General features: G+C 35.2%; 8 protein-coding genes across 10 annotated transcripts; 4 read left to right on the top strand and 4 right to left on the bottom strand.

Annotated features, from left to right (window-relative positions):
* The first annotated feature begins 3,774 nt into the window (after positions 1 to 3,774).
* Positions 3,775 to 44,443, top strand: LOC126814337 (ribose-5-phosphate isomerase). 3 transcript variants are annotated; one of them, XM_050539432.2, is made up of 8 exons: positions 3,775 to 3,951; positions 11,695 to 11,755; positions 13,554 to 13,609; positions 14,069 to 14,128; positions 22,185 to 22,318; positions 22,672 to 22,813; positions 23,543 to 23,642; positions 44,119 to 44,443. In XM_050539432.2, the coding sequence occupies exons 1-8, from the start codon at positions 3,781 to 3,783 to the stop codon at positions 44,124 to 44,126; spliced, it is 732 nt and encodes a 243-aa protein (XP_050395389.1). In that variant the 5' UTR covers positions 3,775 to 3,780; the 3' UTR covers positions 44,127 to 44,443. The 3 variants fall into 3 exon arrangements, with proteins under 3 accessions (XP_050395389.1, XP_050395388.1, XP_050395386.1); XM_050539431.2 differs by lacking the exon at positions 44,119 to 44,443 and adding an exon at positions 31,691 to 32,534; XM_050539429.2 differs by lacking the exon at positions 44,119 to 44,443 and adding an exon at positions 24,207 to 28,191.
* LOC126814342 (RING finger protein 24) lies at positions 35,397 to 58,696 on the bottom strand. Its single transcript, XM_050539437.2, has 6 exons — positions 58,524 to 58,696; positions 56,370 to 56,503; positions 55,318 to 55,357; positions 52,534 to 52,572; positions 48,706 to 48,785; positions 35,397 to 43,326 (listed from the first exon to the last, which is right to left on the bottom strand). The coding sequence occupies exons 2-6, from the start codon at positions 56,477 to 56,479 to the stop codon at positions 43,212 to 43,214; spliced, it is 384 nt and encodes a 127-aa protein (XP_050395394.1). The 5' UTR covers positions 56,480 to 56,503; positions 58,524 to 58,696; the 3' UTR covers positions 35,397 to 43,211.
* A 205-nt stretch (positions 58,697 to 58,901) lies between these two features.
* Positions 58,902 to 65,992, top strand: LOC126814324 (F-box/WD repeat-containing protein 4). The gene is made up of 9 exons (XM_050539414.2): positions 58,902 to 59,405; positions 59,981 to 60,082; positions 60,351 to 60,533; positions 61,164 to 61,302; positions 61,823 to 61,923; positions 62,893 to 62,958; positions 63,421 to 63,561; positions 64,332 to 64,467; positions 65,195 to 65,992. The coding sequence occupies exons 1-9, from the start codon at positions 59,083 to 59,085 to the stop codon at positions 65,303 to 65,305; spliced, it is 1,302 nt and encodes a 433-aa protein (XP_050395371.1). The 5' UTR covers positions 58,902 to 59,082; the 3' UTR covers positions 65,306 to 65,992.
* Positions 65,993 to 67,149: 1,157 nt separating this feature from the next.
* Positions 67,150 to 72,152, bottom strand: LOC126814340 (2-aminoethanethiol dioxygenase). Its single transcript, XM_050539435.2, has one exon. It carries the CDS (start codon positions 72,149 to 72,151, stop codon positions 71,411 to 71,413), a length of 741 nt encoding a protein of 246 aa, XP_050395392.1. The 5' UTR covers position 72,152; the 3' UTR covers positions 67,150 to 71,410.
* A 194-nt stretch (positions 72,153 to 72,346) lies between these two features.
* On the top strand, positions 72,347 to 80,840 carry LOC126814338 (bridging integrator 3). The gene is made up of 10 exons (XM_050539433.1): positions 72,347 to 72,560; positions 73,231 to 73,276; positions 74,232 to 74,272; positions 74,457 to 74,518; positions 74,911 to 75,047; positions 75,919 to 75,959; positions 76,785 to 76,845; positions 77,794 to 77,874; positions 78,487 to 78,621; positions 78,932 to 80,840. The coding sequence occupies exons 1-10, from the start codon at positions 72,553 to 72,555 to the stop codon at positions 79,079 to 79,081; spliced, it is 762 nt and encodes a 253-aa protein (XP_050395390.1). The 5' UTR covers positions 72,347 to 72,552; the 3' UTR covers positions 79,082 to 80,840.
* Positions 80,841 to 81,570: 730 nt separating this feature from the next.
* Positions 81,571 to 102,210, bottom strand: LOC126814310 (uncharacterized). The gene is made up of 14 exons (XM_050539388.2): positions 97,764 to 102,210; positions 95,312 to 95,519; positions 94,450 to 94,542; positions 93,688 to 93,929; positions 92,793 to 92,927; positions 92,157 to 92,364; positions 91,497 to 91,586; positions 91,006 to 91,128; positions 90,375 to 90,558; positions 89,528 to 89,773; positions 87,197 to 87,349; positions 86,715 to 86,741; positions 85,605 to 86,213; positions 81,571 to 84,258 (listed from the first exon to the last, which is right to left on the bottom strand). Exons 1-14 carry the CDS (start codon positions 102,182 to 102,184, stop codon positions 84,065 to 84,067), a joined length of 6,933 nt encoding a protein of 2,310 aa, XP_050395345.2. The 5' UTR covers positions 102,185 to 102,210; the 3' UTR covers positions 81,571 to 84,064.
* Positions 102,211 to 107,054: 4,844 nt separating this feature from the next.
* LOC126815280 (C-C chemokine receptor type 8-like) lies at positions 107,055 to 113,550 on the top strand. The gene is made up of 5 exons (XM_050540846.1): positions 107,055 to 107,064; positions 109,421 to 109,462; positions 110,680 to 110,686; positions 111,245 to 111,569; positions 113,539 to 113,550. The coding sequence occupies exons 1-5, from the start codon at positions 107,055 to 107,057 to the stop codon at positions 113,548 to 113,550; spliced, it is 396 nt and encodes a 131-aa protein (XP_050396803.1).
* A 1,013-nt stretch (positions 113,551 to 114,563) lies between these two features.
* Positions 114,564 to 117,857, bottom strand: LOC126814319 (RING finger protein 37). The gene is made up of 2 exons (XM_050539408.2): positions 117,702 to 117,857; positions 114,564 to 116,390 (listed from the first exon to the last, which is right to left on the bottom strand). The coding sequence occupies exon 2, from the start codon at positions 116,377 to 116,379 to the stop codon at positions 114,763 to 114,765; it is 1,617 nt and encodes a 538-aa protein (XP_050395365.1). The 5' UTR covers positions 116,380 to 116,390; positions 117,702 to 117,857; the 3' UTR covers positions 114,564 to 114,762.
* Between the last annotated feature and the right edge of the window lie 4,039 nt (positions 117,858 to 121,896).

Below are 121,896 nucleotides of genomic sequence, written 5' to 3'. Positions count from 1 at the left end.
ACTAAAGCAGTAGACACATTAGCCGAATCTTTCGGCCGAATCAATCGGCGCCGAATTTTATTCGGCCGAATGGGTGGACACACTAGCAGAATGCTTCGCCCGATTCACCAGTCGATCGCATCACAGAGTAAAACTGTGATTGTGTCACAAAGTTTCACGTTACATGATTAAACATGGCGGCGTCTATGTCTTCAAACAATCACGTGACTTCTCGATATGAGTGGATGATGAGTGGTGATTGGCTAATGAATTCTACTTCGGGGAAAGCGGACACACCATGCGACTATAATTTGACCAAATATATCAAACCTGTTTGATTCGGGCGAATCATTGGGCCGAATGACAGAGGACACACTAGGCGAATTTCGATGCCGAATCATTCGGCTAGTGTGTCCACCGCTTAAGAATCTGGATGTACCGGCAGTATCGGATCGACAAACTCTGGGATGTCAGTGGTAATTTGTGGCGCATATTTTTAAAGTGCTTTTAAACTTTGAAAATGGTGACATTTTAATGTTTTAAAAACTATTGTTTTGCGTTCTATGTATTTTTATTGTAAAGAGTGACCTGCAGCTTATTAGCTGAACACTCAGCACTCTACAAATTATTTATTATTATTATATGGACCGAATTATAACATTTAGGCCATCAGTTAAATTAAAAGGTACAGTGTTTTTCCCTTTAAATTCAATGACATGTTTTGAAACGTTACTTAAAAAAAAAAAAAAAAAATGAAAGAAAAAGAAAGCATATCAGAAATTGGATAAATTTAAACTCGTTGTTGTTGTTATTGTTATAAATTGCCATTTTAACGTCCAATAGCGTACATTTGTAATCATGTACAGGTTGAGAAGCTAATAGTGGTCCCAGGGTTATTAATAGTATGAAAAACTGTTTGCAATCTTGATAATCGATGCTCTCCCCCCACCCCCGACGTCACTGGATCTATATAATGATCATTGTGTGCGGTATCGGCCTAGGTGGAAGCGGATATAAAACCCTATGAACGAACGACCCCCCCCCCCCCCACACACACACTAATAATACTCTATTTCATAGCGGTAATGCGAAAGCCCAATCGAATGTTTACGTCTGACCAGTTTACCACATGATATCTTATTGCGCAGTTACTCTAACAGGCATTATGCAATTGAGAGCAATCTGCCTATTGCAGGTCTTTCTTTGGGCCTTAAATGTTACATAAACCATAATATTGATTAGACATTTATTCACATGACATTGCAGATAGGTCCGATTTTAAGTAGATTAGATTTGAACGGTTCAGCCATTTAATGATTTAATCTAGTAAAGCTTCGAAATCAGTGACACATCTTGTCAATATATAGATCAAATGGTCAAACCTTCAAAGGCTATAATATCTTCGCTCAGAATAATTAAGTAATTTGAAATGAATGAAAATTTCAATATTCATTTTGCATTATCCGCCATTTTGAACTATAATTTATTATAGCAAGAACGGTCAGCTCTTTAACTAAATCTTACATAATTTTACGTTGTTTTAGATGGTGGCTGAAAGCATCTATTTAAATCGGCGGGTTTCTAGATACAACGCGAGAGTCGCCGTTAAGCCACGCGACAAAAAGTCGCCGAAAAAATCGGCGACTTTTTCGGCGACTTTTTCGTCGCTCTGGCTTAACGGCGACTCTCGCCTCGGAAGTTTATAGTAAGTTACATGCGCAATGGCTACATTTTACTTCTTGTATATAAAATCAGAATGGAGGAGATTTTGGATGAGTTTGGGCTGTCGAGCTATATCAACATCTTCAGTGACACTAGGGCAAATTAAAATTTATGAGTGTTACAGACACGTGTACTTTCAAAACTTGTTTAGTTACACTGGAATTAGATTTAAAATGTACACGTCTTTATTTCACTCAATATTTCCCCATTCTCGTATCTTAGACCGGCTCTCACTTTTTCCAAAATTTTCGTTGGGTAGAACGCTTTCTGCCACCAGATGGAGCAACATGTGGCAAACTCTTGCACAAAAGCATGTATGAGGTTCACCATGAAAAACTTGAAATACACAAGCTGGAAGTAGAGACAAGTAAATATGCAATTTTCGGCTCTACATTTCAACCTAACTGACCTCTCAAAATCATGAATATTTACCAAAACCTGGCAGAAAATGTATTTTCAGACCCCTTTCTTCGATTCTACACCAAAAATCGCTATGCAAAAGGGGGAAAAGGGAAAGGGAGAGAAAGACTAAAAATAACTTTCGCCCTACATTGGTGGGTGACGGCGTAGAAATATTTGGTGATCTGTGTGCGTAAAATGTAGCCATTGCGCATGTAACTAACTATAAACTTCCGAGGCGAGAGTCGCCGTTAACCCAGAGCAACCAAAAAGTCGCCGAAAAAGGCGCCGATTTTTTCGGCGAATTTTTCGTCGCGTGGCTTAACGGCGACTCTCGTGTTGTGAAAGTCGCGGGTCGCCGTTAAGCTAGTAGGCCTACGACGAAAAAGTCGCCGATCGGCGCCTTTTTCGTCGTGCTGGCTTAACGGCGACTCTCGCGTTGCATCTAGAAACCCGCCGATCTAAATGGACGCTTTCAGCCACCATAGTTTTATCTCCATATGTGTTATTTCAGAAAAGAGCTATAAAAGAAAGGACATTATTTTCTTTTAAGCTTTTAAACTGATGTAGGCTTCTGTACCGTAGGACTGTTACTAGTAATCGTATTACGGTTCGTCATAATAATAATAATAATAATGCTTTATTACACAACTTACATGGTCAATATAACACGAGTATGGTAAAGTACAATACAATTAAAGTACAAAACAATAATAAACATCAAAAAACATAGAAAAACAATAATAAATATCAAAAAACATAGAAAAAGGTTTACAGAGGTTTCTAAAAGTATATTAAATTATATTCATAATGTTAGTAAGGATAATAGGCCTTATAATAGCAAATGGTATTTATAATGTCTATTTTTAAACATACGAACGTTGCAACATCTTGTATATATACATTTATCAGCGTTCATATATGCATTATTGAATCATTCAAACTAGATTTTATGTGACGACTTAAAAACTTTCTCCAAAGATTATTGTGGGCGGAGCAATGGAGAAGAACGTGCTTTTCATCTCCTACTTCTCCGCTAGTATAATTTTTACAGGTCCTCTTATTCCAGTGCCCTGTGGAGAAAAGTTGTTTTTTTTTATGCCATCTTGTCTCTATTTCAAGCTTATGTGCACCGAGTCTAAGTTGGCTCAGTGCCTTGCGCTTTTGTTCATCTGGTAGATTCAGGCCAGCTCAATTTTTCGTCATTGGTCACGAGATGTAAACAGGGCTAGCGCTAATCCCAACCCTAACCCTAACCTTGGACCTCGCCCCAATGCTTACCCTAACCTACAATCTTGCCAACAATCACATATCCCACAGAGTAAAAATACACTCTGTGCGTGTCCTAAATTCAGCAACCTTGACACAAATTGAGTTGGCCTTAACAAATAGATTTAGCCCACTATTCCCAGTAATTGAGTATACATCTTGCTAGAGTCTGGATATTCGGAGATCTACTGTAAATAAACCGAAACGAAAATGAACATAAACAATTTTCCCCCAATAAAACCACAACATACTATTTATTTAAAATTAAAAACAAAAATGCGGTCATATGACATCAGCAGCAGCATACCTTGAATCGTGGTTTATAAGGCAGATAAGGCTAACTGATATCTTTGTTTCCGAATGAATTAGTTATTAAATTTGTAGCAACCTGTTTATTGTATTGACGAGGCCATGTGGTTCCGTTTCATGCCATCAAAGCTGTTGACAAATCGAAGTTCACGGGTCGTTAACAATTTATTTGTATTCATGGGTAAACCAGGACTGTCAACAGTTAAAATGGAAGAAGGCATAAAAGCGGGTAAAAAAGCTGCGGCTGTACGGGCAGTTGATGATCATGTAAAGGTATTATTATACGATAAATTTATCAATTGAATGTAACGTAGTAAATAAATGTTCGAATGTTTATTTATAAATGTTTTCATTATCCGCTATTGCGTGAAATGGACTCGATTGAACATTGGCTTAAAAAATAACATAGGCAGGAGCGTTTGTGGAAGTTCAGATACCGTATTTGACGTAATAATTGACCTGGTGTCTATTATTGAACCACTTTCACCAAGAAATAGATAGAACTTAATGACCATTGATGAATACCGCTCGGCCTCTTGTTAGTCAATGGTTCAAGAGAGGGATACACTCGAGTAAACCATTGAATGACCCGAGCGGTATCCAATGGTCGTTGAGATGTTCTATAACTACATGTACATCTCAAAATACACTGTACTAAAAAAAATACTATTCAGATTATCAAAAACAAAATCACCAATAACGTTAAAATTCATCATAGGTTCTGCCCTTTTTTCTTTCTTTTTTTTACAAAAATTGTGGTTGCTAGTGCTGGTGACTTCATTACAGTTTGACGTAATTCTGAAAGTGACGTCATTCTGGAGTATGCGTACAAGCCATTAAATACGACCATAGGTTGTTACCTATTATCAGGATTAGCTATTATCTTCCATGCACTTAATTAGAGCATGCAATATGGATGGAGTGAGCGCAATTACAAATGTACATTATTATTATTATTATTCAATGATGGTTGCTTGTATTTGCATGTAGTTATAGAATAAAATGGATTAACTTGCAGGATCGTTGAATGGTAGTTTAGTTCTGAACGTCAGTTCTCGTGTTAGACTGTTACACTCGCCCTGACAGTAACGGTGCCAAGCCTTAAAAAAAAAAAAAAACCCTAAAAACGAAAGGTAAATAGATTCTACTTTTAATAGCCGCAGCACGTTCTACCCAAATTCAAGTCATAATAATGATTTATAATTTATATCTATATTTGATAATATACCGGTACTGTTCATTAAATTGGCATTTTTAATTTAAAATCGTTACGTCTTAATTGTTTAAAAAAAAGTCCCTCAAAATGCAGTTTTCAAACAAGCGATTTTGTGCAATACACGAGTTACATCCCTTGGTTACAACTTTCAAACTTGCTTGGAAACCACATTTTCAGGGGGGATTTTGATACAAAAAACATTACGATTTTAAATTCAAAAAGACAGTTTAGCATAAAGAATAGTATGCATATATTATCTAATATCGTTAGAAATTATTGTGATATATGAGTTAAATAATGATGAATTTGGTTACAATTTACTTCCAAACTTGCTTGGAAATCTTATTATGAGGGGCATTTTGACACCAAATGTTACGATTGTAAATAATGACAATTTAGCATAAACAACTGTATATTATTAAATATCGGTAGGCCAAAAATTATTGTCTATGTAAGTTGAAATAAGGATTGATTTGGGTAAATTGTGCCACACTTTTAATAGGCCTAATATTAATTAGGTGGTGGTGTTTCATGAAATAATTTCAATTTGTTTTTGTCCTTTTTTCTTGCTCATTTTGCTGAATCATGTAGCCTTCATTACCGCATCCTTACACAATTATTTTGGAGGCATTGATTTATTAGTACATCTGAATTCCAAAACATATGAGATTTGGATATAATTATGTTGATGTAAAGATTTCATTACAATACTCATGTTGCTAAAATGTATGAAGTATTTTGTGTCGTGTCGTCAAGGCATTCACAAATTCTTAAGCATTTTATTTCGTTGACAGTCTTATATACGTAGGTAATATTAAACAGAACATTTCATTTTTATTGACTGAAAGTTTATGAAAGGGGCATTATTCAAGAGGCAAGGGCTCAATCTGCGTTTTTATTATGCGCTCACGTTTCCATGTGAAACTTTCAATCAATAGAAACAGGTAGCACAGGTAGTTTGATGGGATCAATTTTGACTAAGTCAAAATGATGCATTTGATATTCAGATTTGATATACAATAATTAATAGAATACAATACCAAAAACCATCGTTTTATCCAACATTTCGTCAGTAAAAATACTCACTTCTTCAGTTATACATGTATCACCGTTACACCCTAATGATGACTGAGTTCGAATTTCATGAAAATCAGACCAAAACAGACGAACAAATTGGCCACCCCTCGTACGCAAATTGTGTAAATATATGGTATATCAAGGTTGTGGACCCTCTAGAGAACACAATTTTGATCCGGTTTTGATGAAACTTAAAATACACGTTATAACCCAAAGATCTTGGTTCCTTCCGATATTCGCATATATTTGATCGTAACTTTCGGGATTATGGCCACTGATTGTACAAAAAAATCGTGTTTTTTAGCTTGTGGATTCTCTAGAGGTCACAATTTTTTTATCCGATTTCCCTTGTTGTACACTGCTTGTTGTATGCCTCTCTTCATACATTAGCCATGTCTAGACAGTAAAGTAATATAAGGGGTTAAACCTATTTCATTTCGTTTGTTTAGCTGGACAGGGCATTTATTTGATCAAATACGGTAGTACAGTACCATGTAATAGCTTTAGCCTAGTATATGGTACAACTGTTTCAATGGCATTTAGTAATTGAACTATAGTATACAGGTCACAATTCTATGGAATACAATTACTGCTTTTTACTGAGCGACGTTTTGACTAGAAAAGCCTAGTCGAAACGTCGCTCAGTAAAAAGCAGTAATTGTATTCCATAGAATTGTGACCTGTATATATGGTACAACACTGTTGAATTTGTGTTGATTGAAAGTGTTGTAGATTCATAAATGTACATTTATTGATGACTGGCATGTTTGATATCGTGTGTAGGTAAAACATAATGTGCAACAATTGAACGATGATGAATTTCATCAGGGAATTCTACATTGTAAATGATAGTCAGCCCCCCAAATTTTACCGTAATAGGATATAACCTATAATGACTTGCATTTTTTTTTGATTTTTGCTAAGATAAGAAAACAGGGATGTAATATGGTTAATTTTAAGTAAAATGACCTATTTCCTATTTAATGTCCTGCTGACTATAAATAGGATATATTAGTAATAGTAGATTTTTATAGGTCCACATTCATAATGTGAACGTATTATGCCGTCGCCCCTGTCTGTGTGTGTGTGTGTGTGTGTGTGTGTGTGTATGTATGTATGTGTGTGTGTGTGTGTGTCTGTGGTTCGCCTACAGGGCGCAATTCTTCATGGATTTTCTTCAAACTTGGTATACTTATTCCTTATACCCCAAGGAAGATCCCTATTGTTTTTGGTGCATGCCCGACCCCCCGGGGCAGAGCCACGCCCATTTCTAGTATTTGTTTGTTTGTCGTCTACAGGCCACATTTCTTAACTAATAATCTTGAAACTTTGCATACACATTCTTTGTACCCTAAGGAACATCCCTATCGTTTGGGGTGCATGCCCAACCCCCAGGGGCAGAGCCACGCCCATTTTCTTTTCGTGTGTCTTTGTGTCGCCTACAGGGCGCAATTCTTACTGGATTTTCTTCAAACTTGGTATACTTATTCCTTATACCCCAAGGAAGATCCCTATTGTTTTTGGTGCATGCCCGACCCCCAGGGGCAGAGCCACGCCCATTTCTAGTATTTGTTTGTTTGTCGTCTACAGGCCACATTTCTTAACTTATAATCTTGCATACACATTCTTTGTACCCTAAGGAACATCCCTATCGTTTGGGGTACATGCCCAACCCCCAGGGGCAGAGCCACGGGCAGAGCCACGCCCATTTTCTTTTCGTGTGTCTTTGTGTCGCCTACAGGGCGCAATTCTTACTGGATTTTCTTCAAACTTGGTATACTTATTCCTTATACCCCAAGGAAGATCCCTATTGTTTTTGGTGCATGCCCGACCCCCAGGGGCAGAGCCACGCCCATTTCTTGTATTTGTTTGTTTGTCGTCTACAGGCCGCATTTCTTAACGCATCATATTGAAACTTTGCATACTTTTTCTTTGTACCCTAAGGAACACCCCTATCGTTTGGGGTGCATGCCCAACCCCCAGGGGCAGAGCCACGCCCATTTTCTCTTTGTGTGTCTGTGTGTCGCCTACAGGCCACAATTCTTAATCGACCGTCTTGAAAAAATTTCATATGAATTCCTTATACCCTAAGGATGATCCCTATTGTTCTTGGTGCATGTCCGACCCCCAGTGGCAGAGCCACGCCCATTTCTTATATTCATTGTTTGTTATCTACAGACCGCATTTCGTAACGTATCACCTTGAAACTTTGCATGCTTACTCCTTCTATCCTAAGGAACATCCCTATTGTTTGTGGTGAATGCCCAGCCCCCAGGGACAGAGCCACACCCATTTTCTTTTTGTGTGTCTGTATGTCACCTACAGCCTGCAATGCTTAATCGATCATCTTGAAAACTTTTTTATACTTATACATTATACCCCAAGGCTGACCTCTATTTTTTTGGTGATTGCCCAACCCCCAGGGGCAGAGCCACACCCATTTTTTCTTTGTGTCTCTGTGAGTTGCCTACAGGCCACGATTCCTAATGGATTGTCTTTGAACTTGGGATATGTTTTCCTTATAGCCTAAGGACGACAACTGCATGTCACGACCCCCAGGGGCAGTCATGCCCAATTTTTATGTATATCGTTTACAGGCCCGAATTCTGGATGGATCAACTTGGTATTTGGCATATGTATTCCTTATAGCCTAAGGGCATCAACTATTGATTTTGGTGAATGCCCCAACGCCCAGGGGCAGAGCAACGCCCAATTTTTGCCTTTAACGCCCAAAGGCCACAATTCTGAATGGATTATTTTGGAACTTGGTGTACTTATTCCTTATACCCTAAGGACGGCAACTAGTGATGTTGCCATTTCAATAACAGGATGGTACCTGTTTATATTGTTTCCATATCCAACCCCCATGGGCAGAGCCACGCCCAGTTTTTGTATTTATCGTCTACAGGCTGCAATTCTGAATCATCTTGGAACTTTGCATATTTATTCCTTATACCATAAAGACAGCAACAATTTATTTTGATACTTGCCCGGACCTCTTGGGGCAGTGTCACACCCACTTTACTGTTAGTATTTTGTCTGTAAATTTGGCAAAACAAACCCGACGCCTAGCCTTCTTTGCCTCTGATCATATTACAGCCATTTCATATTTCATTTTCTTCATTTTAAAAAGTACCATATCAATCAAAGCTGGAATGTGGACGTATATTGCAGCGTTAGCGATGCTCTTGTATTACATATATTTTCTCAAAATCAATTAGACATCTTTTCGTGAATCAATTGATAAGTTAATTAAAAATTGATTTATATGTAGGATCTTTCAGAATATATTACATTTTTTTTACCATTTTAAACATTAATGTAATATCACCTTCAGTGCTTCTATTATCTTTATTGTCCCCCGCCTTTCGAAGAAAGCAGGGGACTATTAAAATGGGTTCGTCCGTCTGTCTGTCTGTCTGTCTGTCCGTCTGTCTGTCCGTCACACTTTTTGGGACACAATAACTCTCTTCCTAATTGAGCTAGAATGTTCAAACTTGGTGTATGTGTTTATTAGGTCAATGCCTTGATGGAGTTCGAAGATGAGCATTTTCCGCTTAGGGTAAGCAGAGATAAGCAATTTGATTGGTTGATGCTTTGGGACACGATAACTCTCTTCCTAATTGGGCTAGAATGTTCAAACTTGGTGTATGTGTTGATTAGGTCAATGCCTTGATGGAGTTCGAAGATGAGCATTTTCCGCTTAGGGTAAGCAGAGATAAGCAATTTGATTGGTTGATGCTTTGGGACACGATAACTTTTAATTGAGCTACAATGTTCAAACTTGGTGTATGTGTTTATTAGGTCAATGCCTTGATGGAGTTCGAAGATGAGCATTTTCCGCTTAGGGTAAGCCGAGATAAGCAATTTGATTGGTTGATACTTTGGGGCACGATAACTCTCTTCCTAATTGAGCTAGAATGTTCAAACTTGGTGTATGTGTTGATTAGGTCAATGCCTTGATGGAGTTCGAAGATGAGCATTTTCCGCTTAGGGTAAGCAGAGATAAGCAATTTGATTGGTTGATGCTTTGGGACACGATAACTTTAGTTGTCCCCCGCCTTTTGAAGAAAGCAGGGGACTATTAAAATGGGTTCGTCCGTCTGTCTGTCTGTCCGCCTGCCTGTCCGTCCGTCTGTCTGTCCGTCACACTTTTTGGGACACAATAACTCTCCTTCTAATTGACCTAGAATGTTCAAACTTGGTGTGGGTGTATATTAGGTCAATGCTTTGATGGAGTTCGAAGATGAGCATTTTCTGCTTAGTGTAAGCAGAGATAAGCAATTTGATTGGTTGATGCTTTGGGACACGATAACTTTAGTTCTAATTAAGTGAGAGTGATGAAACTTGGTGTATAGTTTTATTACATCAGTACCTTGACTAAGTTCGATGATGAGCATTTTCTGCTCAGGGTAAGCAGAGCGATAAGCAATTTGATTGGCCGAGACTTCCGAACACAATAACTCTCCTTCTAATTGAGCTAAAATGTTCACACTGCTTCTAATTGAGGTAGAATGTTTAAACTTGATGTAGATGTTCGTCTTGACTGAGTTCAATGATTAACATATCGATCTCAAGCTAAGCAGAGATAAGCAATTTCCTTGGTCGATGCTTTGGGACAATATAACTTTGATTCTGTCTGATAGAGAGTGATGAAATTTAGTGTATAGTTGATAAACAGTTTGATTGCTCGATACTTTTGAAAAAAATAGATGTGCGATTAATTAATATGTGGCATCTATTTATTTGCGGATTTCGGCGGGGGACATCAGCCTCACTGTTGGCTTGTTTGTGTAATTTTAAAACATAGCAGGTAATATTTACAGTTCCTAATAGTAGGTGGTATAAAGGTACAAACTAGTCATATATTTACACTCGCATATTCCTGATCATCATTTGCATTTTTCAGACAATATTTAAATTTTCACACCGAAAACTGCTCATATTGATTATCTAACATTTAATTTAGAAAAAAAAATTAATTTCATTGGCAGTATAAAAAATCAACAACATAAAGTATTATCAAATCAAATAACTATCCGATATCATACCGGAGGGTTGGGTTGAGCGGTCCAATGTGTGTATATAAGATCATGAGACAAGTGGTAGGGATTTGATCTCAAGCTTGTATGTCACATGTAGTAGGGTCACCTGTCCAACCTTGTTGGTTCTCCTGAATCCTTTGGTTACTTCCCACTGCTTTCTCTGGATCCTTTCGGTTACTTCCCACTGCTGGGATCACGTGGCTAAGTGGGTAAGACGCTGACTCAATCCCTGCATTGGCCGAGAAAGTTCATTCAGATTTTACGGCGTGGTTTCCACCTTGTCGGTGATGCAGGATGGAGGGCCTAACAAGGACAGCTGTCTAGTCGTTCGGATGAGACGAAAAACCAAGGTCCCGTGTACCCATTGGCTTGCACGTAAAAGATCCTTTGGCAGTTGGAATTCGATATAAGAGTGGGCTCAGTAGGCTGTAGTGCCGCTGCCCGGGCAAAATTTCCCTCATAGCACACGTATGCCCGTTTTTATTAGCCCAGTTTAGGTGCAGAACAGTAGGATGTTAAACCCCATTTCATTTCATTTATTTCCCACTGCTAGAGACCCCTATGCACATGCAAATTATTGAAATTAGATTGAACCTATGTTAGTCTTGAAATGACCTGGTTTGTGATTAGTGGATGTTAAACCTCTCGCTCTCTAATTATTGATTTTATGTATTACAGGATAATCAGGTTATTGGTATTGGCAGTGGATCAACTATTATTTATGCTATAGATAGAATAGGTATAATAGATTTTGTATTAATGTGTTTGTCATGGTTGTACCATACTTAAAGAGACATTATCACTTTCTAATTTATTTTCATATAACATTTCCTGAAACTCGCCTAATTACAGAAAATCCAAGCTATTAAGAGTGAAGTTCATTACATAAGTGTCAGTTTGAACACGGTTTTGATTCCCTGCTTGTACGTGACAAGGAGTAGGGTCGCCTGTCAAACCTCATGGGATTTCTCCAGGTCCTCTTTTTGAACTCACATCTTCATTAGCCTGAGAACTGTTAACGCCTATATCATTGTGTCAAGCGGCACATTTTCGATTCCTATAATATACGTGATGAGGAGTAAGGTCACCTGTCCAACCTCATGGGTTTTCTCTGGGTCCTCAGTTTTCCCCCCCTGTTAAAGACCCTTACCCAATAGTCCCAAAATGACATAGTTTGTGTCGAGTGGACATTAAACCCCATTTCTCTCTTTCTCTCATCAGCCTGCTTGGTACAGGAAAAATAGGATGTTGAACCAAATTTCATAATATTTCCAACATTCTGAAAATCACTAATGGCGAGTAATGGCTATAAAATCTTAAAACATGCATACATTAGAAATGGATTTTCACATCTGTCTCAGATTTCATGAACAATCTAATCTGAACACCACAGATGTAACAGTTCAGTTGAATTAGGAAAATTCTAAAACATATATTTTTACCACCTTGCGAATTGTCTATTTGGAAGACTATCTGAATAGTAATAATAATAATGAATATTTATAATGCACGCATTCCATCCAAACAGTGTGCTCATGGCGCAGGTTTGTTTAGCTCATCAGTGTTATAGTTCACTCTTTATAAAAGGATTCAAACATACAAGATTTTAGTTTTGATTTGAAAGTTTCCATACATTGCGAAGTTTGAGATTTACGGGTAAAGAGTTCCATAGTTTTGGCACTCTATGGGAAAATCGTCGAAACCCAAAGGATTTAAGTCTATAACTTGGTACTGTAGAAGGTGATTTCCCCATTTCAATTGTGCAGGTCTGAGGACCTGGCAGGAAGCGGTTTCACACTATCTTGTCGTTCATGGCGAGTGTCAATTAGAATTGACAATTGAAATTTTAAATAAGTGTAGGTCATAGTGCGGCAGTCAGGGCAAAATTTCCCTCATAGGACACAGTATGGGCATATATGCTGTTTCATAAAGTTAATATCCGATTGATTTTAAATTTATACACAGTGTTTGAGGCCATGAGATGAAGAATCATATTGATATTCAACGATTTCGGATAATTACTGCCAGAGTTATGGCCCTTGATCACTTTGAAAAACCTTGTGACGCTCTAGAGGCTAAAGTTATCATCCGATTGACTTCAGATTGATACACAGAGTTTTAGGTCTTGAGACGAACAAGTATATTGATTTTCAATGAATCTTTATGACTTGAAACAGCTAAATCCATGATGTTAAAAGTTTCGTATACTAAACGTTAGCATGGGACATAACTTTATAAAAACTAAACAAATTCTAATGGTTTTCTGATAATTACTTAATGAGTTGTTACTCTTAATCAGATTTTAATGCATTATAAATGTTTCATTACCGAAAAAAGTAAAAATATGTGACAACTCTTGTTGACTGTCCGGGCGATATAGCTGTTGTGGGCGTATGTTTCGTTGCCTGGCAACCTATCTTAGATATCAGGTGTCATAATAACATACATGTACATGGATGCTGAGTATTTTTAAGGTAATGACAACTAAATATTGAATATGATTTTAAAGCTAAAAAATAAATTTACTACTTTTGAAGTTGAAAGAGTGAAAAAAGAAAATTTAAAGCTGATCTGTGTACCAACCAGTTTTCAAGTAAGCCACATAGATACTAGTATTTGGATTTGTTTCTTAGACAAGGGGAATTTTGCCCTGACAGCACCATTTCCTCTTACTCTTCATTGATATCCAACTGTCAAGGGTTCTGGTATGGGCTTGCCAATGTGTTTTTTTTGTCCCATTCTAACAACAAATCACACTTTACTTCTCAGCCTCGCAAGGTGAGACTTGAAAAAAATCCATAAGGTTCTTCGCGCGTGTCAGGATTCAACCTTGCGAGGTGGCATAATTCATTTCCATTGAAGCTGGGGAGTAGGGTCGGTTTTCTCAGGTTTCCTCCCACGGCTTCAGACCACTACCCACAAGTGAATTATGGTAATAAAATTGTATCATATGTTAGCCCAATAATGACCTAGTTTGCTAAACTCTCCCTCTCTCTCTCTCATTTAAGTTATAAAGAGAAGATAATTTCAGTATGATTTGTTTTATATTTAGGCAGAGCAAGCTATATTGGAAAATGGTCTTTCATTAGGACAGCTAACAATGTATCCCAAGGTAAATATACACTGCACAGGCCTACTAGAATTTTGGTCGACATCTTGAAGACTTTTAGAAATTGCTTTTAAAACTCAAAATCCAAAGGTCTAAAGTAAGGCCACATAAAAATGATATCTTGGTTCTCAGGTAATTCTACAAAAAAAATTGATGCCAGAGCCTGGAGGGGGATTTTGGGTTTTTTTTATTTTTCAAAATCTGGTGATTTTTTTCATTTTTAAGAAACAGACAAAATCAGAATAACACTTAATAAGAAAAACAAATAATAAGATTTTGAAATAACGGCTGAATAACTCTGTGACTTCATCTAGATTAACTCCTGAATAAAATGTTTTAAAATCCATCATTTTTTGTTTTGCCAACATCACGTCACAGCATGCATTTTGCTGGCAATTTAAATCGACATCTGCTCCATCAGTCTCCCGACAGGGAATGCTGTCGGTCATATTTTTCGGAAAAGATATAATTGTCCACTTGAGGAGGTACATGTATTTTGAATTAGCCAAAATATTTTTCTTACTGTTAGAAATGAAATAAAAACTGACATGTTCCTCCAAACTTTTATTTGATATTTTTTTGTAAAATTTAACTTTTATTTAGTTTTTCTAAATATTTTGTAAATATTTTTATAGAATTACTTCCCTTGATCATGGGAATTATGAACCTGCATAAATTATTAACTTTCTTTTTATTTTTAAAAAATTAAAACGAGAGACACAGCCCATTTTTGAGAACCAGAATGGTTTTTTGTGTGGCCTAATGTTTGAAGTTTGTTATTGATGAATAATGTTTTTTAAGTGACCAAGAATTTAGACGGTCATTTTCTTTCTGTTTTGATTTTTTTGTAAAATTCTTAGATTTATTAGGGCGGGGGTCGGATGGCCGAATGGTTAGTATGTGCGCGCTGTATCATAAGGCCTGTCATTGAGTCAACTGGCATGGTTTTGAATCCTCGGTTGTACGTGACAAGGAGTAGGGTCGTCTGTCCTTCCTCAGGGATTTTCTCCAGGTCCTCCTGTTTCCTCCCACTGCTAAAGACCCCTACATGCAAGAGAATTATTGAAATGAAATTAAACCATATGTTGGTCCCGAGATGGCCCAGTCTGTGTCGAGTGGAAGTTAAACCCCATTTCTCTCTTAGATTTATTAAATTATAAGTAGAAAAACATAACTTGATGGATTTACAACTTTTAATTTACTTTATGCATTTACTTTATGCTTGAAAATGACAAGAGAATCTTTGTATAGGAATGTAGCTCTATTAACTGTTGTTTTAATTTAATATGTTCACTTACTAAATGCTGTTTAAACTGTGTATGTCATACACAACCTTACAACTGGTGTTTTGGCAACTGGCTTCAACTGAAAATTGTCAATTTGAGCGCTCCTTACGATTCAAAGCAACTGGTTCCGGTCAGTTGAAGCCTTTTGCCCTTGGTTAACTTTCTGTAACTCGTTTCAACTAGCAGCAACTAGCTTTGCCGTGGATATAAGTGCTCTCACAGCTGACTTAGATCCATATCCATGGAAACAGCATCGCATGATAAGAGAAATATTGCATGTGACAGTGTAAGTAGGCTAAATGGAAGCTAACATAGACACCAAGTGTTGATGATGTCGACAATAATGTAATAATAGAATTGTGGCAAAACAGACCCTGCAATTGGGATGCATCTTCTAAGGAATTCCCCATTTTGTTGATCATGTGATCAGGGAATTAACAATCACTTAATAAATTGTAATACATGTAGCTATCCGCTCTGAGTCGCAAAATTTCTCCGAATTCAATTTTTGCTAGTTGATGATTTGATTAACATAAGCATGCTTACAACTAGTTGAAAGCAGTTGAAACATATTTATAGTATTGAAACATTATGTGTAATAAACCAAGAAATAATATATATTTTGTTATTCATTACTTGAGTTATAATATATCTTGAACTAGAAAAGCTAAATTTATCTACATGTTTAAGATTAGGACAGCTGTGACAGGAAAATAGATCAGCAGCTGCATGTCATTGTTTTACAATATGAGCACAAAAATAGGTTAGAAATAGCTGCTTTATATTAAAGATGCATTATATTAGCTAAATCTGCCTATTGCAGATCTTTTTTTTTTCTTCAAATGTTATATGAATTATTAATTAGGCATTTATTCATTTGGCAAGCCAATAATCACTCTCTTGAGTCTTGGCCCTTGGATAGCCATAATATTTAATGGATTAGAATTACAACTCTTTTAACATTTCATAATTTAACGTTAAAATGGATAATCGAGACATGGTTTATTGTTATAGCAATTGTATGTGACTGTCAAGACTATCTTGTCAAAACTCTCAAAACTTTGCTCAGGTCTTTATCTAAGTCTTTAAATTTCTTTTATTTGTTAAATCTAAACTTTTAGCTTTCATGTAAATCATTAAAAATGATATTTTTGAGTCTTTTTCAACATTTTGTTCATTTGGTTAAAAATTATTTAGGAAACATTTTGCTGTCAAAGCTCCTATTATTATGTGCCAGTTTTGTGGATTTTAAATGTTAGCATAACATAACGTTACATATCAGCATTGTTGTTGAACATTTTATTAGAAAATATTTGAACTAGCTAAATGCTAGATAAACTATGTAGTGTGTTGATATAGATTTTTATCTTATTTTAACCTAAACACCTACTGGTATATTAGATACCTATGTTGAATAACCTATATTAAACATACATTATGCAAGAGCTAACTCTGATTATTGCAAGTCCTTATTTAGGCTTCATATGTCATAGAAATTATAATTAGATTTACACAACAAGCCCAAAATCAACTCTGTAGACCCACGGATGGCTTGGATTCAGCTTGGATTTAAACGGGATTTCGTTGACTGATTTAATTTTAAATGACATCTAAACTATTTAAAGTGCAATAAACTAAACACAGATAGATAATGACAAATTATACAATTCCAGACCGTGTGATGACTAATACAGATGGACAGGTCTTCTGTCTTAATAATATCAATAAAAATATTTTTATTTCCCCAATAGGCACTGGTGTATACCTATAGATTTATCATAATTGTATTATAATATTATGGCCTATATTCAATTGATTTAATGCATGCCTAAAATACAAGTAAGAATGAAAATTTAACCTCTCACTCATTTTTTTCCAATTGTTATAAAAATTCAAAAAGGTAAAACACAAATTCGGATATGATGACAGCAGACAAAAGACAGCAGAGATTATGTAGGTGGAGTTAACACCTGTCAATCAAACGATCGGCCATACTAAGAATCGGTGAAGATGAAATTCAATCCAATTTCTAGTCAAAAATTACACTGGTGATAACTATGTTCAGAATAAAGTAATTTGGCTGAAATTATCAATATATTCATCTATTTTTGAACTGTTATAGCAAGAATGGCTAACTCCTTATAAAAATCTCCCATAATGTATCTTTAAAGATACATTGTTTCCCATGAAAGATTGAACCCTGGATATGCTGGTTAGCAAGCCAGAGCCAGCACCTTACACCCTGTGCCACCATGACTCCTATAGTATGTAGCTGTTTTAGATGTACTGTTTACACAATGTTTATGTGTTATAGTCAGATGTAGCTGTTATACAATGCTTATGTGTTATAGTTAGAGGGAGCCACGGTGGCTAAGTGAGTAAGATGCTGGCTTGCTAGTCTGGAGGTCGCGGGTTCAGTCCTGGTGTTGACCTAGAAAGTTCGTGATTTTTTGGCGTTGTTACCACTTGTCAGTGGTGCAAGACGGAGGGTCTGACACAAGCAGCTGTCTAGTCGTCCGGATGGGATGGAAAATATCCCTTGGCAATTGGTATTTGATATAAGAATAAATAAGCCGCCCTAGAAGAATTGTGTCGTACGGTGTGGTTGATCTTTTTACCAATGTTCCCCGTCAAGAAGCCATTGAAGTCGTCCGCTCTCGAATAGATGATCTTGAAGTACCCCTGGAAACTGAATTATCTACCGACAATGTAAGACAAAACCAGATGAAAACCGAAATAATCGAAAACCAACCAACACAGATCAATATATCAATTTCAACTCCATATCCATAAACATTTGTTAACCTTGTAATTTTATACCAGTTTGTTATTTATGGTTACAATCTTATACAAAGTATTTATATTTTATTGTAAATAATGTACTCGGGAGATGAATTTATATAAGCCCTGGCTTGTTTTCAGATCCCACAATCATATAATGTACTTTTATAATATGTAAATATTTATTGAATAAATAGTGTCAACCCCCCCCCCCCCCCCCCCAAAACCTGAATTTCTGCAGGATGAATTTGAAAACCTACGCCATGTGTTTTGTGGTTTGAATAATTACCCCCTATCAATAGTTAATAAGCAGATCAGTGAAACAAGAAAAAACACCAGAATAGACCATCGAAAACAAGAAAAATCACCCATTAGAATAACGTTGCCCTTTTATGGCAACCTAACGTACTAAGTGAGCAATATACTAAAGAAGTCAGATATCGATACCACCTTCTCTGTCCCTACCACCTTGAAACAGATTCTAAAAGCCAATGGCAAACTAAAACCAACTCATCCCATCCAGCCCAAAGGAGTCGTCTATCAAGTCAATTGTTCCTGTAATCAGTCATACATTTCGGAAACCAAAAGTATATCCGAACACAGAAGCATCTCCAGAACCACCAACAACATAGAGTCAAATGGAACGAGGTCCAGATATTAAATTGTATTATGCATCCTGATCGTATGTAACCCCTGTCTCTGTTAAATCTGGTGAATGTCTTATTATCTTGGTTAGCTGTTAAACACTTAAAAATTCCTTATTCTAAATAGCAACTTTTTTTTAGGTACTAAAACTGTCTTTATTATTAAAACATAGTATTAATTAATACTATGATTACTAAATGTGGTCCTTGAATGTAAAGGATCTTATAACTAGCCTGTCCTAACAACCTTTCATTACTATTTAGCCCATATTGCTTATTTAGTTAGCTCATATTGTGGTGTTTATATTTCTAATTGTTATGTGTTATTTACATTAAATATATGTAAGTATTCTATAACTACATGCAAATACAAGCAAATATCATTGAATACGGCCATTGAATACAGCCATTTAATAACCTACATGTATAGTTGTATTCAATGGCCATTGAATAGCCTATAGACTATATAGATAGAACTCAATGACCATTGAATACCGCTGAGGTTATTCAATGGTTCACTCGAGTGTATCCCTGCCGCATTCCACTCCCTATCGCTCGTGGAATACTTGCGCAGGGATATCTATTATCAACCTTACCAGTTTAACTTATGGCTCCCCTTGAAGGCCTCCATAGCCTGTTAATTATTACTATATGTCTGGTGTGTTTATTTAGTTAGACAATTAACCTGTTTTGTTTTTTGTTAACCTGTTTACATCTTACTTCTCATTGTTTATTATTATTTAGATATGTAAATGGTCTCACTATTAACACCTTGTCAACCTTACCCAGTTTAACTTATGACTCCCTTTGATTGTCTTCATAACTAGTTAATCATTACTGTATGTCTGGATTGTTTATGTACCTAGTCAGTTATCTTGTTTTGTTTTTTTGTTGATCTTTTTACATTTTACTTCTCATTGTTATCATTATTTTAATCTCTGAAAATTGCTTCATCATGCATATCTTATATATACTCTTCAAAATTTGTAGGGGTTATTCAGAAACAATACAAAACTGCGGAAATGCACTGCTGTTTTTAATAGAGGTAACCAGTGTATGTTAATAACAGGTCAATTGCCTACACATGAACATAAACAGTTCATGTGGGCGGCTTATCTGACGGCCCCATTTCACTCGCAAAGATATACACCGTCAAAAGTGAAAATGGACGTTTTTGATTTTTGTCTTAATAATGAGTAATTGCTCCACCAATCCTCAGACATTCCGCAATTCGTCGTGGCATGCTCCTAATCAACCGTCCAATCACGATTTGGGGCAATCTGACCCACTCCTATTGCAGTGCCACATCCAATTCTTGCAGTGTTGACGGTTGACGTCGACGAACACGTCTCCCAATGAAATTAAACGTAACACACTAAAGCAAAGATACGCTAAACAGTAAATCTTATGCAAGAACCGATAGGAAAGCAAACATTGATAGATAAACCAGCACGCGGCAGTTTTCATCAACCCTTCCTTGAAGTGTCAAATTTGACAATGAACCCCTCCCAAGTGTATGGCTCTATTTCATGTTGCATGTGCAGCTCAGTGGTTCTGTTGGGGCGATAAGTTTTTCATCTGTAAACATACTCTCAAAGCATGTCAAGTGTCCATGACTATTTATCATATCACAACCTGCATAGGTATTTGCATTTCAATATCCCCTACTTTTTTTGAAAAGTATATTAACCTCAAATTTACGAAATGTCTTGTCTACAATATCACTTTTTTTTAAAACAATATTTTATTCACAGGATACCGAAACAAGCCAAAGGCTTATATAAATCGGCTTCCCAAAAGCAAGATACATAAATCATATTATAATTATCAATATACATGTATATGGAGTATTAAATTACATATATAATAAGATTACGGGAAGAATGTAATCAAGTTTTAGCTAGCATCATTACCTAGAAGAGGGCGATACTCGACTGCTGAGTTTAAGTTATTTACCTAAAAATCATGGGCAGCTATTGTAATGTATAACCGACGTTGGTGGGTGGGCGGGGCGGGGCGGGGAGGAGGTACAATGTACAAAGGACTTCGAAAAGACTGTGTAGCATCCATAATGAAACTATTCGACAGGGTACAGTTATTTGAATTGATAATTATTAATTATTAAATTTCAAAGCGCTTGGATAATTTGATAAGATCATGAACAGCACATACAATATTTTCGTTAGTTGATTTGTCTGAATTCGAGTCACCATATAGTAAGATGCGAATATCATGTTTATCGATGGGAGAGTTTTTATAGTTGTTTGTCGTTCATTAAAATAATTTGACCAATGTAGAAGGAAGTGGTAACTATGTTCAATGTTATGGCCACATCTACATGATGGATTATTTGATACATGTATTAAGAAGTTGTGAAAATTAAGATTACTTTTAGAACAGTGCAGTTTACAGTGAATAATTTGTTCTCTCCTACTACCAACGTAAAAATCCAGGAATGAAGAAACTAAATGTCCATATCACTTCAGTGGAAGCAGACATTAAAGAACCAACTTCAGTCAGTAAATGTCCATAAGATCATACCTTGTGTATTGGACGTTAAATTTGTATTAAACAACAATAACAAGTAAATGTCATTGTGCGTGATAACAACAATAAGAGGATACTTGTTGAAATGTCATACTTTTAGAATAAAACCAGTGATTGGTTTCCCATAGGAATTGTGTCCTGTGTTTCCCATTTGCTAAATGCCACTTAAAGATTATAATGTTTATGTGTTATAGTCAGATGTAGCATTCTATACAATGTTTATGCATTATAGTCAGATGTAGCTGTTTATACAATGTTTATGTGTTAGTTATATCTAATTGTTTATACAATGTTTATGTGTTATATTTAGATGTAGCAATGTTCATGTGTTATATTTAGATGTAGCAATGTTCATGTGTTAGTTATATCTAGCTGTTTATGCAATGTGTATGAAATGAAATGAAATGGGGTTTAACGTCCTACTGTTCTGCTCCTATACCGGGCTAATGAAGACGTGCATACGCCATACAGTGTGCTATGAGGGAAATTTTGCCCGGGCAGCGGCACTATCGCCTCCTCTTATATCGAATTCCAACTGCCAAGGGATCTTTTACATGCATTCCAATGTATACACGGGACCTCTGTTTTTCGTATCATCCGAAGGACTAGACAGCTGTCCTTTTCGGGCCCTCCGTCCTGCATCACTGACAAGGGGGAACCACGTCGGAAAATCTGGATGCACTTTCTCGGCCAATGCAGGGTTCGAACACCCGACCTCCAGGCTAGCGAGCCAGCGTTTTACCCACTTTGCCAATGTTTATAGTTAGATGTAGCTGTTTATATAATGTTTATGTGTTATAGTTAGATGTAGCTATAGATGGAGCTGATGAAGTTGATGCTAGTTTAAACTGTATAAAAGGTGGCGGAGGCTGCCTGACTCAAGAGAAGATTGTTGATTATTGTGCTAGAGATTTTATCGTTGTTGCTGATGAAAGGTTAGTATGACACTACTACATGCACATGCTGTGATACATTATGTTATAATAGTGTGCACATTTGTTTTGAAGCCACAGAGGCTCAGTGAGTTTGACGCTAGTTCACTAACCATGAGGTACAAGGTTTGATCCAGTGTTTGCCGAAATGGTTCCTCAGGGTTTTCCAGTCTGCTTCACGTCGCAATAAATATTTTGAGACACTAGTCAGATCTTTGATGTGACTTAAGTTGGACTTTAGTCGTGGAACTCAAGTTTCCACCTCTACAAGCTAGTCAAGTTTCTGCTCGATTCGTATTTTTGCTTCATTAATATTCCTCGCACAGTTTTGTAAATATCTACTATCTATTTATCAGAAAAGACAGTGAGTTTTTAGGTGAGAACTGGAAGAGAGGTATACCACTTGAAGTCATTCCAATGTCCTATAAACCTGTACAATTGAAGATACAGAATATGCTAGGCGGTACAGTGAATCTAAGAATGGCTGCCAAAAAAGCTGTAAGTTGAAAATGTGTGTTTATGAAAGTCTCTGATTATCATTTGAGAGATTACTATTATAATTATAATCCCTTGCAAACTACAATATTGTATCGGTCCAACCAAAAGTGGTTAAAGATACTTTCCCAGAAAAGTATTGATCGAGTGGTTCTTTCCAATAAAAGTATGTCAATAAAATGGACCCTCCCACAATGAAGCTAAGTTGACAGACATTGCGTCTAACAACAGCTTCCTTATAGCTATAGGTATCCCCGGTGAATACAAAGTTTTGAGAGGGATTTGAAGCAAATTGTTGATAGATTGGTTACTTTGAATATGTTTTTAGTCCAAATATATCATCAAATCATAAAGTTTGTACGCGGGAATGTATCTTTAAGTGTCGTTCAACATTTTCAAAGATATGATCAATTGGAAATTTGTCAACATTCAGAATCCACTATGATATACGGTATAGGATAAAGTCAACACAAGCCAGAGCCATCTTTTGATGGATTTCTTTTAATCTGATTGAATACAAGCGGCTCCCATGGAAACAAGAATGTCAAAAAATGTTATGATGTCAAATATAACAGCTTGCACCTTGCAGTCAACGTTACTTGGGTTCTTTCTCGGAAAAAGCACTACCACTAAAAAAGGTACGCTCAGCAAGACATTTGTTTGTACCTCAGTCCCTACCCCTTTTAAATATCCTGTGTCCCCCACTGACCAAGGTTATGTTCATTTTTGCAGGGACCAGTTGTAACAGATAATGGTAATTTTTTATTAGATTGGATGTTTGAAGGTAAACACGATTGGCAGAAGGTGGACACATTCTTTCATTCCATTCCAGGTAAAACATTATTTGCATTTAGATAAGTAATCCATTCCTTCATTCCATTCCAGGTAAAATATTATCTTCATTTAAATAAGCAATCGATGAATGGCACCACACATAAACAATTACTCAAGACAAACCCACGGACATGACACACAATATACACAGACATTTAAAACAACAAATGCATATCAAATCAAATGATTGGATGATTTTAACGTCATGAGAGGTGAAGTTTGATAAGTCTTTTATGGGGTTATTAAGTCCCTTATAGTGTGGGGGGTTGGATGGCTGAATGGTTAGCCCCTTCGCACTGTATCATAAGGTCTGTCATTGAGTCAACTGGCGTGGTTTTGATCCCCCGGTTGTACATGACAAGGAGTAGGGTCGTCTGTCCAACCTTGTGGGTTTTCTCTCGGTCCTCCTGTTTCCTCCTACTGCTAAAGACCTGTACACGGATTATTGAAATAAAATTAAACCATGTGGAGTGGACGTTAAACCCCATCATTGAAATGTGTAAGTTAAAACATCTGTATCTAACCAAATGTTTATACAAAGAGTAAATATTGTATATTTTAGGTGTCATAGAAACCGGTTTGTTTTTGCGAACAGCAAAGATGGTATATTTTGGCACAGTAGAGGGTAAAGTGGTAGTTCGCCACCGAGGATCCGAAATAAACAACTCACATTAATACGGATCTATATGACTACCTTATATCTCAAACATTATCTATCACACTACATTTTTAAAGTCATAAAAATTCAATATACAGAAATTTCATATCAGAGACGTGATTCCATAAATTTAATTTAGAATTTCATCTTGTGTATATAGAAGTTAAAGAAGAAGTTAAAAGACATTTTCATCTGACGGCCATTCATGAAAACTTTATATTACACATGCATTGCACTTGATTTCATGAATCGTTAGATAAGTTGATTATATGTAGGATCTTTCAGGATATATTACATATACAGTGGACTCTGTCACATCCGATGTCTGATCACTCCGGATTGCTGTGACGTCCGACATGATTTTCATGTCCCGATTTATTTCCTTATTTCTTCAGCCAAAAAATCGCTGGTAAATCCGGATTCTGTATGTTCCAGATAACGACATCGATCAGCCGTCCCGTCACATAATTTCCATTGATCGACACCGTATAATCCATATAAACGGTGGGTGTGAAGCATCCAATTATCGGTGAGATTAAAACTCAATGGGTGTGAAGCCAGAAAAGATTAACAAGCAATCACCAATCAATTATCGGTGAGATTAAAACTCGCAAGCGCCGGTCTGTGTTGATTACTTTGATAATGTTATAAATTCTTTGTTGATTATTTTTCAATTTATAATCTCTTGTAAGAGTGCGCTTGGTATTTGATTTTAGTTACTCATGTCAAATACCGCGACATTATATAAAAATTGCCGCGATTGAAGAATCATTATACATTATTGTATACAAAATGTCTGAATGTCCTGCAAAGCGTGCCCGAACAGATTTGACATTAGATGTAAAGCGGCAACTTATAGCAGATTTCAAGAAAGTTCCACAACCTGCGCAGAAGGAATTTAGCCGTTAAGTATTCAATTGGCTGAGCTACAGTGTCAGACATATTAAAGCGTAAAGATGAATTTAAACAGAAGTTTGCCGATAATTTAAACTGCAGTAAGAAACGATTTTACACCAACTCAAAATTTGAAGACGTCAAAACAATGACACATGAGTGGTTTGTACGCGCCAGAAGTAAAAAGTACAGAAAGGTTTATCATTTTTAAAGGGAATAGCATTCTGGTGATTCGAAGCTACAATATAAAAATACTTCCGGTTTTCGAAGTTACAGTATTTCCGGTTTTGGAGAAAGCTGGGTATTCCGACACGCTGTGTGATCCGAAATATTGTAACGATCCCGTACGATGTCGGATGTGACAGAGTCCACTGTATGTACCATTTTAAACATTAATGTAATATCACCTTCAGTGCTTCTATCATCTTTATTTGCTGTTATTTTAAAACTTAGCAGGTAATATTTACAGTTTATAAATTACAATTGGTCAAATAGTAGGTGGTAGATAAATTTACGAACTAGTCATACATGTATATTTACACTCACATACTCCTGATCGTCATTTACATTTTTCAGACCATATCTAAATTTTCGCGACTTAATCCATGTTAAAATGTAATCAAATGTGTTATTTAACACAATTACAAAGTCCAAATTATCAATGTTACATAATCTCCTGGTTTGGATTCAGTTTGATTATTAAGAGCAATAAATGAATAAAATGGGGTTTAACATCCTACTTTTCTGCCATTATAAAGAGGTCATCAAGAGATTTTACTGCACACTATATTGTTTACATATTGTCTGCAAAGGATGGTGAATGTTTTAGTTTGTAGAGATTCCCTCAATTGATGATCAGTCGAATCTTTTGATATTTTTTCCTTCTGATATAGGAAGATCTTGAAAACTACAATATTGTAAAAGTTGAATCTCAAATTGGAATATCAGTCAAAATATGGTTCAATTTGGTTTGGTATTTACACAGATGTGAAGAACTGAAATTCCATCTATCTATGCTGCTCCCAATGTAAACAAACCCACCACCATTTTTATGTTGGACGAAATCTAATTGGTGGGCCTGTTTTTAAGCAGGGGGGGGGGGGGGATTATGTGACATTGTCATTTTGATTTTGTTTTCTTAATTAAATGTTAATCAATCTGAATACATATTAGAGGGGATTAAACTGTGAGAAATTTGGCCCCGAGTTCACAAAACATTCTCAGACTTAAGTTAAGAATTTACTCAAAATTGTTCACATTATATTAACTAATATATAACCCTTTATAAAACTTGTGTTCTTTCAATGTATCAAATACATCAATAAGAAAGTATGTGCAAAGTTTTGTGTTTCTGGAACCAACATATTTCTCATAAGCAGTGATTGAAAGTTGAGTAAATTCTCAACTTAAGTCTGAGAATGTGATTTTTTCTGAAAAATGTAAATCGTACACATTTACTTTAATAAAATCCATATAATTTTTGTTGATAATGAATATGTAATAAACATTTATTCTCAATAGTTATCTAGTCCCTTTGAATCTATTAATCATTTTGTGAAGATTTGAAAATATTGTAATTTGTCAGTCAAATAAGTTTTTATATGTTCAAATGTTTGTTTTAGGCTACTACAGGAAGAATTGTAATTTATATTTTAAGCAATACACTCATTTCAGTCACATGTCAGTTTCAATTGACTGGCAGTGAAATTGACCCACTGGATATTAAACCTTGCATGATGTAAAATTAATATTTCAAAGAATTTTATCTTAAAATACAATGTCTACAGTTAAAAACACTTTTAAAAGTATTTGAAATTGAGATAATGTCAAAATTTGTGATAAATAAAATATGTCAGTGATTAACTGGCTGGAAATATTTTTGATGCAAAATCCCTGTTTTCAATGTAAAAAGGCCGTAAATGAAAGTTGAGTATGTGAGTATGGTATCAAATATTGTATAAAATTTAACTCTTAATGTGATTATATGTTGTCCCATCCATGTTAGGACATTTTCCTCGGGGAAATGTTATTAATGATCTCTCAGTGTGTTTGAATTTTGTGTCATCTTCCCATCAATGACATTTATCAATTTCAGTTAAATTACTTTATTTGGAGTATAGTTATGAATGTTTGAATTTTTGACTGGAATAGCATATTCTTGATTGTCAAGGACCATTGCTACAATAATAAATAATAATTTACATAACATATGAAGCTAGAAAAAAGACTTGCAATAGGCAGATTTATCTCAATTCGTTTACATTTTTAAATCAGTGCAGATCAGGTATTATTTACAGAGTTATCTACCTTGATCATCTTATAAATTTCTAGAAGTTAATTTTCACTATTTTAATGCCAGTTGACAGATATTGTCTTAGCTCCAAGACTGTTCAATGTACTGCTAATATTGGTATCGAACAAACTTACATATACTCCTGAAGCCAAAAATAACCCCAGTGTTTACAGTTACCCTGCCAAGTCTTATTTTCTTGATCTAATATTGCCGTCCCTTAAATTTGTCACCGATTTCCAGAGTGATTTAAATTGGGTCATGTACTGAAATTTACATCAGTCCAATATGTTTGGTCAAGCAACCCTAAACACAGGTATTATTTCTGTTGACCTATTTCAAATGAACAAGGTGAAGAATTTGTCACTGTTTCTTTTAATAAATGTCAGTTGGCCTGATTGTGTAAATAATTACTCTTTTAAAGCTTGTCATTAAATTGTTTTGTCAGATTTTATATATATGTCATTGTAAACTTTATTTTATTTTCACAAGCTAGCTTTACTTTTCTATATTCATGATCTACAGTATTAAACACATTGTTCATTTTCAGTTTTATCCCAAAAAAAACTATCGGCAAAGCCTTCCATATTTATCATATATATTAGTATAATTACAAACGTTATATACAGCTCAAGAGTTCTTAGTTTCGTTGTTATATGAATTACTATTATTTTTATTGTAAAGCTATTAAAGAACAGTTTTGTTTTTTGTTGTTACCAGAACTATATTGGAAGTTGTCAGTGATGCAGGGATGCAGGACGGAGGGCCTGACAAGGGCAGCTGTCTAGTCTTTCGGATGAGACGAAAAACCAAGGTCCTGTGTATACATTAGAATGCATGTAAAAGATCCCTTGGCAGTTGGAATGTGATATAAGAGTAGGCGATAGTGCCGCTGCCCAGGCAAAATTTCCCTCATAGCACACTGTATGGCGTATGCCCGTCTTCATTAGCCCAGCATAGGAGCAGAACAGTAGGACGTTTCATTTCATTTCTATATTGGAAGACCATGTACTTAAAATTACATAGGACCTGCTGAAATGTAAAAAACCCTCGTCTCTAACCCATAAACCCCCGAAAAAAGCCAGTCAAATCATTTAGATGGCTGATATGAAAGTAGAATGTTAAGATGCAAGTAATTGGGCTTTCCATGACTGATCCTGACTGAGAAATAAACAATATGTCACGTTGGATAATATTTGAACCATTTTAAATTGAAATGGATTCACACTTAAGAACTTTTGCAACGAATGGCTATAATTTCATAAGATTTAGTCCCAAAGGGTCCCCACAATCTTTATATATATTTATACCTTGTCTCAAGTGAATGAATGAAAAAGAGAAGTCTGAGAAATTAATCATTAGTTTGTCATACCCACTATCTGTCCTCTGTAAGTAAATGTTTGACTTATTCTAGCCACATCGGTTTACTGATTAAGGTGCTGGCTCACTTACCCTGGATGAAAAACAGGGTCCATAAAAAAAATTGAAATAAGTTTATATACTTAATTTTCTCTCATAGCATGGCCTAGTTGGAGCAGAAAAGTAGGGTACTAAACCCCATTTCAATTCATATTGCTTGAGTAAGGTTTTTTCAGAGTTGTTCAAATTAAATTGAGCGAGTGAGGGGACTTTAGTCTCAAAATGACTAAAGTATTGTGTGGATGAGATGTAGTTTAAATCCCATTCCATTCTCTGTTTCTTGGATGGTGCTTATTTAGATAATAAGGGTCACTTAACCGCTTTGAGGTTGATCTTGGATGGTGCTTATTTAGATAAAAAGGGTCACTTAACCGCTTTGAGGTTGAGAAGGGGCAGATTTAGTATTCAACTTCTTGTCCTCACTTCTGGGCTCCAACTGCGCTAATCAAGACAAGGATACGCGGGTGTTCTATGAGGGAAAGTTTCTCCTTACAGCTTTGCTACGGTCTACTCTTATTTCAAATTGCAACTGTCAAGGGTTCTTTTATGACATTTTATGTCATTTCCGTCCCATCTGAATGACTAGACATTGTTTCTTGCTAGGTCTACCGTCCTGCACCACTGACAATAATAAGCACCATCCCCCCCAACGAACCATGGAATGAAATTGGTTTAATGTTGGGTCAACCCAGTAATTCAGTCATTTTAAGACTATGTAACTTTTATTTCATTTTCATTTCACATACCACCCACCCTATAATTGGGGGGTTGGATGGTTGAATGGTTAGCATCTGCGCTCTGTATCATGAGTCAACTGGCGTGGTTTTGAATCCCCGGTGGTACGTGACAAGGAGTAGGGTTGCCTGTCCAACCTCGTGGGTTTTCTCCGGGTCCTCCGGTTTCCTCCCACTGCTAAAAAACCCTTACTGGCAAGCGAATTATTGAAATAAAATTAAACCATATGTTAGTCCCGAATGACCTAGTCTGTGTTGAGTGGACGTTAAACCCCATTTCTCTCTCTCACCCTATAATTATAACATTTCTAATGTGTTTGCAATCAATACTCCATTATACAGCTGAATATTATTAAAAACTCATTATTACAAAACATAAGGTCAAACAATTTATATAGACATTAATGATGCATTATCACATTTTATGATAAAAATAGCTGAAAATGAAAAGTATTGATAAACTAGTATTCATCGCCAAATCTAAACAAAATATACATTGTTGTTAATAATTACTTTTCCAGTTACAACATATCTTCAAATCTAAACAAAAGATAATTTTGTTTTAACAAGAATTGTTCTGATCTAATTGATTTTGATAAACTAGTAAAGTACCCTTCCAACTAAACTAGTGTCCAAAAGAAACGATACCAACTTTCTTTCCAATTAATTTTTTTCTAATGAAAATTTTAGTATGAAAACATGCCAATTCGTATTGCACATCCCTAACACAGCATAGTCCATAAAAATACCGGGAACACTAGATCACTTGAGGGAAAAAACGTAAATTTCGTGAAAGTGACATTTCCCTCTCTAGCATGTTCTGCACGTGCATGAAAACTGTATAAAACGGCTGATCAGACACGTTGATGTCACAGCAACAAAAAGAACACAAGATATGCCACGTATGACAGCCATCGAGAGAGAGAGAGAGCCGTTGGAATGGTTCAACAAGGAGCGTCACATGTCGACGCGCCAGAAGGTTGGGCTGCGCACGCATCACTATCACCAGGTTGATGCAGCAGTTCCGATGGACGGCAGCTTGTATACCAAAGAGTTGGTGAACGTTTGGCGCCTAACTGTGTCCTACAGGTCCGGCCATTTGGAGGTGGAGGGTTAATGGTTTGGGGTGGCTTATGTGGTGACGTCACAACGAGGCTTGTCGTAATTCGTGGAAACCTGAATGCACAGAGTTATCGTGATGACATCTTACGGCCTGTCGTGGTGCCCTTTCTGCAGCATTGCCAGCAACAGCCTCGTGGAATCATTTTCCAACATGACAATGCAAGGCCACACACAGCAAGATTGACACAGAACTTCCTTGCCAACGCCAACGTACACGTTTTGCCATGGCCAGCATGTTCACCGGACTTGAATCCCATCGAGCACATATGGGACCACCTCGATCGGCAAATCCGACGTCGCCTTGTGCCTCCAGTCAACGTGCAGGACTTGGAACGATGTCTCCTCGAGGAATGGCAACGTTTGACGTCATCAGTCCGCAGGCGTGTTCTGGCATGTATTGATGCTCACGGTGGACATACTCGCTACTGACTTGATTTTTAGACATGTGGTGTGTCATTCTAACGAAATGTTTATTTTTCAACCCCACCGATCTTTAACGGCTTGTCATATTGATTGTACAGATTTGATTGAAATGATTTTGTGTACAGATGTTGTGAAAGGATTTCTCAAAAGAATAACACTAATCCTAAACTTCTGCTTTGTTTTTCTTTTCTGTCGTTGCAAACAGGTGGTATCGTTTCTTTTGGACACTAGTTTATATTGCAGTTTGTTCTAGTGTGAAGTACCCTTCAAACCATATAGCAGATTGTTCTAGTTTAAAGTACCCTTCTAGCTATTTTGCAGTTTGTTCCATTTTGAAGTATCCTTCCAACCATATTGCAGTTTGTCCGAGTTTGAAGTACCCTTCCAGCCACATTGTAGTTTGTTCTAGTGTTATGTACCAAACCCAATGTCATTAAAACACAGATTATATTTCGTTCCATTTTTTATAATTCAAAATTTCGTATTACTTGTCTTTACTACACTAGGATCTGGAAGAGTTGTTATATAACCTGAATTCTGGATGATGTGAGGGATTAGCCAATGAAATGGTCTGTTACAAATTTTGGTGTGAGGTACACAAAACTGTGAGTAACCTACTAGAAACATCAACACTGATTGGTTGTCATAGGGTAAAAAAACGCTTGTATGACTGCTGACGCGACCTTCCACTACAGCCCGTCAGATCTTCATATAGTACAGGCCATCGAAAGTATAAAAAAACAAAACGAAATATACATGTAGATCTGTATTTTAATCAGACCACTTCCAATCACAAGAAAGTTCATCAAGATTTTCCAGCATGGTTTCCCCTTGTCAGTGGTGCAGGATGGAGGGCCTGACAAGAATAGCTTTCTAAGCTTTCTAGTCGTTCGGATGGGACGAAAAACCGAGGTCCTGTGTATACATTGGCATGCAGGTAAAAAGATCCCTTGGCAGTTGGAATTTGATATAAGAGTAGGCCATAGTGCCCGGGCAAAATTTCCCTCATAGCACACTGTATGGCGTATGCCCGTCTTCATTAGCCCAGTTCGGAGCAAAACAGTAAGACGTTAAACCCCATTTCATTTCATTTCATTTTGTATTATACATGTAATGGCTATAGTAGCAAGGATGTGTCGACAGCAATCTGATTACGATCACAGCATACAGATCTTTCTGAAACCCGAAATCGAGTCAATTACCCTACAGGGCCGTGTGTAGGATTTTAAAAGTGGGGGAGCAGCAGAGTGGTGGGGCGCCATAGCCTCCACGTATGTGATATAAGAAAGTTTGGATCATGTCAAACGAACCCATTGGCGTGTGGGCGCCCTTAAAACCGATCAACTGATCAGTGCCTTAAGAGCATCACTGTGTGATCGCAATCAAGTGTATTATTTTATAATTGAAAGATTGTCAAATAATTTTTTGGGGGGGGGGGATGGGGTGGGGGGCACAATTTCTCGGGGCGCCTTATTTTTCTGGGGGTGCAATGTACCCCCTACAGTGACCCCCGCTAGATACGGCCCTGTTACCCTAAGATAGGGTTCAATAGTGAGGTAATTGATCTAAATGGCTTAAAGCTGTCCATGGTTAATGAATTCCTCTTTAATGGGATAATAACAAATAAATCATTCGTAGATCAACCATATTCATGAATATTTTATTATGACATTTAGATTTTTTTACAATGACTCTCATACACATCAATTTCTACTACCATTATTTTAATCTATGACAGAAATATACCAAACTGGCAGAAAAAAAAGACAACTAAGACATAGTCTAGTTCTCTGTAATCATTATAAATACCCCAACCTTACGCCTGTCCAATACTTTTTGTGTAGTTTTGCATCCGTTTTTAAAGTTACTTCTTTGTCAGTGAAACCAGAAAACAACCCTGGCTTAGTCGTTTGGATGGGATGAACACTGAGGTCCTGTGTACAAAGTCGTTGTGTATATACACAAACCCTTGACAGTAGGATGTTAAAAAAACATTTCATTTCATAGTCACTTCTGACAAATCAAATATGCTATCACCAGACAATCCATGATAGACTAGATATATCGTCGCGTTTCTGGTGAAGTGACGAATCTGATATATTTAAGTATTGAGAATTATGTGTTTGAAATTTGCGTTCTGTTGTTATATCTGTGGACATCAAATAATAACATACATTTGTGATGTAATATTTGATACATATACATTACAGTACATTACTTAAATATATCAGATTCGTCGGTTTGCCAGAAACGCGACGATATGGTAGCTGCACAACCTTATGAACTCTCTTAAAGCAGTTATAGCTGTAAAGTGATCACTGCTGTTTAAAGTCCTACATGTCTGCAACATCTACGATAATAAAGACGGGTAGGTATATTCCATGCAGCTTGGTATGAGAGGAATTTTGCCCGAATGTCAAGGGCTCTTTTACAAGGGTTTGTTTTTTGTCCAATCCGAAAGACTAGATGCTGATCCTGGCACCACTGACAAGATAGGAAACTACAGTAATGAACAGACATGAGTGGGCTTTGGTATTCAATTATCTTATATACCCCCACTGTAATACTGTAAATTAAATATGCCCCAAGTGAATTGGATCTATTTTATCTTTTGTATAACAATATTTTCTTAAAGCTTCTGTGCTTCATTTGCATTTTCCGGGGTAATATCAAATTTTTATGGTTTAATTGATGCTAAAATGTACAGACTGGTTATTTAACATTTAATAAAAGAAAACAAAAACATAATATCAACGGTAAAAAATACCCTAGCTTGGATTTAATCACATTAAAAAGATTTCCACGAAGAATTAGGTGGTGCTGGCTAACTTTGACTGTATCCTATTTATATCGCCTGCAGAGGACGATGAACGTTGACGAATTTTCAATTCCTCAAATCTTTGTAAATACTGGGGGGGTTGGATGTCTGAATGGTTAGCGTGCACGCGCTGTATCATAAAGTCTGTCATTGAGTCGACTGGCGTGGTTTCGAATCCCCGGTTGTACGTGACAAGGAGTAGGGTCGCCTGTCCAACCTCGTGGGTTTTCTCCGGGTCCTCCGGTTTCCTCCCACTACTAAAGACCCCTACGCGCAAGCGAATTATGTAAATAAAATTAAAAAAAACATATGTTAGTCCCGAAATGGCCCAGTTTGTGTTGAGTGGACGTTAAACCCTATTTCTCTCTCTCTCTCTTGTAAATACTGAAATGGAATTGAGCCATTTTGGACTGATATTAAATTTATTTTAGAAAATCAAGTTTCACAATATTGTAGATTGTGAGCGATTCTTTAATCTCTCAATGGTGCTCAGAGACTTGAATGGGTTTTGGTAGTACAACTTATGGATATGTACGTATAGACACAATAAAATGGATGGATAATAACTTATTACATATGTGTATATTCTGTATATGAAACTTTGTATGCTTAAAGAGTCAATATGTCATATGCAAGCCAAAATAATTTTTCGTTAATGTAATCAGCTATTAGTCGTACTAAATGTTGAATATGCCTATTAATTTATGAATTCTAATATTAGGCTCTGGTACTTGCAATATTCTGGAATAATGCCCATTATTTATCTCCTACTAATGTTTCTTGATGTAAACAAATTGTATCTTGGAGAATTTGAGAAAGTGGAAATTTGTGAGATTCAAAAAGTTTGTAGATGGCCATAAGGGCATTTTTTAGTGTTCGCCCTACCGATAAAATATGTTTTACTCCAACTAGATAATACAATAATATGCTTGAAACACGATTTATAACGATTTGGTGGTACAAAATACAACATTTGTTGGCAAAAATTTGTCAGTCATTATGCTTTTTTGACTCTGTCCAATACACCCCTCCCCCCTCACCTTCCAATTATACCCCAGTGCTCATGATTCCTTCAAAAATACCCTAATGACCATAATAATAGTATGTTTTAACCCCATGTAAAGACTGGGCATGGTTGGTTGAGTAATAACAAAAGTAAGAGAGAGAGAAATGGGGTTTAATGTCCACAACACAAACTAGGTCATTTCGGGACTAACATATGGTTCAATTTTATTTCCATAAATTGCTTGCGCGTAGGGGTCTTTAGCAGTGGGAGGAAACTGGAGGGCCCAGAGAAAACTCACGAGGTTGGACAGGCAACCCTACTCCTTGTCACGTACAACCAGGGATTCGAAACCACGCCAGTTGACTCAATGACAGACTTCTTTATGATACAGCGTGCACGTGCTAACCATTCAGCCATCCAACTCCCCAGTTCAAGATATGATACACACTGTAACATAATTATTACCTTACAATGGATATAGTCCTTAAGTGGCATTTAGTAATTGAGAAGCATATTAAAGATGCATTGTGCAAGATTTAGATACAGAGCTGACCATTCATGCTCTAATAGTTTAACCATAGAGAATGAAAAATGAATATTTTGAAAGTTTCAATATTTTATTCTGCGCAAAGTTATGAGTGTTTAAAGTTTTGACAAAATGTAGCATAGATTGTTTATTATCATAATCTATTTCATTGTTAAACTCTTAAATGACCGCAGCTTGTTCTAATCTACTTAAAATAGGAGCCTTCAGATGACCCAGAGATTTGATTATGGGCTGGTCATGATAATGTTTAAATAATCATTTATTCTGTTCAAAGTTATAGATGTTTAAAGTTTTGAAAAAATGTAGCGTAGATTGTTTATTATCATAACCTATTTTATTGTTAAACTCTTAAATGGCCGCAGTGTTCTTATCTACTTAAAATAGGAGCCTTCAGATGACCCAGAGATTTGATTATGAGCTGGTCATGATAATGTTTAGATAATAATTTATTCTGTTCAAAGTTATAGATGTTTAAAGTTTTGACAAAATGTAGCATAGATTGTTTAATATTGTAACCTATTTTATCATTAAACTCTTAAATGATGGCAGTGTTCTAATCTACTTAAAATCAGAGTCTTCAGATTATCCGGAGATTTGATTATAGGCTTGTCATGTTAATAAATGTTTAAATAGTATTTTATATAACATTTAAAGCCCCCCCCACCCGAAAAAAAAGACTTGCAATAGGCAGATTTAGGTCTTACATAATGCATCTTTAACAGAACATAATTATTTTTGTGACACAATCACTGATTTTATTACAGAAGTATCAAATCTTGTGCTTATATAATAAAACCAGTGATTGTTTCAATAAAAAACACAAGAGTACTATAGACCAGGAACTAACTATCACGTCATCGCAGCCATCTTGGAATTGTGATGTCATATCAAAAATCGAAGTCCTTCAATCGATGCACAATTGTCCAAGGAACAAGCATGCCAAGTTTCATGCCGATCAAACATGAATTGGCAGAGTCTTAGGCTTTTATAAAGAGTGACGCGCCCCCCCCCCCCACCCCAAGAACAAGAAGATCAGTAGCACTTGGGGAACAGTTCCTAGTCCAGAATTTATGTTCTGTCAAGGGGGGTTGGATGGCTGAATGGTTAGCGTGCGCGCGCTGTATCATAAAGTCTGTCATTGAGTCGACTAGCGTGGTTTCGAATCCCCGGTTGTACGTGACAAGGAGTAGGGTCGCCTGTCCAACCTCGTGGGTTTTCTCTGGGTCCTCCGGTTTCCTCTCACTGCTAAAGACCCCTATGCGCAAGCAAATTATTGAAATAAAATTAAACCATATGTTAGTCCCGAAATAACCTAGTTTGTGTCGAGTGGACATTAAACCCCATTTCTCTCTCTCTCTATGTTCTGTCAATACAATGGATACCTTGATAAAAGCATAAATTAACTCCTGGCTTCAAGTCTTTGAGCAAGCTTTGACCTGTATTACTTATATATATATATACATACATCTACCTGTGTAAATATACACTGTAAGTTATTCTATAACTATACATAAACTAATTAAATAATGATGTAAGAAAAATGTAAATTTATGAAATGAATATTATTTAAAAAATGATGACTATGAAAAATGCTAATTAATTAATTATGTTAGATTATTAAAAATACTTTAAATTTTAATGATTTCATATGTGTGCTTTAACGGTTGAGAGCATGACATTAACTAATATATTGCCACTGCAATGTCTTGCACACAACATTTACAAAGCAACATAAAATACAGATTGACTAACTTCCACGTGCATAGAAATTATCACGTAAGTACAATATTTCTGAAGTCCTGTCTAAATAATGTCCGATTATAACATTGCCCATACCATATTAATTGGGAATAACGTAATAACCATAACCTACGGGATGACGACACATCTGTATTTTAAGTTGGTTTATATATGTCATTCACCTAGTCATGGTCAAAAGAACAATTTGTGAATTCATTTCAAAATCTGTAAACGGCTAAAATCCATTTATTTTACCTGTCCAACTGAAATAAGGTTTCAATAATGGACAATACAGTTTCCCTGTGAGTATTTCAGCTACAACACAAATTGAATTTAAATTCACATAACAACCATTTCCAAGAACTAACAGTAGTTTATATTTTATAAACTGTCTGTTAGAACATGACATGAATAACAAATTGGATATAATAATAAAATATATTGGATATATAATTATTAATAATAAATACATAGATTTATGGAAATAAGAAAAATATTGCAAATGATATACATATACATGCCTTTAATACATAGTAAATAACAAAGTTGGTTGCATTGAAAAGCTAAGTACTAATGGACAGTACAAGCTATGGATGAATAATGATGTTGTTCTGTAGTGGATGTGTAGGATCCAACCCAAGTTCCAAGGAAAATGGTACATTAATGTAGAATTGGGCGGAGTTCCATGCTGACATTCTGGGGTGACTACAGTTTGAAAGAGTAAGACCCCATGCTTATGTGGGATCTCACGCTGACCATCGGCTTCATTGAGTTGGATCCCACTCAGCTATAAGTTTCATGGAGTGGTGGCAATCCAGGCTGACAATGAGCTTTATAGAGTTGAATCCCATGCTGATTACTAGCTTTATATAGTGGGATCCTACCTGACTACTTGCTTCACTGAGTAGGATCCTACTCAACTACTAGCTTCACTGAATTTACTAGCTTCATAGAGTAGGATCCTATCCAACTACTAGCTTTATAAAGTGGGATCCCATGCTGGCTACCAGCTTTAAGGAGGGGAATCACATGCTGACTACTAGATTCATTGAGTTGGATCCAACCCAACTACTGACTTTATTGGGTCCAATGCTGATAACCAGCTTCAAAGAATGGGATCCCAGGCTGACCACATCAACTTCATTGAGAAGGATTCTACCCAACTACTAGCTTCATAGAGTAGGATCCCATGCTGACTACCATCTTCATGGAGGGGAATCCCACCCAACTACCAGCTTCATTGGGTCCAATGCTGACTACCAGGTTTTATAGAATGGGATCCCATTTACACTCAAGTATATGTGGGATCTAACTCTTGGAATGAACAAAACTGGTGCATGACACTGTAATAAGTAATGGTGGGGTTCTTAATTTTACAAAAGATACTGGATATTCATGCGACACCATCATCAATTTGAGCTGTATTATATTCAGCTTTTATATTTCAATTATGAAGATTGCTTAAAATGAACATTCAATTTAAAGCTGTCGATATCAAATAAACACTTGTATATACTGTATATAAACATATTCGTAGACCTACATTTAAACGTTATCAGTGTTTTATACAATAAAATAAAACTATAGATCATACCTTGTTTAGGCTTAATATTTAGAGACAGCAGCTTCCCATTCAAATTTGTACGAACACTATACAAATGAAACAATAGTCGACTTTTAGGGATAGTAGATTCCCATTCAAATTTGTACAACTACAAACAAACAAATGGAACACAGTTGAAAGAATGTTACACTATTCTTAGCATCTGCACAGTTTGACTGCATACTCCTACATATATGTGCCTCAATGAATCCAAACATCTATGTTCAAAACCTCAAACAATGTTAGTTACCTGTCATGATGGCACATTGAGTAAGATGTTGGCTGACTCATATAATGGGGAGGTTCCGTGTTTGATCCCTGTGATGACCGAGAAAGTTCATCAAGATTTTCTGGCATGGTTCCCAATTGCCAGTGATGCTGGACGGATGGCATGTCAATGGGTATAGTCGTTCAGATGAGATGAAAAAGCAAGGTCCCATGTACACATTGGCATGTACGTAAAAGAACCCATGACAGTTGGAATTCGATACAAGACTAAGCCGTAGTGCCACTGTAAGGGCAAAATTCCCTGCACAGCACACTGTATGGCATATGCCCTTCTTCATTAGCCCAGTCAGAGCAGAACAGTAGCATGTTAACACCATCTCATTTCATTTTATTTATTTTTTTTAGATTACTGGTACGTATATTTGACCTATATAATTATCATTATCACCGAAACATCATTGAATTGAAAAATTCAATACAATTCAATAAAAATCTTAAAACTTTCATCATTAAAAAGCGGAAACACAGAAGGCAGGCGCCTAATAATATCAGACCAATATTTTTTAAATTATAAATTTTGTAGTAAAGATATTGTCCCATATATCACTTCGGTGAAAGAGGAATTTAAATAAAGCTATCTCACAGAATCGTAAAGTAAAATTCACAGTTCATTACTAGTTTTAGATTATGGTGGTTATAGTGTGTCGTATAACTTTGATGAATATCAAATTTTCGTTAATTAAAAGTGTGACAGACTAAATGAATTTTTATTATAGTAAATAGAGATATAGCCAGGTATGCACTGATTCAAATAAACTATAAACAGAAAGAGATTTGTGTAGTTAATGTTTCTTGTTTATCATGTACTACTCACAAATCTGAAACATAACCGCATACTGTCGAACAAAAATATATAAAAAACAACCAAATATTACCAGGACTGGGTGATAAAATCACCGAAATATCACATGATTTCAAAATGACAGCATACAGTAATTTTAAGTTAATTTCCCAAGTTCTTTTCATCTTATACAAGTAAAATCTATCAGCACAAGTAACTTCGATGTGGGTTGCCATTGTGAATGTCACATGACACTTGCGCTGAGGTGCAATCCAGCCTCGTTTAGTTAAATGATAAAAAAAAAAAAAAAATATTTATTTGGTGTTTATTGTTTAGTTAAATTAAAGTTAATCATTTTTATCACTGCACAGTGTACAGTGTGTACACTGATATGAAAAACAGCAGGTACATGATTTTGTTTAAATGTGCATCCAGCTTAAAGATATATATTCTGTCATTGAATTTAAATATTTCAAGTTTATCATGCACTGTAATATGCCTCTTATGACCTGTATACTTTTATTATTATAATTATAAAATGGTAAAAATAAACCACAATTTGGATGAACTACTTTACTATATTATTATCCTAAATTGAATTTCATTAGAAATATTCTTAAGATAAACAATATCCAATCAATTGTTTGAAACAAACATTGATAAATTATTTAAATATCCTGATCAACAACAGCACACCATGCCTTAACATTATTCCAAAAGCATTAATAATGTAATGATATCTTCGATCATCTGAGATGTCATTAAACAATTTCTATTGAATTATCTACATGATTGTCTACTTACATGTATATTATATCAGATATCAGGAACTGGTGGGTGGAATATACTCAATATATACATGTAGTTTACTCTCTAGAGTTTAACTAAAGCCTCAACATAAATGAATAATTAGGAGGACGGGAAGGGGGTAGAGGGAGGGAGGGGGAGAGAGAGAGAGAGAGAGAGAGAGAGAGAGATGAACTTGGGAGGAAACTGGGGGCCAGGAGAAAACCCACAAGGTTAGGCAGGTGATTCTACTCCTTGTCACTGTGGTAGATCAAAACCACACCACTTGATTCAGTGACAGGCCTTGTTATCTAAAATGCACACGTTGGCAGACCATTCAGCCACCCAACCCCCTTAGCACAAATAATTATGATGTAGTTTACGAAATAAAAAACTACTCATTAACAAAGCATTTTGGTCCAAAAACTATTCAAATAATTCCATTATAACAGTCAAATATCATTCAGAATCAAAATTATTCCTATTCAAAAAAAAAGGGCATTTTGCTCCAAGTACAGAGTTTGAGACCATACACAAGCCAAAGTACTTTTTAAAAAATATTTTGATGCAAGCATTATTCAAATCGATAATTTTAACGGAAGTAAAGAAATATATGTTGCAGCAACTAAGTCTGGTAGTAATTGTCTGAAAATCAATAGGATTCATCATATACATGTACTGACGACACATTAATTAACTTATCCAGACTATAATCAACTTTCGATGCCATCGCTACCCTGCGATGTTTACTGAATTTGAATACATTTTGCGATGGATGATTTAACGTCAAAATGGATAACCAAGAATTTGTTTTTTATCGTACCGACTTTAGTAATGATGATCGAGGCTAGGTCTAAAATTCAATCGCTAATATCCCTGTTCAGAGTGAAGCAATTTGAGTGAAATTTTCAACATATTTTCTTTACATTATCTATTTTTAATTATTATAGTGAGAAATGTCATCTCTTGATCTAATCTCCCATAAAGCCCTTTTAATATTTTAAGGAAGTTACATTCTTTCAATTAAATATATATTTGTTGCCATAGGAAAAGACTTTTTCAATCACCTCAAATGTCACTGCCGCAGCCTTCATAGTAAAGTGAGTTTATCAACAAAGATAGAATAAATGTAGGTCTACAAGTAAAAGCATAGTGTAATTAAGGTCATATAAAAAAAAACATTTTGATTCTTGGATAATGACACATCACTTAATCAATCAGTTTCTTTTTTTGTATGGCCTAAGTTATTAAAAATGACAGATATAGTCACATGCATATATACTATTGGAATAAAATATTGATTATATCATATCATCAAGAAATAATTTATTTTCGTTGATTCATACTTCCTATAATATGTTTCTTATATGATATTGATATTAGATAGAGTCATTCTAGTTTATAAAGCGAATATTATCACATTTTTATCATAAGCAGTTCAAGATCACAACCATCCTCCTTTTAAACATGTACTTGGCTTTTTTCTTCACTAACTATAAGAATCACAATCAAAATGTTAATGTGGAAGCAGATGTTAAACTGTATCCAGTTGGTCAGTCAGTCAGTGTTAGTTACTACAGAAATAAACACAATAGTTGACATTCAGAGCACTAAATCCCAGCTTGGTTTGATTATACTGGTAGTTTTACTATAGGGATACTGATAATAGTTGACATTCAGAGAAATGAATCCAGACATGGTTTGAATATACTCATTGCTATAGGAATAAACACAATATTTGACAATCAGAGAACTGGATCCTGGTTTGGTTTGAATATACTCATTGCTATAGGAATAAACACAATAGTTAACATTCAGAGTACTGAATCCTGGTTTGGTTTGAATATACTCATTGCTATAGGAATAAACACAATATTTGACAATCAGAGAACTGGATCCTGGTTTGGTTTGAATATACTCATTGCTAAAGGAATAAAAATAATAGTTGACATTCAGAGAACTGAATCCTGGTTTGGTTTGAATATACTCATTGCTATAGGAATAAACATAATATTTGACAATTAGATTACTGAATCCTGGTTTGGTTCGAATATACTCATTGCTATAGGAATAAACACACTAGTTGATAATCAGAGAACTGAATCCTGGTTTGGTTTGAATATACTCATAGCTATAGGAATAAACATAATATTTGACAATCAGAGTACTGAACCCTGGTTTGTTTTGAATATACATGTATACTCATTGCTATGGTTTGAATATAGTGGTACACATAAATTCCACAGTGGTTTATAGACCGGCTCCTTGTCAGTGAAAAATGTCCTTTAATAGACTGGTGATGTCATATTTCTAAGTCTGTACATGTGGTTTAAAATTTAAATACGAGATCGGAAATTAAACAAATTATTTATATTATATTTCCATGTTGCATTTACTCAACTTTGTTCTTTACTTTTTTTTATCAACAGATGCTTTATAGTATTAATTTTCTCCAATATCATAGGGTGGTCACTGCAAAAGGCACTAAACCAGTTCGCTCCCCTAAAAATGGCTGCACCTTTGCTTTACACAGTGGACAGGTATTCTTTCTATGTAACCATTGACTCAAACATCTGAAATATACATAAGTCGTTTAAATATGAATCACAAAGTAAATATGAAATAAAATATACTGGTATTCTGCCACACACCTCACAGTGTTTCGTTTGATTAAGAAAATCCCAGTCATTTCTTGGGTCATTGCTTCAGGAATATAAAATATATTGGTATTCTAGATGACTGAACACTTGAGTGAAGGATGTGTGCTTTATAAATATTGTATAATAATAATAATAATAATAATACATTCACTTTCCATAATTTGTTTCAAATAGGTATCACAAACACTTAACAAATTATTGTTTGCATACTTGGATTACAAATTGCAATGTCATCTATGCTCTAAAACTGCAAATCATGTGATTTTTGTATTTGCATGCCTTTTAAATTGTGTGCACTCTTGAGTGTTTGGTGCCAATTTTGTTCATCTTTTGGCTCATTTTGGTAGGAGTGCTATTTCAAAGAAATTTTAGAATGTTGAATGATAAATGTCGGTTAATTTGCATGCTATGAAATTAAAGTGTCAAAGAAAGAATTGAACTGTTAAACACAATAAATAGAGTTGATTTTATAGTTTAGTTTTTAGTTTTTTATGTGTAAAAACACTTAAAAATATATCAAACAAGTATCACCTTACTATGGACCAGGAACTGACTATGATGACATTGCAGCCATCTTGGAATTGTGATAAAGAATGTAAATATCCCTTAGAGTAGGTATTTGAGAGAGAGAGAAGTGGGGTTAAACATCCACTCAACACCAACTAGGTCATTTCAGGACTAACATATCGTTCAATTTTATTTCAGAGCAATAGGAGGAAATTGGAGGACCTGGAGAAAACCCATGAGGTTGGACAGACAACCCTACTTCTTGTCATGTCCAAGCGAGGAATCGAAAGCAAGCCAATTGTTAATTGATTTCTGCATATCAGCACACCACATGATGTACATATATGCCTGACTTCACCACAGCCAAGTTGGTACAGAAAAATACGTTATTCTATTATTGTTATAGTGTCTTTTATTCTAGCTGCAACAGATGCATGAGTCATAGGAAATAAATTTATAATGGAATTAATAAGGCGAAATAACTGATAAAACGTGATAATTTTCACTAATGAATGTAAAACTGTTGATATAGTCGAGAGTATAATGTTCTATAATGTCTTAATTAAAACACGATAATCACCTGTACTTTCTATCAGCACATTAATATTTTAGTATACCAATTTACCATACAATATAATAGCAGTTTATGACACAGCAGCCATTGCTTAGTGAGATACAATTTGACATTATTCAGAACAATATATATATCTTTTGAATGAAAATTAGTTGCCAGGCAATGCAATGTACACTAACAGAGGTCTATAAATCCTAAAAAGCTGTCACATATTTATTCTTTTTAAGTAATGGTAGCATTTACAAGACAGGGTGGTTGGATGGCCGAATGGTTAGCACATGCATGCTGTATCATAAAGCCTGTCAATGAGTCAACTGGCGTGGTTTCGAATCCCCGGTTGTACGTGACAAAGAGTAGGATCGCCTGTCCAACCTCGTGGGTTTTCTCCGGGTCCTCCGGTTTCCTCCCATTGCTAAAGACCCCTACGCGCAAGCGAATTATTGAAATGAAATTAACCATGTTAGTACCGAAATAAACTAGCTTGTGTCAAGTGGGCGTTATACCCCATTTTTCTCTCTCTCTTTCTCTCTCTCTCTCTCTCTCTCTCATTTGCAAGAACCTAAACACAACTTATGATCAAGGGAAACAACTCACAAAGTAATTATCAGAAATAATTAAAATTTGATTGGCTTCTACTTCTTCCTAGAGCTAACATAAACCAGACATATACATGAATCAGATGATAATTAATTATTGGAAATTTTCATCACAAGAACATAAATACGGTGTAAATATTTCAAGGCAATTGGATGATCACTTTAGCCTCAAGACAGACCAACGATTGAACAGACAGGGATGTTGACAATATATATGTATACCGCATTTCAACATAAGCATATAAAAATAGCTTATAAATGGTACAAGCTACTTACGACATATGAACAGATAGCACGATGTTACCTTTGGATGACTGGCTACAAGTTTTCACTCGTAGAGTTTAACTATAAAATTATAGTGAAATACCCTTATTACAGGGATAGCTGGCTTTAAGGGGTATTACGTAAGATTTAGATAGAGAGCTGGTCGTTCTCTCCATAATATTTCAACTAGTGATTGCCAGGCAAGATACGCCCACATTTTGCAAGAGATGGACAGAGAAGCTAAAAAAAATAAAATGTGATTTTTTATACTATCAGGGGCCATAATCCTGGAGGTTACGGTCCAATATGCACGAATGTCGAAAGGAACCAAGATCTTTTGGATATAAACATATGTCTTAACTTTCATCAATATCGGATAAAAATTGTGACTTCTAGAGGGTCCACAACCTTGCTATTACATATTTTTTTTACATTACTTGCGTACAAGTATCAGTCATTTTGTCAGGCAGTTTCAGTCTGATTTTCATGTAATTTTAATTCAACCATCATTAGGGTGTAACAGTGATATATTTAAACGTTTTTGTTTTTTTTTAAAATCAGATAAAAACTGTGACTTTTAGAGGTTCCACAAACTACTAAAAAAACATGATTTTTCGTACAATAAGGGGACATGATCCAGGAAGTTATAGTCCAATATGAGTGAATATCGACAGGAACCGAGATAATTGGGTTATAAACATACATTTCAAGTTTTATCAAAATTGTGACCTCTAGAGGGTCCAGAACTTTGATATACAATACAGTGTACTTTTACACTATTTGCGTACAAGGAGCAGCCATTTTGTCCGGCAGTTTTGGTCTGATTTTCACGAAATTTAACCTCAACAATCATTATGGTGTAACGGTGATATATTCGAACGTTTTTTAAATAGGATAAAAATTGTGATCTCTAGAGAGACCACAAGCTAAAAATGTGATTTTATGTACAATTAGAGGCCATAATTCAGGAAGTTATGATCCGATATGCATGAATATTGAAAGCAACCAAAATCTTTGGGTTATAAACATACATATCAAGTTTCATCAAAATCGGATGAAAATTTTGACCTCTAGAGTGTCCACAAGCTAAAAATGTGATTTTTCGTACAGTCAAGGGCCATAATCCATGAAGTTACGGTCCAATACATGCCAATTTCGAAACAATCCGAGATCTTTGGGAGATAGACCTATATTTTAATTTTCGTCAAAATCAGATAAAAAGTTGTGACCTGTAGAGTCTAAAAACAAATTGTGGACGGATGGATGTTCGGACGCACTGGTTCGACGGCAATATACGTCAACATGAAAATGTAGCATTAAAAATATAAAAATAAATATATTGAAATTTTCATTCAAATTATTTTATTTTGAGCGAAGTTATCAATGGTTGTAGTTTTGACAAGATGTGTGCTGGTCATTCAAGTCTTAGCCTTGCTTCTCCATAGTTAAATTAAATCACTAAATGGCCAAACCGTTCTAATCTACTTAAAATTGGATCCATCCGATGGCATCGAGAGTTGATTATGGTCTTGCCATATTAATAAATGTCTAATTAATAGTTTATATAACATTTAAGGCCTAAAGAAAGACCCGCAATAGCAAGATTTAGTTCTTAGATAAAGCCTGTTTAATACACCTCACTGCTATCTATTGTACTATCTATACAACATTTTTTCATTGAACAGTAATGAACACATTAAAAATAAACACACCAGTTCTATGATTATTGTATTTTATTGGAGCTGCCTTCTTTCTACAATAAAGTATATTTGTGCTTGAAAATGACGAGATAATCATCATAGAAACATAGTCCTGATTAAAAATACAGTAATTTCTTTACATAGAACTGTTGTATACACTGTTAAAACACATGTTTAGTTTGTTTTGTGTTGGTTTTTTTTTTTACTGATAGGAGTTTGCAATAAAGGGGTGGGATTATAAATATGTTATTGTTATCCATATGTATACTAGAAGAATGCCCGGTTTCGCTCGGGAGTCATAACCCCGAAACCGGAAGTGGTAGACTAATGCCACCTGGCCTATGTTACTCCCCGGTCCGAGCTACCCCTATACCCCAAATTTCAGACTTTGGGCAGACCTAGTGTAGCCGCCAACCCCCGAACAGACAGACAAACGACAGTCACAAATATTAGTATAGATATAATTTACAATGCATACTAATTATACCTGTATATATTTTTGGCTATAGTAAATTCTTTGCTTCACCTGTAATGAAATTTTTTTTTTTTTGGGGGGGGGGGGTCCGAATGGTTAACACATGCGCATTGGATCAGACAGTCTGCCATTGAGTCGAGTGGTGTGGTTTAGATTCCCCGCTTGTGCGTGGCAAGGAATTGGTTTGCCTGTCCAACCTCATGGGTTTTCTCTGGGTCCTTCGGTTTCCTCCCATTGCTATAGACCCCTACGCGCAACCGAATTATTGAAATAAAATTGAACCATATGTTAGTCCCGAAATGACCTAGTCTCTCTCTCTATCTCTCTCTCTCTTTCTCCCCCCACCCCCTCCTCTCTCTCTAATACAATTCTAACACAATTCTTATCTCAAGATTAAAGAATTCTGGAAAAATTGGTATTCAAGTAATGTAGGTAAAATTTATCTTACTATTTTTTGTAAGTTAATTAAACACCAACTGATGACCTGATTGGTTTATTTTAGATTTATAAGAAACATTATATTTAATGAAGATTTAATCTATACAAGGAAAGGAAATGAGTCCCTTTAATAGCTACACTAAATAAACTCTGTGATATTACACACTGTATATAAACTATTGTTAGTAACTACAATAACCTGTTCTAGTTTGTTTTCTTTTTTTAAATCAATTATCAAACATCATATTTAATTTTTTTTTAAAATATATTGTTTCACTAATAGTAGGTTTGATTTTTTTTAAAGAAATTTAAAAGAATTAAACACGGCATATTTACATTTATTTCATAATCACAAACAATGCTTGAGGTTTACAACACTTCATAGGAAACAAAATAAATCATTTATAAATATCAAGTGTAGTTTGAACTTAATTCATTTAATTGTCTTTCTTTTTTAGAAATTTGTTTATTATAATCACAAACAATAGGGAATATAATAAATAATTTTTAAATATCTGTGGTTCGAACTTACATTTATTGAATTGTTTTTCTTTTTAGAAATTTGTATAAAAGACCAGCAAAATTATATACCTTTGTTTATTATAATCACAAACAATGGTTATGGTTTATAATTCTATAGGAAATAAAATAAATAATTTATATACCCAGTGTGGTTTGAATTTGACACTTATATATTGGATAAATGTTTATTTATATACAAGAGGGAAGTCTACTTACCTCTGATGAAATCCATGCTTACAAGGACAAATAGCTAATTTTTCATTGGATTTAAAATCTTCTAAACAAACTGGACAAGTCTAAAAAAAAAAACATATCAATAAACGTAAGATTTAAGACACATCTAATAATTTCTTAAGTCATTTTTATTTTAAAAAAAAGAAGCTTGGCCAGAGAATTAAACACAACTGCAATTAAAATGTTAAAATATGGGTTGCCAGGCAACTAAACATATTCACCAACAATTATGTTGTCCAAGCTACAAAAACTATCACAACTGTTTACCGCTTTTATTAGGAAATACATTCTATAACTGTAGCATCATTAGATTTAACAAATGGCCAAAACTCCAAAAGTTAATGTGCTGAGAAATCGTGGAAAATCAGTAGACTTCTTCCTCTTATATATACAGGTCACAATTCTATAGAATACAATTACTGCTTATTACTGAGCGATATTTTGCCTAGGCTTCTCTAGTCATTATCAAGCAATGATACAGTACAGTAATTGTATTCCATAGAATTGTGACCTGTATATTCCAGTTCAATTACTAAATGCCACTGAAACAATTTTTCCTCTTATATAGTAGGGAGAAATGTACAATGATCGGAACATGAGTGTGACATAACTGTAATGTCAGAGATTGTTGAAAATCAATAAGCTGCTTTTTTTTATATAGTTACGACGGATAGCATTCATTTCAAAAACCATTTATGTCATTCTGAGAGTGCCATAGTGATAAAGGTGCTGGCTCATTAACCAAGATATCAAGGGTTTGATCCCAGGTTTGGCTGAGAAAGTTTTCTCACAATTTTCCAGCCTAGTTTCCCCATATCAGTGGACCAAGACAAGAGGGGGGCCGACAAGGAAAAGTGTCTGGTTGTTCCGATGCGATAAAAAACGAAGTCCTGTGTACAAGTAAAAAAAAAAAATTCTTAGTAGTAGGTATGGCAGAAGAGAAGGTGAAGATACCACCGTCTGGGTGATATTTCTTCCATAGCCTGGGTGGTGCAGAGAAGTAAGACATTAAACTTGCTTAACTTCATGACACTTTCATTTCTTAAAGTTCTGACAGATAGAGAGAGAGAAATAGGGTTTAACGTCCACTCGACACAAACTAGGTCATTTCGGGACTAACACATGGTTTAATTTTATTTCAATAATTCGCTTGCGCGAAGGGGTCTTTAGCAGTGGGAGGAAACTGGATGACCCGGAGAAAACCCACGAGGTTGGACATGCGACCCTACTCCTTGTCACGTACAGCCGGGGATTCAAAACCATGCCAGTTGACTCAATGACAGGCCTTATGATACAGCACGCACATGCTAACCTTTCGACCATCCAACCCCCCAAGTTCTAACAGACATCTCGTTTTGTATATTTACAAATAATCTAACAGGTGTATGAATTTATTGATTTATTTATAAGACAAATTAATATCAATTTCTATAGTACATGTAACTTAATTCCTGTTAAGCCATTGATTATTGCAAACTTGGCGAAAAACTCGCAAACCTGAGAAGTAATCAAATAAAATTAAGGTGTGACTCCATTCATAATTAAGCTCAAAATATAAAATCTTCTCATTAAATCAATATCAGACCAATCATTTATATTTGATTAAATACATGTTGTATATGCCAATCTAAACATTCTAAGATTACATGAGATTGCATCTTGTCAGCGGAACATAGTGTGTATATGCTAGTCACAAGTGAGAAGATGTATTTCAAGCTCTGATATTTTTATCATTTCTGTCTTCTAAAATTTTTTAATCTTAAACAATCCACTATGGGTTATTCAAATATAGAGTAATTTTAACTACATGGGTGGTAGTGGGCTGTAAGCTCATTGGTACATATAAATGATTAAAAGCGAGAACATACTGAACACATTTAGGATTAAAGATACATTATGTAAGATTTAGATAAAGAACTAGCCATTCTTGCTATAATAGTTCAAAAGTAGATGATGTAAAATGAATAATTTGAAAATTTCATTATATCGATGACGTTTTATCACTTAATAATCCTAAATTTAGTGATTATGTAGAATTCATATATCCTGATGAGCTCGAAATTAAAAACACCACTGACAGTGACAATTACGCTTCCTTCTTGAATCTGCGTCTCGATTTTGACAATTGCCATAAACTGAGTGTTAAATTGTACGATAAACGTGATGACTTTGACTTTCCGATTGTTAACTTTCCATTTATTAGTAGTAACATTCCAATATCACCAGCTTATGGAGTGTTTGTGTCTCAGCTAATTCGTTAGGCGAGAGCTTGTTCCTTTTATTCTGATTTTTTAAGTAGATCGAGGCATTTGTCATCTAAGCTTCAACTACAAGGATACTTGCGCACTAAACTTATTAAAACCTTTAAAAAGTTTTATGGCCGTCATATTGATTTGATTGGTAAATATAACGTGTCTCTCTCGGCTATTATTATAGATATATTTAATTGACACATATACTATTACTATCTCCCTGATAATGTCTACTACATCGTTAACACAGTTCATCGCGTGCATTTTGCATACCGATAGTTCATTGGCCAACCACGCTATTTTACCGACATTTCGCCTAATAGTTTGGCGGGGTAAGCTTACTCTTCCGGACACCTGTTACCACTGTTTGTCGTGTATTTTGTACAGGAGGAGAAGTCCATTTGCTGATTACACTATTTTGCCTGTAACGTTTTTTAGGACTTCGAATTTTGTCTTATGGTTTGGATTGGTCGTACTTGGTTTTATTTTATTCAAATTACTCTATTGCAAGCGAAGATATTAGCCTTTGAAGGTTTGACAGACGTGTGCAATAATTTCAACCACCGTACTGGTTGATCGAAGCTAAGTCTCGATCCTCCATATTTGATTAAATCAAAGTATTGCTGAACCATTCTAATCTATTTAATATCGGAGAAATCTGATGCCATCGAGAGTTGATTAAAGTCTTTTCATCATGTCTAATTAATAGTTTATATAACTTTTCAGGCCTAAAGAAAGACCTGCAATAGGCAGATTTAGCTCTTGCATAACGCATATTTAAGCTAATCTATAAGAATTTACACAATCTGATTAAAATACAGATCTATATTTCGTTTCCATTTTTATACTTTCGACAGCCTACACGACATGAAGATCTGACAAGTTATAGTGCGAGTTCACTTCAGGGGTTAAACGACCGGCTTTTGACCCTATGACGTCAGACATTGATTAATCAATTGGCGTTGACGGTTCTAGTGGTTTACCCACAGTTCTGTGCATAAAAAAGGCCAAGAACTCGCCGTAACAGACCGTTTCATTGGCTAATTCCTCCCATCAAGTAGAACGCCTGTTACATAACAACTCTTCCAGATCTTAGTGTAGTAAAGACAAGTAAAACGAAATTTTAAACTATAGTAATGAAACAAAATAGGATCTGTGTTTCAATCAGATTGGAATTTAGATATAGATTAATCTGAACTACATGGAAGTGGTGGTGTGGGGGGGGGGGACTGTTTGCTCATCAGTACATGTAGATACCAGCACTCTTGTTTCAATCTGTTTACCAGTCTTGACTGACTAACAGTGAAATTTATTGGTATGAGAATTTACCGGTCAGTCAATATACACGTCATAAAATTAGGATTTAAAATAATGCAATAAAGACAATAAATACAGTTATATTTATAGTTTTTATGCATACTAAAATCAATTTGGATTGTGCTAAAAATGTTCATATTCTTTGCTTATCCAAAATAAACAAAATACATTAATAATGGACCGTCTGGAAATGTTTTAAAGTGAAAACCCTTGAGGATGCTATACAATATGTCTAACTTACGTCATTTGGCAAGATTTTCTTTTGTGGAGAATAAGTCACCTGAAACAGGAAGCATAAACAACAATAACATATTTAATCATATTCACAGCATGTGGTACATTGTATATATATACTCCCTTTGTTCTACTTTTAACATAAAATATACAGGACACAATTCAATAGAATACAATTTATTGTTTATAACTGAGAGATGTTTCCACTAAGATTCTCTATTCTTGTATTTCTAGTTCAGTTACTTGATGCCATTCAAACAATGTAACAAAAAGTTGTTCAATGGGGGAAAAACATATCAAATCAGCAACATATTTGGAATCGAAACACTACATATATACAAGGCTATATTAAAAAAACACCCTGGTTCTCAGATCCTGGCGTATCATTAATAGATAATAGAAAGAAAATATTTTGAATCTATGGGCAAATGATTAAGTTTCAAAAACAATTTATAAAATTGATTAACAGTTTTTCGAAGTGTAAGATATTCTTGCAATGGTGGATATTTAGTTAGAAGGGACCCAGGGGTCCTAAAGGAGAATTTTGAAAGATTGGGATGTCATTGTGACTTGTGTAGCATATGTGGACCGGAATATAACATTCAATTTCATCAACTTCATCACCCCAACAAACAATCTGATTAAAATACAGATCTATATTTCCTTTTGTTTTTTTTTTGTACTTTCGATGACCTACGCTACATGAAGATCTGACCAGTTGTAGTGGGAGGTCACATCAGAGGTCATACAAGCGGCTTTTGACCCTATGATGTCAGACATTTGATTAGCCAAGGCTACCAACAGTTCTCTACACCTCACACCAAGAATTCGCCGTAACAGTGGGTTTCATTTGCTAAACCCTCACAACAATCAAAACACGGGTTACATTACAACTCTTCCAGATCCTAGTGTAGTAAAGACAAGTAAAACGAAATTTTGAGCTATAAAAAAACAAAACAAAATAGGATCTGTGTTTGAATCAGATTGCCAAACCAACAAAAAGCTCAGATTGACACGTTTCATACAAACAGAATAATAAGTAATGTAGAGGGATCTGCAATTGTATTCTTGTGCTCCACAGGTGATGTTGTCTATTATTGTGTACATGGTATGTGTGTGCTAATGTGTGTAATAAACAATTATTATTATTATTATTGTTCGATTTATATAGCGCTTCATTACACGTGATATTTCTATATCAGCACCAACCGGGCTATAATGAACCAGTAACAATAATGAGTAACAATAAATTAGTACTTGTTCTTCCATAATTATGTGTTATAGTTTATTGCTCTATCCAGTTACTAAATGCCTCTAAAAGATTAATAATGAGAAATTGCATTGCCTGTGGCACATGATGAAATAATATGAATTATGGACGGAAATTATCTACTGTTATTGATTGAACAAAACAAAAATGAAATGAAATGAAATGGGGTTTAATGTCCTACTGTTCTGCTCCTATACTGGGCTAATGAAGATGGGCATACGCCATACAGTGTGCTATGAGGGAAATTTTGCCCGGGCAGCGGCACTATCACCTATATCGAATTCCAACTGCCAAGGGATCTTTTACGTGCATTCCAATGTATACACGGGACTTCGGTTTTCCGTCTCATCCGAAGGACTAGACAGTTTTCTTTGTCAGGCCATCCGTCCTGCATCACTGACAAGGGACTGAACAAAACAGAATCAGAATCGTATTTTTTTATCTACGTCATGGATAGTAGTGTATTTTAGCGTAGACGACAAATTTTATTATCAACTGTTAAACACTTTGCACCCAGTGATATAGTCATGATCAGCAGAATTTTGATGCAAATCTGGTTAAAATATTCCCTGATGGACACATGACACGTTTTTTTAGGGATTACAACACGCTCATACCTTCTGCAGTAAAGGAAGGTAACTCTATTAAAAATTTACGGTTAACCATGGACTCAATTAACCATTGACTCAATTATCAAGAACGCATCTTAGATGTACTGGAAAAATCGGCAATTACATAAACTTACATTTAGGATAGTGTTATACAGGTATTTATTATTTTGGGAAGACATTGAGTAATTACAGCAATTAATTGCTCTTCTGCATTAAATAAACAAATGATGAGATAAATATAGAAACTTCCATTGTGATCTTTGTGTTCATTTTGGTGATTGTGTCAGGTGAATGATCTTTCACAAAAAAACCCCAAAAAAACAGCGGTTGCCATGCTGAAAAGCTTACACTTTGCAAGAAATGGACAGAGAACAAGCTAAAATGGAATACAATAAGTGGCCATAATCCAGGATGTTACAGTCCGACATGCATCAATATCAAAAGGAACCAAGAACGTTGGTATATAAACATACATATTAAGTTTCATCAAAATTGGATAAAAATTGTGACCTAGAATGTCCACAAGCTAATGACACGATTTTCCGTAATTTAGGGGCCATAATCCACGAAGTTACGATGCCAATTTCCTGAAGAACCAAGAACTTGGGATATATACCTATATTTCAAGTTTTGTCAAAATTGGATAAAAATTGTGACCTCTAGAGCATGCACAACCTTGGCATTACATGCTTTAATACTTTGACGGGAAGTTTCAAAATCGGATAACAATTGTGACCTGTAGAGTGCATACAAACAAAATGTTGACGGATGGACAGGGGTATAAAAATAAAAGCCTCCCTCCTGTATCCTCTCTTTTTAAAAGTATTTTCTGAGAATCAGAATATTTTTTTTTGTATGTCCTAACATCACTCCAGCTATCTCATAAAAATTGTTTAACAATTTACTGTACCTGTTTGTAACCTCTTTCATATGCACCCTGTCTTTTCAATCTAAATAAAATCGAATAATAACATCATAAAATCATTGCATGCTATTCTTTGCAAAAAGAGGGAAAGAGAGAGATATGAGGTTTAACGTCAACTCGACACAAACTTAGTCATTTCGAGACTAACACATGGATCAAATTTATTTCACACTTCTCTTAGGGGCCTTTAGCAGAGGGAGAAAACCAGAGGGACTCGGGGAAAAACCCACAAGTTCGGACATGCGAACCTACTCTCTGTCGCAGACAAGCAAGGAATAGAAACCACTTGACTCAATGACAGACATCATGATCTAAAGGGCAGGCCTCTAGACCATTCAGCCACCCGGCCCGCCTCACAAAAGGAACAACTCATACCAATTTGCTCCAAACTGGGCTAATAAAGATGGGCATATGCCATACAGTGTGTAATGAGGGAAATTTTGCCCGGACAGCGGCACTACTCTTATATTGAATTCCAACTGCCAAGGGATCTTTTACGTGCATGCCAATGTATACATAGGGCCTTGGTTTTTTGTCCCATCAGAATGACTAGACAGCTGTCCTTGTAAGGCCCTCCGTCCTGCATCACTGACAAGGGGAAACCACGCCAGAAAAACTGGATGAACTTTCTTGGTCAATGCAGGGATCAAGACTGAAAATATTAAATGAACAGAAAGCTCAACAGATTATTCTGTCTAAAGGATCAGTTCTTTGTACCGGTTATAACGTTCCAGTTGATATTAAAAGACATGGCAGATGATTTAGATACTGATAGCCATTTTGATTTATGGTGTGCTGCAAAATCTGGGACTTTCCATATAGGAACTCATAAAAACTACAGACATGTAAATATGTACATAAGTTTGTTTTAATAATGTATCTAATTTATTCTTGCTTGGTTTCATACTTTCAAAATCGGACTGTATATATACATACATGTATAACTTATTTAAGGGCAATTAAAGAAAGATAGAAGACAAAGCCTAATTTTTTAACCCTTCTGAAATAAAGATATTTTTATTATCATTATTACTTACTTCCACATATAACAGCAAAAGATTAGACTGAGTAGGAGAGTGAGTGCTCCTATACCAAGTAATGGTATGGACACTGTGAAAGGAATATTGTTTATTTTCATAGCAGACATTCAGCATCATTATTTTACATCAGTCTGAAATATAAATGTCAAATTTAAAGCTTACATGGGCAAACTATTTTACACTACCTTTTTGTTACTAGTCACAATGGTCACCAGTACTGGGCCTATTGCTACTACGGTGAAATACCACTTAACGACCAACACAGTATTATGGGCCACTCAAGTGATAGTATACAACCATATTTAATACAACTATGGGTACATGTATATACAACTCCCTTTTTTCTACTGGCCACAAAGGTCACCAGTACTGAGAGAGAGAGAAATGGGGTTTAACGTCCACTCGACACAAACTAGGTCCTTTCCGGACTAACATATGGTTTAATTTTATTTCAATAATTCGCACCCAAATACATGTAGGGGTCTTTAGCAGTGGGAGGAGACCTACCCCTTGTCATGTACATGTACAACTGGGGAGAGAGAGAGAAATGGGGTTTAACGTCCACTCGACACAAACTAGGTCATTTCGGGACTAACATATGGTTTAATTTTATTTAATTTAGCAGTGGGAGGAAACCGGAGGACCCGGTACAACTGGGGAGTCGAAACCACACCAGTACTGGGCCAACTCAGTATTAAGGCCACTCATGTGTATATACATTTATATGATCACATTTAATAATAATAATAAAAAAATGGGACACATTGTCCCCTGTCCATGTTATGACAAATCACTTTAGGTCATTGTGGTCTCCTGTTTACTGTGATCATTGATATTTTACGCCTTGTAATCAAGTGGTACATTATGGTACATCACCTTTGAATTGATAAGCACATTCTTGATTAAGATTTTGTAACCTGACATCTTGTTAATTATAAAGCGCAATTTTGTTTGTTATCTTTAAACAGAATGACCTTTGATCTGGGACAAAATAATAATAATACCGTTAATAATGACATTTTCTTTGGGTTACAGTACACACTCCAGGGAATGTCTAAAATAAGGAAAGCCTTTGACTTCCACCAATTCTGTACATATTTTAATTTATAAGATATAATTTTAGAATCGTCATACCCAATGAGGAGTGTTAGCCAGAACATTCTTGTAGGCTCTACAAGTACATGTATCTCCCAAATACAACTTTTCAATATATACATGTACATGTGCATTAATACTATCAGGACATGTTATTTAAATACTTTACAACAGATCAGAATCGGAACCAGGTAACTTTTATCTCAACTGTTAACGTTTTTTATACCAGCCAACAATTTAACCAAGCAGGTCTCACGTTTTATGCAATTTCTTAAGCAGAGTCATATACATCAGAAGTTAGGTAATATACACCAAAAATCATAAAACTGTAATCACTGATATTGTATTCTGTTCAATAAATTACATATTACTAGTCTGGTTCTAAAACTGTCAAAATCTTTAATATCAATGTTTCCAAACAACGGCTTTCACTCGTCAAAAATGTAGGAGATGTGTGTCTATACATGTACAAGGGATAAAGTTGAAATAATTCTGAACCTTTTTTATCAACAGAAATATTATTCAGACTTCCAAATTTAAAAAAGTTTCAGGGTTATTTTTATGCTGTCTCTGTCTACATGGCATCACCTAGATTTATGAGGAGTGAAATTAAGCCATAATAACATTTAGACATTTTATGAATCATAAATTATATGATCTGCTTTATCTATGTTTTATTACCTCCTAAAGAAATAAGCTTGCAATATTTTATTTCCATGAAGAAAAATGTCCCCTTTAAATTCATTTCTTGAACAGTAATTGAAAATAGTTAATTTATAAATTTCGTCTTCATTTTAATTTGATACAATCTGATACTATAGACTAATATATTAAGATTTTTGAGGGTATGTGACTATGTCGGCCCTACACAGAACGGTGTTACAGGTTCTAATAAGTTGCATCTCTTGATAATTTAAATATCAAACCGCTGTTTTTATAATTCTTTAATATGCAAATATCATGGTTGCATAACCCCATCATTTCACAAGAAATTCGGACCAGTTTCCCCAGACAGCTTTCTGACACTCATCATTGCTGAAAAAATCATATACTTACTGAAAATATCATGAATATGAGTAAAGATAATGGTGAAAACACAAATTCTACATGTTGTTAATCCCATGTAGCGTATTTTTACATCAAAATAAACGTTCCTAGTATATACGAACTGCCAAAACAACAACTGACAGTCGAAAGTATTGCTGTTTATCAATATCAATTGAAAGTAGGTCACATGGTTCACATGGCCTAATTACCACAATCTAGTCTAAATAAACAATATTTACGACATAGGTTTTTTCTCATCTTCACATAGAGCTGTCAGTTGTAAATGTTATTCGCTTTGTGTAATTCTGCACTAAATATGCATTACTTGTGACTTTAAAAAAATCAAACATATTTAGATTTACGCCAAACAAAGAACGATTTCCGGGAAATGCAGGTGATATAAGGTCAAGGTCTTATATCAGTAAACAAAACATACTAAAATAGTTCATGATGTATTTTGAGATGATTGCGAAATATTGAAAATTATTTGGACATAGCAAGATGTCTTATATTATATTTAAGGATTCAAACCCCCTGTTTAGTTCACTAATTTATCAATGTATGGAAAATGAATACTACAAATTCCAAAGTTCAAACGCAAACTCAAGAAAACAATCTCAGCAGGAATTTTCAGGTGTCACAAAAACAAAAACAAAGTCAAGACAAAAAAATGCCGAGTTTTACGATAACCAATTTACCAGATGATATACTGTATCATATTTTTTCATTCCTCGATGTCAAATCACTATGTCGAATTTGTCAAGTCTGTAGATTCTTCAAATACTTGTCAAACAAAGACTGCGTTTGGTTGCAGCATTTAAACAGTAGACCTGTTCTGATTGAAAGCGCCCTGTCCTATTCAGAATTTAAATATGGTGGATATATACACAGGTAAAGTATAAACAACTTTTAAATTGGAACTTTGTGGACAATGCTCAAACAATTTTGTGTTTAGAATTCCCTTTATGTATAAGTAATTGAACCAAGTCTACACAAGCCGACCATTTTCTTCGCAACAGCTGTTCTAGCCTACTGAGCTACTGCTTTATGGAAGTATGATTAAAAGTGTATCTTTGATTGGTTGTTATAAGGAAATCCCTGGGATTACCTGTCTGTTAAATGGTCAGTTTAAAAAAAAAAATTTCTTCCGTAACAGCTGTTCGTTAATTCAACTGCGCCACTACATTTACATTGCTTTCTGGAGGTGTGATTGAAAGCTTGTATCTTTGATTGTTTGTTATAAGCAAATCACTTGGATTACATGTCTCTGGATAGTCAATAGCCATGTTTTTGATTTTTCTGTTTTGTGTAAACTTTAATACTGATTTATCTAGAACACTTTAAGTTTTAGTCTTAAACTTGAAAATTTCTCTTAACACTAACATTGTGTTATTAAAAGCTACATGTAGGTCAACCTGAGATATAAGACAGTATTTGTTTATTATATTAAATAATTTTATTTTCAGACGTACATCATCGAGTTTTGACCGTAAAACTCAGTATAAAGCAAGCCTTAATTGGAGTAATGGTGCATTTAGAGAAACAAGTCAGGTTTCTCATGGAACAAGGTATGTGTATAGCTCCAATCATTCTTTTTGTAAAAAAATGTATTATTGGGACTTTTGTACATTGGCACATTGAGTGCCAATAACCTTAATTTCTAAAATTATACATTTAAAGATTCAAGTTTGGTATTTCAATCTCCACAATAGTCAATATTCAAGTATTTCAATCTCCATAATTTCTGAAATTTGGGATAGGCCTATTCATGCAAGAATTATGATCTTACAATCTAACACCAAACAGATATTGTATACCACCAGTATTTTGTTTTAGGTTGATGCCATGGATTCAAAAGGTAGAATCTAATCTCTGGATGTCCACAAAAAATATAATCCGCTGTTTCTGTGTCCAGAAAAATGGTAATCTTCGGGAAAGGAAAAACAGACAACTTTATGGATTAAATGATGATGTTAGTAGATTTATAATTAAAGATGATGTTACTGTCGGTGCTTGTAGGTAGGTACTTTACCTCCCTCTAAACCCCATCTAGCCTAAGGTCAGTAGAAGAAGGTCGATCATGAATGGGGATTGGTATACTGAAGTAGAGCCTCGTTTGTGAATGACTGAATGGATGGAATTGGAATTAAAGTCCTATTTTACTTTACCAACTTTTTTTACAAAGGATAAAGTATTGTTCATTAGAATAAATGTGTTGTTAAAATATGATTTTTATGTGCCCACATTGAAATGTGGTCGTATAGTACTCCCCTCCGTTGGTCTGTCCATCCATCTGAATTTTGAATGCTCTAGAGGCTAAGGTTAATATCCGATGGACTTTATATTTATACACAGTATTTAAGGTCATGTCAGAGTTATGGCACTTGATCACTTTGAACAATCTTGTGTAGGCTAAATCATATATCGTATTGAATTTAAAATTAAGGCCATGAGATGAAGAAACTTACAGATTTCCAAAGATTTTCAATAATTACTGCCAGAATTATGGCCAACTAAACGTTGCTTTTATTAAAATAGTAATTGTGTTATTTATTATGGTTTTTGTGTTTATTAGAAGATCTATTGTTGAAACTCATATTATTGATGGAAATGGAAGTGTATATATTTTAGTTATTTCTGTTTTTTTAGAGATGGCAGTGTATGCGGTTGGAAGAATGAATCATGTGATATGATGTTTAAATATGATGAATTACACGATAGTGAAGTACATTGTGTTGATTTTTATGATCAGACAATGGTATCTGGTTCCAGAGACAAGACTGTTAAGGTACCGGTAAACTTCTATCAAATACCTACATTTTATATTTTAATTTTAAATGAATTCAAAGAACTCAGTCAACTAAATTGAATTGAAAAATGTGTACTTTGCTACAGCAACCAGGCTATTGAAGACATGCTATAAGGGAAAATTTGTCCTGGCAGGGGTGCTATTGTGGCGCTATGGCCTACTGTTTATTTTTGATTTCCAACTGTTGGAAAATCTTTAACATGCTACCAATGGTTTATACAGAACCTTTTTTGTCCCAACCGAATGACTAGATGCATTTCCTTGCCAGTCTCACCATCCAGTACAATGGGAAACCTAGACCTCCTGGTTAGTGAGCCAGTGCGATTCTCACCGAGCCACGACTCCCAAATGGTAATGAGCATTTATCTGCATATATCCCAGCATTATCATTAGTCTTTCATCAATTAGAATGGTTCTGTTTGAAGAAGAAAAATGTCAAAAGTGACTCAATATACTTCTACATGGTGAATTATAAAAAGTTTTACAATATCTATTACAGGTTGTCTCAATGAAACCTGAGAGAGATGCAACAGATCTCCTGAAGAAAACAATCTACATGGGTGATCGAGTATGGTCTATTAAATTATCACCATGTGGCAGGTAAAGTTCTACAAAATGACATTAAAACTGATTAAAATGACATCTTCCTTTCATGTTGGCGTGGGGGGTTGGATGGCTGAATGGATAGCATGTGCGCACTGTATCATAAGATCTGTCATTGAGTCAACTGGCATGGTTTGATACCTCGATTGTACGTGACAAAGAGTAGGGTCGTCTGTCCAACCTCGTGGGTTTTCTCCAGTTTCCTCCCACTGCTAAAGACCCTTACATGCAAGCAAATTATTGAAATAAAATTGAACCATATGTTAGTCCTGAAATGACCTAGTATGTGTCGAGTTTGAGTTAAACCCCATTTCTCTCTCTCATATGTTGGCTTACCATTATTTTAAAAAATGGTACTGTGCCCATTGTACATTATTCATACAAGATGGGGGAAAACTGACCAATCAGTCAATTTACATGCCATGAATTTCAAAATGTTTAACATTAGGACACTATGCATACATTAATAATTATGGGTAAAAACACTTAAAAATATATTTAAAAAATGGGGATAATGTTAAAAATTGTCATATTTTGGAGAAAAAAGATATCTTGCTAATTCAAAGTAAACAATAAACATTATAAAATGATAGGCTGCCAAAATGTTGAAGTGAAAAGTCTGCATTATATACCCTTATATATTATTTATTATCTTCTACAATTCACAGTTCTACTGGGTAATCTATCTGTTTTTAATATAAATTGTCAGATGGATTGAAAAATGAAAAAAAAAACCAATTAAATAATTATTCATTCAATGAATTTTGTTATTTTTACCCTGTAGAGTTAGCCCTATGAGTGGTCTAATCACTGTTTGCGTTCTATCCATCTTCTCTTCTTTTGGACAGTATGTCTGTCACTGGAATAAACAGTTCATGATTGGAATCATGTTCTAGATGTCAAACTTATTTATCCAAACTGATGACTATTGACTTTTTATCAATGCTACAAATATTTTTTTTTCAGTTTATTAGCTACTGGAACTGCTGGTAATAAGGGTTTACCTGCTTTAACTACATGGGATTTAAAAACGTAAGTATCTGGAATTGGTTTAATAATAAACTCTTGGCGTGGGTGTTTTAAACACTCCTGTGCACAAGAAGTTTATTGAAAGAAATTTGTACCATGTTAGTCCCAAAGTGACCTTGTTTGTGTTAAATGGATGTTAAACCATTTTTCTCTCTTTGCAGACATTTAAATATTACTAAGAGAGTAATTTTGGCCAAACAGCGGTGCTATGACCACGCTTATTTTGGGTACCGGTAGTCACAGGAGCTCAGATTTTTGCTCCTATAAAGCAACTAGATGCTTTTCCTTTGTCTTGCACCACTGACAAAGATGAACCCAGGTTTGAGAATCTGTAGAAACTTTTGACCAACACCAATGTTGAAGGGAATACAAGATAAGTTAACTTGAATGCTGTAGTAAAACTCTGTAAAAGCAACATTTTAATGTATTACCTAGTAATTTTCCATTTATATATATTTATTGTAGTGGTGAAATGTTGAGTACATTAGATCCAGATCATCAGGCTGGTGCTGGTATATTAGATATAAAGTTTGAAACACCTCATACTCTATTGACATGTGGTTATGATACAAATCTTTCTATGTGGGATCTGAGGACAGATACATGGTAGGTCTGGAACATTTGTTAAACTACTTGAATGCCACAAAAACATCTAATGTAGGACTGGTAAATTTGAACATGAGAAAACATGGAACTTATTCACAAAAACTTACAACTGAAATATATGCCACCTTTTCCTTGGATAAGAGCTCAGTTTTGTACTGGGCAGGCCCGTAGCCAGCTTGCTGGCTGCGGAGGGGCAGTGTAGTTCTCAGGGGGGGGGGGGGGGCACACCCAGATCAGTCTACAGTAGGTATTTTAGAGCTATGGTCAGCAAATTTTTTTTTTGGGGGGGGGGACAAAACATTTTTTCACGGGGACATTATCCCCCCTTGTCCCCCGCTGGCTACGGGCCTGGTGCTGGGATTTTCTCTCTCAGCAAAGGATAAGTAAGTTTTTTAAACACAGTGTAATTTAAATATGCCCCATTTAAGTGTATACATGCATGTATATTGAAATCAAACTATAATTTTTACTTATTGTGTCTTAGCCCATAACTTTTAACTTCATGCAAATATTAACAACCCCGAATCCTTGAAAATTTATTATAACATTGATGTTTTTTTATCATCTCATTTTCAAAACTATTGCTCCCAAAACTATCTCAAGAGTATCAGAACAACTCTATGGTCCTTAATAAGTAGTTCACAACTATACATGTAATTGAAGCAGTCTAGCTAAGAGTAGTATCTGCCATCTGGTAGTTCTAAGGGGTTAACCGCCTTCTTATATGAATTCAAAGAGAAGATAATATTATTTTTCTATTTGATTTTCAGTGTGGCAAGGTGGACAGAGCCTTTTGATTCAACAGTTTATTGTTTTCAAACTGATGGTAATTATTCTATCGTAACTGGTACTGCACGTTATGGTATGACCAGATTGTGGGATAAAAGAAAAACAATCTCGATACAGGTAATATTCTCTTTACAATTACACATAAAATGGGATTTAACTTCCTACTTTTTTTTTATTCATTCGGGCTAATTAAGACGAGCATGCAGTGTAGTATGAGGGAAAGTTTTCCCATACACCGGCACTATGGCCTACTCTGATTTCCAATTCCAACTGTAAAGGGTCCTTTTACTTATACAGCAACATGTACTTGGGACCTCATTTTTTGTCCTATCCGTACAACTAGACGCTCTCCATCCTGTTCCATCAAGGGGAAACCATGCCGGAAAACATGAGGAACTTTCTCCTTGATAAAACCTGGGACCTCCCTGGTACTTTTTAGTAAGCCAGCACCTTACTCACCTTACCATACCGAGGCTCCCACATGTACAATTACAACAAAATATTTATCAATAATGTCCTTTAATGTGTAGGTTCCAGTAGACATCTAGTTTGCACTAACTATTTGTCGTGTATTCATTTTATTGTCACGTTCTAAATGAAATTAAGAATTGATATGTAAATGCGGCCTGACCATCTGGTTTTGTTTCCAGAACATATCTCCCTTGCCTTAATTAAAGTTTGTTCATCTCTACAGTCATTTACTAGGTATGACAAATTATTTTTATTTAAAAAAAAAATCAAATTTGTTGTTTTAGGAGAGATTTATATTGCATGTGTATTGAAAAGCTGAACAATAATTGACTTGACTTTGACTATTGTTGATTTTTATTTTTTTTTATTTTAGCAATATTACAGTGGAAGAAACAGAAGTAGTCCTGTTTATTCTCTTGTCTTTGATCCTGGAAGACTTTATGTTGCTTTAGATATAGGAATTCATAAATTAGATTTTACATGAGGACACATGAGTAATTACTTGGGAATTGTAATGATTCTAATATCTAACTAATGTACATGTGTCTTGTATGGTGTATGGCCTTAAGAAGGATATCCTCCATTTTTGACCTGGGATCGAGGAAGACTTTAATATCTTTAAGACTTAAAAGATGTATTATGTAAGAGCTAAATCTGCCTATTACAGGTCTTTTTACTGTCTTTAGTTTAAACGTTAAAAAAATTATTGTTTAGACATTTATTCATGTGACAAGGTCACAGTCAACTCTCTAGGTCATCAGATGGCCGAGATATTAACTGGATTAGAACAGCAGCACTATTTAATTCTTTCTATATATTTATTTTTGATTTACTAGTTTTGAACTATTGCAGTAGAGAACAACCAACACTTTATCTACATAATGCATCTTTAACAGAATATAATTTTTATGGGGAACAGTCACAGGCTTTATTACATGAGCACAATGTTTCAATAGATATATTCTTGTTTTTTGCCATAAATACATGTAGTGTGTTCTTTTAAATGTGTTCCTCAATTACTAAAGGCCATTTAAAGACTATCTGTAAAGCTTAATGTATTCAGCTATCAATGATTGTTGGTTTATGAAATATCAGTTGTAAAAATTAATTTTTTATAATTTATTTTTTTTTAATAGAATTGTTCTGCTTTTAATAAATTATGAAATGATTATTTATTGACTCTATTCTACATATTTAAAGGCCTTATTAATTTAGGCCAAACTTAGACCATATGAGTCGAAAGATCCCAGAAATATTCTGAAAGGCAATGAAAATGCAGCATGTGACCTTTAAAGTACAACTCCTACCTACAGGTTTCACTCAAAATGAAAACAAATCCACGAAAGAATGTCTTTGATACTTGAACACATTATTAAACTAACACAACCTCTGTCTTGATGGTGTAGTCAAACTAAGCTGATCAATTGATAGAAATTCATAAATAATATACATAAATTGTAAATATGCATGAAGCAACTACCCTCTGGCATCAATAAATCCTTATTAGGACCGAGAACGATAAACATGTTATAATAAAGATGTTACGACACTACATCTTCACAAATTTTTAAACATACAGTTGATTCAAAAATCTTTCATGTGTATCAGGAACCTTCAAACCCAAGACATTTGGTTAGCTTTATTACAAGGGCGCGACATATAATTGAAATGAAATGGGATTTAACGTCCTACTTTCCTGCACTGACTGGTTTAATGAAGACGGCATATGCCATACAGTGTACTACTATGAGGGACCTTGGGTTTTTGACCCATCCAAACGACTAGACATTCTTCTCGTGCCCCCCCCCCCATCCTGCACCACTGACAAGGAGAAACTGTGCCAAAAAATGCTGAGGAACTTTCTTGGACAACGAAAACAAACCTTACTTGATTTGATAGTACCCTTAGTGTGTGTTGGCTCGCAATGGCTGTGTGTCTTGTCCGTGGGTTATTGGTTTCTGTTTGTGCGGTACAATTCCTTTTAAATAAATTTTTGGGCTTCTAAAGAGGTGAGGCTACTTGTCCCTAATGCTCATTCACTCCCACAAGGCATTGTCGATGAAAGCTGGGGTGACTGTATAAAACCACATTAAGGCCAAACCAATTTCATGGTCTTGATAAACAAATGACCACTCGAGTTTTGGGAACATAAAATCTTGGAATAAAGCTTTTGAGAAGAGCAACCATTTCTAGAAGAAATAAGAATTCAATTTTGTAATGGGTGTTCCCCAAGAACAAAAATACAAATTGGTGTGGCCTAAATGTGGGGTATAAAATCAGTATAAAGATCTCAGAATATTCAAAAAACTATTTACTTCATACTTAAAAGGTATCACAATCTTTTGAAATATACACATATATACATAATGTTTATATTTATAAATCTTTATACTTATTACTAAATTTGACATAGAAATAAAATAGATTAAAATATACAGAATAATACATATGAAATTACCTACAAACATAAATTATTACATAATTTTATAATTCAAACTTAACAAAACAAAATAAGGTTGATCACAAGGACAATTTTTGCCCAGCGGCTATCATGTTATCTGGGCAGCAGCTATCACGTTATCTGGGTGGGCTGATCAGCTTACAAACCATTTAGCAAAATTCTACTCCTAAACAAGACTTTTGAAGTAAGGAGGGTGGGGTGACTTCAATGTCAATAAAATTCTAAAGCATTGTTTTATGAAAATTGGGTTTAAAGTCTTGCTTTTCTACACCAACTGGGCTAATAAAAGCAAGCACACACCTTGCAGTGTGCTATGAGGGAAATTTTGCTCAAACAGAGAAGCTACCACCTAATCTTATTTCAATTTACAACTGTCAGGTGTAGTAAACTAGATACAGGAATCAAATAATAAACCATATACTTGAACCAATTATAATAATACATACATGCAGTAACAATTAAGATGATCTGCACACTTTTACGAGTGGTGAAAACTGGTGCCAGTAGGTGCTAACTGGTTAGTATTAGGGTAACTCCAAAGGTTGTGCATTTGCAGTTGCATGTATATGTGGTGCAGCAGGCCTTTTATTAAAGACGCATTTATATAAGAGATAAATCTGCCTATTTGCAAGGTCTTTTTTCTAGCTCCAAATGTTATATAAATTATTATTTAGACATTTATGCACATGACAAACCCATAATCAACTTTAATCCTCTAGGCAATGGAATGGCCATGATATTGAATGGTTTAGTACCCCCTGGCAATTTAATAATTTGACAATTAAATGGATAATTGAGACTTTATTTTCTGGTACTTGACAATCGAGATTATCATGTCAAAAATTTAAAAGACTAATAACTTCGCTCAGAATAAAGTATTTTAACAAACCCAAAAATTTTTTCAATCTATTCATTTCTCATTATCTATTTTTGAGCTTGTATAGCAACAATGGCCAACTCTTTATCTAAATCTTAGATAATACATCTTTAAGATAATCAGAACTATATGCAATGTAATTTAATTTCAGCATTAATGAAGATCATTAATCACAACCAATTGAATAAGCTACATTATGCTATAAATTGGCATATGCCAGTAAGCTAGAATGTAAGCTAGAATGCAATGTAATTTAATTTCAGCATTAATGGAGATCATTAATCACAACCAATTGAATAAACTACATTATGCTATAAATTGGCATATGCCAGTAAGCTAGAAGTTCAGTGATCACCATGACAGGAAAATCGGATCTCCATATCTGTCAAGAAAGCAATACAAATGATGTCCGTACCTTTAATCAATGTCACCAGATACAGACTCTATGTTGGCAGCACATTTTCATACTATATAGTATTGTATAGTTTACATATATTTTGAGAATTTTGTCACTCGTAGCAGAAGTCTCAAAATTATAGGACACAGTAAATGATGGTGAATTTAATTAAGTAAATTAAATACAAAAATGTGATGATACAGCCTATTTTCCATGTACAAAAATTTAAGGATCTTCAATTGTATGAGTGATTCGATAATCGTGGCAATCCCTTAGCACTTTAAATATGGCAAATAATATCGGTATATGGTTAATGGTTATCCAGGGAATAACACTACTGAGAACATATCACAGAGCTTCCGATAGTTGTGCCAAACTCATTAAAACCGAATAAACCAACTTTTTCACAAAACAAATAAATAAATGGGACTGCTCCTTAAAAACCTGGTGCTATTATTATTTTTTTAGCATTGACATTATTATGTGATTGTCTGGGATGTAAACATATCAACACTGTCTACTGTGCATTGTCTTTCCTTTGTTCCACACGATTCATGCACAATTCTACATTCGTGTACACAAAGGTATGTATGGTATGTACCTTCAATTATATTTATCATCTGTTTGACCCTAAAAACTTTTATTATGATATTTCTAATGACCAGGAAATATAAAATTATAGACACAAAGTTCCTCAGGACTTTCCAGTCTGGAAAAGTGTTGAGTGGTGCAAGATGGAGAGCCCGGCAAGGAACAGTGTCTATTCATTCAAATGGAAATGAAATGGGGTTTAATGTCCTACTGGGCTAATAAAAACGGGCATGCTTCATGCAGTGTGCTATGAGGGAAATTTTGCCCGGACAGCAGTGCTACATCTACATGTATGGCCTATTCTTATTTCAAATTTCAACTGTCAAGGGTTCTTTGACATGCACGCCACTGACAAGGGGGAACCACGCCGGAAAATCCTGATGAACTTTATTGGCCAACACGGGATCTCCAGGTTAGCGAGGCAACGTCCTACCCACTGAGGCTCCCTCATTCAGATGGACAAATTGACGTTCACATAAATGAACCTTTGGAATAAGATAAAGAGTAGCCAAGAAATGTAGGAGACTTTAAACTCCATTTCATTGGTCAATGATAAAATTATATTACTTGGGTTTCAGGTTGAGGAACATGTTATCATTCATGAACATTGAGATCCATAGTCTAAGTATTAAGCATATATATAAATTATGATTTGTATGAAAATGTACTAGTATCAAATGAAATCAGTTTGCTGGCCAGACAAAATGAATATAAACAATAAATTAACAGAAGCAAAGTTATTCAAAAATTGACATAAATTATGCAAACAGTACAAAGGCTAAAAAAGGAAGAAGTTTGTAATGCAATGTTATTATTCATATAATTCATCACAGCACACATTGCATTTAGTGTTAAAGAGTAACATCAAAGCTAAATTATATAAAATTTATGGATATGACAAAAGGGTGTAACCCAGCCACCAACCCCAAAATAACCCCACATTACTGTCACTATTTAATGTTTCAGAAATAATAGATGTAGATGTGTATTTTAAACACAATTACAAAAATTTATGAATATAAAGTGATCTTTGACAAGTATTTGGACAATTTTGAGATGATTAAAGATACATTCCCGGGTACAAACTGGGTGATTTGATGATATATTTGGACTAAAAACATTTTCAAACTAATTAATTTATCATAATTTTGCTTCAAATCCTTCTCAAAACATTGCAATTGTCAGGCAATACCCGGCTATAAAAACTCGATCAAAAGAGGTCATGTTTGTGTCATGTGACACAACAGGTGTGATGTCGGAGGAGAATTCATTGCATACAAAAGACGATGTTGCCTTTATCGCTGACTATTTATTACAAATATCGAAGCCTAATTAAATTCTCGGATTATCCACTGCTCATGTCTTTTTCTGTGATTTTTATCTCAGAAAGTGTTGTACATCTAACTCTTCATAAAGTTTATCAACATGTACATCAAGCGCTCAATCTCTGTGTGCAACCTTCGACGTCACTTGTGCAGACACTCCTAATCGTAGGGCTGTCGATTAGGGAAACCCGTACATTTTTGTCCTGTATGCGCTCCATGAGTGTTTTTCAGGGAATCCAGTATTTTTCTAGTAAGATTGGATATTTCTACTTTCGATATACCAAAATTGCCATACTTTTATTGGAGATAACCACCCGATAAAATACTTTTCTGGGAGCGTAGCTTTAAATGTGTAACCCATTTAGAGTGGAGTTGAAAAACTTCAGTTATGTCAATCAGAATGTTTTTACATAAAACATTTTGGATATTACCGGTACTATATGTTTTCATACTCATAGGTTTGGTATATTTTATTAACCATTTTCATTAGCGTAGTCAGTACAGACCAGTAGGCTGTTAAAACCCTTTTAATTTCATATTTTATATAAATATTTGTCTGGGATTGCTTTCTATTTCTTTTGTTTGTGGTAAATGTTTTCTAAATTCTACCATTTCTGAAATTTAAGCTGGTAATAAATGTTTGGGGTGTTTTGAGTATGGGTTACCCCCTTACTCATACCCTAAATTTACCTCTATAATATAGGTAAAATGTATAAGTTAAATAATTTAGCTTGCGCATTATTGAGCATATGTAAGCTTAAATAAGATGCATACCGGTATATTTATATTTAAATAAAGCGCATATATTTAAAATTTTAAAATAAATTATGTCTAATTGATTGTGTGGTTATTGTGGTAATTAACAGCTGACATCTTGAACTTTGTGTTTGTAATTTAGTCTATTTTATCTCACAAGATTACAAGAGACACATTTTGATTCATTTTCTACTAGATTTAGGTGACAAGGGAGGCAAGTCTATTTTCGGACCCTCGTATTCTAAGGCATCACACCAGAAATCTGAAGGCTGATTTATTAGTGATAACCATCTCAAGTCTCCAGAACCGCATGACAAATCTTCATAGTAATGGCACTCATGTAATCCCATCTGCTGGTGATCATACGGGGGTGCTAAAATGTCTAAAAATGCTGTAGTTCCATTAACAGGTTTTATTTCGTGTATGTTACCAATTGCCGGATTCAGCACACAACACTCATCATTATCTGCCACCAATGACTCTGTATTCAGTTTCACTTGTTTGGTCTGTGGCATTTGCCAAAGTTTTAATTTTGATTTTATTTCATAAGGCATTTCTGTTTGTTCTGAGGTTTTAATAACATTGAAGCTTCGCACCATCATTTCACCGTGAATGACTTTACAAAAACCATACATGTCGGGATGATCATGAAGCGGTAGTCGACCACCGGGCTTCACAACAAAAATCCCCATCGAAAAGGTTTCATCCTCCCATAAATGAACGTAGGTGACGGGGGCAACTTCGTCTCTGCCGTATGTTTCCGATTTCTTCAAATCTTCAATATCAAAACCAACATCTTTGGCGGATATACCGTTAATCATTGTTCTGAGGTGTTTAAGTTTGTCGTGGAAGTTAACATCGCTATTCATTCTGCTAAAAACATTTCTAGCAAAACTAGCTAATTTTTGTATGGGGGCTGCCATATTGGAATTTACTCTCCAATCAAAAATTTGACAAGCTTTTGATCTTTAAAACAGCCGCGTTAAAGTATTTTTCTTCAGACAAGTTAAGTTCATTTTGAAAATAAGTACAGATCTGTTGTAATAAATATTTAAAAATCTGATAATTGAAAGTATACGGTAATCGTTGCATTTGGTTTTAAGACTATTGTACTTTCGTTAAAAACACCTGTTACTGTTGTTAGCATGGACCTTCTAAAAATACGATCAGTAGAGGAACGGGATTAAGTTGTTTACAATTTACCGTTAGTTAATTAGAATATAATGAATTACGTGTTCCTGTCAGTCAAGCACCCTGATTAAAATTTGCCGTAAAGACAATAATAGAGCTTACTTTTAACTATTGTAGCTGATTCTCTCATATAATGAGCTGGTAAATGTTTACTGTGAAATTACTGTTAGGTATTATTAAGCCAATTAAGGACAACTTACAAGTAGTATGCAAATTTGCACAGGGTCAAGAGTCATGTATATATTGGGATACAATTTCAGACTAGAGTGCTATGTAAATGTTGCTCCTGTTTTAACGCTTTCGGAAATTCTATCCGAATTATCACTTTATTATTGGTAAAAGAATTTACGTTCTAACTCATGACATCATCTGACATCTGTCAGACAATCGCTGTTCAGAAATGCCAATCAGCAGACAATTACATACAATCAAGAACAGTTGCATTTGTTCTATTGCGATTTTCTTGTATTCATGTTGTTCAGTTTTTCTGTTTTATTCATTGTTGAGTTTGTTTTTCCATTCTGAGTCATATTGCCTGTAGATCGCTTAATTTGATATACCGTTTATTGTTTATAATGTCTGTGCTATTCTTGATTCCCATTGTTTGCAGGTATGTCTTTCTAATGGGTTTTGTTTGCGTATAGTGCGATCCTTCTGTATAAGTACTTACTATAATACCAGAAGCGGATAATTGACCTGGCTCAGATTAAATGCCATTTTTTTTTATCTGTTATATTTTGTTAGAAAAAATAATGTAGGCCTACCGTTATCAATATCTTCAATTTTTATAAACAGCATTTTATATTTATAGGAACCCATTTCGATCATCTCCTAAAAAGTCAGTAATTACAAGGACAGTGAGTATATAAGTTATTATTTTTGTAGTACATGTATAATCTTTAAACAGGCCATGGCTACATGTGCTTCATTTTGTAACATTAAAACTACAGCAATATTTATATTCAGGTACCATACTAAACCAATGCGAATGAATCATATAGGTTTAAGTTTTTATATGCTCACATTAAAATTTGACATCATTGTCTTTTTGGGCCATCCATACATTTATTTCTATCTGTTAATTATCATTAGATCATGTCCTTCAAGATACATGTACATTATCATGAAAGTATTTATAGGGCAGTTATTTCCAATATGGCAATTTTGATATAATATGGAAAATAGATACACCCAATCTTTACTAGAAAATACTGGATTCCCTAAAAAATGCCTATAGGGCGCACACAAGACAAAAATGTGAGGGTATCCCTAAAAGGCTGTGTGTCTCCTTGAGTAATGTACAGGTAAGGAGCGCTTCTTATCTGTTGATCTAATTGGTAACGGTTGTGAGAACATTAAGATAATTAAACGTCCAGTAGCCTACACTCTCCGACTAAATGTCGGAAAAAGACGTTGGCAGAGTATAATCCAGGAATTTACGTAGGCTTTAGACAGCCACTTATAACAAATACAAGCTGATAATGCATTCTCCCTCAATCAAGTCACATGATAAACATAGCTGAAAAAATAGATTCTTGGCAATCACGAGGCATGGTGTAGTTGGATTAAAATGTTTTGATATAAATAGATTAGTTTATAAGTATGTTTTTATTCCAAATATAGATGTGTCATCAAATCACACGGTTTGTATGTGGGAAAACATCTTTAATTTTTTAGGAAGATATATTTTGGACAACCAATACTTAGCATATGGTTTCAATTTGTTGACCAAACAATCATTTTGTTATATGTACAAGTACAACCAGGTTTCTGTTGCTTTACAGGAGAATTAAATGAAAACTTATTTTTCAGGAAGAACGAGAATTTGACAAGGAAGTGAAGAAATTAGAGGAGTAAGTTATAGTCTGTCATTTTAAAGTCTATATACCCCAGATATAAGGTTTTATGATACCATCAGTCATTTTCAAGTCTATATCCAAGTACTCGATTGACACCTTTCAGGGGATTGAGAGAATGTTTGATCAAGTATGCCCAATGTTTTTACAGTTGACTTATTCTGTTCATTTCATTTTTCAGACTTGATCAAGTGACTAAAAAACTGTATAAAGATGTAAAAAGGAGTACTGAAGCTAAACAAGGTAGGTCTAAAAAATACTATAACATAATGCATTACTGTATTTGATCTATTTATATCATGGATTGTGTGGGTTTTAAATAGTGTGTGAGGAAACAGGAATACCCGGAGTAAACCCACAAGGTTGAGAAGGCGCCCCTATCTCTAAGCCACATACACTCATACCAGGGATCGAAACCACAACCGCAAGCCAGAGGTAACCGGCCAGCTAGAGGTCGAAGCGCGGCACTCTAGACCACTAGACCATCCCAACCCCCCCATCCTATGTATGTTTCAATGTAGTTATATATAGTCAGAGGGCAAACTGATCACCAGTAAATATGTGTGCTATTAACATAGATTCCAAATTGAGAGAATGTCAATGCTAAGGAATCAACAATATCTTCTTTGATTCAGTTGCTGCTAAAAGTGAGAGAAAAATTACCCAAGACCTGTTGAATAGTACCTTGTGTCAGACAGATGAAGAATTAAAACAACAAGTAGAAGATTGGGACCGTTCTGTTAATAAACTAGAGGTCTACACCCATGACATGGTACAGTATAAAAATATTTACTAACGGGGAAAGGCAATATTACTTTATTGTGGAAGTGTGTATTAAAAAGATTATATCCCTCCCACACACACACAGAGGAATGGAGAGTGTCTGCATTTACCCATTTCCAACTCATTATCTGATCAGAGGGGTTGGATGGCCGAATAGTTAGCACGTGCGCGCTGTATCATAAAGCCTGTCATTGAGTCAACTGGCATGGTTTCGAATCCCCGGTTGTACGTGACAAGGAGTAGGGTCGCCTGTCCAACCTCGTGGGTTTTCTCCGGGTCCTCCGGTTTCCTCCCACTGCTAAAGACCCCTAAGCGCAAGCGAATTAATGAAACAAAATTAAAACCATATGTTAGTCCCGAAATGACCTAGTTTGTGTCGAGTGGACGTTAAACCCCATCTCTCTCTCTCATTACCTGATCATATAAAGTTTTAAATGTTAGACACGTAAAATACCAGAAACTGTAAAGAAGCATTATCATTTTTACCAAAAAAATGTAGTATTTCCAAAGGAAGTATTCATCATGGAAGACAACCTCACCCAGTTGCAATTTGAACAGAGGTAGCTTACTTTCAACAAAACCGGCAGGTTTTAAAATAAGTTGTGAAAACAACACCTCTGCTATTTTAAACACATTGAAATAGAGGATATTTGAAGATGGCATTATGTCCTGGATTATCCATGCTGGATAAGGAAAACAACCAACAGAAATAATTGTGTTTTGTCATCGATCAGAAAGGTGGGAAAATTGGCTCATGGAGCTAGAATATGGCTAACTTCGAATGGAAGTATACACCACTTTAACAGATGAGTATGGTGACTCATCTGAGGAAGAAATATATGTTTTAATGTTTATTTCAGAGTAATTGTGTCCAAAAGACTGTTATAGAACCAATGAAAAAGTAAGTGACATGTAATATTTGTTTGTAGCTCTAACTAGATTTGATTGTATTGTGTCATACATGTATATTAATGAGGGAGTCAAACCTGGATAAAAGGAACCTGTCAAAGACAATGTCAGGCACAAATTCAGACTTTTTCAGGAACAAAATCTAAGTTGCCTGTAATTTTGTCTAGCCCTGTGTTCGATCTCTGCATTGGCCAGAAAAGTTCATTGGGATTTTCTGGCGTGGTTTCTCCATGTCAGTGGTGCAGGACAGAGGGCCTGGCAAGGGACAATGTATAGTCGTTTGAATGGGACAAAAGAACAGGTCCCGGGTACACATTGGCGTGCACGTAAAAGATCTCATGACAGTTGGAATTCGATAAAAGAGTAGGACGTAGTGCAGCTGCCCGGGCAAAATTTTCCTCATAGCACACAGCATGGCATATGCCCGTCTTCATTAGTCCATGTCCAGACACAAGGTTAAAAATGTCAAGTACTAGTTAATTAGTGTCAGGTACAGGGGTAAGTCACTAATGATAAATATCTGAATTGACAAAAATTACACAGCAGGTCTGATTTTGTTGTATATGACAAAATGTCGGGCACTGTTGAATTGGTACCTGACATATATTTAATTTTGTACCAGACTTGAATTAAAATAAATCACAAAAACATAGGATTTGTACCTGCCTTTGTCAGTTTCAGATTCCAGGTTTGCAGAGCTTAATGTTATTGATGCATTTTGATTAAGTGGAGCCATATGTGCATGTACCTAAAATTCCATTAATAATTTGTATGTTCCAAATACTGTATATTTAATTAAATGTATTGTTAATTTTAGGTTTAGCAGTATTTTCCCTGGTGTTCAAACAGCAGTAAAGAAAAGAGATCAAGCTTTACAGGTAGGAATTGTTGAACCAAATCTTTAGTCTGGCATTATGGGGATACTCAGTTAAATATTTCGAGATTGATTTTTCTCGGATTTGCAAAAGATATGCAAGGATTTCAGGCGATAAGGCAGGTGCCAACTGTGAACAAAACCATGGTTTGGTTAAAATGTTTGATTATGACACGGTTCTGCTCACACCACATCTGTTTTCGGGACAGGCAGAACTGTGGCTGGGCTCTATGACTCTAAGATGCAATTCTGATAATTTGAGCACCCTAAAACACATCACAAGTACACATAGATTAGTATTGAATGTTTCTAAGTGTTGTTTTTGTTATGTTATAAAATATTACTAGCAGTTCCTATAACAAGTACAATAGTACTGTATGTATCAGGTCAGGAACCGAGCAGGACGTCATCGCCAACATCTTGGAATTGTGACGTCATATGAAAAATATGTCAATGGAAGTGCAGTTGTGCAAGTAACAAACATGCCAAGTTTCATGTCGATCGTACTTGAATTTGCGGAGCTTTAAAGGCTTTTTTGGAAGAGCGTAATCCCAAGAAAAATACACTTGACACGTGGGGACTAGTTCCGGGTCCAAAAGAGTAATGGAAATTTACTGAAACTTCAGCTTGGATTATTTTAGATGTAGCTATAAAATGGAGGCATTATATCCATAATATAGAACACTTAGTGTGGATACAATCACTTGGTTTATTACACTGCAACCTGTCTATGCAGCTTATTAATTAACGATATTGTTGACATATATTTCACCCATGATATGTCTCATTTGTACATTAGGTATATATTTGCTTGAAAACGACTTGTAAAATCTTGTTGAAACATTGCAGTATAATAAACCAAGTGATTGTATCCATACTTATATTATAAGTCAGTTGCTAAATGCCTCTCAACGATTATATATCCATAATATGTATCTTGGTTATTTTTTAGGAATATCAAAAATGTCAAATGAAAGTTGATAAATATGAATTAAGAGATAGAACAGGAATCAACAGAGTTAAACAAGAATCGGTAAGAATATATTTATATGTTTTGATTATACAGAAAGGATTCGAAATAGACACCAGCATATTGATAATATAGTTTCTTGAAAGTGTATTCTCTCACCAAGTCCTGTTCTTCAGATTAAAGACACAGGCTTAATAATCTAGAGGTCTTGGGTTTGATCTCAATGTTAATCAAGAAAGTTTCACCAGATTTTTCCAACCGGATGGTTCCACCTTTGTCAGTATTGCAGAAAGGGTGACCTGGTTAGGTGAGGTGTCTAGTCGTTTGGATGAGGTCCCAGGTATACATACCACTGGCAGCATGTTCAGGATCCTCTGACATTTGGAAATGGAAATAAGAGAGAGAGAGAGAGAGAAATGGGGTTTAACGTCCACTCGACACAACTAGGTCATTTCGGGACTAACATATGGTTTAATTTTAGGAAATGGAAATAAGAGTAGGCAGTTAAGTAGTGCCCACTGTCTGTAAAAGATTCCCCTCATAGCATAATATATGGTGTTTGCACATATTCATTAGCCCAGTTGATCCAGAAGATAGGATATTAAACCCAATTTTGTTTTGTTTTAATTTAAAAAACCCCAAAAACTTTCATGGTTTGTCACTATTTATTTCTAGGCTAAAAAGTCCCTACATGCAGCAAGAGAAGAGTTTATGTATCGGAATACTGCATTAAAGGAAGATATGCCCAAACTTCGTAATGGTAGAATAGAATATATACAACCATCATTTGAATCACTGATAAATTCTCAGGTAATTCAAGCCTGGAAATAAGGCACCTGTCACAGATAATGCAAGACACCAATTTAGACTTAGTCTCATGGTTCTAGCAGGTTATGCATGGTAAAAAATCAGGACTTTCAAGAACCTCAATTTGGTCAATCTGATTAAAATAAAATACAGATCTAAATTTCGTCGTAAAAAATTAAAAATATATATTGGCCTGGAGCAATGTACCGGCTACACCCCCCCCCCCCCAACAACTCCTTGAACCTGAAAAACATATTTAATGTAAAACATCTGTTTGCTGTTTACATAACCTGTATTGTGTCATCTATTTCAGACTACATATAATACAGAAGCTTTTAAAATATACAGTGAAAGTTATTTTCAAATGAATGGATTAATGGAAACAACGAAAGAAGAGTACAAAGATAGAATACAAAAAAATTTATCCAGTATTAAATCATTATCAATAACAGTTGATGATTGATCTATGTTTATATTCAATTAATTTAGTTATCATGTGATACAATCAGGGGTGTAGTCAAGGGTTGCAAGCACATAAAAAGGCAACCATGAAAAGTACAATTATATTTGTTTTTTTTAGAATAAAAAAACACAGGGGTTGATCAGCTAAAGTACATGTATGGAGTCAATGGTCATGTGGTAAAAAATTATGAGGCTTTTGTCACACAAGTAAACATTATAAGAGTTAAAAAAAGAGTGTCTCTTTTGAAAAATGTGCCCAGCTAGAGGTTTGGTCGCTTCCATTCCTACACCACTGGATTTAATGTCAATATATATATATACTTGTAAATATACAAATTTTACTTCCACGCTGTACAGGATTTTTTAAACCCCTCATTTTTGTACTATCTTTTAATTATTTAATTGTTAATTACATATTGTTAAGTGTACAGCCAGATTACATAATTGATCTATTGACATTCATTTAATTTCTTTACTTCTATAAATTATATATTTGTCAAATTATACCCAGAAGATCAAGTAAGATAATGTCATATTACATGTATGTATTGTATATTTAAAAAAATACGTGATATTATTTATAATCTATTGTCAAGGTAATCTATATATTATTCTACGCATGTATAAAACTGTATGACTGATCTTTAATTATATAAACATTATATACAGCTACATGTACCGGTACCTTATGATTTGATGTATATCAGAATGATTTGTTTTAACTGGATGTATTTTTATTTTTTGTATGTATATATTATTTATTATTTTATGTAATAAGTAGAAGGCTTTACCTTATGTTTCATGTCAGGGTTATATCCCAGGTAGAATAAGACGAGGGTTGAGTTTTGATTTTGTTATTCTGCCCTGGACATCCCCATTGAAGGAAATGAAATGAAATGAAATGGGGTTTAACGTCCTACTGTTCTGCTCCTAACCTGGGCTAATGAAGATGGGCATACGCCATACAGTGTACTATGAGGGAAATTTTGTCTGGGCAGCGGCGCTATGGCCTACTCTTATATCGAATTCCAACTGCCAAGGGATTTTTTATGTGCACGCCAATGTGTACACGGGACCTCAGTTTCTCGTCCCATCCGAACGACTAGACAGCTGTCCTTGTCACAGGCCCTCCATTCTGCATCACTGACAAGGGGAAACCACGTCAGAAAATCTGAATGAACTTTCTCGGCCAATGCAGGGATCGAACACCCGACCTCCAGGCTAGCGAGCCAGCGTCTTACCCGCTTAGCCATGTGAACCATATACATGTAATCCCTGAATATGTTTATTAGTATTTGATAGGGTATAGACAAAACTTACACAAAATTAATGTTACACTATGTATCTATAGAGAAGTTACAGAGAAGGTGGTCATTTTCAGACGAAAATGCTAATTTTTATTTCTATTCTGGGTGCAATGTGAGGTAAGAGTTGACAAGACAGCTGCATTTTCACATAATCTTCAGTTTTCTAATATCAACTATTATATGTGCTTGCTAATTTCTAATGTATACATGGGTGGACTGCTGGGTTTGTCCCATCTGAACAATTAGGCACACTTTCCTTATCAGGTTAACATCATGGTAGATGTTATCCTGAACAAGCATAATGAAGTATTTCACCTATATTGTTAAATTTGATGTTCAGAATCTATGGCAATACATATAATCATGTTTTTCTACTTTCATGTGATAAATTTATGTTTTTGTATTTTTTTACATTTTACACGAAAAGAATTTCCATTAAAATATTCAAAGATATGGGGTCTTATTACATTTTAATCCTGATGTTGAAGTGAGCTAGTGTATGTTGCAATTTGTTAGTATTTCTGACGTGAAGAGAGAGAATAGGTCATTTTGGTACTAATATATAGTTTAGTTTTATTCTATTAGTTCGCTTGTGCGTAGGGGTCTTTAGCAGTGGGAGTAAACCTACGAGGTTGGACAGGCGACTCTACTCCTAGTCATGTACAAGCGGGAAATCAACACTTGACTCAATGACAGACCTTATGATACAATGCACACACATTAACCATTTGGCCACCCAACCCCCTGCCACAAAAAGCTTATATTTAAAGAGAGCTGGATTCTCTACGAGGCGGCAGGCACAAATCTCCCAAGTCTTACTGTTATGTCTTAATTTTCAATTTATGAGTTGTACTAATTGATTTGTGCTTTTCAAAGAATTTAAGGAATACAATTGCTCTTAGTGCATTTTCAATAATTTAGTAAGTTTAATGTTATTTTGAATAAGATATTATATGATATTAATCTTCTATGCCAGAGTGATAATTGCTCATTAAAATTGCACTGCTGAACGTCATTTGACCCTACTGTTCTGCTAATTAAGACAGGAATACATGTACACCATATGCGGTGTGGGAACATTTTGACTAACACCGGGGACATCATTATTTACCAATGCTTGGATATACATTATTCTGCCCCCCCCCCCCTCAACCAACACTGGGATAGATATGCAACACAAATATTAAGATGTAAGTATTTATTGTATAAAGGCACTGTGATATATAAAACATATCTATATTTTAAATGATGACAAATGAGGAGTTATATTCCAGTCATGTCTTTGACCAAAAATACATTTTTTTCTAATTTTGCTTACAAAACCACACATGTATATAAATGTCTAAAATGTACCAAAAAAAAGTATTTATGAAGATGTTTTTTAAATAATTGAAACTGTACTCACAAACATAAATAATACTATTTTAGTTAAAATTTGTGAAACTGAAACAGGACCCTGATGACATTTTTAGGTTATTTATTTACATGGCTATAGACCAATTAACAATTTAAGTCGCTTTCGTAATTTGTTTTGCAATTATGAATCTAAAACATAAACTTTGCTTGTGTTCTTTCTTAAGGCAATAAGATATAAATCTCGATTCTAGAGCCTCAATCTACTGACTCCATTTTAACAATATAAGGCGTTGATGGTCTAAATCCAGTTGGCATCTCGGCCATCCAACGGGTCTACAGAATTGATTATGGCTTGTCAAGTGAATAAACGTCTAAAAAAAAAAAGTCAGAAAAAAACACCTGCAATTGGCCGATTCAGCTCTCTGCGATATGAATGTATCTTTAGTTAAAACCAAAAGATTACCATTTATTAAAGAATCATTGAATATATTATTACTGCATGTAATTTTCCACAAAACATTTTTAACTCAATATTTTTCAAATTCCATATTCGGGCGAAAGGGGAAAAAAATATGAAAAACGAAAGGAAATCATGATACCTACCTGGACCGATCGATACATTTTACATAATTTAAAAAGAGATGAAAAAAAAAAAAAAAAAAAAAATCTTTTTGTTCCCATGAATCTCTTTATATTTCTAAAATCTTTTAAACAAGATAACAATCTTAATTCATTTTAAAAGTTGTTCGTGTTTACACAGTACAAAAACTAACATAACAAAACAAAATCTGCCTTTCCCAGACATTTCAACAACAAAAACAAAAGAATTGATTCCCTGAAAATCTGTTTTAACAGACCATAGGAATGTATACAGTCTAATTAAACACAAGATAATTTCGGATTTAACAAACTGAACAATGACCTATAAAATGCATGATAATGTATAAATGCCAAGTATATGTTCCACATATTATTTATAGAAGCACCAAATGATTCTCTTTTAACTGTACTATTAATTTATCATGCAACATTTCCAGACTATTCACAGCTAAACTGTTTTTAGAGTATACCAGACTATTCACAGCTAAACTGTTTCCAGAGTATACCAGACTATTCACAGCTAAACTGTTTCCAGAGTATACCAGACTATTCACAGTTTCCAGAGTATACCAGATTATTTACAGCCTAAACTGTTTCCAGAGTATACCAGACTATTGACTTTCCAGACGTTTGTCAGCAAAACTGTTTCAGATCTTTGACAAAGCTAAACTGCTTCCATTGATTTTTATTTCCTTTTTACTTGAAAATAGTTTAACGATATTTTAGACTAGACACAATAATCTCATTTCACTTCCAGTGAATATTTTGAAATCAAAGAATCCTATTTCACTTTAAACAAACATTCAGTTCCATCTTTAAAAGTCTAAACCTTTCACTCACAGAGATTCTTATTCCCTAACCACTTACAATAATAGTAATCTTTACATTACAGACACACGAAATGTAAAACATTTGGCTATAAAATTTATAAAAAAATCATTTCACATGTTCTCTTCATGAAACACACATTTTAAAGAAACAAACAAATGTTCTTTTGTTCCATTCATACATACACTATTGTTTTTGTTATAAAATGGTTCGATCAATTTGTAACACATGGTAGGTCCATATCACTTCTTGTCTGAAGTAATGCAGAACACACATACTGGTACAGTACTCAATAAACTTCATAATCATTAATTTTTTAGCTACAGTATATCACTTGATTTCAGATATAATGCACGGATAACAGTAAAAAAAACCCCCAAAACTTCCACTGTATTTTTTTGTAACACAATCTGTTATCCAATATCAAATATACTTCACATTCCGATATAATGCACAAAAGAATATGATGTCAACTTGCACTTTATTTGCAACACAATCAGTTATCTGATATTATTAAACATACTTCATGTTCTGATATAATGCACATATTATGACATTCAAAAAACTTCCACTTAGTTTAATATTACACATACTTCATGTATCACACACATTTCCGATATAGTGCACATATAATACACACTCATATTCAATTTATTTATTTGTAACACAATACTTTATATGATATTAACCATACTGCACATATCAAACCCTTTCACTGGGTATATTTTTAAAAACACTATCATCACTCATGAGATATTAATTCACAAGATAAATTCCAACTATAACTTTGTATCTGATAATATACACTTTCACAGTGTTTAAATCTCAACTTTCACTTTGTGTCAACCATACTACATGTATAAACTATAATGCTTTCTTTATATTATACAATCTCAACTTATATTTCCTCTGGGGTTGATCCAAGGGCGTGTTGGACGTCCCCCATAATAATTACCCCGTCTATTGTACCTGGCATGTAGGGGAGGTGGTCGGTCGGAATATCCACCTCTATTAGGCATGTTGTTAAAATTTAACAAAGGACGTCTTGCAACACGTGGAGGATCAAATCGTAATCCAATATTCCTTTCTGAAAAATAAACAAATAAAGGGGGTTGTTATTTAATCACATCCATAATTAAATGAATGTTAACTTTGTAAATTTACCTCAAAAAACATTTTTTAATTCTTCAGATTTGAAGCATAGTGAATTCTCATTTCAACAAATCTGATTAAAATACAGATATCTACCGGTATATTTTGGTTTTTTTTTTATACTTTCAATGGCCTACACTACATGAAGATCTGACCAGGGTCATATGAGCGGTTTTTAACCCTATGACCATAGGCGTAGGAGCTCAAGGTAATTCAGGGGGGCATAAGAGAAAATTGCCTGAAATCAATACCGTTTTTTCGGGCATACATATCATAAGGGAGCTTCGGGCATATTTTCGGGCATGCAGTGGACAAGAAAAAGTCGAGAAAATAATTTTCAGACAGTGTGGATCTCATAGAAATAAGTTAGCTATATTTTTTCTCTAAACGTTAATAGAAAAAAAAGGTCGTCAAATTTTTCATTGCTCGAAAATAAATGTTTGGGGGGGCAAAATGCCCCCCCCCCCCCCCGGCTCCTACGCCTATGCCTATGACGTCAGACACTGATTAAACTACTATCAGCAATGACAGTTTTAGGGGTTTACCCCCAGTTCCGTGCAGAGCACGCCAAGAACTCGCCGTAACAGACCCTTTCATTCGCTAATTACTCACATCAACTAGAACGCATGTTATATAACAACTCTTCCGGAATTTTGAACTATAAAAAACGAAACGAAATAGGATCTGTGTTTTAATCAGATTGTCATTTTAATAGCCTATAAAAAAGTTGCATACGAATGCATCAGCAGCTTTTTTTATGGGTGGCTTTCAAGATCAGGGGATATAAAAACTCTACAAAAAATCCCTGCTCTATTCTAAATTTTGACAGTTATCTGACTGAAATTTTCAATATATTTAGAGAGAGAGAGAGAGAGAGAAATGGGGTTTAACGTCCACTCGACACAAACTAGGTCATTTCGGGACTAACAAATGGTTTAATTTTATTTCAATAATTCGCTTGCCCGTAGGGGTCTTTAGCAGTGGGAGGAAACCGGAGGACCCGGAGAAAACCGACGAGGTTGGACAGGCGACCCTACTCCTTGTCACGTACAACCGGGGATTCGAAACCACGCCAGTCGACTCAATGACAGACTTTATGATACAGCACGCGCACGCTAACCATTCAGCCATCCAACCCCCCCAATATATTCAGCTCTTTACATAACAAAAAGAAACATACCATAATACCGAAACATTTTTTTTCTTTAATTTTCAAAGCTAATTTTCCTTTTAAAATTAGAAAAAACATTTTTTTCGGTTTTATAAAATAAAACTTATTACCTTCTAAATCCAGCACAAGAAGATATTCCTTCAGGCAATTACTAGACAGTTCATGACATCCTTCGGCGGGAATATAATTAGTTTCCAGAGCTGGTTCCAGCTTAGATAAAGACAATCTCAATATCTCGTGAGCTGCGAACTCAGACTGAGGTATGCTTGACAAGTAGGGAAATAACTCCCTTATATCTGGATCACCACCACGAACAAACTCCACAGTAACATTTAAATCATCCATTGTGAGTGATGTCCCTTTTTCCAATACCGTACAGAAATATCTGTACAAATTCATTAACCAATCTTTTAACACATAAATTATTTCAGCATGAGATAATCGACTACCTAACATGATTTTCTTGTGGCTTGGATCCTCAAGATTTGGTACAGCATATTTTTTGAAAAAGCTATTGTACATGTATCTGTATAATTCTTGTGTTTGTTGAAAATTTCCAATTTCGTAACAAGCAGAAAATAAAGAACGTAAAATAGATTCACTGAATCCCACTCTTGTAGAACAAATATCTTTAAACAGTTTAAATGTATCAATGGCAGTTTGTAGTATGCCAAATGTTAAGCATCTACATACTATTTCTGGAAAATGCATACGAACACCTGAAACACAAGAAGAATTTATTATTAGCGTTTCAGATAGAGTTAAATAATAGAGAAAGAAAGAGAGAGAAGTGCAATTTGATTTCGGGACCAACATATTGTACATTTTATTTCAATATTTCGTTTTCACGTAGATCGGGTTGTTAGCACTGGAAGGAATTAATAGGATCCAGAGAAAACAGAAGCAAATGAAATTTGTTGGTCAACTCAACAAAACTTGGAAGACAATTTTGGCCTGACATAGGATTTCAACGAATTCCAACCATCAAGGATTGCTTTATGTTAACACTAATTTGCAAACAGAACCTTGTTTTTCTGCCTTGCACCACTACGGAAACCAGGCCAGAAAAATCCCAAGGACTTTTCTCGGTTAAACCAGGATAGGATCTGGGGCCTTTTGGTTTATGACCGAATATCCCAGCATTGATCTTACAGTCACCCGACAAGCAATATCTTGCACTAATACTTGTCTTTTATATTATCAGAATAAATAATACATACTGTTCATTCCTTCAATATCACTGCCACCTGAAATACAATAAGATACTATAGATAAATAACTCTTTCAATAAGAGTTGAATGATTATTTAAACAGATTAATCTCACATTTTACACAGGGAGTGCTTTATTTTACAGAAAATGCTGAAATAATTTCAATCATTATATCTTTAAAAGAATGCAACCCTTTTATGTCTGATTCAACTTCCACAAAATTGTAATTTGCAAGGGATGGAAAATCCCCAAAATGATGTCAAGTGGCATTAATTACAGCGAGAAAAAAAGAGAGAGGTGTTCTAACATCTCCATGACTACCAGGCACTTTTTGGTTAAATCCATTCATATGACTTACCTCACATTAATATTAATGAGCTTTATTCACAAAAATAATCAAAACATGCAGCCAATGAAATAGTTTCCTGCTTTGAATATTTTAATTTAAATATTCATGAATCACATCCCAATATCCTAAAGTCTGTACTTACTTCGTTTTAAAATATCCACAAAGAATAGTAGAACATCAAAGGCTTGTTTACAAACATCTTTCTTTACTAAACACTTTATTAATTCATTGAGGTGTATGATATAAATACCAAGATTAGTAACTGGACTCAAATTATGTTTTAACCACTGTAAACCTGAAGAAGAGATTCAGCAACAAACTTCAGATCACATACAGTCAGAGAAACAGGGTTTAACTTCCACCCAACACAAACTAACATATGGTTAAATTTTATTTCAATAATTTGCTTGCACACAGGCGTCTTTAGAAGTGGGAGGAAACCGGAGGACTCGGAGAAAACCCACGAGGTTGGACAGGCGATTCTACTCCTTGTTACGTACCAGTTGCGGATTGAAACCACACCACTTGACTCAATGACAGACTTTGTGATCTAACCATTCGGTCCCCCCTCCACCACCCCACATAAAACTGTTCTACATTACTATCTGTGATATTGTATGTAAATTTCTATTAGTGAAGTAAATATCTAAATATTCCTAGTTGAAGTCCATTAAAGAGAATGGAAGCTTACTGACCCTATTTAATGAAGCGAACAAGTCTTCTGGTGACCTAATTCTGGACTCTGTTAATCCTAACTAAAAATGTCCGCCATGCAAAATTTTGAAATAGCATTCCTTTATAAAATGAAGTAGTACGGCAATATTTCACTATGTTCAAAATATACTATTCAAAAAAAGTAGGGGATATTTGATTTTGGGGGCATAATACTAAAATATGCAAATGACTACGAAAAAAGTCACTATAGAACCTAACAGAAGAAACATTTCCAGTTACATGTGACGCCCAAACGCACCAATAGCTACCGCATGGAATGCAGGTGATGCTTGGGATCATCATGGGGGTCCAACCCAAGATTTGCACGACTCTGACTTTGAATGTTACAGTCATTGTGGCATTGAATTCCAGGGTGGAAACATCAGTTTAATTGTTTTAGTGACCAGAAAACAAATTTTGATATGCCTCGGCTTACCCAAAATGAAAGGTTACGTGCCCTTGGCATGCTACAGATCGGCACAACACAGGCGGTTGTGGCGCGGACGATGAATGTTTCTCAGTCTGTCATAAGCAGGCTATGGTCCAGATACCGTGATACACAATCTGTACAGGACACACCACGCTCAGGTCGACCAAGGGCGACAACTCAAGCCCAGGATCGATTTATCCGTACCTTGGCCTTGAGAAATCGTGTCATCACAGCAAATCAGATCAGCGCTCGTCTTCAAACAGACACTGGTGTGAGAGTGAGTGGCCAGACAATTCGGAATCGACTGCATAGGGGTCACCTTCGCGCCCGACGTCCTCGCGTGATCCCTTGTTTGAGAGATCATCACATTCAGGCAAGACGTCGTTGGTGTAGGGATCGTCAACACTGGGATAATCGACGCTGGAGCAATGTGATGTTTTCAGATGAGTCAAGGTTCACTGTTGATTTTTTGGACAGACGTAGGAGGGTGTGGCGTCGTCGAAACGAGCGCTTCCAAGACGTTAACGTCATCAGACATGATCGATTTGGGGGTGGTTCTGTTATGGTGTGGGGAGGCATCACTGTTGCTGGAAGAACGGCTTTACATGTTGTTGCAGGGCGTGTTACAGGCCAGTACTACCGGGACAACATCTTGGCAGTCCATGTTGTGCCGTTCGCACGACGTCATGGCCGCCGTTTCATCTTCCAGGATGACAACGCAAGATGTCACAGGGCCAGGATCGTTACAGGTTACCTCCAACAACAGAACATCACCACATTACCTTGGCCAGCACTGAGTCCCGACCTCTCCCCCATCGAGCATGTCTGGGACATGCTTGGACAGAGGTTACGTCAACGTCAACAACGTCCTGCCAATGTCCAAGAACTTGCTGCTGCGTTGCAACAGGAATGGGACAATCTGGACCAAAATGACCTTAGACGTCTCATTAGGAGTATGCCACGTCGGATCAATGCTTGTTTGGCAAACAGAGGAGGATTTACCCGTTACTGACTTGGTTGTGATGCTGTGGTAACTTTGCTGTTTGACCCCGGGTATCATTTTACCCTTATAATGGTCAGTCTGTGCCTTACTTAGTCTAACGATCATTTGGAATAAATCGATGAATGTGAACTTCATTTCATTTTATCATTTGTTTCTTCGTCAGTTTCATTAGGTGACTTTAATAACACTTAAAAATCAAATATCCCCTACTTTTTTTGAATAGTATAGGCTAAAATGCAATCACAAGCCAATCGAGAGGTACATTAGCGGCCCAAAAAGTTATAAAAACCAGTAAGCCCTAGTTTGAGAGCCAACGCTATACTCACCTTCTAATGCTTCAACTGCTAATTTGGGCTGATTTACTTTTGAACATATAATTAATATATTTTGTACAGATCTGTGAATGTCATGGGGCTTTACTTCACATATTTTAATACTCCATTTTAACATGAGAAAGAGAATTTTCGATCCTTGTTCAAATAATTCTTTATGACAACATTCATGTATAATACCACTGCCTATTAAACTCAACGACCTCTGATCAAACTCAAACAAAACATTCTCTGTTTTCTCTGAAAAAAACAAAGCAATTATCATTTCTATTTGGAAATAAATTAAAACATGGTTTAATTACCTACTTTTCTGAACCAATTCGGTATACGCCATGCAGTGTGCTATGAGGGAAATTTTGCCCAACCATCACACTTACATATACTATTGTTTCAAATTCGAACCGTCAAAGGTTCTTTTACATGCCAACATGTACACCGTTTCTTGCCAGGCCCTTCAAAAAAGGGAAACCAAGTTGAAAAAGCCTAAGGTACTTTATATTGGCCAACACCGATCTGATTAAAATACAGATCTATGTTTTGTTTAGTTTTTTTACACTTTCGATGCCCTCTACTACATGAAGATCTAAACTGGTTGTACTGGAAGGTCGTGTCGTAGGAGCGGCTTTTGACCCTTTGACATCAGACATTTGATTAACCAATTGATGTTGACGATTCTAGTGGATTACCCACAGTTCCATGCACTTCATGCCAAAAACTCGCCGTAACAGACCTTTTCATTGGCCAATACCTCACACAATCCAGAAGGCGAGTCATATAACAACTCTTCCATATTCTAGTGCAGTAAAGACATAATCACTCAAATTTATATGTAATACTAAACCTTTATCAACATGTTTTCCAATATTTGTAAGAAATTGATGAAAAGCTTCCTCCATTTTTAGTTTATGTGCGGTTATGGTGTCTATATAACCATCAATATAGTCAGAGTTTCTTGGCCATGTTGAATTACACAGATCTATAAATATCTGAGCTAGATATTCCCAATTACACGAAGATTTACAGCCCTGAAATGGAAATACATAGGTTAACCATTGTTTATCATATAGATTTAATACATAAGTTAATTACAGATGTTTTAATAATATTGCTCCTGACATCTTGAAACCTTGAAAGTTCATCTGACATCTATCTTATAAAGCCAAAATGTCTTTTTCCAAAGCTTCAGAATAAACTTCTACTTACTATTAGAAGCAGTCCTTCAGCGAAATCATTCAAAATATTCCTTTAGACATATTTATTTTGAAAACCACATAAAGGTTAAAGCCAATCCGAAAAATGGCTCAATTCCATTCAGTATTTACAAAGGTATGATGAACTGAAAATCTAACAATCTTCATCATTCACTGCAGATAACATAAGAAATGGCCAAGGCCGAGTCAAAGTCGCCCAGCATTCCGATTAAGATCTATTCCCATTCAATCAGGATGACTATTTTATTAAATTAGTTATACCTGAATTCTGTGCATATATGACTTTTTCTCATTCATTTGTAGTTCCTGACTTGAAAAATTAGCAGACGCCATTAACTCAGCTTCTTCTCTATCAATATCTGGTTCTTCTATTTCAGGTATAATCTTTAAATATTACAATTTTTTTTATCAAATTAAATAAAAGTATTTACAGATTTATAATTAATTAACCTAAGTGAAAACAATCTTTACTACTCTAAGTAAAATAGAGTTTTTGTTTTCAAATATGCGGACATGATTTTATTCTTACATCTTTTTTCTTTTTTTTTTTATTAACTTTATATGGAAATACTCATGTTGTTTTTAAAATTGACTTTAATAATTAATTTATTTTTTATTTAAGAATTATTTTATTGCATTATAAGATTTTGAAACAGCCAAGTCAATAGAGTTAATATCTCTTATACTATATTAATATACAAGGGTCATCATCAAACATCATTGATCCATTTTCGTTAATGAAAAGTAAATACCTCTGGCTTAACATGGAGAACCCATTCCAACTTCTGTATTGTACTCAGTGAATCAAGTTTTTGAAATATCGCTAATAACTGAAGTAAAATCTGAAATAAATATAGACGATTAATAAATATAGACGATTAATGACTTACTTTAACTTAGATAATACAGTACTGATGATAATGATAAATATCATTTAAAAGTTTTCTAATTTGTAATTAAGAACTGTTCACATAAATCTATTTGATTTGTCGGACTAATTGTTCAGGGTTCGGTTCTGCTAGGAACAGGTACATCACTTTAATCTAAACACGTTCTACGGGTCGCTTGCTGAATCAAACAATATAAACCAATATCTGCCACCTCATAAAATTGGAATAGATGGCATAACAAATAAAGATTCAGACAATACCTGTACATCTTTTAATGCATTACTGTAACATTTTTATCTACATTTTGGCTGACAATACAATATTGTTTAAAATAAATACTACCATATTACGTGCTTTGCGGTATACCACCCAATCCTAACTGAAATGTATATATTTACAACACTAGTGAATGATGTCAGATGCTGTGTATCATTCTAAAGAGTGTTTTGAAATGCATTTTTTCAAGAAATTAAAAAGGCTAACAATATTTTTAATGCTTAATTGAATTTCAAATATACTAACCTCCTTGTTTAAATCTAACAACAAATGTTCATGGGTTTGATCAATCCATTTGGAGGTTAAATCGAGGTAGATTTGATGATAGCTATGTGTAATAACGTGTAAAAGAGTTGCTTCCCTTATAAATAATGGTATACACAGAAATTCACACTCATTCAAATATATCATAATTTGAAACAACTTATTATAATCCTTCAGTTCATAAAACGTCCTGAAAAACAATAAATATTTGGATTCTCAATAAATAAATAGATTTAACTTTCTATAAAATTTCAGATTTTGTCATTGGTTGATCAAAACTAGAGAATTTGTTTAAAGGTTTGTCCGAGAAACTGAATATTTTTCATTTGAATGACCTTACCAAGAACATTGAGTTCTGTAATAGCTCGGTCTTTACAGTGTGATAGAAGGGAATTTTTCCCAGACAATGGTGCAACAGCCTACTCTTTTATCGAATTCCAACTGTCAAGGATGTGCACATCAATGTGTACACGGGACCTCATTTTCTTTGTACTATCCAAACAACTAAACACTGCCCTTTTCAGACCCGTTTAGTGAGCCAGTGTCTTACTCACTGAGCCACAGCAGCTCCATGATAACATAAGAAGTCTAGATGAAAGAAATTAGAGAAAAACTTACATAAGTAAAGTAATCATTGAGTCTATTTTTGATGGCAGCAGATTAAGAGATTTCATAATATCAAATATTTGTCCGATCTGAGAAGAATACATTTCTCTGTTCACACTACACATGTTGATAAATTCACAACACATTCTGAAATATAAATATATATTCCAAGTGTCAGTTGTTGTGGCTTTGTTCTAGAAAATAAAGGTGCACAAATAGAAAATGACAAATAATGAACCCCTCCTTGTCATTGATAAGATTCCCACAAAACAACTAACTTTAATTGTTCTACAACAAAACATGCATTATTTATTATCTACAAAACATTCAATATAATTCTCTGCTGGCAACTATTTAAACATTTAAAGATACTTTCCCGCATACAAACTTTGTGATTTGATGATATATTTGGACTAAAATAATATTAAAACTACATGTTATTAATCTATCAAAAATTTGCTTTAAATCCCTCTCAAACCTTTGTATATGCAGGGGGATAGCTCAAGCTATAAATAAACTGATGTTAGAGGCCATGTCTGTCTCCTCGCTTCATGCAGAGAGAGAGAGAGAGGGAGGAGAGAAATGGGGTTTAACATCCACTTGACACAAAATAGGTCATTTCGGGACTTACACATTGGTTCAATTTTATTCAATAATTCGCTTGCGCGTAGTGGTCTTTAGCAGTGGGAGGAAACCTGAGGACCCGGAGGAAACCCACGAGGTTGGACAGACGACCCTATTCCTTGTCATGTACAACCGGGCAATCGAAACCATGCCATTTGACTCTATGTGCTAACCATTGAGCCATCCAACCCCCCTATATTCCCTTTGGAGATTTAACTTTGAAAATATTTCAGTTTGCAAATTAAAAATCCCTACAATGACAATCTTTAAGAAAAATACATACCTGTCATCCAAAGGAGGGCTCTGTGAAATGTATAAAACGCACAACAAGCTATAAGCTACATCTGAGTACTTATACCCCAACATAAAACAAGCATTTAACAATGGTATCATTTGATCAACAGGTTGAAACGCTCCTTTAATCTCTTGTTTCTTAGCATTCACATAAACATCCACAGCCTCCTTGTAATTTTTAACATGCAAAGCATGACTTATCATTTTTGTGGCTTGGTGATGTATGTCTTCCTGAAGTAAACAAAAATATACTATTCTCAAAAACATATTCCTTGTCAATCCAGGCAAGAGTCGCTCCACTGTTAATTTGATAACACAAAAACACACTTCAAAAATCAGACTGTCATACAATACTATTCTCCCAATATATAGTCTTTGTCAATCTAATTCGATACAACAAAGACCCAGCCTTAAAAAAAAACAAACATAATTTCATGTAGGAGAAATGAAATTACATGAAACATGGTTTAAAGTCTTACTTTTCCGCACCAATTAGGCTAATGAAGATTTGAATCTGGAAATTTTGTCTGACATCGGTTTATTCCTATTTTGATTTCCAACTCTCTCATCTAAAATGATATGCCTTTATTTATTGCCAGGGCAAACATCCTGCACAACTTACATGGATAAACAACACTGGGAAATCCTGACAAATTTTCTAAGGCAACACAGGAACGAACCTAGGATATCCTAGTTAGTGAGCTAGCTCAATACTCACCAAGTTACCAGAACAACATATTGCTACACTTACTTCTGATGGTCTTCTATGGATAAAGGTGCAGATCTTTCTCTTACAATTCTGCAAATCCCAACAATAGTTAGGAGGTATCAATCTTTTATCAATCTGAAGAAAAAAGTTCAAAATAAACTAACAATCAAAAGAAAGCAACCTAAATCCAAGTCACATAAGAAAATAGTGGATATGAAATGGGGTCTCCATCAACAAGTCCAATTGTTTATGCTGGCTAGACAACCAAGATCTGTAGTTCAGGTTCATGGCCATTAAATTAAAATTCAAACAGTGAAAACAAACTAATAATTAAACATATTTTTGTTGGCTTTAGCAGATTAATGTTTTGATTGGTAAAACAATGAACAGGCCACTATGGTATCATAAATCAATCTACTTTCGGCTAAATTATGATGGGTTAATTATTACTCGTTAACTTGCTTGTGGGCTACAACTATCTCAAGTTATGTGATAGAAGAAATACCATGGTGCCATATCAGCTTATTTTGGCTACGGCATTTTCTAATACTGGCAGTAGTAGAAAAATCCTAATATTTTCGATCAACTGATGAAACACAAACTTTTCATCGAATAAACAAAGACAGTAATTTAATCAGGAATATTACTGACAAGAACTTCAAGCTGGTATGTGAATTAAATATGGATAATTTTAAAAAGGTGTACCTATTTGTCTTTATTTTTGTGGTAATCACAAACATTAGAATATGACATTCTCCATAACAAATTATCAAGATTATTTTTGATGAAGTCTGGTTATATTAAAGAGAATGGAAGCTTAAAATTACCCTATTTCCTACCTTTACCCCATTTGACCCAATATTGGCAATAGGTTTCAAAATTGATTAAGAACTATGGTGCTCACCTTGACTATAGGTGCTTCCCTCTTACTTTCACTAACATCCTCATTGGTTTTAATCTTTTCTTTTTCTACAACGTCTTCCAATTTTTTACAGTCTTTACTACTAGATGGTTTTTCAAAGAACTCAACCGATTTTTTACAGTCTTTACTACTGGATGGTTTTTCAATGAACTCAACCGGTATGTTAGATTTCTTGCTGGCTTTAGATACACTATAAATGTAACAAAAGATAAATGTATGAAAATGCTAATGGGCTTAAAGTCTCTTGTTATCATTTGAGGGTGCCAATTCCCTTGCAAACTATACTATTTCTAAATTTGAATCTCTGAAAGGAATACCAGCCCCCAAATTGCTCAGTTTCATTCTGTATTTAAAAAGATATCAAATTAAAAGTTTGCCAACATGCCTACATATATCGAATTCCAACTGCCATGGGATCTTTTAAGTGCATGCCAATGTTTATGTGGGGCCTCGGTTTTCCGTCCCATCAGAATGACCAGATGACTGTCCTAGTCAGGCTCTCCATTCTGCACCACTGACAAGGGAAAACCACGCTGGAAAATCCTGATGAACTTTCTCAGTCATCACCGGGAGTGAGTAGCGTCTTATTCACTTAGCCACCGTAGCTCCACAAATTTAACAGAAATATAGAGGAGTGTAATATAAAAGTGTATGAAAGTCACTGAGGTCTACTGACTAAAGAAATCTTATATTAATCCCAACTTATAATTCCTCAAAACCGTGCTAATGATTACTACATCTCTATCGATTTTCTAGCCGATATACAAACTTCACTTGAAATGAGATGAAATGGGGTTTAATGTACTTCTACTGTTCTGCGCTGACTGAATTGCACTTTAAGGCTTACAATGGACGTTATGCAGAAGTGAAATAAAATTGTAGAAATTGGATAAGTCAAACAACATACGATATCAATGTGTAACCAGCGGCTGCCAGGCAGGATACGCCCACATTTTCGAGAGATGGATAGAGAACAAGCTAAAAAGAAAGTGATTTTTCATACAATCAGGGGCCATAATTCAGGAAGTTAGTCTGATATGCGCGAATATCGAAAGGAACCGAGATCTTTGGGTTATAAACTTACATTTCAAGTCTCAACAAAATCGGATATTATAATTGTGACCTCTTTAGGGTCCACAACCTTGAAATACGCTATTTTTACGCTATTTAAGAACGAAGGGCGACCATTTTGTCTGTCAGTTTTGGGCCGATTTTCACGAAATTCAAACTCGGCACCTTAGGGTTTAACGGTGATATAATAATACGATTTTTTAAATCAGATAAAAATTATGAACTCTATAGGGTCCACAAGTTAAAAACGCGATTTTTCGTACAATCAGGGGTCATAATTCAAGAAGTTACGTTCTGATATGTGCGAATATCGAAAGGAACTGAGATCTTTGGGTTATAATCATACATTTCAAGTTTAAACTAAATCGGATAAAAATTGTGACCTCTACAGTGTTCACAAGCTAAAAACGTGATTTTTCGTACAATCAGGGGCCATAATCCATGAAGTTACAGTCCGATATATGGCAATATCGAAAGGAACCGAGATCTTAGGGTGATAAACCTATATTTCAAGTTTCATTGAAATCGGATAAAAATTGTGACCTGTAGACTGTTCACAAACAATTGTGGACGGACGGACAGGGGCAACGACAATATACGTCCACATAAAAATGTGGGCGTATAAAAATCAGAGTTTAATGTTTTACTTTTCTACACCAACACCAGTCTAATTGAGTTCCAACTGTTACAGGATGTATAACGTCCTGCTAATGGCATACACAGGACCACATGGTTTTTCCTGTTCCATCCAAACAATTAGAGGCTTTTACTTGCCTTAATCTGATTAAAACACATGTACAGATCCTATTGCGTTTTGTTTTTTATAGTTCAAAATTCTGTTTTACTTGTCTTTACTACACTAGGATCTGGAAGAGTTGTTATATAACCCGCTTTCTGGTTGATGTGAGGGATTTGCTGATGAAAGAGTCTGTTGCGGCGAGTGTACAGACCTGTCTGTGGGTATCTCATTAAATACATCCACGCTGATGTGTTAATCAAATGTCTGACATCATAGGGTCAAAAGCTGCTCGTATGACCACTGATGCAACCTCCCACTACCACCGGTCAGATCTTTATGTAGTGGAGGCAATCGAAGGTAAAAAAAAAACCGAAACGAAATATAGATCTGTATTTCAGTCAGATTGTTTTTTGCCCTGCCTTCCGTTCTGCACCAATGGTGAGAGGAAAATCCAGAGGAATTGTCTTAGCCAACACTTGGACCTCAAGGTTAATGGTGTGCCACATTCACTGTGCCTCCCTACACTGTACAGAATCCATTGGGTTCACAAGAGTTAACAGCACAGCAATAGAGATAAGAGAACATATGCAAGAATATGTGTGAAACACAGAACAAACAACTTACGTTTGACTTTCAATTTCAAACTCATCCATAAATTCATCATCTGATGGCAAAAGGGAAAGAACATCATCTTTGGATTTGACATCTTCATCTTCCTCTGAGATAGTATCTCCTTCTTTAGGTATCCCTTCAGGTTTTGATTCTTGACTCTCAGATAGAGCATCATCTGAACTTTCAGCTTCGCTCTCTTCCTTGTTGTTATCTCCATCAAATTTATCTTCACTCTTATCTGAACAAAAGTCTTCACCTGAACTATCAGCTGTATTGATGTCGTCATTGGAGTCACCAATATCCATATCAGCAACTTCATACTGCTCTTTTGTCAAATTGAAAGTGCCACCCATCTGGGACCATTCAATCTGACTTCCATCTCCTTCCAGCAAAGTTTCATCTCTATTATTGTTGGACTTAAATGGAGTTTCTTCTGTGACATTGAGAATATCAGAAGTCTTTTCATTATGGTTTGTGGGAACATGAGGCAGTATTTCAAAACCAGGATTAGTAATGCTTGTATCAGCAGATGGTTCTTTCAAATAACTGGTAATAGACAATGTCTTGGTTTTGTCTTCGGGTATAATTTCAGTAGAGGATATGTGTTCAGTCTTCTGCACATCTTCAACATCTTTGATTTTCACTTCAGATACACCTTGATTTTCCAAATCATTATCTTCATCTATTTCATCATCTATTTCATCTTCTAGCTCATCTTCTTCCTTCACTTCTTCCATAATAGATTCTTCATAGTTCAGTTCTTCACTTTCTAAAGAGATATTTGCATCAACAATGGCCGTAGTTGTAGGTTTAATGTTGGCAATGTGTTTGATATTAGTTGTGTCTACATCAGAAACTTGAACATAATCTGAGTTTTTATTCGGACTAGGTGAAAACTTCTCGGGATGAGGTTGCTCGGAAAAACTGAATCTCTTCAATGGAGAATCAAAAACTGTGGAATTGGTGCATATTCTTCTCTTTAATTTATTGATTGCGTAACCAGAAGATGTGGATCTACTAGAAATTGTAGAAAATGAATCTGCTGGGGAATCTGGACATGGATAATCAGCTTCAGAATTATAATCAAGAGGAACTTGAAAGTCTTTTTCATTAGTGTCTATCTTCCCGAACGAAAATGTCGATGAAGTGGAGCTCAAGTCATGTAAGGAATTTGAACTGCTGTTTATAACTGATTCCAAATTTCTTAACAGTTCTTTCTTTTTGGACTCATTTACTTTAAAAGAAGTGTTGAAGCTTGTCTTGCCAAAAGTAAAACTTGTTTTCATATCCTCAAGAGATTTCTTTTTCCCAAAAGATGATAAAGAAAGTTTTGTATCTCCAAAAACAAAACAGGATTGCTCTGTTTGTGATTTTCCAGACTGCAGATGACTGGTAGGTTTGGTATTCAAAAACTCAAGGGAAGAAGATGATGAATCATCTTTATATGTTCTGTTCAGTGGGGAAACTAGCGATCCCTCACTTTCCTCAGATTTTTGCTTCGAATGAGTGGGTATCTTGAAACTACTGTTAAATTTTGGTATGGTAAAAGAACTTTTGCCGGAACTGTCATCTCCTTTATCTGATTGATAGGAGACATTTGATAACTTTGATGTCTTCGAAAGAATTGATTCAAATGTTCCAATAGGTTCTAAAATTAGCTCTGCTTTACTCTTTGAAGCTTGTTCTTCGAGAGCCTTCTTCTTTAAAATTTGTCTAGCTAATTTAGACACAGGTCTGTTAACATTTAATTGTTTCTGGATATTTTGTAAACATTCTTTCGCATTGCATGTCGGGTCCAATTTAGTATCTTCAAGTTCTTCAGAAATAGATCTAGCTATTTTCACTCTTTTAGGCTTTTTGTGGGAATCTTTCTGAGGATTGCATATGGCTTTTTCAAATTCTGTCAGAGAATTCTTGTTCTCATTATTTTCTTTCAAACTGCTACCCCCCTTTTCTTGTTGAACAGGAATGCCGCCCTTTCTAATATCTTCTATAAACTTAGAAATTTCCATGGAAGACGACTTGGATTCCGCAGTTTCAGAAATGGTCTTCTTTGCATGTTTTTTAATGCTCCAGACATGTCCATGTTTTTTCCAAATCTTTCCGTCAACCACTATTTTCTTTTTCAAGGGCTGAATTATTACAGAGGCTCTGTGTTTAAAGATCTGTTGAAAAACAGGAGTACTTTGCATAGCAAGGTTACAAGGAAGCCATTTGGTGGTAACTACATCAACAAGATCTGAACAGGCAGGTTCTTCTGCAATTTCAGCATTAGGAACAACTTTGGAAACTTTTGTTAAGCACATATTATTCAACAATTCCTCTTCATATTCCTGATCTTTTGACACATGGATCTCTGCAATCTCCTTGTCTATTTCTTCTTTTGGTTTCAAAAGTACCTTGTTGACACTCACCATGACATGTGAACTTCCTTCTTCAGACGGCCAACTTTGATCGTTGCGATCCTTAACATCAGCTTCTGTAAATGTTACTTCAGAAAGTTCCTCTTTTGGTTCTTGAACATTTGAGCTACCTGAACTGTTGATACTTTTTGGACTAAAAATTTCACATTTTGAAGAGCTATAGTTGATTATTGGATGCTGCACAACACTATCTTGTTGACCAAGAGTTTTGGAAGAACTATCAATAATAATTTTGACTGGGCTCTCCACAACATAACTTTGCTCATCAATCTGAGACTTGAGAGGACTACCAGTAATAATCTTGACTGGACTTGCTACAACACTGTCTTGTTCACCAACCAGAGTTTTGGGAGAACTGGAAGTAATAATCTTGGCTCGACTTTTCACATCACTATCTTGTTGACTGGGAGGACTACCCGTAAGAATCTTGACTGGACTCTCAATAAGACAATCTTGTTGACCAAACTTAGTCTTTGGAGAATTACTAGTATTAATATTGATTGGACTTGACACAGTACTATCTTGTTGACCAACCTGAGATATCGGAGAACTAGCAGTAATAATCTTGACTGGATTTGAAACAGTACTATCTTGTTGAGTGAAGAGAGTTTTGGGAGAACTGCCAGTACTAAGAACCTTGACCGAACTATTATGTTGACTGAACAGGACCGTTGTGGGACTTTCACTCTTAAGTGGACTTGACACAATACTATCTTGTGGACTGAACATTTCTTGTTTTGATGGACTATTAACGTTTCCTGGAACTGCAGCTCGACTTACATCTGTTTCTTTGTTTTCTATATCAGTTACCGAAAAGCTTCGACTTCCTGGAGAAAAGAGGCTTGTTTTCTTTCCCATGTTTTCCAATTCTATCACTTCAGTTGCCTTTTCTGCCTCAGTGTCACTAGAAGATGAATCAATTCTAAGATCCTCCTCAAGAGTAGAGTAACTTGTTTTATCTCGACTGTTATTGGTACTGTCATTCTTATAAAATTCTGTATGTTTGTTTCTGTCCATACTAATTGTGTCATTATCTTTAAATCCAGACAACAGTGCAGACATTTCTTGTAATATCTCAACATTTGTTTGCGCAAGTTGACGTATTTCATCTTGAGCAGTCAGTGCGTTGTCAACTGAACTTGCATTCATTGGACCGGTTATTCTACTCGTATTGTAAGGCAATTCCTCAAGATCAATGTTATCCAAATTCAAAAAAGTTTTTGGGTTATATGTGGGAGTCTCTATTCCAGAATCATCAAAATATACACTTGGATCTTTAACAAGATTTTCTAGGTATACTTGCACAACTTCTTTTATATTCCCTGTATCTTCGATAAGAGTCCTTAAAGTTCCAATGTCGCTGGTACTATCTGCTGCTTTTTTCACAGTGTCGATACTGCCTTTACTGACAGAAACAGCTAATTTACATAATTCATCACGAGACATATTGGTAAAATTATCTTCATGACATTCACCAATCTCTTCTCTGCTAAATTCTGTGGATGATGTATCATGTCTTAAGAATATGTCTGCATTTGATGAGATAAAGGACTGATCAGATTCACCAGATGCACTCATTAAGTTTAGTTTAGTTGCTTCCTCTAATGCCATGCTAGCCGACACATTCTTTGTAGATTTACTTTTTGTTGATTTTTTACTCTTTTGATTACGACACGCCTTTAATTTCCTTCCCCTCTTTTTGGTAATCTTTTCTTGAGCTTTTTGTTCACTGGTCGTTTCATTTTCTAGACAATGAGGTGTATTAACTTTCTGATCCTCGGCTATTGAAGGATATTCATTTGTTGATATTTTCATTAAAGTTTCATCTTCTTCTGATATCTCACTAAGTTCAGGTTCCACTAAATTCTTATAGCCATGAAAAACTTTGGGTGTGGAAGTACTTGGAAGTGTTGGGCTCAATAATTTTTCTGATTTCTGTACCTGTTCCTCAACAAAAAGTTTAGTTTCATTTCCAGAATCATCAGATAAGCAGGATACTATCTCTACCATATTTCCTCCCAGAAAATTATCAATAATATTCTTATTATTACCATTAAGACTATCATCTCTTTCCTTTCCATCAGCACAATGTTCATCCTTTGTCAACACCAGTTGCTTCTTCTTTCTTCCTCGTTTTTTGGGTATCTTCTCACAAGGTGATCCACAAGAAAGAGAATCCAAAATGTTCATACTGGTTTCATTTTTAGACGATAGACTAAGGTCTTGCATTGTTTCACAATCAGGTAAATTTGGTATCATTGTGGACATCGTTTCAGGCATGCTCACATCTAATGATGTATCTAAAGAAAAAGATGACTCATTATTTTCTATACTTGACACTGATTTCGATTTGGAACATTTTGACTGAGGAGAACTCAAATTCTCACAGGTTCGGTTTACACAAGTTGGTTTATTTTCCTTCTTTCTACACCGGTTTTTGACACTTTTTTTGGTGGAAGAATTCGATGTGAAGCATGTATCAAATTGTGGGCTTGTTTCACTATAATTCTGAATAAGGGCACTATTTGGTAATACTGTTGATCTGTTTTGTGCTGTATCTTGGTCTGACACAATATCTACAGTTGATGATACATCATCTTCAGGCTCTATGGGAATAATGTCATTAATTTCTTCCTCAGATATGGAATATAACACATCATCATCCTCTTCTTCAATTGCAGATGAACATATTTCATTTTCCATTACTTTTTGTTCTGCATCATCACCATCATTAAGGCAAACTGAGGAAGACCCTGTTTCTACCAAGGAATACAGCATATCATCATCATCATCATTACTATCTTCATTGTCAACAGCAGATGTCTCCATTTCTTTTTGTTTTTCATCTTCCTGTTTTAAAAATAACCTGCTTTTAGCTGCATCAAATTTATCTGCACACTTTTCAAGGTAGCTAATGAATCTTAATTCTTTTCTCTTATGCTTTCCAATGGTTCTTTTTCGATAGCTTGTTTTATAAAAATGTGTTCTTTGTAGTACAACCAGGGGTGTTAGTAAGGGGTTCAACTTGTTTGGAGGTATGTTAAAGGATAGTCTGTTAGATAATAGTTCCAAAAGATCTGGAATATGTAAGTCTGAAACATCCATCTTCTTTCCATGCTTTTTTCGGGTTTCTTCTGTGTTTGGTGAAACAACTACCTGGTCTGTGAAAAATCCTTTGTTTTCTTCTGTATGCTTCTTTGATGGGGTTGCAATATTATCTATTAGGCTTTCTGGCATCTTATTTGGTGATGAACTTAAGTCCCATAAAACCACTTCATCTTGAGAACTTTGTTTCTTTGAAGGTGAAGGGTTTGATGACTTGACTATTCCACTATTAGGTGGACTTGGTGTTTTTGATATCTTAGAATCCTTTAGAATTCCTCCATCTTGCAAGATTTTCTTCTTTGATGGCTTATTAGAAAGAGGGGACCTTTGTTTCAGGGTATCTTTGCTAGTGCTATGCTTAGCCTGTAGAGTTGGTGATTTGGAAGACAGTGATACCTTATGATTCTGTAACGCTACAGTATCACAATTATCGGATGAGTCATCTACACTTATGCATGTCAATTCTGGACTATTATCAGTAAATAATATGGACCCTGTCTGTTTTTTAATTACTGGTTTCCGACCTTCAAGTTTCTTCTGTGGAGTCTCACCAGAGAGGGGATCTGATTGACTTTTCTTACTTAATGTGGACTTCACATCTGTCTTAGCTGATTTTTTTAAACGTTTCACTGGCTTGTGCCTCTGACATATCAATTTCTCTGGTCTTTCAAATGGAGAGCTCAAGAATTTATCAAAAGGGCTATGGAAGTTAGCCCTAGGAGGACTCTTTTTTAGGTTAGTCGTGGATTTTTCCATGTCAATAACCATATAATCTTTTCCTACAGGTTTCTTTGTATCTTGTCTAGGAAACTTTCTCATTTTCACAGATTTTTTAGGAACAGGGAAATTCTTATTTTTAGAACTTCTATCAATCACCACGTCTAACTCATGTGAGGTTTGATTATTTGCTGATGTCTTGCAGTCCAATAAAATTCTATCACCCTGTGGAGTTCTTTTCTTAGAAAGAGGACAGCTTTGTTTAACAGAATCTTTTGATTTCTTTTGCTCACTCTTCACAAGTTTCAATGACTTGGTAGATGCTAATACAACATCGGTATCTACTCTTGCATTATCTAGTGAGTCTTTCACACTTACACATATCACACCTGGATTAATGTTATCTTCTGTTTCACACGCAGAAATTACGGCTTTATCAAAAGGACTTTGGCAGTTTACCTTAGGACTCTGTGAGGTAGTTTTTGGTAAGGTTTCCATCAAGTCATCCTCATCACTAGATCCAGATAAAATAACCATATCGTCAGCTATTTTAGAATCTAATGGTAATAACTGAACTTGTTTTTTATTGTGAACTACTTTTCTTGTTTCCATTTCGATAATCATACACTCTGACTCTATTGGTCTATTTTTAGCTTTATTGGAAACTATCTTCTTTTTTTGAATATATTTCTTCGGAACTGGAAAATCACTTCTTTTTGGACTTGCATCAAATACCATTTCAACAACTTCAACTGCATCACTATGAACAATTCTTTCAACAGGAGAAAGTACTGATGTTGTAGGCCTCTCATACTTGGTAGTGAAAGGTCGATGTTTTGAAATAGGATTTCTACATGATTGAAATGGCAATGGTATTTTAGGCCTGGAATATTTAAGTGATGTAAATGGATACATCTTTGATGGATTGCTATGAAAATTTTGCATATTTCTCATGTTTACGGGATACTGCTCTGGAACATTATCATCATTGTCTGATACATCAGTGTTATGGATATTGGGAGGAGATTCATGCTGTGGTGATATATCCTGCATTAGTGATTCATTGTCTGATGAGCATGGTGATCTTTCATTCCGTGTCCAATTCACGTTGACAACATTGGACTCTCTCCTGGGATCAAAACTATAGTTATCATAATATACATTTCTCCTTGCATCATATCCATAATACGCACTTCTTCTGGCATTCACAGGAGTAAAGCGTTCATGTCTATTAGAGTATAATTCTAGGTTTAGGTGCTCTGGATAATGTCTGGACAGAGGACCTTCATAGTAAGGCGTCGAGTTAAAGACATGTTTGTGTTCATATCTGTCAAAATGAGCTTGACTTGATGGGTCTTGTCTTTGAAAGAAAGAACCTTCAGATGGAGTTCTCTTGGCACCACGACCATTAGAATAATGTTGTGAAAATTCACCTTGGGTTGAATCCTTGACTTCATTTCTTTGTAATGACTTCATTGGACTATTTCCTGAAAATATAAATTCATTCAGTAAAGAACAAGCATGTATTAAAGGCTCAATACCACTCTTGTTGTAACTGAATAATATGTCCCAATCTTTATTCTGGTCAACAAATTGTACTATTTTAGAATATTTCAATTAATTGATGATACAAATTTCATCTTAACACACCTTATTTAAAAATTTTGAAAAATTCAACATAAGGGTTTGAAACGTCTAACGTAAACCTTTTCAAATGAAACTTCGATTTAGAAGTAAAATAGGATCTAATGGATAATTTACACAACAGGTAGGACACTTAAACATCTAGTACTTAGATAGAGATATTATTTATTTTCTGGAGCTTTCAAGCCAGCAAGAGTGTTATTGTCCCTTTAATGATTACAAGTTTGGCAGATTTAGGGCACAGTAGAAAAATATATGGAGCCAAGGATTCCATAAATGATCATTCATCTAATTTTCTGAAAAAGATCATTTGTTCAAGATGATAATTGCTAAAGCTGGTTACTCCAGAAAATCTACAGCTCAAGGTTTCTGTTAAACCTAAACCAGAAATCTATCTGCACGGTATCTCAAATAATTTTAATAAATAACTTCAGGATTTGATGAGCTCACAAAAGATATTTCAGTAGTTTTTCGATGGACTATTAGCATATTGAAATGAAAAGTAATGTCTTACTTTACTACATAATGCAGTAAGGGTAATTTTTTTCCCATTACAGCAAAGATTTGCTAAAACCCTTATTTCGATTTCCAATTGTCAGGAGATCTCGGTTTTTCGTACCATCAAAAAAACAAATAGATATTGTCCTTGCCAGACCGTACATCAGTGGTTCTCAACCACACCTGGCTAAATAATATATATGAAACATATTTGAATTTTGCAAAATACAAAAACATGGCAATTCAGACTGAACCTTAGACAGAGACTAAACATAGACACATAGAATGACTCAAACTAAATAAAGAAAAACACAGCTATGAACTTATCAGTAGACACCGGTGAATACTCAATTGGGATCATGTGGTTTTTCGCATTTTCTTAGTGTGCCGTTCAATATTCTGCATACAGAACCACTGACAAAGAGAAACCAGAATGGAAAAACTCCAAGGAACTTCTGAGAGAGCATCACCGTGTTGCTAATGACATTTCATGCTTAATAATAATGTGGACATTTTTATTGCGCTATTCCACACTTTCTGTATGCTCACAGTGTATGAAAAGAGTTCAGTTCTCTACAATTCAAGCAATATTTACAAGACAATACTAAACATGGCATTGAATTAGATAAGACTTCAGTGATGATTTGAAAGTTGATAGGGATGGACATTGTTTTAAGTAATTAGGAGAGAGAGAGAGAGAGAGAGAGAGAGAGAAATGGGGTTTAACGTCCACTCGACACAAACTAGGTCATTTCGGGAGTAACATATGGTTTTAATTCTATTTCAATAATTCGCTTGCAGTGGGAGGAAACCGGAGGGCCCGGAGAAAACCCACGAGGTTGGACAGGCGACCCTACTCCTTGTCACGTTCAAAAGGGAATTCGAAACCATGCCAGTTGACTCAATGACAGGCCTTATGATACAGCGTGCACATGCTAACCATTCAGCCATCCAACCCCCCCCCCCCAAGTAATTAGGAAGGTTATTCCAATAAGAAGCTGCCAGATATGAAAATGATCTTGTGCCAAATGTTTTTAAAATTGTAAGTTGGTACTTGTAGCTGAATATTTGCAGAGGGTGAATGTTCCTGAAATTAGCTAGAAACCATTCAGCCAGTTCTCTACCCTAATAACCATATGCAACTGAACATACATGTACCTGTAGGTCGAACATAACTTAGATCCCAGGATTGAAATCTACTGACATGTTCTTGTCTTTTACTCTGATGTTCGTCTTCATACGGGTGATGTGTGTTATGGGAATTTGTTCTAGTCTCAGGGATAGGTCTGGTTGGTCTATAAGCGGCTTTTGATGCATCTATAAGAAAAAATATAATAAATCAAATTCGATGAGATAATTCTATATTTTTTTTTGCAAAGTTAGATGTTTTTATGAGTACTTATTGTGTAATTCAATCTTAATATTCGTTTATGATTTTCAAGCCTGGTTTCCCCTCGTCAATGATGCAGGATTAAGGACCTAGAAAAAAAGATTCTAATTATTCAAAAAGGATAAAAACAGAGATTTAGCAGACCCCCTGACACTTTGAAATTAAATATTCTTTCACAGCACACCAGTGACGTATCTGAGGAAAATAATATCTGTAGTAAACAATGGACTATCAACCATGTCTAAAAACCTGATACCCTTTTTTTGTTTTGTTTTTTACTCTTACATGTCAGTTTCGTAATCTTTCAACCAACAAATTACGGCGCTACATTAAAATTACAATTTCACCATCCTTGCTTTCCTTGATTACATGGTCTTACTGCTAGTACCTGCAAGTGGTGCCTCCTTCAAGTGTTGTCCAAGGCAAAGGAAATGAAATGGGCTTTAACGCCCTACTGTTCTGCTCCGTCCAGGGCATATGCCCTACCTATATGAGTATATGTACCATACTGTAGATATGCCACTGCAGTACACGCTGCATGGCCCCTCCCCTATCTCAATTCATGAAAGTTTTACTTACCCGAGGTCTTTTTTCTCTGGCCAGGTGATAAGGAAGATGTTTTTCTCTTCTGTTTTTCTGGATTAGGATATTCATTTATATCTAAAATTGCATGAGAACTAAAATTTGTAAAATCTATATCAGAAATCTAAATCTGTATGTTATTCAGGCCTTGAAATAATTAATTTAATTTTACCTGACAAAATGTCAGTTACTATTGAAGTTGAACTTTTAACTTTTTAAGTTTATATCTAGCATGTACCTATAAAACCCCAAAACTAAGACCAATCTGTACTTGGAAGAATAACAGGTAGAAGCGCCTTCTTTTTAAATGAGATAAGAGTAATTATTCTAATCACCTTTAGTATTAGATTCTATATCTTGTCCACCAGTAGTCTGTAATATTCGAGTATTTGGAATTGAATTATTTCTTGGACCTGAAGATGACCGGGCCATTCTCTCATTTTCTGAAAAAGAAAAGTACTATAAAATGGTCTGGATGGTTGATGAACCTTAACTTACAATATATAACTAAATGGAAGGCTAAGAACTATGAACCACATAGGGATCAAGCAGATGATCTAATTATTCTTAGAAGGAATGATCCTCATTTTTAGTTATATGCTGATACGGGGCTGGAGATTATGAAATGAAATGTGGTTTAATGGCACGTCAGCTCCAACCAGGCTATATTGCGCCGAACATATGGTGACATCTAGAGATAAATTATATGAAATCACAATGTATTAATATACATAAATAAAAACAAGTATCACAGTTAGCATAATTAAAATTAAATAACACAGTTTATGTATATTAATATTTAAAATATGAAACATGACAAAACAAGTATACATGAATTAAAATTTTCTATAAAAATTTGTCTCTTTTAAAAAGTCTAACGCAAATAAATTCTGTAGTGACTGTCGGGACTTTTTTTTTTTAACTAAAATCAATTTTAACTTAGGACAGCCGTTACTGTCTCCTAACTTAAAATCACGACATTGATTAACAAACATTGATTAAGGCTATGTTGTTAGATCTATTGCGGCATATATTTGGAATAATAAACTATCAGTCACAAAAAACAATTCTCATTCAATTACTTTTCATATATGGAAAATATAGCTGCGGCCCAATTGTTTATTTTATTAAGCAATTAGATCATGCCCATAACAAGGGCCATAACTCTAGACATAATAAACGCAAATTACTGAACTTCAATAGGCTTCTTCGTATCCCTAGTTTAAATGAAGCATATAAATTTTATACAGATCATCCAACTGAAAGGCTTATTTTATGAAACTCATTTTTTGTACCATCCAAATGACTAGTCACACTTTCTTTGTCAGCTGCACTAGTGCCATCACTGAAAGGTGAAGGCCAGACTTGAACAATCCATATAGTCATCTAATCTGTGAGTATATGATAAAAGCGAAAGGGTTTAATAGTTGCATGTGCAATGGTCTAAAGTGGATTTAAAAGAGAACACCCAAACTTTTGGCACATTTTGACAGGTAGCAGGTAGCTCTTTTGTACCTTTGCTGGGTAGAACATTTTTTCTCAGTCCAAGAGCCAATTTTGTCGTATCAGAAATGAGTGATTTAGTAACTGTACTACAATTTTATGGTTGTAAATATAATATCATTGGTAGAGATCAATCCTTTTGTAGGTAGACCAGGGTTTTTCCGCACCAACGCCAAATTTTTGGTAACATAATGTTCAGTAAATTATTTAATTAAATGGGGAAAGATATAAACAAAACATCTACTTACATTATTGGAATACATATTTGATTTAAACAGTACTTTATATTTAACATATAATTACATACTATATATAATACATAATAAATGATATGGGTTTGGAAACAAGCTATAAAGCTTATATTAATCCATCTCCATGATTAACTAACTACTCCTTTTCATATAAATTATTCATTTATCATTTTTATCATTATTACCATCCTATTCAAAAAACCCATTAGGATTAAGTATATACTCTTGCTATTACATGTATACACAAATTAATTTCATTTAAAGCTACATTCCCATAAAGATATTTATCAAGTAGATTATTATTTCTAATAAAAGTATGGCAATTTTGGAAAATATGTAAAGTACAGACACCCAACCTTGCTAGAAAATTACCGGATTCCCCAAAAAACATCCATGGACATTCATAAGACAAAAATGTGAGGGAATCCATAAAAGGCAGTATGTCCTTTAGGTGATATACTAATGGCTGTAAGAACATTGAGAGAATTAAGCATCCAATAGACAATTAAACGACGGAAAAAAAATGTAAAGTATCACAAACTGGCAGCCAGTGGGCTTGTTTTTTACTTGACAAATCAGGGAGCACATGATACATGCATGCATTGATCATATGACAGGCTTCGATATTTATGGTAAATGGTCAGCACTTAAAGCAAATGCATTGTCCCTCAGTCATGTGATGTGACAAACAAGACTGCTTAAAAGAGCTTGGAGTAGTTCCTTGAGAATAAAATATTTCGAAAGGGATGCAAAGCAAACTTTTCAGTTATAAGTTTGAATATGTTTTTGATTCAAATACTTATCAAATCACACAGTTTGTACGTAGGAAGGAATCTTAAAACCCCAGGAGGAATACAGGATTACTACCATGCTACTACAAATATATATACATGTATATATATATAAAAATCTGATCCATATCTATTATGCTAAATTCACGCTTTCACAATTCGTGGTTTTAATCGAGGAGTAATCTTGGAGTAATCATGGTGATTCTATCAGGTCTTATCATATATTGAGGTCATTGGTAGCAATCGTGTTGATGGTATTGAAACGTATCCGAACTTTTCTGCAGGTACCAGATAGTGGACTCAGTAGGGACATTCTTATTGTAACGCATCGCACGACAGTGGGAACCTAGCATTAACAATGTTCGGTAATACAATATAAAACTGGAACTGGTAATAAATAAGCTTTTTCAGATAAAAACACATTAATATTACTACACATTCATATCCTCTAACTTACGAGACACGCAAATATAGCTTGATCTGTGAAGACTCTATTTACAAAGATGAACGGCACCGGTAGTAACAATGGAACTGAATTTAAATCACACGATGATACTGTGAGAACAATCGTAGCTCTTGTATGTTTCAGTGTTCTACTAATAACTGGAGTAATAGGCAACAGTCTTATAATTCTACAAGTTATCATAAACAAATACATGCGCAATCCAACTTTTATTGTCATTTGTGGTCTGGCTGCCTCCGATTTAATAATGGTTTCCGTCAGACTAACAAAGGAAATAACTGATGTATTGGGCAAAACAATTAACACAACAATATTGTGTAAGTTGCAGTTATTCTTATTACAAGTTTCGGCTTATTCTGCGGCCTATCACTTAGTTCTTTTGTCTGTGATTCGTTATTTTTTCCTGGTTCATCCGTTTCAAGCAGAGAAATATCTAACCAACAAAAATGTGGTAAAGTGTATCACTGGTTTGTGGATTATGATCCTGGTTATGGTGTCACCGTTATTTATCACAGCTAACCCAAAAATTGTCAAACACAACAATCTTGTGTATAACACTTGCCTACCGAATCCCCAAAGTCCAACAGGACTGAGAGATTATTTGATATGCTTCAGTGTATTTTCGTATATTGTGCCACTGTCCATGTTGATCATTTTTCACTCCATCAAGGCAAGAACCGTAATAACGGCAATGAAAACAGTAACCGTTAAAGAAAAGAGACAAGTTTCCTACATGGTGGTTTTGGTTGTACTTTTATTTGCATGTCTCCTTTTTCCAGTTCATTGCAAGAATATGTTTCTTTTGAGTGACTATAATGCTTCTACAGAACTTATGAAAGACTTGGATGTACTCTTCAGAGTGATGGCTTATACCAACAACTGTATCAATCCCTTTGTGTATGGCATAATGTCAAGTGCTTTTAGAACAGGCATTAAAAATTGCTTTCATTGTAAAAACCATGTTGGAGTAATCTAAAAGGCTTGGACTGAAAATGTTCATTTAATTGATTACAATGGGGTTGTCATGTATATGGAAACAGCAACAGTTGAACAGTGTCTAGTAACAAATGCTAAAAACTCGGCCCTGGATTAGCCAGGGAAAAGAAGTACCACCAAGTTTTTCGCAAGTGTTGGATTTACCATGATTCAAATAGTATAGGTGAAGCAGGACAAAATATCAGAATGAAACATTATCTCAGTCAATGACATTATCCAGGACTTTTATGATCAGAAAATCTATATACATGTATAGGCTATTTCAATACAGTATGTAAGTTTTAGATCATTTTGAAAAATAAAACATTAATTTAGCATCGTTTCTGTTTTAAATTTGATGTAATACTATAGGGTTATTTTATGTCTATGAAAGGTGCTCTGTTTAATATATTGAAGTAGTTAAACGAATGGGTGAAAACAAGAAATAGGCTAAGTAGGTATTTTGCAAGATTCAAGTTTCTTAGACTGACTCGCAGGCATTTTCTGCCACCATCAATTGCTGAAAGTAGGGTACTATCGTCCAGGCATCGGGTGCACACATTAGTACAATTAAATTGAATAATGTTGACCTAAAACGATGCTCATACGAAACACTTACCCAAAAATGGTACATCTATATAGATGCTGACACATCTATACTTTTTATATAAAAATGAGCATGGTTAAATTTCCCTTCAGACATCATTCGGAGTTCCTAGCGGAACATTATATTCACAGCCTCCTCAGCTTAAAGGCCAGAATGGCTCTGGCCACAGAAGACGAGCTAATGCTCATGTAAGGAGAATAAATTTTTCAATTTTAAAATATCGACGTCCAAATTTATTAGTCATTGTGTTTAATAAGCTTATGGTATGCAAATTATACTCCTGTGATAATAGTATGTGATTGTGCACAAGGTATTTGTACAACTGTAAACTTGAAATTATTACAATAGTTTTGATAAAGACTTTCCCTCATGCTAAATAAAACTGTATTGGCAGCTAGGAGGATTTTAATTAACCGGAGATGATTTCAAACACATACGCAAGTTTTTAATACCCGGTAACCATAAATCTGTTTAAAATTTACAACGGTTTAGACAGTAAGAAATACTTTGTTCAATTGCATTAAAACATGAATGATATTTTTTGTTTTCATTGGTAGCAATGTCGAAATCAAGAGATTTTGGCATTGCAAGCCCATCAATTCCCAGATTGTTAAAGTTGCTGTAAATGATCATGTCAAACCCATTCAATTACACAGCAAGTTGACAAACTATCTGAATGTGTTATGTGTTATGTTTTTGAACATCAAGCTACAAAACATTTGCCTACAAGGAATTCTTACTAACCAAGACTAAGGACTAGAAGACCAGTGTCCTTAAGAAGCACCTTGCAATTTTTAATCCATGGCTATGACATGTGTCTACAATTTGCAAAATATAGTGTGAAACCTAAAATTTAGTTTTAATTCACATCCACAATCAACTTTTTGTCGGAGGAATATGCCCGGAACGGAACAAATTAAAAGTTTGGGCAAAAACTACAAATGCCCAAGGGAGACAACTCCAATGTTTATGTTTTGGAAACACGCTCTAGTCAAAAAACAATGTGCTCACCAAAAAAAACCCCAAAAAACACTAAAATTGTTATTCAGGTCCTTAAAAAAACTTTCATTATTACAAACGTACATAGTTATAATTTCAAAAATATACACCCGCTTTTTTGCAGTCACCTTTTGGCGATTTTCTCTTTTCTCGAGTGGCTGTCACTCTATTATTTGACGAAGTACCCATCGTCGGCATCGTCGTGGACGTGGTGAGCTTCAATTCCACATCGCACTGGTATTTATGTCGTGACAGACGAGAAGTAGGTTTTCTATCTGTAATTTCTTCTGAAGGTTTGGCTTTTACTTTTCTAAATTTCATGTTGCAAGTTTGTTGGCACTTGTATATCTTGCATTATCTTAAATATTGAAAGTTTCTTTCACTCTCAATTGTTACCGCAGCCATTACCAATAATACCATTGCAATGCATCCTGGGGTGTGAACATTTCCCGCGATATTTGATTTTCGACTTTTGATTAGTTTTTCTTTCGATGCATTCAACTAATTATTGAATATAATAATTTAGTTGATAATTTTTTCACGCATTTATATAAATTAATCAATAGCTGACAATCTTCTACCAATCTGTTGGCCATGTTCAGGTTGAATAACATGGAGAACAAGGGAGACTAATCCAATATCGAAATTTCATAGAACTGTAGTTGTCTCCCTTTATATCAGAATCATACACATGCAACCGGGCGGACCCTTACACTTCCTTTTACCCGGCTCAACGCAGTGCCTGTTGGGGGTGGGAATATACATGTAGTCTACAAGCTCTAAATAACAGACACCAAAGTAAACAATAAATACAAGAGTTAAGAATTAATTGGCCCCCAAATATTTATGTAATGAGGGACTTTATTAATTTTTCACCCCCAAAAATTATGAAAAGAAATGTTTATTCTGGGCATATATTATCAGTATATAAATACAGACTGCATAAAATATAATTTAATAATGAATTCATAATTTATGCACACAAATTTCAAATTTAATAAATTTTGAAGTGAGAAAACTATATAATATATTGTAATCATTTCATTAACACAGTTTAGAAGTTCTATGAATTAGGATGTTGTCTTTCTATAAGTTTTTTTTCCGAGGTTGTACCACAGGTTTGACAGAGGATAGAAGTTCTTTTAATATTAGTCTTGGTCAAACAACCTCTACAAATGATATGAGTACATGGTAGTTTATATTGTACGACATCTTCTGATAATTCTAATTTACAATGGCTACATTTTAATTCTAATTCACTATATTCTGAAGTAGATTTTCCTTTTGTAAAAGAAGGAAAACTGCCCAGAACATTAGATAATGCACTATCTAAACTATTTTGTAATAGCTGTTCATGAGAGTTGCCTATTGTTCTGGTTTCTTGCGTCGATATTATTTCATATTTTTTTGAGTTTGTTGTTAAGGTAGGTGAAGCAGTTAGATTTGATCTACCTAAAATGTTTTCATTCACACGTAAGCTTATTTTCTTTGGCATGGAACCATTAAGTTCATTATTACTATGTTGATCTCCACTATCTGCATGATTATTCAATGGCTGTTTTCGTTTACACGGTTTTTGCTTTTGGTAAATTGTAGCTACTGTACGTGGAACGGACTGTAATTTCACTGAATTTTTATTCGAAAATAGAAACTGATCTATTCGACCTTTCAAACCATCGTTAGGTATTGGATAAGAGTCAGAATTAAACAGCACATTTGTAAAGGGGTCACTTGGTGCCCTACCCCATGTTTCTTCAATGGAGACAAAGCGATCTAAGGTAGACTTATCAATGTTACGTCCACATGGTAACAGCATTGGGATCACCATTATTTCACAACTTATAGGATCAACAAAATCTTCTGGAATATCGACGTCCTGGATTTTTCTTCTTTCCGGATAGAGATTTGAACTGTTTGATACATCAGTAATAACAACATCATCTTTGTCCGTAGTAGAAAAATTATCACTGTTAGGAAATATATGATTAGGTCTTATTAGATTTGTTTGTTCCATATAAACTTTGTATAAATTATTTTGAAAGTCTTTGGGGCAGCTTGCCAGAGGTTGACCCCATATTTCTATACTTTTTATGGCCCCCACTGACCCATGAAAAGTCTGATAAATTCTAATTGTGATGTTTCTTGTACAATATACCTGTCTAATATGTCGAAGCTCTGAGACAAAACTGTAATGATCAAGAGAATTGAACCCCTCTGCAGAGTAGGGCTTTCTTGCACGAAACTGTGAATCATAGAAGCACATTTTTCCTGGAGATGTCATAGAAATTCTACTAACAAATGTTTCCATACTTCTTCCAGAAAATGTCCGAGGTTGAATAGTATTTGAAAGTTCTGATGACTTGGAGATATTATTTTGTTTCTCTTGACTAGCTTCTTTCTGTGCTGGTGCTGTGTCAGACGCTGGCGCAAAGACCCCAATTGATGACGATTTTTGGGACCCGACTACAGGATCAATGACAATTCTCCAAATGGATATTGGACACGGGAAATGAAAAGTTATATTTATAGGAAGTTTAATGAATCTTTCAGCTAAATATCCCTTCCTCTTCTTGGATGGGTCTGATGATATTAAATTTTCGACTTCGTAACCATCTGATGATATCTTGTCACATGATATGTTTGTTTTTGTACTCCAGTGGCAGAAGTTGATAAGAACCATTCTTTCTGTTCCTGAAAAATGTTATTAAAATAAGAAAATACAAATGTATCTTTAACTTCTTTGAGTGCCTTTTAGTAACTGAAGAGTGACTCCTTACAGCAAATCCATACCCAGTTTACAATAATAGTAATACCACCATCATGTCACCATTCATCAGCTTATAAAGCTCACCACAATCAACATTTGGCAGAATGCAAACAGGTGCAACAAGAGAGAGAGAGAAATGGGGTTTAACGTCCACAAACTAGGTCATTTCGGGACTAACATATGGTTTAATTTTATTTCAATAATTCGCTTGCGCGTAGGGGTCTTTAGCAGTGGGAGGAAACCGGAGGACCCGGAGAAAACCCACGAAGTTGGACAGGCGACCGTACTCCTTGTCACGTACAACCGGGGATTTGAAACCAAGCCAGTCGACTCAATGACAGACTTTATGATACAGCGCGCGCACGCTAACCATTCAGCCATCCAACCCCCCAGGTGCAACAGGATTCACTCGTAATTTGTTTAGAACCAGGAACAAAGTAAAACTTACATTATGGAATAACTGGTTTATATTGTTCACATCCCTCATAGTCATAATAAAATTCATCTAGGGGGAGGGGACAGTCAATGTAACAAGCCAAAATCATGGGGTTCACAGAGCTTGTTAAAGGAGCACATATTTGCAAATTTCTGACATACCTGTTGTTATTTCTTAGTTACATAAGTTTTAGTGTGAAATAGATCTTTAATGTTATATCAAATTATATGAAATAGGATTTAACGTCCTACAGTTTAATTCTGCTCTGACTGGGCTAATGAAGACGTCACATGCATACACCAGTGTGCTATGAGGAAATTTTTGTCCAGACAGCGGCACTACAACCTACTATTATAACTAATTCCGACAGCCATGGGATCTTTTAAGTGCACGCGATTGTGTACACGTGACCTCTGTCTTCCTTTCCTTCTGAATGACTTAACAGTTGTCCTTCTACTTTTCTAGGTGGTAGGCCGTTCTGCACCACCGATCGAGGCACTTACAAGGGGAACCACACCATAATTAAAACACTGTGGAACATTCTCGGCCAACACCGAGAGCAAACTCAAGACCTTCAGTCAAGCTAGCCAGCATCTTACTTACTGAGCCACCGCGGCTCTCAAAATTTTTTATATAGGCCTAATGCGTAGGCCCACTATTTTAGTACTACTATACTTTTACTACTACTGCCACTGGTACTAGAGCCTAACCTAAGGCCAAGCCCAAGGGGCCTAAGACTCATTTACGTTCAGATTCAAGATTGAGATTGCCCCACGAAAAAGGTCTTCTTGTTTTATACCTTAACTAATCCTTGTTCATATCGAATGTTTTCCGTGTTGTTTCATCGTCGGGTTCATTCAAGACTATACAATGGAATGGACCGTCGCATAGATCATTAGATGTCATCGGATGTGATGTTTTATTGTTTTCATTCAAGCTTTATAGCGTTTCAAGGGAGCGAATTTGAGATCAAAGAGAGTTGTTTCCCATTACCTGCACGAATAATTCATTTTAATTACCCGAGTAACCCATTTCCATAGTTCCTTGAAGTTGCTATCTTGAACTCACATTAGCCAACGCCAATGCGGTTCTTTTCAACATACGTGCACAAGTACCGTACTTATTGCTGTGGTGTTTATTTTATTATCCCGAATCAACACGTAAACATAGAAGTGCAAAATTGCCTGAAACTGATTTTAAATCATAAGTATTTCAGAATGGTGCTGAAATAATTATATAGATTTTATAACTTAGTCTCTTAACGTCATTTGATGGATTGTAAAAATCTTGCAAACTACACTATTGTGAAAGTCGAATCTCTGACAGGAATATAAGTTAACAAATAGTCCAGTTCCGTTCAGTATGTACAAAGATATAATTGTCAAGTTTAGGCATGAGGACAATATCTAGGATATAGGCAACTCAAGCTATCATAGTTCAGCCCTGCACGTAGTTTCATTGGACATTAGGTAAGATTAGATAAAGAGCTGACAGTTCTCGCTATAATAGTTAAAAAATAGATATTGAAAACAAAATATTCTGAACATTTCAATCAGAATGCCTCACTCTGGACCGAGATATTAGCGATTCAATTTCAGGCTAGCCTCGATCGTCAGTACTATGATAAACAAAGTCTCGATCATCCATTTTTACGTTGAATTATCCATCACAAAATGTATTCAAATCCACTAAATACCACAGGCTAACGATGGCATCGAGAGTTGATTATGGACTGGATAAGTTAATTAAAATCTAATTAATAATTTAGATAACATGTCAGGCCTAAAGAAAGACCTGCAGATTCAGCTCTTGCATAATGCATGTTTAATTAGATTGAATCTAAGCTGGGAGATTATCTACTGTTGATCTTTTTTTTCTTAATTAAATGTTAAATAATATACTCTTCAAAAAAAGTAGGGGATATTGAAATGCAAATACATATGCAGGTTGCGATATGATAAATAGTCATGGACATTTGACATGCCTCGAGAGTATGTTCACAGATGAAGAACTTATCGCCGCAACAGAACCACTGAGCTGCACACACGACACGCAATAGCGGGGGAGGGGTTCATTGTCAAATTTGACACTTCAAGGAAGGGTTGATGAAAACTGCCGCGTGCTGGTTTATCTACCCATGTTTGCTTTCCTATCGGTTCTTGCATAAGATTTACTGTTTAGCGTATCTTTGCTTTAGTGTGTTACTTTGATCGGTGGACGTGTTCGTCGACGTCAATGTCAACCGACAACACTGCAAGAATTGACCGTGGCACTGCAAGAGTAGTGGGTCAGATTGCCCCAAATCGTGATTGGACGGTTGATTAGGAGCATGTCACGACGAATTGCTGAATGTCTGAGGATTGATGGAGCAATTACTCATTATTAAGACAAAACTCAAAAACGTAAAATTTTCACTTTTGACGGTGTACCTCTTTGCGAGTGAAATGGGACCGTCAGATAAGCCGCCCGTATGAACTGTTTATGTTCATGTGTAGGCAATTGGCCTGTTATTAACATACACTGGTTACCTCTAATAAAAACAGCAGTTTACGGACCTAATCATTATTTTAGAAATGTAGGTGGAAATTACACAACAATTCCCGACTTTTTCAAGAATAACGGCTATAGGAGTATTGGAATGGGGAAGATATTTCACCCAGGTAGAGCTTCTGGATTTGATGATCCAATATCTTGGTCTGAACCACATCATGCAGATCAAAAGTTCGGATCTGCGAATTTCAGGTGGAGAGCTGTCTCTAAAAACGAATACATCATTCGTCCACTACCAGATATGCAAATAGTCGACAGTGCCAAGACCCCGAATCGAGTTGCTCTAGCTGCTAAATGTGGACATCAAAATCTCATTTCTTTGTTGCGGTTGGCTTCCACAAACCCCACCTGCCCTTTGTTTTTCCAGAAGAATTTCCGTCTCTTTATCCCAAAGAAAGCATACGATTACCAGATAATCCACATGCTTCAGGAAACATGCCTGAAATAGCCTGGATTAATTACATTACGGAAGAGTTGGGAGTGTACCATGATATTAATCGTCTGCATGCAACCGATGTCATTAACAGTACGCTGCCTGGTGACGTAGTAGTATATATTAGAAGGGCTTATTATAGCGCCCTATCGTATAATCGGTGAAGTTGGGACTAGCTGAAAGTACGATCGTATCTTTTTGGGGAGATCATAGTTGGCTGCTTTTTGAACCCGGTGAATGGTGTTAACATACTAATTTTGAAGATGCAAATCACGCACCTATGATAATTCGCGTCCCTGGACTGAACGCCTAACGGAATATGTCGATCTTTTCTCAACCCTTGTTGAAGCGGCAGGGTTTGATCCATTGCCTCTTTGTGACGAAGACGCAACTGCAGCAGCTCTCTGTAGTGAATAAACAAGTTTGATGCCACTAATGCCAGATCAAAATTGGGAGTGGGAGGTCATGATATTCTCCCAATATCGATGGAATAATTATACTGTGATAAACTTTAAACATACATTATGCAAGAGCTAAATCTGTATATTGCAAGTCTTTCTTTAGGTCTGAAATGTTATCTAAATTATTAATTAGAAATTAATTAACTTATCCAGACCATAATCAACTCTAGATGGCATCGCTAGTCTGCGATCCTAAGTGGATTGTGAGCCGATTTACTGCATAACTTTCCTTCTCGATTAAACGATTAATTGGATAATCGAGACTATGCTGTTTATCGTACTGACTTTAGTAATGATGGCCGAGGCTAGACAGAAATTTCATTCGCTTAGTTCTCGGTTCATAGTTGATCAATTTGAATGTCATTAACAGTACGCTGCCTGGTGACGTAGTAGTATATATTAGAAGGGCTTATTATAGCGCCCTATCGTATAATCGGTGAAGTTGGGACTAGCTGAAAGTACGATCGTATCTTTTTGGGGAGATCATAGTTGGCTGCTTTTTGAACCCGGAGAATGGTGTTAACATACTAATTTTGAAGATGCAAATCACGCACCTATGATGATTCGCGTCCCTCGACTGAACGCCTAACGGAATATGTCGATCTTTTCTCAACCCTTGTTGAAGCGGCAGGGTTTGATCCATTGCCTCTTTGTGACGAAGACGCAACTGCAGCAGCTCTCTGTAGTGAATAAACAAGTTTGATGCCACTAATGCCAGATCAAAATTGGGAGTGGGAGGTCATGATATTCTCCCAATATCGATGGAATAATTATACTGTGATAAACTTTAAACATACATTATGCAAGAGCTAAATCTGTATATTGCAAGTCTTTATTTAGGTCTGAAATGTTATCTAAATTATTAATTAGAAATTAATTAACTTATCCAGACCATAATCAACTCTAGATGGCATCGCTAGTCTGCGATCCTAAGTGGATTGTGAGCCGATTTACTGCATAACTTTCCTTCTCGATTAAACGATTAATTGGATAATCGAGACTATGCTGTTTATCGTACTGACTTTAGTAATGATGGCCGAGGCTAGACAGAAATTTCATTCGCTTAGTTCTCGGTTCATAGTTGATCAATTTGAATGAAATTTTCCTGAATCAGAAATTCCTCTGCTGACATATTGTGACATAGTTTTATTGATTGAAAACATTTTTATTCATGATTGTCCTAAGATGCATCAGCGACCCTGTCAGTCACACTATTTATATGACATTCTACTCACCTATTATCTCTTTAAATATAGATAACAATGTAACGTTATCACGGATTCAAAGGTCAGGGTCAGATTGGGCAATATTATAAAGTTTAATTACTAAGCTTCTGAGATTGAACAATAAGGGATGTACAGATACATATGTGTATCTTTGCTTGTGCTTCTGTGTGTAAAAACAACAAAATGTCAGAAAAAGAATATTCTGTTCTTCGCCGCAGATGACATGCGACCAGAACTCGGAGTCTTCCTCGGCCCTGACTTTCCAGCTCCAATTCATCCGACGGTCCATTCTCCAAATCTTGATGCATTAGCCGCCCAAAGTTT

The sequence above is a fragment of the Patella vulgata genome, chromosome 3 (genome assembly GCF_932274485.2).
Source record: "Patella vulgata chromosome 3, xgPatVulg1.2, whole genome shotgun sequence".
NCBI classification, from domain to species: domain Eukaryota; kingdom Metazoa; phylum Mollusca; class Gastropoda; family Patellidae; genus Patella; species Patella vulgata.
The sequence above is the reverse complement of the archived record's forward strand: the minus strand, read 5'-3'. Positions and strand labels throughout refer to the sequence as shown.

Excerpts from the sequence above, each read along its gene's own strand:
- LOC126814337 (XM_050539429.2), top strand. The coding sequence starts at position 3,781 with ATGTGGTTCCGTTTCATGCCATCAAAGCTGTTGACAAATCGAAGTTCA. Across the intron at positions 3,952-11,694 it reads CAGTTGATGATCATGTAAAG|GATAATCAGGTTATTGGTAT; the intron begins GTATTATTATAC and ends TATGTATTACAG. Across the intron at positions 23,643-24,206 it reads ATTCTTTCATTCCATTCCAG|GTGTCATAGAAACCGGTTTG; the intron begins GTAAAACATTAT and ends TGTATATTTTAG.
- LOC126814342 (XM_050539437.2), bottom strand. The coding sequence starts at position 56,479 with ATGTCTGCTATGAAAATAAACAATATTCCTTTCACAGTGTCCATACCA. Across the intron at positions 52,573-55,317 it reads ATGAAAGAGGTTACAAACAG|GTGACTTATTCTCCACAAAA; the intron begins GTACAGTAAATT and ends TTCCTGTTTCAG. Across the intron at positions 43,327-48,705 it reads AAGCATGGATTTCATCAGAG|ATGTTTGAGTCAATGGTTAC; the intron begins GTAAGTAGACTT and ends TGTATATTTCAG.
- LOC126814324 (XM_050539414.2), top strand. The coding sequence starts at position 59,083 with ATGAATACTACAAATTCCAAAGTTCAAACGCAAACTCAAGAAAACAAT. Across the intron at positions 61,303-61,822 it reads CCAGAGACAAGACTGTTAAG|GTTGTCTCAATGAAACCTGA; the intron begins GTACCGGTAAAC and ends TATCTATTACAG. Across the intron at positions 64,468-65,194 it reads GAAAAACAATCTCGATACAG|CAATATTACAGTGGAAGAAA; the intron begins GTAATATTCTCT and ends TTTTTATTTTAG.
- LOC126814340 (XM_050539435.2), bottom strand. The coding sequence starts at position 72,151 with ATGGCAGCCCCCATACAAAAATTAGCTAGTTTTGCTAGAAATGTTTTT.
- LOC126814338 (XM_050539433.1), top strand. Across the intron at positions 73,277-74,231 it reads AGTCAGTAATTACAAGGACA|GAAGAACGAGAATTTGACAA; the intron begins GTGAGTATATAA and ends CTTATTTTTCAG. Across the intron at positions 76,846-77,793 it reads AAAGAGATCAAGCTTTACAG|GAATATCAAAAATGTCAAAT; the intron begins GTAGGAATTGTT and ends GTTATTTTTTAG.
- LOC126814310 (XM_050539388.2), bottom strand. The coding sequence starts at position 102,184 with ATGGTAGAGATAGTATCCTGCTTATCTGATGATTCTGGAAATGAAACT. Across the intron at positions 91,587-92,156 it reads TGTTAGATTTAAACAAGGAG|ATTTTACTTCAGTTATTAGC; the intron begins GTTAGTATATTT and ends TATTTATTTCAG. Across the intron at positions 87,350-89,527 it reads AGCAGTTGAAGCATTAGAAG|GTTTACAGTGGTTAAAACAT; the intron begins GTGAGTATAGCG and ends TCTCTTCTTCAG.
- LOC126814319 (XM_050539408.2), bottom strand. The coding sequence starts at position 116,379 with ATGGTTCTTATCAACTTCTGCCACTGGAGTACAAAAACAAACATATCA.